Source organism: Acomys minous, assembly GCF_964271855.1.
Source record: "Acomys minous genome assembly, chromosome: 1".
Taxonomy (NCBI): Eukaryota; Metazoa; Chordata; class Mammalia; order Rodentia; family Muridae; genus Acomys; species Acomys minous.
In genome coordinates, this window is record NC_140483.1 from 115612784 (window position 1) to 115756962 (window position 144179).

A 144179-nucleotide genomic window follows, 5' to 3' on the forward strand; every position below is an offset into this window, starting at 1 on the left:
CATGTGTAACAGAATCGTGGATCCTAATTTTGCAATCATTCTGTTCCCTATGTCTTTTTATTACTGAATTGAGACCATTGATGCTGAGAGATATTAGTGACAAAAGATTGTTATTTCCTGTTATTTTTCATGTTGGTGGTATTAGTATATACTTCCCCTTTTTTCTTTTGCTGGTGTGTAATTGTTTATTTCCTGTGTTTTCATGGATATAGTTATCCTCATGGGACGGAATTTTTCCTTCTAGTATTTTCTGTAGGGTGGGACTTGTGGATAGATAATACTTAAAATTGGTTTTGTCTGGGAATATCTTGTTTTCTTCCTCTATGGTGAGTGAAGGCTTTCCTGGGTACAGTAGTATAGGAAATGGGTGAAATGGTTCAAGACGTGAAAATGGAAATAGAATCAACAAAGAGAACAAAAACTGAGGAAATTCTGAAGATAGAAAGCTTAAGAAAGAATTCAGGAACTACAGAGTTATGCATCACAAACTGAATACAAGAAATGGAGGAGAGACTCTCAGGCATAAAAGATATAATTGAAATCAATACATTTGTCAAAGAAAATATTAAATCGAAAAATTCCTGACACAAAACATCCAAGAAATCAAGGACACCATGAAAAATGAAATCTTAGAATAATAGGAATAGAAGAAAGAAAAGAATCACAGCTCCAAGGACCAGAAAATATTTTCAAGAAAATCAGAGAAGAAAATTTCTCCAACCTAAAGAAAGAGATGCCTATAAACATATAAGAGCTTACAGACCACCAAATAGATTAGACCAGAAAAGAAATTCCTCCTAATCTACATAATAATCAAAATAGTAAATTTACAGAACAAAGAAAAATATCAAATGTGGCAAAAGAAAATAGCCAAGTAACATATAAAGGCAGACCTATCAGAATTATATCTGACTTCTCACCAGAGACTCTAAAAACCAGAAGGACATGGACAGATGCTTTGCACACCCTGGGAGCCCACAGATGTCAGCCCCGACTACTATACTAAGCAAAAGTCTCAGCCAAACTTCCTTTTCTTGTTTTCTCTACTGTCTTGTAAATAAAGACTGTTTATATTGGGGGTCTGTTGAGACATATGGTTCAGTGGGGTAAAAACAAAAATAAATTTTTGAAAGAAAATAAGTCTTTAGCTCTTGTTTTGTAGCCTAAAATATCTTTAAAGCAAAATTGAATATTACAAAAGAAATTGTCCCATCTCCTAAGAATGCTAAAGTTCAAATATGGGCTGAGAGTATAACCAGATGAGCCTTCTTGTTATAAGCATTATGAATGCTTCAACTATCTCTCGAAATTATTGACTATAGTGCAGCAATAGGAAGTACATGCACAATGTGTGGCTCCACTGAGCTGAGCAGCAACCTCAAATTCAGAACATTAAAATTTCCAGTTGAGGTTTTCATGAGACAGTGATTCATCCATTGGATAGGTCACCAATGGGGATAAATAGTTTTTGATTCTCTACGTAACTCAGAAGACAGTGGGCAGTCAACATTCGAGAAAGAATCTAGTGTATAAAATTGCTACCCCAGAAGACTGAGATTAGGAAACATGCACAGACCAGAAGCCACAGTTTCCTGCAAAAGGAAAACAAAAGGAGTCAGTCCTGGATAGCAGTAGACTTGGCAAAAGTTGAAGTTGGCAAAAGTTGAAGGTATAAGTTACTTGAAAATATCACAGCATTTCATTTTTAAAAGTTTTTTACTTTTTATTTTTTGCTTGACTATATGTATACATGTGTATGTAGCTGCATGTGCACATGGATATGCACATGTATGGAACTGAGAGGCCAGTGTTATATGTGTTCTTCAATCTTCTTTAGTTTTGGTTGAGGTAGGCTGGAATGTGAATATCTCTCACTATACATAAAACTCAATTGCAAATGAGCCAAACTCCTCAACATGAGATGTAGAACCCTGAGTTTATCACAGGAAGAAGTAAGGAACACTATTGATCTTATTAGCACAGAAACAAACTTTTTAAAGACAACCATGGTAGGACAGATATTAAGGACTAAAAATTGACAAAAGTGACTACAGGAAACTGATAAGCTTCTGTGCAGCATTGTTTGATTGAAAAGTTTAAGAAAGGATACCATTATTTGATTGAAGAGGTATACAGAATGGGGAAAAAACTTTTCTAGCAATACAAGGAATTAGTGTCTAAAATATACCAAGAAATATACTCAAAAAACAAAATATCAAGAAAATCAGCAGCCTGAATAAAAATTACTGTATAGAAATAAACAGAGTTCTCAAATCTCTGTTTTGTTCAACATCTTCAGTCATCAAGGAAATGTGAATTACAGCTGTCATTTCTATCTTAGAATGGTTAAACATTTTTTTTAAATGTCAAACAAATATTGGTATGGATGTGAAAGAAAGGAAACTGTTTAGGAAAGCAAAATAGTGGAGCCACATAGAAATCAGTATGGAGGTTTCTCAAAAAACTAGACACAGATCTACCAAAGGAATAATTCATATCACTCCATATAGAACTTTTTCCCCAAAGGCTCTATACAGACTTATATAGGTACTTGCTTATCCATGTTCATTACTGCCCTATTCACAATAGTCAGGACATGAAAACAGCCTAAATTTCCATCACCTGATAAGTAGATAATGATGATGTGGCAATTCCCACAATGGAATTTCATTCCACTTACAAAGAAAAGTAAAATTGTGAAATTCAGAGGTAAATGGATGTAACTGAAAGTAATTATTCTGAATGAGATATCCCAGACCCAGGAGGACAAACATAGCATGCTCTCTTTCATATGTAGATGCTTTCTTTGAATCACTAGACATGCGTTTTAGATGTAAATATCCATGGAAGTCAGGATATCGGTAAGACACCATGGGATAGGTGTCAGGAGAAGAGGGAAAGAATACAGACAGTATGAGGGGAGACCAAGGAAACAATAGAACAGGAATGGGTAAAAAAGGCTGAGGATAGAAGGACAAAGTAGAAAAGGGATAATAATATTAAAGACATCTGAAAAATCCATATAGGAGCTCGCTAATGTAGAATATCTATATATAGATACAGATATATATTCTACATATATAAGATATACATACATATCTTATAGAGAGATATAGACTGACAGAGGGTGAGAGTAAGAGAGAGAGAGAGAGACAGAGAGAGAGAAGAAGAGTATCTGGAACATGCAGATAATGAAGCATCTTTTTTTCACCATTTTTTTAAATTAATTCATTCATATTACATCTCAACTGTTATCCCATCCCTTCTATCCTCCCATTCCTCCCTCCCTCCTACTTTCCCCCTACTCTTCTCCCCTATGATTGTGATGGAGGGGGATCTCCTCCACCTGTATATGCTTATAGGGTATCAAGTCTCTTTTTGGCAGCCTGCTATCCTTCTCCTGAGTGCCACCAGGCCTCCCCATCAAGAGGATGTGGTCAAATATGGGGCACCAGAGTTGATGTGAAAGTCAGTCCCCACTCTTCACTCATCTGTGGAGAATGTCTTGTCCATTGGTAAGATCTGGGTAGGGGTTCGATGTTTACTGCACGTATTGTCCTTAGCTAGCGACATAGTTTAAGCAGAACCCCGGGGCCCAGATCTACCAATCATAACATTCTTCTTGTAGGTTTCTAGGACCCTCTGGATCCTTCTGTTTCCCCATTTTCCCATACTTCTCTCACCTAGAGTTTCAATAGGATATCCTTACAGCAGATAATGAAGCATATTGCTGCTATGAAGAAATATAAAATTTGTTGAAGAATCAATACAACTGAATATCATTATATTAGCAAAACTAGCTAAACGTATACAAGCACTACATGTTATTAAGCAAATGTGGAACCTACATTTATTTTTTTATTTTTTTCCTCTTTTTTATTAATTTATTCTTAGTACATCTCAATGGTTATCTCATCCCTTGTATCCTCCCATTCTTCCCTCCCTCCCATTTTCCCCTTATTCCCCTCCCCTATGACTGTTCCTGAGGGGGATTACCTCCCCCTGTATATGCTCATAGGGTATCAAGTCTCTTCTTGGTAACCTGATGTCCTTTGGAATCTACATTTACATATCTCAAAAGTTCTTTCTCCGTGTGTGTGTGTGTGTGTGTGTGTGTGTGTGTGTGTGTGTGTCTATTTTTGTTTATGTGTGTGTTTATCGGTTATGACCTAGAAAGTAGATAATGTGAACTGTGGAAGGGATTTTAACAGGGTTGGGGAATAGAGAAAGTGACAGAATACACATAATGCCACTTCTCTTTGCCTGGAAGGAAAAGCAATAGGCTTCCTCACCTCTGAGAACTGATCGTCAATCATGTGTTGGACAGTGATTACCCTTAAACACAGAGTACGATTAATACTTAAAATGAGGATTTTCATCTACTTCTGCTCTTTAGGGAAACCCTAAGAAGTTATCTAGTGTGCTTTAGATAAAAAATTCAATTATTGTGCTCTTTATATTATTGCCTGATATGAAATATAAGGTCATGGTTTAAAACATGAAAAACAAGCAGAAAATCCAGAGGGTGTGATTTCTGTAGGAAGTCAATATATGAGGGAAAGGAACAAGTGATGACATAGTATAAAAGGTATAAAAGCACACACACACACACACACACACACACACATATATGCATATATACGTATACGTATATATATATACATATCTATCTATCTATATCTATGATCTATATCTATATATAGATATGAGAACATGCCATGATAAAAATCATTACACTGCAAGCCAACCTAAAATATTAATTTTTGGCTCTGGTTCCTTAACAATTAAACTTTATTATGAATTTATTAAGTGAACGCACCTTCCTCACAACCTGTCTACCCTAAACAAGAGGGAAAAGAGATTAAGGAGAACAAGAATGAAATCTTCTTGGTATCAGTTTCCCGGGCCAAATAAATCCCTTGGCTTAATTCTCTGGGAGTCTAGCAGATCTCTACCCGACAGAAGAAGCTGTGCCATCCTTGAATCCAACCTGAAGCCCTCACCAAGCTCCATCCACTGTGAAATCCTCCAACCATGTGCTCTGTCCCCTGCTAGAATCCTTGATCTCTGTCTCTCCAGTTCTCTATCTTTTCCCCCTCCTCCTTGGTGTTCCATTTTGCAATATAATTCAATCATGGGCCCACAGGGCTCCTCTGTATCTATCACAGATGCTTATCAGTCTGTAGAGACAATGCCTCAGTGGGTTAACATCTCGAGGCTGCCTACACCCAGGCCCAGATCAAGGCACAACCACATACTCTTCACAATTAATAAAAATTTTAAAAACACTATAGCTCAAGCCTATAGGTGAAATTTTAAAGTTTTTTGTATAATCACAGTCAAAAGAACTTGTCATCAGTAATCTACATTACATAAATTGAAAGAGGCTACCTTTAAGTCTTATAAGAAATTAGACCAGATGAAAGCCACCAGATACAAAACTTCACAAAAAGCAGGCAAAATACAGAAAGTTACACATACACATTTATTTTTTTCATCTTGTAATTTCTATATAATGCCACTGTCTATTTAAAGCAAACAGAATAGCATTTAGAGAGGTTTCAACATCTGTAATAGTCAATGAAATCTCACTTTAGTAGCTCAGAGCATGAGGAATTTGTAGAAGTAATATTGATGGTATAATGCCATTTTGTGATGGGGAAATAAAAAGCACAGTGAGGGAAGTGTGTGTAAAGCAGGAATTATTCTGGGTTATGTGGGAGCAGAACACAATGTGTTCTTGACTTTGATGAATCATCATCCTCCCTTTAAAACTGGAGCAACAAACAAAATGCAAACAAATGAAGAGAAGAAACAAATTGGGTTATTAATGTTATAGAATACTATTGGGGGGTGTTACACACCCCATTGCTGCTAAATATCTATTTGGGTTTTATTCACCACTTCAGACAATTTAGTTCCTGAATAAAAGACACAGAGATCATTTAGATTTACAAAGACTTTAAGGCACAGTTACTGGGCAAGTATCAACCCTCTGGGCTATTTTGCTATTTCCAACTACACATCCTAAGTTACTTGCCATAATTATTCCTGCTTGGTCTGCTTCTGTTTCATCTGGCCTCTTGGCCACTGCTCATGATCCATACTGCCCAATGGTGGCTTGTTTCTCCTTGGATTCTTCTCCTCTTTCTCCTTCACCTCATGGTCCCCATCTGACCCCAAGCCCAGGAACCTACCTCTGCCCACTTCTCTTCTGCCAAATTGTAGGTTTCTAGCTGTTCTTATTAACCAATCAACTTTAAATTGGGAAGCAAGGTTGATATCACTGAGAATGTACTCGTGTGGATAGCAACCAGATCTTGGAGGCTAATAGTTGGCATTAGAATACATAGCACCAGACTAACCTCCAACATATTAGAACATATTTAAATTACCAAGTGCAATAAGACAACAGCACATGAGCAAATAAACAAAACAGACTTGGGGATCAAACAGAAAGGAGATATATTAAGTCCAACCGTATCAATAATAACTTAAAACATTACTTAACCAAGACCCCCATTATATGATAAAGATTGTAAGAACTCATTTAAAAAAATAAATCCCAATCCTGTGCATTCCATGAGTGATACATTAAATAGAAAGATACAGATAATTTAAAATCAATGTTTGAGAAAACATAATACATTGTGAGCATAGGAAAACAACAATGACTGTACCAATATCATATAAATGAACCAAATAAGAGAAATTATTGCTAGGGAAAGACTTGGCTATCATAAAATAAATTAAGATAATTTATCAGGAAAGTATAACAAATTAGTGCATATGCTAATAATAGCAAAGCCTTAAAGTTGATTGTGCAAAATTAGCTAAAACAATTAGTCAAATATACAAAATTAAATGATTTTATAGTGGTTAATGATCTATAGATTATTTGAACAACATTTCAAATTCTACAGAGTCTGATGATTATGATATAGATTGATACATTGGTATTTACAATAAATATCAGACAACTCCATTACACCCATTCTTTCTACTTATGTAACTTGGAGATGACAATTTCAATCTATTTATCATCTACCTGCCTACCTGCTTGCCTGCCTGTCCATCTATATCTATCTATCTATCTATCTATCTATCTATCTATCTATCTATTTATCTATCTATCTATCATCTGTCTTTTCTCTATCATCTATCTATCTATGCATCAATATCTATATCTATCTGTCTGTCTGTCTCTCTGTCTATCTATCTACCTATCTATCATCTGTCTGTGATGATTCTGAGAACATGAGATAAACACAGCAAACTTTCAGCAGGTCATGCATATATAGATTCAACCACCCCACATAAAAAAATAGAAAAAAAATGTATGTTTACTGAATATGCAGGGGCCATTCCATGTCATCATTCCCTAAACTGTTGTAACACAGTGTAACAAGTATATTCAGGACAGTAACATTGCATTATTGTTAAAGCTATTTTTATATAATTGCATTTGTTTCTCTATTTCTCTCTTATCCTGGATAACACCCAAATAATTGAGACTATTATTTTATTTGTTTAACAAGCTTCATGGCACAATAACTCAGCAGCAATCACACTTTTCTTAACCCTCTAGGCTAGTCTGGTTTCCTCGTAGCATAGATCCCTGAGATACTTACTTGCAGTTTATGGCTTTCCTTACTCAGCTAAATCTTCCTCCTCTCTCCTGGACTTCTGCCCATGGCTCAGTCCCTTAAATTCCTCTTCTAACTCCTCCTCTGGCTGTCAGAATGTCTATCCCCATTCCCGGCCCTGCGCAGTGATTGTCTGTAAGCTGCTTTGTTGGCAAATCATGGACTATTGGGGAGCAGTGTTTACACATTGAGACAGGAGATTCTCAGGACAAGGATTGCATCCAGATATAGGGGTACAGAAGCCAGCAGTTGACTTACATAATAACCTTATGCCTACAAAATTATGTATTACAAGTGACCAGAGATGATCCAAGTATTCAGGAAGTTACACATGGGTTGTCTGTGAACACTGTACCACTTTATATAAGGGACTTGAACATCTGCTATTCTAGGAGACATCCCTCTGAGACATCAACAAACAAATCTATTTGTTACAAATTGTTGAAGCTCACACTTAAGTTGGTTTATTTTTACTATATATTCCAAATGTTAATATCTCTTAAAATCATGAGTAGACATAATTCTGTACTATATTACATAGAAACATGTAGTGAGTAGTTTAAGACCCCCTGACTAATAAGATTCTTAGTACATCACAGGCCTTCACTGAGTCTTTGCTGAAACCTTCCACAGTTTTAGACACTTCTGAAGTGAACTCTTAAATTACAAAATATTTTGTTCATCTATCAATAGCTTAAGAGATAGAAAAGAAATACTATACTTTCCCAACTAGTTATGAATAAATCAGCAAAATTTAAACTACCCCATGCAAGCCCTTCTATGCACATACTTTTCTGATTAGGCAGATTATGTACCACCACAGTGAACCTTATGTTTCCCCTTGGTAGACTGAACACAATGGCACTAGCTACTGTATTTTATGAGTCTGGCATTAGGTTTAGTACAGTGCTGGACACAAAGTACGTGCCTCAAAATACATTTGTTGAACAAATTCATCATTCATTGAAAAGTGGAATCTGGAAACTATTTCAACAGAATCCATTCTATGTTTCTTTTAAATGTTTTTGATTTTTTTCTCCTTTATTAATTTATTCTTGTTACATCTCAATGGTTATTCCATCCCTTGTATCCTCCCATTTAAACTATATTAACGCTTAATTTAAGCCACAGGCAAAAGTTAACTCTGCACAGCCATGCCTGCCTGCATGCCACATGCTTCACACCATGCTCCATGCTAGGACAATAACAGACCAAACCTGTGAATGTGAGCAAGTTCCAGTTAAATGCTTTCCTTTATAGGAGTCGCTGTGGTTAGGGCATCTAATCTGTACTATTGCTTCATTTTAAATAAAGTTACTTTGCTGCTTTTGCATGTTTCTGAGAGCCCCTTTTTCAATAGTTTGGATAAGAGGGCAAGAACTTGGACCATCTGACCAGATCTTGATCACCGGTAACAAGTCTAGCCAATCAACAAACCAGAGAGTTCTAGGTTCAGTGCGATACTCCATCTCTTAAATATAAAGTGAAGAGTGACAGAAGACTCTCAGCATCAGATTTGGGCTCCAAATTCACTAACACATATATGTACAGTCAGACACACACATGTACATTGCACACACATACACACACATACATATACATAAACATGAAATATATGAAATATGAATATGTATTCCAGTGAGGGCTTTCCTTTCTTTTAAAGTCTACCACTCCTTGTTCTCACTTTGAAGAAAGGATGCTATTCATCAATGTGAAGACAGTCTGTCATCTTGTAGCACAGGTGCAGTAAACATCAGCCAAGGAAGCCTTGCCACACACCCTGAAGAAAAATTATTCTCGGGTTCTTTTGTGACACCTGCGTGTAAATACACTGCCTTTAAGAGTTCACTTGTACAAGCAGTGAATGAGGACCTGTTCATTTCAATCAAGCATGGTGGGGACTGAGAATACACACACAAAATCATGTCTTTAATGGATTTAAAAAAAAACAACAAACAAGCCTAGATGGAGGTTGTAAGATAAAGTCAGGGAAAAGGCAGAATGAAGGACTACTTGTGAGGTAAGGATGGAGGGAGGCATCCAGGGAGGAAGAAAGAATGTATCTTCTCAAAATTCACATGTTGGGATCCAGCCTTCCATACACAAATCTCAAAAGATGCAGGCTTGAGGACATGACTGGAATATTATGATTCTGTGTTTGTGCTTCTGATCAGGACTTTTTTTTTACAGAAGACATGCAAGGAAGCTAGTTCAGAGCTGGGCCCAGTGGCATGTGCCTGTAATTTCAGCACTCAATAAGCAGAAGCAGGATGGTGGCAGTAAGGTATAGGCAAGATCAGTTTCCAAAGTCAAGCAGACAGATAAGAGTGAATAGGGAGGTAGTTTAACCTTTCTTTCATCGTATGAAGGCTAAGATGCCATGTAAAGTGGAAATCTCTCTAGGAGAAACCAAATTTGCTGGCCCCTCTGACATCTGACCCTCCAGCATGGAGGAGGGACACAGCCCTATAGGAGATAGCATGTTCTCTGGCACTCTGGGACGCAGCATTCTTTATTGACAAATCACACAATCTACAACTTTCTATTAGAGCACCCAGAGCTCAATAGAACAACCTGGAAGAACTAAAGAGCAGAAATGGGTGTGTGTGAGTGAAGGATAACTGTTATGTTTGTGTTGAAAATTTGCTGAGAAAGTTTGTTAAATGTGGTTTTCTGGGGCACTTCTCTGAAAACTGGCTGGAAGGCTGCAGACCGCATCTCAGGTACCTGTCATTAAGTTTTCTTTCCTTCAGGCAACTCCATCAGAAATCCTAGGCTGAACGCAGACAATATGAGCTGAGATGAGCTGAGACTGTACAGTTGCCTGGGATCAGTGAAGAGCTCTGAATTCCTGTGAAGGCTATTGCATCTGGGTACCACTGTAGATCCCTGTGAAGGCTATTGCATCTGGGTACCACTGTAGATTACAGGAAGGAAAATTGAGATCAGATTTCAACCTTAAACCTTGGTAATATAGAAGTGATATTTTGCAGGGGGCCTGAAACACAAAGTATGGGCAAATAAGTCTCTGCAACAAGTTGGAGTTGAAGTTTTAAAACATGCAGTGTTCATAAGGATGGAACAGAGATAAGAAAGATGGTGCTAAAGTCAAATTATATCTCCCATTTTTCTCAGTAGGTCTTGGTAACCTCTCTATAGATGTTTTTGCTATTTGAATGATTTAACAAAGTTGCTTTCTGCCTGACTAGGTTTTGCCATCTTTCCTCCACCCGTAATTCTGAACACTTCTATTGAAATTCCATTCAAGATTAAATTCTATTCTCACGATTGCCGAACTCTGCATTCTCCTGCTACGACACTAAGTGGTAGTGATTTTGTGAAAGATTTTATGCTCACCTAGGGAACTGAAGGAGGACAAATAACTACACTATTGGTGACAGTGTCTATATCTGTAGCCTTGGAAATGACAATCAAGAATATTGCACTCTGTCCCATCGAGGAGAATGGCATTGGCACTTATAGAATGGTTTCGTGTTTAGTGCAGCACAAAGTGACTAGTGAAGTAGAAGTTATGCTTAATTTAAACTGAAGTAACCTGGTTTCTGCTAGGATGAGCAATGAGTAAGAACGTTATTTCCCTAAAGGATTCTCCACTTTGTAGTTATCAGTTCTAAATCCAGTAACTTTATTCCATTGTGGAAAGTAAAGATTCTTAATATCTAACAATCTTTTGTTTATTCAGAGAGCTTATATGGACCATATAACTCATTTAAACCTATGTAACATATTGAGTGGATCCACTATGTTTACACTAGTAAGCATTTATTTTATTATGCACATCTCTCTATATGTATTTATAAATATGTTTAATATTTATTTCAATGGAGTGAAGTTTTTATATAACTCTTTAGATTCATTATTGCCTATCAGTGTGTGATATATTGTCACAATGCCAGCCTTGGAGTGAGCATACAACAAACAGAGAGACAAGAGTCACATAGCACATGGTATTGGCATGAGCAGATGTGCTTTTGAGAGCCGTGTCAATAAAGAAACTGCAGGTACTTGAGTAAGAGACATGTGATGATAAGTTAGTCAAGCTCATAAATTGGCAAAGCTTTGCTTTTGCTAATAATGCAAGGTAGTTTTTTGAAAGATATTCCAGATAGTTTTATAAATGTATACATGAGTATTAGTTTATGTTCACCAACTCTATGAATTAGTTAGTGTCTTAATTAAGGTTCCTAATTCTGTGATGAAATTCCATGTCCAAAATCAACTTTGTGAGGAATGATGTTGGTCATTCACAGTTTTTGTTTGTTTGTTTTTTGTTTTTGTTTTGTTTTATATTCTTCTTGTAATAGTTCATCAAAAGCAGTAAGGGCAAGAAACCAAGTATGGCAGAAGTCTCAAGGCAGGAGCTAATGTATAAGCAGATATAGAGGGGAGCTTTTTATTGGTTTGCTCATCATGTCTTGCTCAGCCCACATTCTTATAGAACCTAGAACCACCAGCTCAGGAATGTTACCACCCATTATTGTCTGTGCCCTTCCCAATGAATCACTAATTTTAAAAAATATCCTGCAGAGGAACTTATAAAGCCCTTTTCTTAATTGAGGTTCCCTTCTTTCATATTACTCTAGCCTGTGTCAAGTTTACATAAAACTAGCCAGCATAGTTGGTGACACAATCATAGCTCCTTTGACACAATGGCTAACTCAGGTTGAAAGCCCTATTTACTGAATGACATCACAATTTGAAATGGTAGTTCCATCCTTGAGTTTTGTATAATCACCACTCTTGTTAGAATGGGTATGTAAAGCCCTTAGAGAGAACAGGAGATATGTTTAAGGCCATCCAGTGACTATACTATGCACTCACACCCAGCCAACTGGCACTGGAGATTCCAGCTGATCTCTGAAGCATCTTTCTTACTCACAAATGCCCTTCAGTAATCTTTACTTGCTTGTGTATCCAAATTCTCGAATTCAGAGGGACTATATTATACTATCAAGCCTCCCAGTCAATTACATAGAAACAAAGGCAGAGACAGGCAATGAAGCAGGGATAAAGCAATCCATTGAAGTGTAGAAATCTTCAACAGAAGTAATTAAACAACTTATCCATGTATAATCTCAGAATCATTTGCACAATGCTTCTTGGCTAAATGACTTAGCTGCAGACACAAGTGTCACAAAGGGAATGCAAATCAATGACTTTGAATGACATGGAGCCTTTCCATTTTTAGCAGCTGTAACTTTAGAATAAGCTTTTGAGATCCCTGATATAGACACAGTTACTGTCAGTTCCTTCTTTTCTGTAAGATTTCCTGTTTTCCGAATATTTACCGGAATTGTTTCAATGCACAGAGGACAGAAAGGTTTCTAAGTTTAATTCCTGCAGAAGCCTCAAGCCACCGTTAACAACTAGCTTATTCTGCATGGCAAAGCCTCAAGTTATGACACACCACTGGGCACCCAGCAGTTGGAAAATGGTTAAGTGAACATCTTCTGTTAGAGAGCATTTCACTGCATTGTCATAAAAAGAAATTACCCTCCTACGAATGTGACTGTGAGTGGTGTCATTCCACTTATCCTCTCTGGCTGAACCAGCAAGTGCGAATTACCAATGAATCCATATCAGACATCCATCCACCTGCCTGATAAAGATGTCAAATCTTTTTGACATTTGTTATTTAGTCAGAGACTGTGGGGTTTTCCCAGGGATATATTTGTGACATCCTTGTCCATGGTTTTCCCATTTTTCATGTGGACTATTACTAAGAATGAACCAATAAGACCATGACTTCGTGTGCAATTAAATTGGCAGTGCTTTTTCTCCTATGTTTCATTTCTGGATTTGTGAACAATGAATGAGAGAATACATTGCCATTCTTACCATATGGCAGAGAGATAAATTTTCCCCATGGAAAAGTGTTATTTGACCAGGAAGTTGGGGAACCAACATTACTGTCAAAATGCAGGTTACAATGATGACAGAAAATCATTAACAATATCATTCTGTTAACATCTCTGTTTTCTGAAAATGCTTGCTTCTAGGTGACTCACTTGTTCCAGGATGAAATTTTAAAACAAGAACACATAGGTTTAATGGTTCTGAAATTTTCCTGTTAACATCTAAGCTGAAAGAAATAGTCTTACTTGAACACAGAGAAATTGCTATTCCATGGCTGAGTAAGAGTAGAATTCCAGAAATGTTGTCAGGTTTGGTGTGTTATTTGTTTTTTAGTATTATGGTATATAAATACTAATTATCTTTGAGAACACAGTCCAAACTTCTTACCAGAAATTTCTTGATTTAAAGTGACTTAACCCTCATGGCACAGAGGCATGTACCAGACCACAGAGAATAGCTTTTGTAAAATGGAATTCTAACCAGAACAGATTTCTTTTGAGTGGTATTATTGCTAGCCATGAATACATCATGAAAATATGATTTCAGCTTCAAATAACAAACATGCCCCACTTTACTTGCTTTGAAACTATCAAATGCTCAACACAGTATTTGAGTAGTCAGCCTGGGTGGAGCAGACTAGCAAGGCCCAGTCTGTTCATGATGAGCATTCAGGCAAAATCCTCTCACATGCTGTATGGGTAAAACTTGTAGAAAAAAAAAGCAGTACTATTCTCATTAGTAATAAAGAAAAGTTCCTGAAAGACACATGATAAATTTAAGCTCACATCTCAGGGGGGAAATAAATACTCCCCACAGGAGGCAACCTCTGGATGACAAAAGCTCTACATGATGGTTTCAAACAATTCTGAGTCTTTGTCTGAGGCCCTTCGTTTCTGAGCTATGTCCTATCAGGGCGGGTCTCTGACTACAAGTGAGTGCTATAGATGTACAGAGAACAAGCCATGTCTGAAAAGATAATAATATATCTTAATTATGTTTAAAGTGTAAGTTTATTCAGAGGGGTCAGCAAAGTTATGCCTTTTATGTGCCTTCATTATTAAGTGTTTAAATAATGACTAAATGTTCAAATCATCGCAAATGTATTATCTTATTGAATTATCATATAACTGTCATTGATTCAGTTAACTGCACAAATGGTATGCAGAAATGTGAATTATTTTCTATAATTCATATTCTCAGACACATGACTTAACTCCTAACAGGAAAATCAGTTTCTAGTCAGTGTGCACTAAATTCAGAATCTTAATAGTCAACAAAGGGTTTCTCAGTCCTAGGGTAGAATCAAAGGTTTTTCAGGGAATGGGGTACGTATCATTTACTTTCCTATGGTGATTATAAACCATCATGACCAAGGAAACTGACAAAAGAGAGCATTTGCTTAGGTTTATGGTGTCAGAGAATTAGAGTCCATGGAGGCTGAACAAAGGAATGGGAGAAAGAATAGCTGAAAGCTCACATCTCAAAGACTGCAAGCAGGGGACAGAGTACATACTGGGAATGCATGAGCCTTTTGAGATCTCAAACCCCACTCCTAATGCCACATTTCCTCCAAAAAAACCTCACCTCTAAATCTTTCCCAAACCATTGCATCAATTGGGAACCAAATACTCAAACACATGAATATATAAAGTCCATTCTCATTCAATGTAAAACATTGAACCCCTGATCTCCATAGATTTGTAACCATATATAAGATTAAAACACAAAATCAGTAGCCTTCCTATATTCAAGTGAAAAGAAATCATGGAAATAGTAGCTTTCATAATACCCTCAAAATATGTCGTGTGGTAACTTTAAAGAAGCAAGTGAAAGACTTATATAAAACAGACTTTAAAACATTGAAGAAAAGATTGAAGATGATATCAGAAGGTGAAACAATCTCCCCTGCTCATGGATTAGTAGGATTAAATGTAAAAATGTCCACCCAACTTATAGCAATTTACAGAGTCAGTGCAACCCCATCAAAATTTCAACACAATACAACTCTTGACAAAAATTTAAAAGATAATTTTCAGCTTCATATGGAACCCTCGCCAAAAATAAGATGGGTAAAACAATCCTGAATAATAAATGAACTGCTGGGGGTATCACCATCCCTGATCTCAAATTGCACTATAGAGCTATAGGGATAAAAACAGACATGTTGATCAATAGAATCAGGTTGAAGATCCAGACATAAGTCCATACACCTATGTACACTTGAATTTTTTTTAAAATAAGAAGCCAGGAATATACACTTGGAAAAGCATGATGTCTTTTTTTTTTTTTTTTGCAGGAGCTTGCTCAACTTAAATCAGGGAGAACAAAGGCTATATACCCTTTGGGAAGTGGTTGGAGTGATTTTAAGATAGATATTCGTAATCGGTTGAAAACAGGAACTTTTAGGATGCTTATTGGCATTTCACGTCATGTTCCTATCATATGAATGTGAACACAGTATCTAACTATCCTATAGGCACAGGGTGGGGAGAGCTAGCAGGGAGCTATGTATGTCAAGGGCTATATATCAAATGTGCTTAGGGGCATTATGTCTAAAGAGACTCTCCAGATGGCGTCCCTGCTGGGGAGATGGGATCCTACACCTAACACCAAGCTCAGAGTAGCTATCAGGACCTGGAGGACTGCAACCTCAAACAGCAGGGTTATTACAACATCTCTTCCTGTTTTATTTTTTAATGGAGAGGTGTCATCATGAACTTTAAGAAGTTTATCATCTAGTTCAAAGGGATCTAGAGCCTGGTAAAGTACGATGGCCTGAATGGTAGTGATTCCAGCAATGGTGGAAATCTGTCACCGGAGGAACTGTATGAGACAAGGGGCAAGCATCAAAATAAGACATAAAACAATTAGAAGGCTAATTAGGGGGTAGGAAAACAAAGAGTTTTGAACCAACATCATTGTTCAGTAGGTTGAACTCTGAATAGTAAGTATGTACAAAATTTTTTGAGGCTATTAACATTGGTTTCAAAAACATTTCATACATTTACATAAAAGTAACATTTCTTCCCCGATATCACACAAGTCCCCATGATCAGTAATTATTAAGTGTAGTCTTCTTTTGTTTTGGAGCATAACCCCAGCAAGAGAGTTCATCTGTCACTGGAGAAATTCAGAGATGTCACCTGTAGATGTCATTGTCTACTTGAGCTTGTTTCAGAAGTCTCTTGATGTGTCTGGACGATGGATGGCAGGCAGCTGTGTTGGTCCAGGCAGACCCAAAGGGGGATGTCAGGTCCAGGGAGGAATATCTCTTGTCTATGACTCGTTTGTAGCACTTTCCTCTTTCTTGCAGAGATAGATCTGTGAAATAATCACAAGTGGGCAGGGATCCCTGGCAGGGGGTATGTCTTCCCTGGCACAGTCCTGAGCCCCAAATCAGGTGCCCCTTGTGGTTCTCTTCTTCCAGTGGGTGGGATGGGGTGGGGGTGCTGTTAGCCACCAGCCCACCAAGGCAAGAAGGGCAGAAGAGGCAGGGCTTGGATGGCCATAAGATTGCAGAGATTGAACACTCCTGGGACCACTTCAGGTGATAGATAATTTTAATAAGAAAGAACAAAGGCTATATGTCCCCTGGCGAGTGGGTGGGGGACTTCCAGGACAGGCATTCATAATTCCACACTATATTAAACAACAATAGTGGTCAAACTGTATGGGTGCTTGAAGAAGAATGCAAATAGTTTCGTAGTTATCACCCTGTAAACAAGTCAACTTCAAATGCATTAAAGACATCAACATAAGACCAAATACCCTGAATCTGATTGAAAAAATATGCAAATATTGTTGAACTTATTGGTTTAGGAGATAACTTCCAGAACAGAACAGAACATCATTATCATAGGCACTACGATCAACAATTAATAAATAAGACCTCATGAAATTGAAAAGTTTCTTCCAGGAAAGAGCACCATTATCTGGACAAAGTGGCCAGGTACAGAATGGGAAAATAGCTTTTTACCAACTACATATCTAATTGAGGACTAATATCTAAAAATATATAAAAAACAAAGAACCCTGGCAAAAAAGAAAACAAAAAACCTAATTAAAAACAGGGTACAGATCTAAACAAAGAATTCTTGAAAGATGGAACACAAACAGCTGAGATACACTTAAATATTCAACATTCTTAGGCATCTATTGTTCTGCTAAAGAAGGTACCAATAAAATGAATCCTGATAATATTCTGCTATATTCATAAATCAGGGCCTTACTCAGTCATCATCAGAGAAGCTTCCTTCTACAGCAGACGGGAACAAATACAGAGACAAACAACTGAACAATGTGAGGATGTGAGAGACCTTGGAACATTCAGTTATAAATGGGGTGTCTCCATCAAATCTCTCCCCTCAAGGATCAGGGAAATCTGTGAAAGAGAAGGAAGAAACACGGAAAGAGCCAATGGGGATGGAAGACACCAAGGAAGCAAAGCCTTCTAGACACAACATGGTTGGAACAAATGTGAACTCGCAGAGACTGTGGCAACAGGCACAGAATCCCTACAGGTCTAAGCAAGATGGGTCCCAGCCCCTGGAGAGGAAGGGGACAAAGAAGCTATCTCCATTTGACGGCTACTAGGAAAAGTTAATCTTCTATAAGGGAGTCTCTCAATGGGTATACAAACCACACATAAGGGCAGGCTCCATGCCCAGAAGTAGTTAGTCAACATAAAACAAACTCGTGGCATTTTTGGAGGATTTTTGTTTCATAATGCTTTTGTCTAGGCGTTTATGTATGTTAAAAATCTTTTGCTTCTATATTATGCTTTCTTGTTTTGTGTTTTTATGAGATTTTTTTGTGTTTCAGTTTGTGTGTCTCTGTATCTGTAGGTGTTTCTTTTGTTTTGTTTTTTTGTTTGTTTGTTTGGTTTGTCTTGCTCTTTTTTCCATTTGTTTATTTCTGCTGCTGCTGTTGCCTGTTTTGTTTGTTTGTTTTTCTAATAAGAGAGATGTGGATCTGGATGGATGGGGATGTGGAAAAGTCTGTGAGAAGTTGGGGGTGAAGAAACTATGATCAAAATATATTGTGTGAAAAAGTCTATTTTTAATTACAAAAAGAATAAATAATTATAGTAATAATAATGCTTTAATTTTTGGTTGGAAGCCTAGCCTTTAACCTCTAAGCCATTCTCTCGAGCCTGAGACTTACAGCCAAATTTTGGGGCAGAGAGAAGAGAGTCTTATGGGAGAGTTGGGGCATAGAAGGACTTGGAAGGGACTGGAGTTCCACAAGGAAAAAGACAGATGGAGCAACAAATCTGGTCCCTTTGGGGAGAAAGGCTGCAGAGACTGATGCACAAACCAAGGACCATGCATGGAGAGGACCAAGACCCCCTGCTCAGATGTAGTCAGGAAGCGGCATAGTGTCCAGGTGGGCCCAATAATATGGGGAGAAGGGACTGCCTCTAACATGGACTCTAGTGCTGACTTGCTGATCACTTCCCCCTGGTAGGGCTCCATTACCAGGCCACAGAGGAAGAGGATACAGGCAGCCCAAATGAGACGTGATAGGCTGGGGTCAGATGATAGGGGAGGAGGGCTCCCCTTTTCTGAGGTCAGGGTAAGGGGAAAGGGGTATGAATGAGGAAGAGTGGGACAGGAAGGTGATGAGGGAAGGCAGTACAATCTGGATTAAAGTGAACAAATTTTTTAAAACATTTAAATAAGATAATAATAATAATTCTTTAACATAAAATAAAAGTTCAGTGATTTAATGAAAAATAAAGCCTGCTAAACAAGCCATGATGAGTAAGTAATTAACATTCCTCCATCACTTTTGATTCACTTCCTGCCCCGAGTTTCTTCAGTGATGGGTTGTGATATGGAACCACAAACTGAAACAAAGCCGTTCATCTTCTCCGCCGTCCCCCAAAAGAGCAATGCTTTTACACCAACTTCAAAAGTTTCCATAGTGTTTTATAATCTTGACACTGCCTAAAGTCCAATGTCTCTTCAGGGCCTCAGGGCAATCTTCTCACGGTGACCCCTATAAAACCAGAAAGGAAATTATCTACTTTCAGGCCACAATAGCACAGAATATGCATTACCATGTCAAAAAGGAGAAAAGGGCACAGCGAGGAAATAATGGACAAAGGCAAGACAGAAACTAAGCTGGGCAAACTCCAGACTCTTTAGCTCCCTGTCCAATGTCGGAGGGCTTAGCTGGCCCCTTCCCTCTGGTTCTAAAGCCTGCAACACACTTTTCTCTCTTGGGCTTGTCCACTCCCTGTCTGCAGCTTTCCTTGGAAAATAGCCCATGATTCTGGGGTCTCTAAACCCATACAGGCTTTACTTTCTCATCTTCAAGAAACGGCCTCTCAAGGCCTCTTGCCCTCTCAGTGGCTCCATGCATGGACTTCTATGTCATATATTTCCTGACATAACTGGCTCTCCTGAACTACAGAGGAAGATGCCATGACCCCTTTAAGCATGTATGCTTAGCGCCTCTAAAGCCAGAACTCACAGGGATGATACTGCCAAGGTTGGCTGCCAACTTGGGATGGAGCCTCACCTCACTGAATCACATTTGTTGTAGCTTTCCTTTTTTGTTGCTTTCATTTTTCTTTTCTTTCAGGTTTGTTGTTTGTTTATTTGCTTGTTAGTTTTCAGGCAGGGTGTCACTATGACACCCTAGTTGGCCTGGAAATCACAGAGGACCACGTTTGTCTGCCTCATACCCCCATCTAAAATAGCTTGTTTTCATGTTCCATTTCACATTTAAAAGTCTTAATAATAAACTATTCTGATACAAACATATAACCTCAACTGATTCTCAGAACTTCTCACAAATAATGGAAAACGCTATATATCTCTATGTAGTATCAGATATAATCAACAGCATGGTCTCACTATTTCCAATTTTTTCTTTCTTTTTATTGAAATTAAAATTTTTCCTCACATTATATATCCTTACTAAAATTTCTCCTTCCTCTTCTTTCCTAGTTCCTCCCCACCTCTAATCTCATCTGGATCCATCCCTTTAATGATTCTCATTAAAAAAGAAATAGATTTTTAAGGGATAATAATAAAATATAATAAGATAAAGTGAAAACTAACATATCAGAATTGAAAAAAAAACAAAAACAAGAACAAAAGGAGGAAGAGGAGGCGTAAAAACAGAGACCCACTCATTGTCACACTCAGGAATCCAATAAAAACACTTGAAATAGAATCCAGACTATATACACAAAGGACCCATAGGGTAAAAAGAGACAAAAGTAAATAAATAAGTAAAATAAAGATTAAAATAAAAATATAATAATATTTTTAAACATAAAAGGAAAAAATGAAAAAGTCCTGACAACATTGTAAGACAAGAAACCTCCAAAGACGCCACTTACTTTGTTGTCTGTTGGCCATCTATTTCTGAGCTTGCAGCCTACTCTTAAAAGTAATTTGTTTTGTCAGGCATGGTGATGCACACCTTTAATCTCAGCACTTGGGGAGACAGAGGCCAGGAGACCTCTGTGAATTGAAGGTCAGGCTGGTCTACAAAGTGAGTCCAGGACAGCCAGTGCTAGATGGAGAAACCCTGACTTAAAAATCCAAAATAGATAGATGATAGATAGATAGATAGATAGATAGATAGATAGATAGATAGATAGATATAAAAATAACAATAGAAAAATATTAAAAAGGTGTTTGTTTCCCCGGTCAGACTCCCTTAGAGGAAAGCAAATTTTCATTTGCAAGTGGTTATCAATTGGAGGTTGCCTCTGTGTTAGAGATGAGAGCAGGAGTCCATTTTTCTATTCCTCTCCAGGACTCTGTCTCGTACAGGCCCTGTGCACGCTGCCTCAGTCTCTGAGATTTCTTATATGCACTGATCTTGTTGCTTTAGAAGGATGTGTCTTCTTGGTTTTCTCCATTCCCTCTGGATCTTAAACTCTTTTTCCTCTTCTTCTGCAGGGTTCTCTGAGCCCTGGGAGGAAAGATTTGAGAGAGAAATTCTAAAATGCTGAATGGTCCAAGGTCTCTCTCTTCATAGTGTCTAGCAGTGGGTCTCCATTTATATTTTCTTCTGTTGCGGGAGCAAACTACTCTGAAGGCAAACAGAGTCAACTAACCAGGAACAGGAAGGGCTTGTGGAGTCTGAAACAACAACCAAGGACCATGTATGTACTAGACCTAGGTCCTGTACATAGATGTAACTGATGGGCACTCACTGCTTGCTTTGAAGGCTAAGGTGCTCAGTTATCCAGAAAATTTCTAATAGCCTCCTTCCTCTGGCTTTGCCTATCAAAAAAAGATGACAACACTTTGAGATTCCTCATGATTAGTGTTATTTCTTCATTACAAATATTCACAGTTCTTTATGATTCCAGATTTTTAACTCAAAACACAGAGTTTTAGGCACATCTTTATTCATTTTTTCACTTGCCAGTTACAAAAGTTATTATAAACTTTAAAATGTAAAAAGTTAATCCAGACATATTCACTATTGCTGGACCAATGAGGATGGAGTTGCAGAAGATGCTGTAGAAGGAACAACTGGAAAATAGAACAGTTTTTAATCCGACTACACTCAATACTTTAGAGATGCTTTTTTAAAAAGATAAAACAGTATTGGCTAAAGGAAAACAAAGATGTGCCCTAAACTAATAGTGACCAGAGACGAAAAAAGCCACTAACTGGCAAACTTTTCTATGCCAAATATTTGTTCTTGCCACTCTGATAGCTTGCCTTCAGTGATTCAGAATACATTCAAAATGTGAGAATCATTAATAATTATATGGGCACTCCTCATTCAAAGTCTAGATGAGAACTGTGCTTGAGGCAATCATTCCCAGTAGGCTGCTCCATCCACTGTTATTTTTTTCAGTCTTAGAAGGTCTGAAACTATAAGGGTACTGTAGGAAAGACTCAAAACAGAAACCAAGACAGAGTCAACTACTACAAATGAAATATAGGAACAGGGCATGGCCTCAGGTGCAAAAGATAAGTCCAAGTCACCTTTTTGTTAGGCAGATAAAATAATTCTCAGATCTAGAACCCAAAGAAGACAGCCTGGAAGAGGGCACTGTCAGGTCCAAGGGCAGATTTGATCTAAACTTTGAGAAAGTGAAGAAATCAGCATGGTGAAGTACTCACGTTGGACAAGTAGCTCACTCAAGCAAGCAGATGAAGATAATTTACAAAGTTGTGATTGAGTACCAGGTCTATTGTGGTTCTAAAGTCAACTAGAGAAGATGATTAACACTAGAGCTCAAAAACTAAAAAAAAGTCCTGGCTTAGCTCATATCATTATCATGCCTAGAAAGCATAATAATCCAAGTTTAAATCCCCATACCCACAAAGAAACCTGGGGATGCACACATGTGCCTGAAAATATCGAGTGTTGGGGGTGGAGGCAGGTGTATCTCTGGATTTGCTCCCTGCCATCCTAGTTTTAGGTTCATGGGAGCCTCTATCTCAAGGAAATAAGATGGAGGGTGACAGAGAAAGATACTCGATATCTCCGTGCTCTGTGTGCTTCCTTAGGTAAGCCTACTGGAATAAATATATATGCATGTATGTACATATGTGTGCGTGCACACACAAACACACACACACACACACACACACACACACACACACACACACACACACACACACTTGCTAGGCCTATAGAGGCAGAAGCGAGGGATGACTTCACAAGGGTATTTCTCAATATAAATTATGGCATTGATATGAGATGGCTCTATTGCTGTGTGGTCCATTAGAGGAAGAATTCCAGAAATAGATTTCTGACAGGCAGTCACATCTGCATGGCAGTGAACAGCTTTGGGTATATGCCCTGTATTTATATGTACCATCCAAGGGCTTGAGGGTGTACAAACAAAAGTCAACTAGGAAGGAATTAATGTGCCCCCATGGCTGATGAGATGTTTGCACCTGCTTCACCCCAATAAAGAAGAGCAAACATTGGTAGTTCCACCGTCAAGACAGGTAAGTTGGGTTCTTTGTGTTTTAAAGTTTTGTATAAGTATTGAAAGTAGAAAATGGCTTTATTTTCTAAATACATTTCTGATGGTGTTATGAATATCTATCACTAGAAATTTACTTGGCCCTAATTAAGACTGCTTACATAAAGTCATATTAATGTTTACCAGGTATTCCTTAGGGAGAAGTAATGAAAAATTCATGAGTACTTTAAACAATTATTGAGACAGATGGCAGAACAAGGTAAGACAGATGCTTAATATTAATAGTCTTCTCCACTCAGAGAGAAAACTCCAATGGTATCCAGAGAGCAAATGTTATGGTGATGCAGAAAGCCCACAGAAAGATACAGCACAAATTACTGTTTCAGAGATATCACATACACTGGAGGCCTGAAGGGGTACAGAATGATGCTGAGGTGATCTGGTCACCTACCTCAGGTTCTTGGTTTGCTCTGGCTCTAACGATGGAGTGGGCAGACAGCAACAGGTGAACAGAGGAATGGAAACATCTCTGTGCCATGCAGAAAATGAGCAGTTCAAATGGTAAAGTAAAAACATACTGAGACCCTTCGGGGCAGCAGCTTGGCATCTGTGAGAATTTAGCAAATTTTGTGCAGAATTATAGTGGTTATTTTCTCATTTTTGAAGCCCTTAGTGAATGACAAGAAACCTCCGTATGTTCTTGGAATCTCCCAGTGGAATTTGTAGAGGCAACTGAGCCTCTCTGGCATGGTTTTCATGCTAAGAACTCCAGAAGTAACGAAGAGGACAGACCACAAAGATCATCTTCCAGTAGTTCCGAGTCTCATAGATGGTAGTTCAGGGGCCACATTCTCCCCATGAATTTTTCTTTTAAAGTCTTATCACTCTTTAAGACATCCTTTTAGAACCCATCACACCTTATATCCAGCTCTATAACCATTCCCCATCACTCTAGATGCAAAAGATGTCTCTTCTTCCCAGATCGCTTACAATGTAATGCCTTTGCTAGTTGCTGGATCCTTACCATCTCTTGTCTTGTTCTGTTTAATATCAAACTGTTAAGTTGGAATCCCTGTGAAGTGAAGGTGCACAATATATTTTTGGATCTCATCTCTACTATGCATTTAAGTGTATAAAGAAATAAATCACTGAATGTTTAATCTGATTTTCCATGTATTTTAATGCATTTATCACTAAAATACACTAAAGAAAACAACTGATAAACTAAAATTCTTTACTAAACTGCACTCATGTTTACCCTCTGGCTTTATCAGAACAGATTAGAGATGACAAATTAATTTTTAGATAAGTCAACTTTCTCTGAAAGCATGCCATTAGGAATTCATTCCAGCCTCTTTAGTTTCCTCCTTGACTGATTTTTATTGTGCTCACACCCCACCAGTGACCCTCAACACCAAAGCAATTTGTCACACCAGGAGTTTTATTGCTTCTCACTTGGGCAGACTCAGAATTCTTTGCCAAATGTCAGAGTTGTAAATACTAATGGATTGTATAGATGTGCTTTGGGGATTCAGACTTGAAACATATACTATGGTTCTCACTGGATATACGGAATGCAAAGGCCAAGTCTTCTGTTTCTAAGCATGGAGCAGAAAGACTGTCTATAGTGGACTTTTGTTGTTTGTTTGTTTGTTTGTTTGTTTGTTTGTTTTTATAGTGGGATTTCGATAATCAGGTTTAGGTGGTGATAGCCAATCCGAATGAAATTGAGGTGACGTGGGGAATTTAACAACTAAATGATTTTGTCGTCTCTGAGATCAATTCCCTCCTTTTCTCTGGCCCACTGGCTCATGAAATTCCCTCTAGTGAAATCATGTCATCTAGTGAGTTGTTTTCAGCAGCTGAGGAAAAGGGACATAACTTAGGTGAGATAGGGATAGAGATTCACTCTTCAGATTAACATCTTGGAGAGCAGCAACTCCAAGATGCTGACCGGGTCACAGAACAAAAACCACCCACCCTATGTAGTGGTGGGCACCGTGGCTTAAGCAGGACACCACAGCATTTGATATGCAGCAACGAGGCTCACTGTTAGGTGTATCTGATGAGATTTCCAAGAGACAGGGCATGCTTTCACATCTTTGACAACAAATGCCAAACATCTGCCTAAAGCCTGCCTCCAATCCCACTCCTGTTGCTCCTTCACTGCTGAGTTGTGTCTCTCACATGGAAATTTACCCGTCCTGTCTCACCCCAGCCAACTTGTCAGTCACTCCCAGCTTTCTTTCTAATGACAGAAGTTTTAATCTGATTACGGTGTTTTCCCACTCATGAGTTGTGCTGAGCCCAGCCTCTTAGTGTGCTCCATTCCTCTTTTTGGGAACGCTTTAATGTATAATATGGGGATTTTGGCACCAGTTGTATACACTGAAGTCAAGACCTTTCCAAGATATGATTGAGGGGGAGATTTTTTTTATTTATTGTAGATATGGGGGAGAGGACAGCCAGAGGCATCTGGAGGAGTCCAGAGCAGAGCAAGAATGTAGTAGAGTGAATATGGTGGGTAGACTATACCTGGCCATGAGTAGAGAAGAGTTGAGGGATAATGAGAGAGGAAGACAGAGAGAGGACCACAGGAGGGCAAGAAAGAGGACCAAGGGACAGCATAACTGAAATATCAGGGTTATAAGAAGAATGAGAATCTGGACATAGGGCGGGTTGTCCTAGACTAGAAACTTCCTCCTTTGGGTTGATCTGAGGTCCACACACATCATTAGCCCACCTAACACTCACTGTTTCATCAAAAGAGGGAAAACACCTTAAAAAGTTATTTTAATTGTCATTTTAAACAGGAAGAGTGGTTTTGGCCAGGGGATTTCTGAAAACTTTATATTTCTAGAAATCTAACTTTGTAGCAAACCCAGCCAAAAAGATGGAAGAACTAGTTGTTCCTTGCTTTCTTAGTTTGGCTTTGTGGTCTGTCCTATATTTACTTTACAGTACTTGAATATCAAGTACACTCAACTGAGTCTGTATTTGCTGACCCAGCTTCGACCCTGCAAACCCAGCACTAGACCTCTGGCTAAGGTTCCTCTCTGTGAGCACGCATTCACCCCCAAGAGACTTCTGACAGTGAGACTTCGGATACGAGATAGAAGCTACAATGTCGTTCGCATAGCAAGCATTTGGTGGCATTTCAATTTCTTGTGCCTTTCTTGAAGTATTTATAAGTGCTAAAGAAATGTGAAATCATGTATTATAAAATTTTTGAAAAATTGCAACAGTACATCTTCTAAAACGGAGTGAATGTTAAATTCGTGCCATGAGTGTATGAGTTGGCAACATATGAAAAAAAAAACCACTTTCAATTTCTCATTAGGCATTATAAAAAAGCTCAAAGAGCTCACATGTTCTGATATAATCTTACTTCTGCCTCCTTTCTGGCTCAGCCCCATAAGTTCATTCTATTTTCCCATGGGCTCCAACTGCAGGTCACTCATTAGTGTATCACAAAGAAATTCAGTATCAGCCTTCCTTGGAGACTTTGTATACGATCCTCCTTTGGAGACATATTTCCATGAGATTATCTTCTTTATCTCCTCAAAAGGAAACCCACTGGAAGTACAAAAGACCCCAGATTACCAAAATAATAATGAGCAAAAAGAACAATACTGAGGAGATTACAATTCCAGATCATAAGGTTTATTACAGAGCCATTGTAATAAAACCGATATTGTACCGGCACAAAAACAGACATGTAGAGCAATGGAACAAATCAAAGATCAAACAAATAACTTCAGCCACTTAATATTTGACAAAGACACCAAAAGCATATTTTGGAGAAAAGAATTTTAGGAAATAATGTAATTATATTATAATTTCAAAAATAAAAAAATAAATTGTTACCATTTTAATTATCCGCCAACTTGTTTATTATATGTTGATTTCCAATGAGAAATTTATTTTATTGTTCAGAGGTTGTATCTCACGTAGGTGCTAAAAAATAAATATTTGCAGTTCAAAAAAACCAAAGATGCCTGGTGACACCCCTTTGTACATAAATCTTTCATTTGTCAAGTTAGCTTGTTTTCTAGTCCCAGCAACAAGGACATTGCTCTCAATAGGATTTATATTTATTGCCACATTCTGTACACGTTGACTTGAGAAAGTGAATTCGGCTTCAAGTCAGGTTTGGAAAATAGATATAAGCCCCAGTGATGCCTAGAAGATGCCAGATGGCAGACGTGGTGTTGAATGAGAATGACTCCCACGGAGAAAATTTAGGAAGTCTTTTTTAGAAATAAATAATAATAAAGGTTTGAAGACATGACACATATATTTAACCCAATTTGTACATTTCATAGAATATGCATCGATCATAGAATTTATAAGGAACCCCACTTATGTATAATTTTGTTTTGTGGCTAAAAGTAAAGGTAATTGAAGAAGATTTAATTATGATACATGGAAGTACAATGAAAATATTTATGTTTATTTTGCTAATTGCTTGAACTAAATTAGGCACAATAAAACATTTGTAATTAAAAATTATTTGGGATTAAGTTCTTTTAAAAGATTTTTCCTTTTTTAAAAATATATTTTATTAATTTATTCATATTACATCTAAATTGTTATCCCATCCCTTGTATCCTCGCATTCTTCCCTCCTTCCCATTTTCCTCTTACTCCTTTCCCCTATGACTGTGACTGAGGGGGATCTATTACCCCTGTATATGCTCATAGGGTATTAAGTCTCTTCTTGGTAGCCTGCTATCCTTCCTCTGAGTGCCACCAGGCCTCCCAATTCAGGGGACATGGTCAAATATGGGGCACCAAGTTGGGCATGGTGGAGCAAGCCTTTAATCCCAGCACTTGTGGAGGCATAGGCAGGTAGATTTCTGTGAGTTTGAGGTCAATCTGGTCTACAAAGCTAGTCCGGGACCGCCAAGGTTATGCATAGAAACTCTATCTAGAGAAAAAAAGGAAAAGAAAAAAGAAGTAAGATTTTTAAAAGCCTATCAGAGATCAAAGTTCTTACTGAAATTTATGGATTCTGCACTCAAGCAGTAGAAAAAACTTCACAGGAAAGTCAATATCTGGGTATTCCTGAGGTTGAGTTACAGGGGAACTTTTTTAGATGGAATATATGGAGATACTTTTGTCATAAAAACTAGGCTGATGGTCTCCTTGTGGGGCTCCTGAACCCGCTGGGTTCTTCCATGCTCCCATTTTTCCATACCACTCTCAGCATTCCACCCAGAGTTCAGCAGAGAGTGCTAGCATCTGTCCCAATCCCCTGCTGGGTGGAGTCTCCCAAAGGACATCTATGTTGGACTAACATCCGCTAACAAGTGAGTATATACCTTGAGTGTCTTTCTGAATCTGTGTTACCTCATTCAGGATGATCATTTTTAGTCCCATCCATTTACCTGCAAATTCTCCAAATTTGCTCATTTCCCCTTGGTGGGGAGGCCCAGAAGCACACAGAGGAAGGGGAAGCAGGCTATATGGATGAGACCTGACAGTCTGTGGTCATATGGTGGTGGAGGAAGTCCCCTTCTGTCAGAGGTCTAGGGGAGGGGAATAGGGCAGAAATGGAAAGGAGAATGGGAAAGGGAAGATATGAGCAAGTGGATAATAATCTAACAATCAGGATGTAATCTGAATAAATTAAAATAAGGAAAACTAGGATGGTTGTGGAAATCTAGGACAAAGCTGTTATAGGAACTTGGGGAATCACAGTGTCAAGCAGAGAGTGACAGAAACTAAACGTGGGATAAGCAGTGAGTCACAGCTGTACCTGAAGAGGACTACAGGGTAACTAACCCATCAATAAACACTGTAGAGGAGATTCCCAGCAGGCGGAAAGCATTTGGAGGCTAATTAGAGACAGAGCATCTGTCAAACAGAAGCTCGGATGGTTGATCCCAGCTTAGGTTTCACTCTCTGTGCTTCATCCTATCACGGTTCCAGTGACAGACCTGACTCGGCTAGCTAGGGAATGAGGAGAAGAAAGACCGGAGGACACATGGACAGAGAGCTGATGTCAAGCTCTCTGGACTTTCAGATGGAGAAATCTTAACATTGCTATAAGTGTTATATTTAAAATTTAAGGCAGTATGATATAAAGTAAAGTAAGGTATAACGTATAATAAGGTATAATAAGGTACCAGGCAGCAGATATGTTGTAGAGGAGTTTATTAAATGAGCATGGGGGGAGGAAGGTGGAGGGAGTACCCCAGAGAGACAGGGGAAGAATGAGAAAGAAGAGAAAGGAAGAGTAAGAGGGATAAGAGAGAGACCACAAGGAGGGTCTATTCTTTTATATGGCCCTGAGCAGAGCCACACCCCTGTGGCAGGTAAGCAACGACATCACAGGTAGGTGGACTGAAGTAGAATGTTAACAATATGGCTTTCAACAAATAGGTGAGACTATTTCATTCAGTAGGGGTATTTCATTCATTCATTTACAAGGAGGTAAAGTCATCACATACAGATGAACAGGAAGATGGAGCTTATGATATGCAGATGGATTAAGGTGACTGGTTTTGAAGATCTCAGTAGGAGCATTCTTGCAACAGAGTAGTCTCCAGGCTGTAAAAATCTGGGGAAAAAGAGGAGAAAGCTAGGGTGGAAACATTCTGTCCATACTATCAATATCCACATAATGGACCAGAAAGGGGAGGCTTTGCCATTTCCACCAGCTTCATGGTAGGGACAGAGGGGCATTTTCCTATGAGTCTGAGACTAGGGTCCTTGCTATGTCTTGGCCATACTCAGAGCTTCCTTCATTCCCCAAAGCCCTCTACTTTGCTGTGTGATGTAAGTGATGTCTTAGTTTTGTATTCCTTATAAAAAACACCATGAAAAATCAACTTATAGAAGAAAGCATTTAATCTGGGCCCAGAATTCCAGAGAGTTAAAAGACCATGATCATTACAGTGGGAACATGACAGCAGACAGGAGAGCAATCCTAATGCTGGAGCAGTAAACAGAGCTTACATCTTGAGACAACCACATGGTAGAGAGAGTTAACTGGGAATAACCCAGGGTTGCACAACCTCAATGCCCAGCCACAGGGACACATCTCCTGCAACGTGACCATACATCTTAATCCTTTCCACAGAATCCCACCTACTGAGACCAAGTATTCAGACATGAGCTTATTCAGGCCATTCTCTTTTTAGCCAAGACAGGTAGGAAGTACAGCTGCAACTGGGCATCTTCTGTTGGCCATGGTGTGTATAGTTTATTTTCTCTCTGTATAGGTCTGTCTGCTTGTATGTATGTATGTATGTATGTATGAATTTATGTATGTATGTGTGAAGTTATTGAAGCTGTTGGTTGGAGCCTGCCTTTGCTTCATCCACCAAGTGTGTGTGTGTGTGTGTGTGTGTGTGTGTGTGTGTGTGTGTGTGTGCACACGCGCGTTTTCTTTCTTTCTTTCTTTCTTTCTTTTTTCCTTCTTTACTGTCTGGTCATCATCAGTAGTCCACTGACCACCACCAGTGGCATCCTACAGCAGAAACAATCATCTCTGGCCCGGGAAGAGTTAGTTAAAAGAGTTCAGAGTTTCTCTCTAGTTTCAAGAAGTACTAACGCCAAGTCACTAGTTACAAGCATTTATTACCCCTTTTCCCTTTTAATCATCTACTGTTGTCAGTTCAGGACCCTGCCAGGAGCAATCAGGTCTGGATACAGAAGAGTTTAAAAAGTTCAGAGTTTCCTGCCAGTCATAAGTAGTACCTCACCCTACAATGCCCCTCTCCATCACTAGGAGCCCCTTTTTTATCTATAATTTCTTTTAATTTCCTTCAATAATCCTCCAAATATTTCTTGCCTTTAATAGGTACATAAAATTGTAATCTTACTTTAATTTTAAAGTATACTTTAGTCTTCTTTTAATTTATATTTTTAATTTGCTCACCTTAGATCCTGATTGTAGCCCCCTCCCTCATTGCCTTTCAGTCCCACCCTTCTTCCCACATACCCCTCCCCTCCCCTTACCCTAGTCCTCAGAAGCGGGGGAGCCCTCCTCCCTTATCATGTGACCTCAGTCTATCAAGTCTCAACTGAACTACCTGTGTCCTTTTCCTCTGTGGCTTGGGAAGGCTGACCCGCCAGGGGGGAGGTGTTCAATGAGTGGGCACCAGAGTCCATGTCAGAAGTAGCCACTGCTCCCCATATTATAGGACCCACAAGGAGACTGTGCTGCTTTTCTACTATGTCTGAGCAGAGGGTTTAGGTTCTCACTGTGTATGGTCCTTGGTTGATGCATCAGTCTTTGCAAGGCCCTGAGCACAGATTTATTGGCTCCATTGGTCTCCTTGTGGAGCTCCCGTCTCCTCCAGTCCCCAGCTCTTCCATAAGACTCTCTGAGGTCCACCCCAAAGTTTGGCTGTGAGTCTCACCATCTGCTTCAATCCCCCTGCTGAGTAGAGTCTTTCAGAGGATCTTTTCTGTAGGCTCCATTCTGTTCCTTCTCTTCAACTGCTTCTGGTGTCTATTCTGTTTGCCTTTCTGAATGAGAATTAAGCATTCTCCCTAGGGTCCTCCTTGATCCTTAGCTTCTTTAGGTCTGTGTATGGTAGTGTGGCTTTCCTGTATTATGTGGCTAGTATCTACTTATAAGTGAGTATATCCCATGTGTGCCTTTCTGGGTCTGGGTTACCTCACTCAGGATGATCTTTTATAATTCTATCCATTTGCCTGCAAATTTCAAGATTTCCTCATTTTTTAACAGATGAGTCATATTCTATTGTGTAAACGCACCAAAAAAATTTTGCCCATTTTTTTTGGGTGACGGAATCTAGGTTGTTTCCAGATTCTGGCTATTCTGAAAAGCTGCAATGAACATAGTTAAACGAATGTCCTTCTTTTGGGTATATGTCCAGGAGTGGTATAGCTCTGTTTTGAGATAGTACTATTCCCACTTTTATGAGAAAGCACCAGACTGATTTCCAAAGTGGTTGCATAAGTTTACACTCCCACCAGCAATGGAGGAATGTTCCCCTTTCTCCACATCCTTGCTGGCATGTGCTGTCACGTGAGTTTTTGATCTTAGCCATTTGGACAGGTGTAAGATGGAATATCAGACTCATTTGTATTTGCACTTCCCCAGTGACTAGAGACATTGAGCATTTCTTTAAGTGTTTCTCAACTGTTCAATATTCCTTTTTTGAGAATTCTCTGTTTAGTTCTGTAACCCATTTTAAATTGGATTACTTGGTTTGCTGGTGTTTAGTTTCTTGAGTTCTTTATATATTTTGGTTATTAGCCCTCTGTCAGATGTATGGTTGGTGAAGATCTTTTCCTAATTGGTAGGTAAAATGGATGGATACAGAATCAACTCTAAAAATAATTAGTAGCCCTCCTTTATATAAAAGACAAACAGGTTGAGAAAGAAATTAGGCAAACAATACCCTTCCCAATAGCCATAAGAAAACATAAAGTATGTTGGTGTAACTCTAACCAAGCAAGTGAAAGATTTGTATGAAAAAAATTTCAAGTCTCTGAAATTGAAGAAGATATCAGAAGATGGAAAAATCTCCCATGTTCACGAATTTGTAGGATTAACCGTAAAAATGGTCATCTTACCAAAAGCAATCTAAAGATTCAGTCCAATTCCCATTAAAATGCCAACACAATTCTTTACAGACCTTCTCAACTTCATCTGAAAAAACAAACAAACAACAACAACAAACAAACAAACAAAAAACATCAAAATAGCTAAGACAATCCTATACAATAAAAAATCTTCTGGAGGTATCTCCATCCCTGCTCTCAAGCTGTACTATAGAGCAACAGTGATAAAAGCAGCATGGTACTGGCATAGAAACAGACAGGTGAATCAATGGAATCAAATTGAAGACCCAGAAATAAACCCACACACCTATGGACACTTGATTTTTGACAAAGAATCCAAAACATACAATGGAAAAATGATAGAATCTTCAACAAATATGCTGGTCTAACTGGATGTCAATGTGTAGAAAAATGAAAATAGACCCTTATTTATCACCCTACATAAAACTAAAGTCCAAGTGGATTAAAGATCTCAACATAAAACCAGACACACTAAATCTGCTATAAGAAAAGTTGTGGAAGAGCCTTGAACTCATTGGCATAAGTGAAAACTTCTTGGAGAGAACACCATCAGCTCAGGTTCTAAGATCAACAATTAATAAATGAGACCTCATGAAACTGAAAAGTTTCTGTAAGGCAAAGGCCACAATCAATAGAACAAAATGACAGCTTTTCCCCCTTTTGATCTGGCCTCTGGCCCCAACTGTATGTCCACCTGCTTCGGTTTACCCTGACCTATAGCATCAAAGCTGGTCTTCAACATCTCTCATTTGTCACTTAGGGTTTTTATAAAGATATACAACACTATAGACTCTATTTTAATCTCGCTGGGTATATACTTTCCTGGTGTCCATTTCCTTCTCTTGCCTATGCAGTAATGGGTAGGTATGTTGTGGGCTTGAGATGCCAAAGAGAGTAAACTTTTACCTGCCTGAAGGTCCATGATTAGTACCAAGATGCTCCTCTTCTCAGTCTACACAGAGGGATGATGTCTGGCTGCTGGGTTGAGGATGGCTGCTGGTGATAGTTGCCCTGGGTGATAGTTGTCATCAGTTATCATAGATATCTCACACTAGGTGTGGTCCTCTGGCAGAGGTCATGAAAAGAAACGTCTATGGCTTTAAGCTCAGGATCAGACAGCTCCATCAGTACTACTGCCTCCCCAAAGCACGAACTATGAGTCCCCACTATTGTGTTTCTTCTTTGGAAGAATCTCTTCCTTGTGAAACAGCAGACCATTCTTCCCAGTCTTCTCCACTATCTTCACACAAAGCAGCTTTCCCCTCCAATGTTATCTGACCGGCACACTACATGAGCTCTGCAGTCTTACCTTTTCTCTCTGACCATGGCTACCTCATTTCTAGATTTTTCTCCTTTGTTGAGACTTATTATGTTTTGAAATGTATGTATGTATAGTGTATGTATGTGAACGTGCCCATGGAGATCAGAAGAGGTTACCAGGTACCAGAGAGCTGGAATTACAGATGGTTGTGAACTGCCTGATATATATGCTGGGAATCAAACTCCGGTCCTTGGCAAAAGCAACAAAACTGTCTAAAAAATGTGTTTTAACTATTTGTAGGCATTCCACTCCTCCATTTTCTAAAATTGTCTAGTCAATGATGAAAAATCATATTTCATTCAAATAGTTGGAATGTGCTCATATCAGCTGGAAAAGCTGACCCTGACCACAAGTTGTGTTGTCTTGCTGAGCCAAGCCCCAGTGAGGCTTAATGTCTTCCTCACCACAGTGTCAGTGCCTGATGAAAGCTTGGCTCTCAATGCCTTTTAAAATGAAAGTATAAATTAATGAACAAATAAGATCCCCAGACCTGGGTGTAAAAGGCTGAAAGCCCAGGTGGTAAACATTACATGACAAAGTGTTATTTTCTTTCCATCACGTCACCAAAGGCTAGAAAGGACAACAACTTAGTTCTGTAGTCAGACCCAGGCAGCAATGCTGAGGCTTCCCCACACCTGGTTTACCCAGCAAGTGCAGCCCATCTGCTTGATATGAATTTAACAAGTAAAAATTCATTACTAATAGGTTAATTAACAATTTTCTGAGAAGCCTGATCATTTCCTGTAGGGATAAGAGTAGCATTGGTTTCCCTTCAGCATCCTTACTGGAAGGCGTTTAGAACCTACATGTCCACACAGCCCAAGTGAACTCATTTTAACACAGAGGACAGATGGAGAAGCAGCCATCTAAACTAGCATCAAAGATACTGCATCTAAACTGAGATATGGAGTGCTATGGAGGGTTCTTGTCACAGAGCTCATAGATAAGACTGCAAAGACAAGTAGAACACTGCTGGGGTAGAGAGGTCACACTAGTTCCAAGATTCTCTTTGGCTATCATGCTGAAGTCTGTGGTAGAGGCAGTGGCAGTAGTGAAAAAGTCACCCAGCATTTGATGTCATCCCTTCTGTGTCAACAACACCATGTCCCCAGGATATGGTCACATATCTTCCTTTTCTCTCTGGTGATAGCTTGACCTCTTCCATAAACCTATTGGAGTAAATATTCTGCCTTCTGGGAAAAGGGTAGACATTTTTCCAGGACAAAATGTCTTCAGCCCTCTTGCCAATATAGATTGCTCAGGCATCAAGATCAGGAATAAGTCTAAGTCCATGAGGGGCTCTCTGAAACTGAACCCCTCCTCCAGAAAGGTCTGGGGAGGGCATTGTTAGCACTGTTTGCTAAGAGAAAGCAGAAAAGGGAAGTGTGCCATTCTTAATTCAGTGCTTCTGACCCTGAGAAATTGTCCCAGATTTCTTTGATCCTAACAGTGGATCGACTATCTTCACCATCCAGAAAATTGTTGGCAATAGTCCTCCAGGGTAGACAGTGGCTTTCCAGTTGATCTCCCAAATAGTTGGGAAAGGGGATTTCTTTATACAAATGTTTCCAGAAATTCTTCCCAACATGTCAGTCAGTGGATACCAGAACAAAACACTCACTGAAATCCAAAGAAAAGAAACAGATACTCAATTCCAAACCGTGGTGAAATTTTCACATCATTTTATAGATTTGCTCTTATTTTCATTCCTGGTAATAAAATGGTCTTACAGAAAGTCTGGGTAAGCCATGGGTGGGTATCTTCCAGTGTTTGGTGACTTACTTAAGGAAGCCCAAAGCCTCTAAGAATTTGTTTCTGCATTTAGTTAGAAAGAATGTAAGGAGATGGCTGGGGATCACTGAGCATGAGGTATAAATAATTAAAAGGCAATCATGTTTGCTATCAAATACAGAGTCAGTTATGAGAGAAAAGGGCAAATCTGTACAATGTGAACAGCCAGTGTTACAGACAAAATTCAATACACTATCAATTGATTTCCCCAAATCTGAAAATATGAACTCATAAATCACAGATAGGTATTCTAAGTGCATCAAGATATTGATTTTTATTTTTAAATATAGGAAAAGGTAGGAATGTTAGGATTCTGCTTCAGCCTTCCTACCTGTGATGTCACTGCTTACCTGCCATGAGGGTGTGGTCCTGCCCTTGGCCATATAAAGGAACAGGCCCTCCAAGTGCCTCTCTCTCTCTCTCTCTCTCTCTCTCTGTGTGTGTGTGTGTGTGTGTGTGTGTGTGTGTGTGTGTGTGTGTGTGTCCAGAGACTGTCTCTATATTCCCCTATTAAACCTCTTAAGTGGAAAAAAAGATATTGCTTTCTTTATGATTAACCTATTAGTAATGAATTTTTACTTGCTTTTTGGAATAGGTAACAGATGCGTGCAATGCACCATAATAATATCTTTAAAATGTACTATGCCTATAACTGTGACAAATGAGTCAGCCTTTTCTCTCTCTTCCACCCTCCAGTGCCCAAGTATCATTCATGGATTTTTAAAGATACAGCAGAGCCAGGGTTTGAATACAGTGTTGAGAGTAAGGTGTCCCAAGCGGAGAAGACAGTTTCAAAGTAGAATACTTGCAATTGAACTTAGTTATCACTATATAACACTCTCTGGAAGACCTGTGCTGCACTGAGCCTTTTATTTGTATTATTGTTATTTAACTTATCTAATACCTTTCCTAATTATCATTGATTTGATCCTAAGAAAACAGTGGCTTAGAAAAGTTATATAACTTGATCCTATTTATGCATCTAGGTAAATAGGAAACACTGGTTTTAGCAAAAAATGAAGGTGCTCTCAAGCTCCAATGATTAGAACATATTTCTCTATAGAAAACTGAATCTCTATGTATATTTTTGTGCACGTGGTGTGTTCTATAGATCTGGATGACTTGAAAGTCTCTAGGAAGACTGGGATTGCTCCAACTCATAGAAATCCACCCGTTTTGGCCTTCTCCGTTTTGAGATTTAAGTCATGTACCACCATGCGCAGCCTGAATAGTCTTCGATGGGAGAGTCAGCAGGATTTTAAAATATAGAGTAATTGATAAAATTTTAACCTGTAAATTTGCTGGCACCCCTGCCCACTAAAGAATGGAAAATCTCCTCCAAGCTGACCATGAGCCCCTGCACCTTTATGAGCACACTATTCTGAAAAATACTGTGTGGCTTTGCAGGCCAGGCCTGGTGAGCAAATGCCTCACAGCATCTGAATATTTCTCACAGAGCCCAGGCCGCTCTGGCATCCCATTCCTGTTAGTGAGGTGTTAGGGATGCTACTGCCTCAGTCAGCAACCCTGTGAGCCCCTGACAATCTGAACAATTGTAATTGGTTAGCTATTTCTGTTTCCTTCAGTTTGGGGGTTGGTTACCCAGGCCTATATGGCAGAACAGTGAATAACTGTGGAAAATTTAATGTACAGTGATAGAATGGGGTCTTCAGTCTAGTGCTATTTATCTGGGCTAGATTTTCTTCTGTTCCCCCATGTATTCTTACTACAGACACAATAACAATAATTTCATGAGACTTAAATGAATGTGATCAGATTTCTGTTTTTGACAAATAAAATCATTTACTTTTCATTCTTTATGTGATCATGTCAAAGGTTAATCCATTTGGCAATGACTGATTCTGTGCTATGTTCCTATGTGCTCATCTAAGACTGTCACCAGTGGCTGCAGCTAACATTGTCCAGCAACAAAACAACTGTACCAACAGCCATTGCTTTTTCTAAGAAAAGCTCAAGTTGGTGGGCTGTGCAGCTGATAACAATGACCACTCAGTGATAGGCTTTGCGTGGGTACAGCCTGAATAGCTTTTGTGTTTATAAACTTTAAACAAAGAATAGTCTCACTCAGGTGTGTGCGAAATAATTTCTAAAATGATTTCAAAGTTAGGAAAAGCTAAATACTGAATCCAGAACTGACCTCTCTGGGCTCTGACATTTTCTTGTACATTCTCTGATAACTTCATGCTTTGTTTAACCTTGTCCCCATCCTGGCCTCTGCTATGAGCACCTGACATGTGGGACAGGGTCTTACATTCCTTAGGTCCTAATAATAGGTAGTTATTGGTAGGATGCAGTCATTTCTGGATAATGCTGAATGTCCAATGATGCAGATACAGAATACATTCTGCCATCTTCCAATCATCACTGATGTTCCCTGAGAGTATTAAGTGTTTCAGTCCATGACATGCATTGATGCTATATCCTTATAATGTTCACTGCTGTTGCAATGGATAAAGTAATTGTTCTGATGGACAAACACCAGTTGAGGCAATCAAGACATCCTAGAAACTAAAGGCCTGACAATGGGTTCAGGAAGGGTCTACAAGCATGTATTAGGCTCTCCTGTGCATGTCTTGCCTCTACTCTTTTCTATGCATCAATCACCACCACTATCTATTGTCCTCCTATCTCATATCACAGAAAAATATCTATAGAGCCTCTTTCCTTTCTATTGAGAATATTCTTCAAGACTTTATAAGCCAAGTTCATTTATTCATGGCAAGTTCTGTCTGCACCATTGACTTCAGTGAAACACAAGAAAGTCTTAAAACCAATGGAGGCAGAGGAGTCTCTTTGCTTTGGGAAGATTGTGTCCATCATCTTCCCACATGGCTGTAGCTCGTAAAGGCAGAAGCTAGCAGGAGGAACAGAGAATAACTGGACCTAGAGCTCCCAAATACAAAATTTGGGCATACATATCTCCACCCTCTGCACAAAGTCTATGTGGCAGGTTTAGGCCTGAGCACCCAAAGACTCTGCTTTGGCAATTGGCTAAAAGGTAACATTAACTTTCTTCTTCCCTGTTTTTCTCATCAGTAAAGGTTACTGGGAGTACAAGGGGAGAAGAGAAGGCCACTTGGCGATGTTTTATTAAGCATCTATGCCTAATGTAAACCTTCCCATCTGGCCTGATCTGCCCATTCAACATTCTTCAGTTTCATTGTACACACAGTTAACAAGAAGCTCATGTTTAGGATGAGGTGAGTGCTGTGTATGTCATGGGACCCAGGTGCATTCGGAGAAAGCCAACTCCAAGAAAGAAACCATGAAGACCCACTTGAGAGGAGTCACTGAAAACTAAAGAACACTTTCCACAGTGACGGTAGATTGGGGAATTCCTGCTTAAGTGGGTTCATTCACTGCCACAGGTTTCCAACCTTTGGGTGTTTCCATGATAAAGTCAGTGGATGCCAAAGAAGGGGTAGAATTATGCCCTGTTCATTGCAACTAAGCTGTTATTTTAAGACTTACCTCTGGGTTGCAGGAGATAAGGATTTGAAAGTATTATTGTTTAAATATGTAAAGTCCTTCACAGGTGTTAAAGTGTAGGTTTCCGCTCCCCCCCCGCAGCTGGGGCACTATTTTCGTAGGTTTTGGCAATTGTAAATGATGGAGGCTGGCTGCAAGAATTAGGTCATTAGGTCTTCGCAGGTATCATGTCCCTGGTCCTGTCCAGTTTTTCTCTTTATGCTTCCTGCCTGACAGGTGGTGAGGAAGGATCCCCAACCCAAGCTCTCACTACCATGATGTTCTTCCCAAGCACATAGGGCTCAGGATCCATGGACCACACCCTCCAAAACAGTGAATGCTTCCTTTTTTAAGTGCTTTCTTTTAAGTTGTATTGTTACATCAATGGGAACAGTAAGTGCTACTGGAAATATTTTAGTCCTTTGTGTTTATGATCTTTGTGAAAATGTGCACGGACAACGTTGAGTCACCTATAAAGGCTTTGTTCTCAGAGGGTCTGGCTCCAGCCTTTTGGCAGTGGGATAGACTCTAGATGACACTGATGCCCTTCATACTAACTACCCTTCAGAGTAAAGCACAGCTTTCTGAAGCAAGAAGTGGTTTCTAATCAGTATCCTTTTTCTCCTCCATTTATTGTGTGGGGCAAGACACTGTGCAGATAACTATTTTACTCTGCTCTTTGCAACTCCTGTCTGTTGTCAAGATTTATGAAAGCATGCAGATATTCGTGCTTCATGCAGACTTGGGATGAGTCTGCATCAACATATTAAGCTAGTACAAAGTCCTGTCTATTAATGTCAGCCAAGGCCAGGCACCCAAAGTATATGTGCAGAGGGGCGCTTCCTGACTGCATGTCTCCTCTTGACAAACAGATTTCTTTATGCTCTGATTACCAAATACTGGGTTTTTGTGAAAGTGATTCATTTGTCACTCTCTGAGTACCACCTCCTCTTACTGGAATAATTCCATATAGCCTCCTCATTCTAGGCCTTACTTATATGTTCTCTGACAATATTGCTGGTTACTCTGGTAATGAGCTTAAATTGGCATCTCCAGATGAAGAATTTGTGCTTGCCATGAATGTGTAATGCTCCTACACACCTTAGACCTCATGCTGTTTCCATGTGTGGGCAGATTAAATGCTGCTTATTATTTTCTTGAAAGAATCATCATTATCCTAAAGTCTCCCTGGACTCTTCACTTAGTGAACTTGCACTAAAATACTTGTAATTGTAGCATATAGTCAGACTGACATTTGCCTGTTCATTGAGATTTATAAGATAACCTGCCTATTTTTCTACCTTCATTTTTACCCATGCCAAGTCCATCTCCAACTTCCTGACTGTGTGTAAAGCCTCATGCTTCTAGCTTCCATGCTTCCTTTCCTTGGTCTGATCTTTCCTGACCTATCCCCACACAACTGTCCAACCAGAATAATCTACTAAAGTCACTTTGTTATCTTATACCACTTTGAAAATAAATGTGCCTTCTAAACACTATGATATTCAGGCAAGTAGAGCAGACCTGGCTTAGGAACAACTTGCAACCATGTAGTAACAACAAGGAGTTGGAGACATCTTCAGTGAGCATAGCCCACATTAAGGTAGACAGGCCTCATGTAAAACTCCAAACTCTATGAGAGATTTGATTATAGAACTATAAAGTTTCCAAGTAAAAAGTCTTCATTCAAACTATACCCAAGTTAATTACAGAACCAAAAGCTTTAAAATAACCCTTATTCCTCAGAAATTTCATTTAATATGAGAGAATTTTCCTAAAGAGATGTAACACACAAACATCTACTCACCCCAGAAGTGGAATCCAAATAAACACCAAAGAAATAATGCACCGAAGTCCACTTTGTTGAACCAATGAGCTTATATTGTGATGACTAACTTTTATTGGATGTATGAGAGGTCACTCACCTGAGCAAGTAAAATTAAAAACAAATGTGTCTCCATAAAGAAAAAAAAAAGAAATAAAAGGAAAGGACATGAGTATTCCTAGGTATGGTAGAGGATAAAGTATGTTTTAAATAAAAGGGAAAGCACAGCGAGAGACAGAGAAATCTGGGAGAGTCCAAACTGGACACGAGCCTGACTGAGCTGGTCCATGTAAAGGACAGGAGAGAGAAGAAGAGAAAGGGTGTAGTGGGACTTTTGGACCCGCCACTAGTATAAACAATGACAGAGAGAAGGGAAGTGGGGTAGGGGCTTGACAGTTCTCTGTTAAGCATAGCCACCAGCCCATGCTATTAAGGTAACTATTATGGTTAATGGAACTGTTTTTCCTGGGCAATGGCATCTTTACTGTTGGGAGCCAAGAAGTACCACATAGTCATACCGTGCAACAAACCCCCCACAAGAGATTTATTGGTGACAGACATTGAATGGCAGGTACCTCTGACCAGAAACAGAGACAGTGGAAAGTTGGGCTGAGGAGAAAGCTTTTATAGGGATTTTGGGTCAGGAACAGTGAGCTAGTGAGACATAAACATGACTGGAAGTATTGATTGGCAAACAAGTTTGAAACATTGTTTGTCTGTCAATGCTAAGTCATTCTGGCTGGGATTTCCAGGACCCTTGACGCAGCCCAGAGCCAGGGGCAGGGTGTTCTTTCCTTGGCCCTTTTCTCCTATAGTTAATGTTAATCATCAACTTGACAAAAATCTAGAATTTAAGACATGAGTCTCTAGGCATGCCTGGTTGGGGTTGGCTTGATTATGTTCATTGACATGCAAACCTTAGAGGGGTCTTGGAATGAGAGGTTAACATCTAGGGCATCAGAAGAGTTCAGTTCCATGACACCAACAAAGGACTGGGTATCTAGGAAAGTCAGAAGATTGAAACATTAAAAGAGAAATAGCAGCATATACAACGTTAGCTAGTGAAGGTGACAGGCAGGAGTGGGAAGGTCATGCGCACTGGAAAGAGAAACACCAGCCACACAGAGAGGAAATGCAGTGAATAACTACCCACTTTATTAAAGCAGATGAATGGGAGATAGGAGGGGTCCTAGAGATGGGTATCCACCAGGATTCTCAGGTTTCAGAGGTCCTACCCTTCATGGAATCCTTACCTTCTCCCAGTGATGATATTCTGTCATGGACAGGCTCCTCTCCTCCTTATGCTTTAGAAGTTTATAATTTTTACAACATCCTTGGGAAGGAAGACAACTTACGAAATGAAAGGCAGTGCATCTAGAAGGAGCCCATTCATGTTTTCCTGATCGGCCCAACTTCCTCTGACCACCCTTCCAGTAAATCTACCAACTGTGAGTGGGGCCTTCACTGGCTCAGATACTGGACCATGTAAACAGAGAATGGAGCTGAGCAGCAAGCCTGAACTCACTGTTATCTCTTTTCCTGACTGCAAGTACCACAAACTTCTACTTTGACTTCCCTACCATGAGCGACGTGAGCCCAAATAAACCTTTCTTCCTGCAGCCATTTCCACCATGCTATTTTATCACAGCAGCAAGAAAAGCAACTAAGACAGAAATCAAGCTCTTAGCTGGATGAGCATGACAAGGCTATGTTGACTTTCTCTCACTTACAGAATACAAGTATGGGAAAAAGACAAGCAACAAATCAATGACTATTGGTTATTAACCTAATAAGAGCATCAGCCCACTGTTAATTGTGTCTATTTTGAACAAATGGTAGACTCAGGCAAATTCAAAACCAAAACCAAAACCAAAACCAAAAAAACAAACAACAACATCAAAACCCAAGAGATCGAAAAGTAAATTGATGGGTTGGAAGTTAGGGAAATGTGGAAAAGATTGAGATCAATGCCCACTGAGAAGAGTCTGAAGTGACAGTCTTTGAATAACACACACGAGAAGAGGGCCATTTCTGCTGAGATGACTGTCTCATCAACAGCAAACCACCCCTCTAATGCTCAGCTCTGGCTTATCACATAGCCCACCTCTTCTAATACAGTTTCTTTAATTCTAACTATGAAACTATTCCTTTTATTTTGATTAACCTCTCTCTGGCTACACACACACACACACACACACACACACACACACACACACACACACACACACACACGGGCTCTTGAAACTTTTTCCTCTTGAAAAAAAATTATTCCGGATTGACTACTAAAATCTTATCATTTTATCCCCAGGGAACGTAAACTCTATCAGTCCTAATTTCAACGCTAAAATTTTACACATTTGCAATTCTTATTCCACTAATCTTCACAAAAATTGGAATGATCCTCAACTTCAGAATCCAAGAAATGTAAATGCATGAAAATTCAGTAGTTGCTATGTGTAAAAATTCTAAGAAGGATCCATGGACCTGCCAACCACCATGCCACGTGCCTCGAGTGGGGGAACATGCCCAGAGACCTGCCCTCTGTCACTCAGCATGGCCCAGGCAGACTGAAGACACACAAAGGCCTGTCTGCCAACACACCACACTGTGTGTGAAGAGGAAGACATCCATAGACCTGACTACTGCCATGCCACATGGGCAGGCTGTCATTTGCCATTATGCTGTGTTGTGCAGAGAGAGGAGGTCACCCAGGGGTCCACCAGCCTTGTGGCCTGCCCGCATCAGGAACCACTACAATGTACAAATATGTGATAGGCAGATGAGAGAGAAAGAGACGTGTAACTGTCTGAGCATTATGAAGGGAGATGGAACTGGAGACACAAGGGTGGAGAGGAATAGCCTATCATGAGTAGCCAGCTCTGTCACCTGAAGCCATAGTGAAGTCTCAGCTTGTGCTGCTGCTAAGGACCCTCTCTGCCTCTGTTGCTATGTAGCAGCAGGGATCTGTTCAGGAGCTGTGCAAAACTGACACCATCTCTCACTGGCTGCCACACTGGAAAGCTGGCTGTGGTGGGGAAGAGGGTGGGCAGCATTCAGATCTGGCCCTGCATCTCTCTTGGGCAGCACAGTGGAGCTCATTCTGGTGGTGGGGTCATGAAGGGATAAGTGTGGGACAGCTGATTCTGTCACTCATGCATCAGTTCTGGGGTGGTACCCTGCTCCCTCTGGCCCGTTGCCACCTGCAGTAGATGGGAGAGCTGGCCCTGGGGTAATGAGAGTAGGTAAGCTGTCCTTGCCCCTCACTGGCTAGAGCACTTGCCGAGAGTGGGCTGGTACCTCGCCTGGGCAGCACAGTAGAGCTGGCCCTGGTGGAGGGGAGCTCATGGTGGAGGAGCCTCTGGGCATTAGTGCAGGAGACCTGACTCTGTCACTTGTCTGCCACAAGGTGGAGTGGGCACAGGGATGATGCTGCACCTGCTTGCCACTTCTCCAGGGCAGATTGGAGAGCTTGCATCAAGGTCATAAGAGTGGGAAAACTGTCCCTGCCCCTCACTGAGGTAGTACTCAGGCCCTGTACCTTGCCTGGTCAACACAGTAGAGGTGAGCCTGATGGTAAAGGCATGAGCGAGCCAGCCCTGAGGGTATGAGAGTGGGAGAGCTGGCCCTGCCCTTTGCAGGCTGCAGCACTCAGGATAGCGGGCTTTGTGCCTGGACTGGGCAGCACAGTGCAGCTGGCTGTGAAAGCATGAGTGTAGGTGAACCTGACCAAGGGCATGAGAGCAGGAGAGCTGACCTTGCTCTACGTGGACGACAGCATTGGGTGGCCTAGCCAGAGCACTGCTGGAGAGCTCACCATTGTGGCGCAGACAAGAAAGAGATAGTGGGCTGATCAGCTCAGCTACTCACCAAGCTCAGATCTAGAACTTTGTGTTGGCCCACCCCAGAATCTGCATCCTCTGTGAACTGCTGGAGCATGTGAAAGAGCGAGCCCTGATGATCCAAATCTGTAGCCTCAAAGCCTGTCCCCAGTGACACACCTCCTAATCCTTCTCAAGCATTTCCACCACCTGGGGATCAAATACTCAAATATATAAGCCTATGGGGGTCATTCTTATTTAAACAACCACATTCCGCTCCCTGGACCAATACCCTCTGACAATACCGTAATATAGTAACATAAGCTAAATAAACTCTTCTCTAAGTTGCCTTGGTCACGAAGTTTTAGTTTAGCAATAGTAAACTAGTAAAACAAAACAATACAAAGCAAAACAAAAAGTTTGTTATTGGTATTTCAGAGGCTATGATTCTGTGTCACTATAGATTGTTAGGTTAAGCTCAAGGTCAGAAAGGTTTTTTATTTGTTTCTTTGTTTTGTTTTGTTTTTACATGAAGGTGAAGGTTTGTGCTGTCCGGGCTTCAGTGATTTTAGGGATTTGCCTAGTTAAGAACCTTGTCTCACATTCTCTCCCCACTCTCACTGGGAAAATAAGATGAAAGACTGGGAGAGAAAAGGATTTGTGCTGGATAAAGGTTTGTCTGCACTGCTGTAGTCCCTCACCCTGGCCACTTGACCCTGATGACCTGTCTTCCCAGTGTCCTGAACACTTCGGACACTGTGAGTGTCTTAGTTAGGATTTTATTGCTGTGAAAAAATGCACCGTGTTATAGCAACTCTTATAAAGGAAAGCATTTAATTGGGGCTGGCTTAGAGTTTGAGAGGGTCAGTCCATGATCATCATGGCAGCATCCAGGCAGACTTAGTGCTGGAGGAGGCAAGAGTTCTACATCTTGGTCCAAAGGAAGCCAGGAAAAGACTAGATTTGTTTCACACCGGACATAGCTTGAGCACTTAAGACCCAAACACCCTGCCTCCACAATGACACACTTCCTCTAACAAGGCTACACTGCCTAATAGTGCCACTCCCTATCGCTAAGCATTCAAGCTCATGAATCTGTGAGGTCTATACTCATTCAAGCTATCACAGTGAGCATTGCTCACATTTAATCTACAAGCTTATCTATCACCTAGCACATGCTTTCAGCAACATTGTCTGATCACTCTTCTTCAAATACCTCCACTTTGTAAATGGTCTCAAAGCGCTCATGTCTTTTTGGCCAAGAACTGGGCTAAATACCCATGTAGCTAGATAGCCCTACCGATTCCAGCCATCACATATTTCCCACCATCCCTTTGGTAGTTCCTACTGCTTTGTTCTGCCTAGTAATTTTGGCCTCACAAAACTGAAGTCTTAACCAGATCGCTTTCCAAGTAAAACTATCCTTTTGGGGGGAAAAAGATTTTTTTTTTTAGTTGTTCCTGGTTCTTGCATTTTTGCTGCCCTTACTCTTACAGCTCCTTTCTGTAAAATTTCCAGTGTAGAGTCTGTGACTGTGGATAGCTCAAGTTCTCTTACCAGCTTAGAGTCAAGTATAGACATAAGCAAATAACTAGAAGATGTTCATATATAATAATAGTGAAAACTGTTTCTTTAGCTGGATGTAGTGGGACATGGTTTTTTTTTCCCTTTGAGACAATGTCCCATTGTGAAGGCCAGGCTGATCCTGATCTCATGACTCTCCTCCCACAGGCTCTCAAATGACACAGGAGTATGTCACTACTTGGAAAAAATAAGGTTATTCACCGGAAATCCGTGACTGCCTGAAATATTCTTTGGGGCAGCTGACTATTCATTTGAAAACAAACAAATGTTATTAATTGCTTCTAAAGTGCAATTAGAATGAGCACTGGTATTGACCATGTTCATTTTTCTGCATAAATTGCTTTGAATAGCCTGGGAAGATGACCCTTGGTAACTGATCAATACAAAGAGTCTCTGCCTCTATTGATCTCTCCCAGAACTATTCCTGCAAATTACCAGTCACTGCTCTCAGAATAACTCCTGAAGGCAATTATGTCTCGATATATTTAAAGTTATTCCACTCTATGATAAATATCTTAAAGCGATTTGTGATTAATTCAATGAAAATTACTTACTTTATGACACACTGAAAACTAGCAAGTCCTTAAAATAGTGGAGTTTTACATTTAATAAGGCCCTTGTCCTCAAATGTGTGTTAAAGACCATGGGGGGTGATTTGTTGCCAATGTATGTATCTATTTATAGCAGTGCGCAGGACCATTGCCTTTATAGAGGAGAAGCTTGGCTGTATTTAAGAGGACTAGGCGTTGTTGCAATGGACTGAGAAGTGGTCATAAGAATGGAGCAAGAGATGGCGTAGTCTCGCACCTGCATGTGAAGGTCAGATGCTAACACTGAGTGGGATTTCCTCCTCTCTCGCTCCCCACTTTTCTATTGTTGTTGTCCATGGTCTGTCTCTGAATCTCAAGTTTCCCATTTTGTCTACTCTGGTTGGTGACAGGGCTTCAAGAATTACCCATCTCTTCTCCATCCCGACGGTGAGGCTACAGACACATACCACAACAACCATTTTACACGGGTGCCAGAGAAGTGAACCTAGCCCCTCCTGCTTTACCCATGGAGGCAAAGAAGTACGTTGAATATCTTTATATAGCCACATGGGGCTTAGAGATAGGACAAGGCTCAGTCTGTGTCTAACAGGCATAAAATATGCCTCCTTGCCTGCTAGTGAGTTATTCTGCTGGTGTTATGAGTGCCAGACCATGGCATGAGATTCTTGTACCAGAGACAAAAGAAAAAATTGTGCATCACATCAAAAATGCTATAGACAAAGTAAAAGCTATAAACAAAACACCAGATTTTGCTTTCTTGTTTCACCAGTTCCTTGGCAGTGAAGATAGGCAAGCCCTACCCACACACAGTGGGCTATAACGCCGGAGAAGAGCTCAGGAAACCCAGATCCTTCAGAGGGAAAGAAGCGCCTCTGAATTTTGCACTGGATAGAGACATTGTCTCCTCTGTACCGCATGGTGAAGACACCTTCCACCTGCAGAAAAATGCAGTCTCTTCGCTCCGAAGCTCTTCACTGTGCAATAATTTAAATAACAGTCTGGAGCAGAAACTCTCAGTGTCTCGGCTTCTAAGACATGCAAACCTAGCATTCTTTGCAAATTCTCTAATAACAGGTACAGATGGAGACACTGACAAACTGAAACTAATTATTTCCTAATTAGAGTCGCTCGTTTTCGGTGAATAAAAAAAAAATACAATTATACTGCTAAGAATACTCAGGGAGGAAAAAAAATGTTTCTATCGCTTTCAAAAAGTACTTCTTATGAAGACAGCCTTGCTGTTGTTATGTTGTCCGACGAAGAGCAGTATGTGCTATCATGAAACATCTCAAGAGAGGTGCGCTCACATCCTGAACTTTCAGAGCCAAAGGAAGCAAACGACTTAGGACAGCCCTTGCTGTACTTCGCCCTGGAGCACCCACTCCATCTCTGAGATATTCATACCGTCAGCCTAGCGCTTCTGCTGGTGTATTGAACATAAGGACCATCTCCTCATCTCTGCTCCTATCAATACTTCTCAGTCCATTGCAACAACGCCTAGTCCCCTTACAAATATAGACGAGCTTTTCTTCTGCAATTGCAACTGCCCTGCACAGTGCTATAACTAGATACATACATTCACAACAAGTGGGTGACATGCTGTCAGACAGGTGATCTCAAATGTATCAGTCTCCTGCTGATGGAAGGTGGTGGCGTTTCTATTTTCGTTATTAGAACTACGCCAGCAATAAACACAACTGGCCATATGTTTGCACCTGTCTATAATTTCCATAGGACTGATTAGTGGCATTCAGCTGTGAACACAGAGCACTGCAGCTGGCAATACTTTTGTGTCTACAAAAGTCAAAGGATTAGTTTTCCAAAATGTTCAGTATTGTTTTCTAGTGAAAAATGCTCATTATTTTTACTTTGCCTTGGTCAGGCTATGGTTTTTTTTATAATTAGATGTGAACTTTTAAGTGGAATTAGTTTCTCAAGAGAAAAAGAAAAGTTATCAAAAATCTTCAATTCTTATCTCTTACCAAGAACTTTAAATTTTAGCCTATAACTGCTTGATTCATCTTTTTACCAAACTTCAAGAAACAAACCTGAAGCAGGAGTCCACTAGAGGAGTGAGTATACGGCAATGTTTTTTTCCTGTATAAAAATGTTGAGTTCAGAGCTTTGAGTGTCCACAAGTGTTAGATAAACAATTTATCTACACCACAGATACATCAGAATCGATGTGCTGTTTCATTAACAAACAGAATTTTGAAAACAAAAAGTAAGTCAGTATAACTTGGTGCCAGCAACTAAAGGAAGAATTGATAAACAATTGTTCCCTCCAAATAATCTCATATCTGCTACAGAGACAACAGTAAACAGAGCAAAAGAAGCCCCCTGATCTTAAGCTTATGGAGAATTCCTGTGATCCAAACTACTTATACGTGCTGCTTGGAAGGCACAAAAACTTGTTTTTCACCTATAGTCACAACAACTGTTTAAGAAGAATATGAATATTTCGTTCATGTTCAAACGACAAGGATGACTCACAGTAGAACTGTCCAAAGTGAATACTGGTATCTGGGGTGGGAAATGTTGCCAGCCTGAGGAATGATACACACGGATTCTCAGAGCAGCCAAGATCCCTGAACCCTGTCATGCCTGCTGTGAAAGTGGGGAGGCAGCTTTGCTCATCCTCCATGAAAGGCCTTGGAACAAAGTCATCTTTCCTATCCCCAGAGAGGTATGGGTAAGAGGCAAGGGAGGCTGATGCTTACATCCCAGGTCCTTCTCTAGGCAAACCTAATGAGAGGCTTCTGTCAACAGAACCTGTGTGAAGCTTGGTGAAGCGGCTGAGAGATTGTGCTGTAGAACCCATGGCGCGGTATGCTCAGTCAAAATTTCCATGTGCTTGGACTTCATTTTGTTTAGTTTTACTGAACCCGACTGAGATGTAAACTGTGCTGGTGTGTGAGCTAGGCTTTTCTGGTGGCATTGGCAGCCCCTGACATAAATGAAGAGGTAGAACATCCACAAAAGAAGGAGGAGGAGGAGGAGGAGGAGGAGGAGGAGGAGGAGGAGGATAGTCCCGGTTCCTCTTACTAGGGGACCCACATGAAGCTTGAGCTGTGCATTGGCTACAGCCATGTAGGGGCCTAGGTCCAGTCTATGCACAGTTCTTGGTTGGTGCTTCAGTCTCCACAGCCCCCTCTGGGCCCTGGTTAGTTGTCTGTTGGTCTTCTTGTGGAGCTCCTGTGACCTCCTAGTCCTCCTTTCCTCTCCTGCCTCCCTTTTCCACAAGACTCCTCACACTTTGCCCAGTGTTTGGGTATGAGTGTTCTTTGAAACTCATTGATCCAGGAAATCTTTATAACCTGTTACACTTAACTAGGCAGCAGTTTTAGCAGTTGGAGTTGCCGTCATTTAATTACTGCAGAATTTTAACCTGTGCCCCATTAAACTGAGCATGAGAAAAGGCTGACCCAAAACCGCAGAAGCCAACATTGCCCAGATTTGGATTAATGCCCTGTAGAGTCTGAGACACCCTGCAGGCAAGAAAGTTTAGTTGGAAGTAGCATTATACACAGTACCTATGTTTTCATCAAGAAAAATGAATTGAGTGACAACAGTACTCACAGTAAGGGTAGATCATAAAACTGAACTTTAATTTCAAAATCTCAAATAACAGAAGCAAAAGTAGATTTAATGTAGATTGCTAAAGAAGATAAATCAGCATCGTGTCTTCAAATGATTCCAAGGGAACAAAATCTACCCATCTATCTCCCTGTTGCTGGAACTACATCACAAAAACATTCAACAGAACTTCTGTTCTCCACTTGGATTCTGGTAACACATGTGAGACTTGGTGAAGCATTTATAATATTGAATATGTTCATACAAATATCCAGTGCCACACTCTAGATAGCCAATAGATGTTCCCCCGGTAAATGACTAGCCAGTGCATTATCATGGGTGAAAAGGGTTCCTGCTAAGAGGCAAGTGGAGTTGGACCTGTCTCACTCATAGTGCCTTCCCCCTCACTGTTCTGTACATCATGTACAGGATGATACTTTAGAAGGGGGTTGGAGTAGCTCTCCTGAACCACTGCTTTTGTCTATAGTTCTGATATCTGACATAAATAGAGCATTATTTGCTAGCTTAAATGCTAACTCTATGTGTATGTTGGGCTGGGCTCTGCAGGCACCTTATGAAGAGCACAAAATGACCTTTGTGTGTAGGTTGAAAGGGCTCTGCATGCAGCATGTATGTGGATGGCCTTGTTAGGGAGGAAACTGAGTGACATGTTTGCTCCCATTACTCCGGGCATTCTTCCAAAATGATAGTGTGAGTGTCTTGAGCTCTTTTTGAGCGTGAATTTTCAAAGGATCCATAGTGTCCTTGGGAATTGTGAGATAACAAGATTAGCAACATAATCTAGGGTAGGTAACAAATGATGTCTTCCACTAGCTAATAACCATAATTCTGATGGTTAATTGGATATGTCAACTTGATTGGGCCATGATGTTTCCAGATCCCTGGTCAGACATCACTTGGATGTTTGTGTGGGGCCACTTCTATGATGAGACTGACTTTTAAATCAGTGTGTTGAGTCAAGCAGAATACTCTCTTTTCCACAGCCAATGAGAATTTTCAAGCTTATCGACTATTTAGCAACAAAAAGGTTCACCCTTCCCCAAGTCAGAGAAAAGTCTTCTCATCTGTTTTCGACATAGAAGTGGTTGCTTTCTGCTTTCACCCTCAAATGGAAACATGGACACCTTGTTGGCCTTGAGGCCACAGGTTTCATATGGGAGCAATACCCTTAGCTTACCACCCCCCCCCCCCTTGCATTTCTACCTTTCCACCTCATTCTGATGACTGTAGAGCATATCAATCTCCACATTCTCGTGACTCAAATCCTATAGTAGGCAGTGCTCACATGTATACAGGTCCCTTCTGACTACCTGTATCTATCTACTCTATTATCTCTGTCTTTTTTAAAAAAATGTTTAATGGAACAATGAGGAAATTTATGATATGGAAAAACATAAGGGCTCCTTGGGAAGTGGTGTGATGGTAGTGATATTTTATTTAGGTGTATTAAGTAAACATATATGGAACCAGTGCAGCAGAAAATGCAGGCATGACCTGGCAGTCTACTTGCCATACTGTGCTTCTAAGTAAGAAACATGAACACCAGGCTCCTAAACCCAGGGAACTGAATCAGGAAGCAGTGTGCATAGCCAGTAGCTGGCCTGCTGAAATCTCCACACTCCCTAAGTCTCCATTTGTGTGTTTCTTCTAAAAAGAGACCATGGCAGTAAGAGCACTCATTGTCAGGAGATCCAAGATGGCAGTACCCATCATGCACTCTGTCTGATAGAGCCAATGCAAAAAAAGAAAGAAAAGTGGGAATGGCAATTTTTAGAGTTTCTTTTTCTTGATTTAAACTTCATCTATATTTGAAGACATTTTTAAAGTCTGCAGACAGGTGGTCTACATACATACACTCAAGAACACACACACATAAAATAAATATTTTTTTCAAAAGGACATTTTAAAGTCATTGGGTTCCAGAAACAGTTTGGAAGTACAAGAAAATGATGACAATGGAAGAATTGCTAATGGTGTACAGTGTGATCAATATTAAAATAAAAATATACTTCGAGGCTGGTTTGGTAACACACACCTATAATCAGAGAACTAAGGAGGAAATTGGAGAATTTGAGGACAACCTGGGCTATACCGAAAGAACCTGCCTCCCAATTAAAGGAGATATGTTCTGGGTGGTTCTAAGAAGTCAAAGGAGTCGAAGGGATGTTTAATAACCTAGTGGTAATAAGCAGAAAAACTTTGATGAAAGAATGATTAAGAAAAGACAGAGAATAAAAGAAATTGCCCTGCCACAACAGTGGTGGGATTAGAGCCAGATCCAAGGTAAGTACTGTGTACTGTTCTTACACAAGACCTGAGCTCAATTCCCAGAATCCACATGTGGGTGCTTATAACTTCCCTTAACTCAGTCTCCAGGGGATCTGATGTCCCTTATGATCTCTGCAGGCACCTATATTCATATTCACATTCACACCTCTCTCTCTCTCTCTCTCTCTCTCTCTCTCTCTCTCTCTCTCTCTCTCTCTCTCTCTCTCTCTCTCACACACACACACACACACACACACACACACACACTGATGCATGCATGCACCCACATGCACACACAATTTAAAGTGAACTAAATCTGAAGAAGAAGAAGAAGAAGAAGAAGAAGAAGAAGAAGAAGAAGAAGAAGAAGAAGAAGAAGAAGAAGAAGAAGAAGAAGGCAGTCACCAGCTTCTTGGTAGGGAAAAAGGAAGCTAAATCTGCAAGTAGTATTTGTTATCCAACAGAGCTCTGGTATCCTCAGAACTCCCTGGAGTAACATTCATTTTTGTCTACTGTTATCTCTTCCTGAGTCCTAACTTGGTTCATTTGCATACTGAGATAGAAGCTTTTACTGACAGTCATCCAGCATTTGAGCAATCCAAGCATTTTGTGCAGACCTGTCAGTTGAGTCTGCACATTGCAGCTAGCACTGAAAAGTCCAGGCACCAGAAAGAAATGGAGATATATGCATGTGTCCATCAGGGGTGCTAGTCAGTCTCTCCTTCACACAGTGCCGACTCCATCTGATAATGTCTAAAACCATACTGTGCTGGCTTTGGTGGTTTTGCTTCTGGCTTTTATCCATTTTGACATCGAAATACTTATGAGGTGGATTATAAATTCAAGCTGTTATCACCCACTCACACCCTAGTATGAGTAATTTTTAGACTCCTTTAACAGCTTCAGATAGTGAGAAGAGGAAAAATGTGAGAAAACACACTACTGAGGGATTTGTGCAGGCTCAGAGGCTGAGACTAGGTTAGGATACTTCATTTGTGTGCATCAAAGGGTTCAGGAATGTTTGTCCTATGAATGAGAGAAATGAATAAATGAAACTTCAGTGACTTATGTATATGTGTTCCTAGTGGCTAGATACTATTCAGTTTGTTTTCCTTTGTCAAAAGCCAGCATTCAAATGGGGAAAAAAGCAAAATGACAATACACTTTTATGTTTCAAACATTCTTATTTTTTTTCTTGTTATGTGGTAATAGCCTTTTAAAAGAAGGGTATGGTACAAGAACTTATTGAGACCAAGGAGAATTCAAGACACATTTCAAGAAGGAATTCTCTTATAAGGAGTACATGTGAATTTGCTTGTGTGATAATTACAGCATTAAATAACTTGAGGCTCTTTGCTTAGCAGCAGAATGCAAGATGACACAAGTGGTATGGGAAATGTGGTAGAAAATGCAAAGTCCAGAATGAATCTGTGTTACAGTCAGTTGTCTTCAGAAGGCAGCTGCCTTGGGAAGGGGGTCTCCGGATGCCATGGCTGCCATCTGTTCCCTGGTCCCAGGATTAAGTCTTAGTCCATACCAGAAATTTGGCATGGAGCTGAATATCATGGTAGATGTAAGGGTGGGGGGTGGCCGGTGGATGCAATAGAGGAACTCCTTGGATCAATTTCCTTGTAAACCTCATGCCATTTTTCCCAGTACCAGCTTCCTCAGTGCTGCTCCCACACCAGCATCCTCTATCCCCACAGTCACAGGAGAACACCTGCATCTACTATCGCAGTGTCTTCACTCCCTGTTATTTCTGAGCACAGGCCTCACAATCCTGTGAGAAAACAAGCTCCCTTTTCTTCATTGTCCCCTACTTCTTCGCTGTCACATTAGTGGCTTCTGTACTTCCTTAAGGGAAACCATCTAGACTGCCATGTTTCTTCATGGGTGTCCTTTACTCTCCTCTCCAGGCCTTCTGCACAAGTCTTTTCTTTACCATGCACATCTTTCTTCTCACTGAGTGACATCACCTACATGGGTCAGTTTCAGCATCTAAACCTAATTAACTCTGGCTCCCCATTGCCAACAACTAATTTGGAAGGTCACCTATTTTTTTTTTTTAACTCTCCTCTCAGCACATTTACCCAGATATGACCATGTCTCTAAGATCTTGAATTTCATAATATTAATTGTGGTAATAATAAGAGTAGACAGATAAAAAACATCTATATGTTAAGTGATATTCTAAATGCAAAATGTATAATGTATTTCTTTCACCCCTCAAAACTGGTTTATGAGAGAAATGATATAATTTTTCTAACTAAAAACAAAACAAAACAAAACAAAAACAAACAAAACAAAACAAAAAAAAAAAAAAAAAAAAACGCAGACCTCTGTGAATACAAGGCCTACCATTTCTATGTAGCAAGTTCCAGGACAGGCTGGCCTACATGATAAGACAGTATTACAAAGTAAAACCAGATAAACAAATCAAACTAAAGCAACCTCTTGTACACATGCAGAGTAAAGAATACTCTTCCCAAGCTCATCAGATTTATAAACACAGAGTCTCTTTCCCCCTCCAAGTTAATTTTATTCTCTTCTAAGTATTATTAAGTACTTTTTATCAGATTCAAAGAGGCTTAATTTTTATTTATCTTAATGCTCTTTCTTCTCCTATCCAAAATTGTTCATATATGTTTTAATACAGTTCACCAAGCCTTCTTGTCATTTCCTGACACTGTGTGTGTGTGTATGTGTGTGTGTGTGTGCCTCTTCAAAATGTTCATTCACAGAACTATTATATCAGCTCCCAAAATAGTTCCCCGATTTCCTACATCTTTGTTTTGTAGTCTATCCAATTAAAATTCTAAACCATAACTTATGCCAATGAGCAAAACCTCTGGTAGCAGTCTGAATGATCGATGTTCCCAATAGTTCTAAGAATGTGAAGGCTTGATTTCCAGTTGGTAGCACTATTAGGGGAGGCTTAGGAGGTATGGTCTTGCTAGAGGAAATATGTCACTAGCGGGAGCTTTGAGAGTTTAATGAGCTGTGCTTTTTTGACTTTGCTCTCTGCTTCTTGCATGTGGTTTAATGTGAGCCCTCAGCTTCCTGCTCCTGGTAGCATGACTTTCTTTGCTCTGTCATTATGGACTTTCCCTCTGGAACCAAAAATCCAAATAAAATCTTGTATAAGTTTCTTTGTTCTTGATGTTTTATCACAGTAATAGAAAAGTAAAAACTTCATTACTGTTTTCCCAAACTTGCCCCCACATGCTTGTACTCAAGTTATCTATGAACTAAATAATTCCTGGATTTACTCCAAAATATAGCTCAGTTGGCCTCAGTTCATATAATTCTACCTCTGTTGATCATCTGGACTTGTTCATTCATTTTATCTTTCATTTTTTAATTGTTAAGCATGATGCTGAAGGATGTGATAGTAAGAAAATCACAGGGCACGGTCAAATTCCCATGTGTGCCTGGATCTGGTGGCACATGCTTGTATTCCCAAGAGTTGGGAGGCAGAGGCAGGAGGAACAGTGGGCATTAAAGGCTCTACATACATAATTCCAGGCCAGTCAGGTTTACACAATGTGACCTCTCAAAAACAAACAACCCCACATGTCAGTTTTTAATGGCCACATCCTCACTGAACAGTCCGTGTTCACCCTCATAAAAATAGCACTTTTCTTAGGGAAAACAGTGGAGGGGTGATTGGGGCAAGTGGACTCAAAGGGAGCACTGAGTCAATTGCTCACTTAATCCTTTGAACAGGGAAAGTAGAAGATAGCTTAGATTTCAAGTCTTATTCATGGGCTTAGGAGGGTGGTAGTGATGAAAAACTATTGTAGCTTGTCTTTGCTAGTTTGTGGGTTCTTCTTTTTCCTACCATATCCACAGATAGGAAAGAGAGAGGGGGGAGGGAGGGAAGGGAGAGGGGAGGGAGGGGGAGAGAGAGAGAGAGAGAGAGAGAGAGAGAGAGAGAGAGAGAGAGAGAGAGAGAGAGAGAGAGAGAGAGAGAGAGAATCCTTGAATCTAATTTCTTTTTTGAACACTACTACTAGCAAGTCACAAACAACCACTAAAGGATCAACAAACACCGACCCTGACTCTTAGGGCTCTACTATGTATATACTCTCTGGGAACCAACGGAGAATAAAACACATGAGACTTTTCACTCCTTTACTGGCCCCCGAGTCACAGAAGAGGTCACTGATATCCAGACATTACTATTCAATATCTACATTCTGAAAGCCACATGCCATCTCTAGCCTTCTTTTTCTAGTGTAGAAGTTGTTCTTATTGCTACCCTGATCTCTGAAGCTGTGGAGCACCATAGACTACTGTATAATATGATCTAGATCTTAAGTGATAAGAAGCCTGCAGGCTCTTTATTCAGGTTGCCACAAGAAATCTGTACCCAAAGACTGTTGGAAAGAAAATTTCACTTCAAACTGGGCATAGCTAATATAAGAACTAGATGGGGGGTCACCTAGGCAAGCACCATTCTGTTAGGATTTATTTCTTGAACTTAACACATACTTAACTGCTATATATTTTATAACACCCGAGTTTGCCTCAGATTCTTTTTTTTTTTTTTTTTTTTTTTTTTTTTTAGTGTTTCAAATCAAAAACTCTTTCTTAAGAGCCGGCCTTCATCTTTTAAGGCTCCTACAACAAAACATCTATACTAGTGGTACGCCATAATGTCCTCTCAATGGAAATATTCTACACTAGAGACAGTGTGAGGAAGTTCCGGGACAATATTATAAGACATCTCCTCAAGGTTATAAGAGTAGCAACAACTATTGAGAGAGGAGAGTATCCACCAAAGGAGCTACCTCTCAGCTGTGCAGTGAATTCCAGTGAGAAGGCTTTGGTATGTTGTCATCCATGATGGAGTGGACTTTGTAGTGATGCATCTGCCTTTAAGTCATCCATACTCCTAAAGTGATCCCTCACCTACATCCTTGTAAGTCATCCCAACAAACTCATTGATTCATTATATGAGACTTGTGTGTAATCATTGCTTAGATCCCCTGTTAGAGCCCTAAATAAGGTAAAAGAGATTTGTTCGTATCTTTGAAAATCCATATAGTAAACAGGTATTTTGTAACTATAATATATTTCTCACAACTCTGGGAACTCCGTAATTTGAGATACTGGTGGCAGCTGGTTTTTGTGTCTAGTAAGGACTGTGACTCCTGGCTCATAGACAATGTATTGTTGCTGAGTCTTCATATAGCAAAAGGGAAAAGGTGATTGTGTCCTTTTGTCAGGCCACTAATCCCATTCTTAAAGATGGAACCCTCTTCCCAGTAACAGTTACACAAAATCTCATAGAACCATAGTGGGTATTAGGATGAAATATGTGGCTCTTAAGAGTGGTAATATTCTGAGCCTGGAAGAGGCCATCAGAGGCCAAGCTCTGTATTGGGAACAGGCCACTGGTTTTAAGTGCCTGAGTAAACACTGAGTACCCCACTGGGGTAGAGCAGTCTCCTGGAGATGACAAGCTTTCACATATGACAATAAAAGAATTAAAATTGTCCTGCTATTTTGGGGGGTAGTTGAATTTTGTTGGCTATGGAGATATTTTCATATGTAATAAGAACAGTTTGAAAACAGATGTCCTCAAACTGTCACACACAAATGACCCTTGACACCAAATTCCTCCTTAGCTGAGAAGATGGAGCCCATGGGAATGGAGAAATAAAACAGAACTTGCTGCTAAACAAAGGCTTGCGAAGTTCAGATCAGCACTGTAAACTCTGCTAACCAGGCTTAATGGACGAGCAGAGCCCAACACTTTTTGGAAGAGAAAACTCCAGAACCTTGCTGAAATGGTTGTGTCTGCCCATGCTGTTAGTGTGCACACTGCATTTATGGCCATAGAGTGGCACCTGTTATTATTGTTATGGCAACCACAGTTCACTCATCTTCTGCAACCTACTTCACCATCCATATTGCCCTGGCCATTGTTTCCAATGCAGCAGATGTAGAGATCTGAAGGCTGTAAACATTGTCCAGGTGTGCAGAGCTATCAATTGTTTTGCTTTGTACCTCAGAGTTTTGCAAAGTGATACTTCTTTTGCTTTAATCCCTCACAGCATTTCCTCCCCTTCTGAAAAATGCTAGGTAATTTTAAAAAAACAAAAGATTTCCTTTTATTTTAAAATTTTCCATAGCTGGGTTTAGAATATAGTTGGTAATTGATTTCATATATAACAGATCTTCATATTCAAACTGCTGCTGGTTCAACAAATCTTCTACTCATTGAAACTTTGCAAATGTTACAGAGAAACTAGCAGGTGTGTAAGACAATGGAGAGCATGGTGGATGTGATTTCGTCTGGTGCCCCCTGAGTGTCACTGTGGCTTGCTATAAGGAAGAGTTCTCCATGTCCCTGACAAGCACCAGCCTGAGTGCGCATTGTGAGGCTGACGAACTAAGAACATGTATGTTTGCTTCTCTTTCCTCACTTGACTGGAAAAATTTCAGTTGACAGATATTTGCTTAAACTTCATGCACCCGAAAGAGATTCCACCAGTCGGTCCCTCCTGCCATGCTTTGCTATCAGTGCCCTTAGGAATGCAAAAATCCCGAAGGTCTCACTGTTTTCAGAGTGTTGCATGTAAGATGGATTTGCTAGCATTGTATTTCCTACCCTTAAAGAAAAAAGATCTGACTTTTTTAAAAAACTTTATTTGCATAAGTGTTTTGCCTATGTATGTACATGTGCCCTGAATTTAGGTCTTCCACAAGAGCAGCAAGTACTTCAATTGAGCCGTCTCTCAAAGCTCAGCCTGGTTTTTATTATTTATTTGTTTGTTTGTTCTTTGTTTATGTGTTTGTTCTCACTTAGTAGCCCTGGCCTGAAAATCTCTATATAACTCAAGCTAGCATGAATGCATGGTAATTGCACACCTTTGCTTTCCAGTGCTAGGATTAAAGGATGGAGCACTATGACTGGAAATGAATAAGAAGTTATTGCTTGGAAAACTTGAAGCCCCAGAAGATGGGCCTCAAGATGTGCAATCCAGATGGATTAAGAGAGAAGTGTTCTGTCATGTCTTGATACTTTCCAAACCCCCGGGGAGTGCTAGCACGGACTAAACTTCTAGCAAGATTTCTGGTGAGAGTGTTGACACTTCTGCTTCTGGTCCCATGGGAAATGCCACAGAATAAGTGCTCTGTGCAGGATTTCAGTAGTTACAGCCAATATAGGATTATAGACATTAAAGCATGCACAAAAACTTCAGAGCTTCTGGAAGCTTGGGTTGAAATCAATGTTCAAGCTGTAGTTGTCATCCAAGATTCTAAGTTATCACAAGGATTGGGATGTGAGGAACTTCCAGCTGAAATCATCCAGTGCATGGACTTGACCATTAACAGTAGACCTGATACAGAATTTAGGAAGCCACCTGTACAGGCTGTGTCCCCTGCTCTGTAGTGGCCCTGTCACTCTTCTGCATAGCTAGTGCCTGATGCTTCTTGACCATACTGTTTATTGTCTAATCAACTCCTCTGGCTTTGGAAAACAATATTATTCAGGACACTGGGATAGCAGAGGCCATCAGAAACAACCCTGTAGAAGCTAATACATCAACCATTACTTAACTTTCTTCATTCTGTTTCCTCATGATCATAGAATTGCTGCCAAAGTTCTAAGTCTTGATCCATGTTAAAATTCTCATGCCATATTAAAATTCATGTAAGTGGAAGACAGTATGATAATAAGTTTATCTTCTAGGCCCACCCCTTTACTGGAGAGGAACTGTTCCCTCACTCAAACGTCCTCATATATGGATTTACAGCTCATTGCTATCTTTAGCTGTAAGTTCAGAGTGTGTATAGCACCAAATAGGATCAACCTTGGCTGGCTATTGAGTTACAATAACCATATATTATAGTAAGCTTACCATAACCATATTAATAATATGGTCCCTACCTTGTAACTCATTAGTCTCTCAACACAGTGCTTCATTAGTGCCTAGCATACACAAACCTCCAGATTATTTTTCTTTCTATGTGTCCTGTCAGTTCCTATGGCCCTGGGCATGGTGGAAGTGGCTCAACAACTGAAGCTTGACTGAAGGAGATTGAGCAGGCATAGTCCGTGCTGTTTCTAGAAAAAATTGTTTAAAATGTTCCATAAAAAATTCTCACCCATGGTTTCAGCACAGAGCAGGAGAAGCTGGATCTAATAGTGTGGGATGTCTATTGGGGGAGCAGAGAGCAGACATTGCTGATGGCCTGGACCTAGTGGATACGTAGCCCATGACAAGATGTGATATACACTTGTTACTATTTCAGACAAAAATACAGAAAAGCAACAGCCTAAGAAAGGAAGGGTTTCTAATATTTCCTGATTTCAAAGAGATTTCTGCTCAGTAGGGAAGGGAAGACATAGAGTGCATGGCATAGGATGCTCATATCAGCAAGCGCAGAACCATCAAAGGTCACCCCTAGTGACTGACTTGTTGAGCAGGGCAACCCCACCTCTTACATGCCCCACAGGCTTCCAATAATGCCACAAGCATAAGCACAGAAATTCAAAACCCTAGCCTTTGGAGAACACTTTCGATGCATTACACAATCCCTTTGAAAAAAAATTTTTTGAGACAGGGTTTCTCTGTGTAGCCTTGGCTGTCATGGAGTCACTTTGTAGACATGGCTGGCCTCAAATTCACATTGATCCACCCACCTCTGCCTCCAGCGTGCTGGAATTAAAGGCATGTACCACCATGCCCGGCTTGAATAAATTTCTTTCTCACCATGTTTATATTCTTGCCTGACTGTGGTGGTACCTTTCAGTTTACTTTGCATCCCCAGCATGTACAGATGCTGTTGTGGGACAGTGGCTGGACTGAGTCCTTCTAGCCTCAGAATAGAGCGGGCTGGGCTCAGAGCAACAACAGGACCACGTCTAAACAGGATCATTATCGCAACAGAGAGCATCCTCTATTACAACCCCCCACTGCAAAATGTAGGTGTCAGTTTATGACAGGGTTAGTGCCAAGCCATTTCTGACTCAAGACAAGACTGATGTTGCTAACATTGATAAGCCTGGAATGCAATTTTTCTGGGACACTGTGACATGGAAACCTTGCCTGACTGACACTGTAGGCCAACCCTCCCCTCACACCCACAAATCCCACAGCAAAGCAGCTCCTTAGATTGCTTCCACAAAGACAGTGTCCCGCTGCCTGGCTCACATCAGCTGTACCAGTGTCTCTAATGACTCTACTCATGCCTTTTTCCATCTTTGGTGAATTGATTCACAGCCCACATGTCACTGGCCTGTCAACACTGTTCTTGGAAAGCCAGCATAAATTACAAAGCTTGGCACTATATTAGGCTTCATGATATGTTTCTGAGGATTGAATGGATGAAAAAAGTAGAAGAAAGTGAGACCCACAAAGAGAGGAAAACTGCCTTTGCAGCCATCTTCAATGTGCAAACTAGAGACCCAGCATTCTCTGTAGCTTATTCTGCTAGGAGTAGTGGCGCTGTTGAGGGTCATGAACTGCCCGAATTTCTACCAGGTTAGCCTCGAGTTATATGACTACCCAGCTGGGTATGACTACCTATCCTGTTTCCTTCCTTATGGGAAGCTCTGGGTCAATAGGGAACATAATACCAGAGATGCAACTGAAGCGGTCCCTTTGTCACCAAGGTGAGAACTACAAAGAACAGGAAATGACACTGCTTTTCCAGTTTCTCAATTCCTTGCAAAGCTAGTTATTAAATAATAAAAGGTGCCATGGATAATGTTTTTGTGGGGATGTGATCTTTGGAGCAGATGTGCAGAATTGTTCTCCAATTAGAGCAGGTATGCAGACGTGGAAGGGAGGGCCCGGCCTCATAGATCTGTATTATCTGAGACCCACTGTTCTTATTCATCTAAAATAAAACAGTAAAACATGAAAATTAAACAAGGCCCAAGGGTTTGTGAAGGGCAAGATGAGAAAATGCATAGTGGATAGGCATCCAGTCATTATCTCAGGACAGAGAATCTGTGATGAGTCCGGCCAGTTGGACAGGTAGACTTCTTCTCCTTCCTGGGGTCATAATGGGGCCATTTGGATCCCCTTGTCCTGGTTGTTTCTACTTGGTCTTAACAGAAGGATTTACTTACACTGAGTGCACCTCACGACCCTGGCATGTTAAATGCTTTTCAGTGACATTCCTTTTCCACCACACCACAGAAAAGCCAATTTCAATATGCAAGGGTGCAAAGGCACTTCCAATGGCTAATTGAACCCAAGATGCACCAGGCGAAGATCTTCCCAAGGCTGCAAACCAAGCTGAGCTTGCCAGCCAGGAGCAGGGAGCAAGGAACCAATGCTGTGGGAACTTGGAGACAGGCTGGAATATCTCATCCCTTATCACCCAGAACTGTCATTTCTGTGGATACAAAACATGCCAGACTTGCTGATAAAGGCTTTGGTGGAAGCCAGAGAGCTCCTCGTCTCTGGGTAGAGTGTGTCATATGGCCTGGCTGATCCCAGCATGTAACGGCAGGGATCTTTTGAAAGAAATTACAAGCATGCCACTTCTATGCTTCTTCCGCCGACACGAAAGGGAGAGACTGCCTTGAAGCTGGCCTCTTCCCAGATGAAACCTATGTCCAGAGCATCCCATGACTGGTTTACCATCCCCAAAGTGGTGTTTTAGCACACTACCCCAATCAACCCAGTGGTCAGCTTGTCATGAATCTCACCCTAGTGCTGACTGTTTCTCTTGCAGAATGAGAAAACAAGAGTATATTGTATTCATGAAGTTCAGGTGAAAGAATGTTGTTCACTGTGGTTTTGGAGGTCATTTTTGTGTCAAAGACTCACATCTAATGTGCTTTTCAGACTATAAGATGCACCTTTCCCCCCTCAAAAGTAGGGGGGAGATTAGGGTGAGCCTTATGGTCTGATGATTGTTTTTACTGTTTTTCTCATTTTACTGCTCTAAAAACTGGCTGCATTTTATGGTCAGGTGCATCTTATAGTTCAAAAATTATGGTAATCACAGGCTGATCTATAAGACACTTTAAACATGTCTGCACTTTACATGTGAATAAGTCCCAGTGTCATAAATTATATTCTTTAAGACTTACTATGTGCCAGGCCCTGTAGTAAAATATCTACAAGGATTAATAACTTATTTAGTCATAAGAACCCACAGAGATGTTCACTCATTCACTCTAAGTCACATGGTAAGTCCAAATGGGATTTTTCCACAGGCTTTGACTCCAGGGTGTGTTATGTCCAACCTCGGTCATCTTCGCTAAGAAGCCTTCACCACAGGGTACATGGTCCTGCCCAGTGGTAGAGAGCTTACCTAGTATAGATGAGGCCCAGGGTTCTGGGCTCTGTCCCTTATCACACACATGCACACACATGCACATGCACACATACACACACATGCACATACACACATATGCACACACATGCACATGCACACACACACATGCACATACACACATGCACACATGCATACACACAGGAACAGCAGACATCCTGCCGGTGCAAAGAGCAGAGACCTCCAGAGCTGCCCACTAAAGCCAAATATCCTTTATCTCCTTTAGATTTCTGTGCCCTGAAGACCAGAGTCTGTGCTTTCCTTAACAACTAAGTACATGTGTAAAATGTACTTTAAAAAAAATCACGAGAAAAATCTCATCCTGAAAATCTAAGATAGGACAGAACCACAGGACAGATGCCAATGCTGGGCCTTGCTGGAAAACTGCAGCTGACATGGCACACACCTACACTATAGACTCGTTTCCCAAGCTCCCTATATAGCTTTCTCCTCAAAGACACCATCAGAGCCCCCTGTGAGCACAGGATGAGGGAGAGGTGAGGGTGGGCTCTCTGCCACTCCTCTAGACATGTTTAGGCTTCCACTGTTTGTAATAAATAAAACTGACACAGTCAAAGTCCATTGGATGTACTATAAATGAACAGGTAAAGGATGACTTAACAATCAATTTTTACTTCTCTTGGTTTTCTTGGCTTTATTTTTTTATGGTAGGAAGTCAGGGGTGAGATCATTTTTACTCTATCACTAAAGTTTTGTTTGGGAAAAACATGAACACAATCTCCTCTGAGATCTCACAGATCGATGTGTTTAGTCCTGAAGGTCCAGCAGCCATCTGTTACTCAACCACAGGAATAACTTAAGCATACTCTTGCCCATTCATCTGTTTTGTGTTTCCCTTTGCCCATTTCTCACTTACAATAAACAAAATCTTGTCATTGTGTGATGGAAGACAAGCCTCCAGATCCTCTTGCACTGGGAAAAGGAGGTATTTGTTCAGGGCTTGGGGGGAGGGGGGGGCAAAGTATGGAAAAAAGAAAAAGCATTTCCTTCAATAAGAACATACACAGGGCTTGGGGAGAGTTTACTATACAAGCTTGAGAACCTGAGTTTGAAGACCAGAATTCATGTAAAACAGTCCTGCATGATTAGGTAACCCTAGGGGAGAGGCAATGTAACTGGGGCTTGCTGGCCAGCTGGGCTAGCTGAACTGGTTCATTGAAATACCCTATCTCAAAAGAGAATGCGAAGAGGTCACTGGACACTGACCTCTGCATACATACATACATGGGTACACGTATCCACATGTATGTGTATATGCACAGATACACCTAAAGTAAAACCCCAAAAAAGCAAATTTTCACAACTAACCATGGAATCTTTCTAGCTGTGTCTGACTTTAAATGGTCCTTTGAGTTCCAAGGTCAGCAGGGTAAGAAAGGAAATACCATTCACCCAAATGTTTCTAACACTCGTCATACTCTTCACATTGTTTGGAAAAATATCTCATTCTCTCACCTAAGCAAACCATTTTGCATCAATAACTTAAAGTAAAAGTTTGTGGAAATTCACAGATTCTTTTCTTCTGATGAAAGAGGTAAAGTTCTCCTATGATCACAGGAACACTGGAGAAGACATCAGTAATTCCTTACCACCTCTTTCTAATAATTGTGATTTGGTCCCCCACTGCTGAATTGAAAGAATGTCAAGGCCAGATAGGAAGAATCAAAAAAAAAAAGTATTCTGCATATCTGGAAATCTAGTGGAAAGACTCATCTCAGCGAAGCCTCGGTCATGGCCAGGTGAATCCCCTGGGATGGGATTTCCTACCAAAGTGACATCTGCAGAGCCCATGGAGACTCCCACGGTGTATGGCCAGTGCCTTAAAGAGAGAGAATAGCTGCTTTCAGGACAGGGATCACTTCATCTATCCCAGTCCTTCCTGACTTTGATGTACCCTGTGCCAGTCTGCAGCTCATCTCAGAAGGAGGTCTGTGTTGCTCATAACTTGTGTATTTGGGGCTGGGCATTGGGAACCATCTGCTGGAAGCACTATGATTCCCCCAAAACCCTCACAGCTATGGATGAAGAAGATGAACAACTAAACAGGATAGTAGCAGGTGGGTAGGTCAGAGATGGAACTGCACTGTGGAGGATTGCTTAACCCCTCTTGGAATTCTAAGCATCAAAATCACAATCATAATATGTATTATGTGGTCCAATTTGACAAAAGAGTATATTTCCATATGATACTATTTGTATTGATATAAAATAATTAGAAAGAAAAGACAGAGAGCAATCCTTCTTAACCCCCATCCACCCATTTGGCTGGGGGATGAAATAGACAGTGGGAGGGTCAGAATGATGCTGAGAACTATGTGGAACAAGATGTGCTTAGAATTTCAGAAATTTTCAGGTTTTAGAATATTTCCATGCATGATAGCTCTGTATAGGAGCCAAAAGTTGTGTGGTGTGGTTTTGTACTTATGGTGTATCAATGCTAAAATGTCTCTGAATTTGAGAACATTCCAGATTTCAGATTTTGGATTAGGTATATTCAATTTATACTTGTTTTTCAAGGCATACTGTTACCAGGGAAATGCCCATTTCTCCTACATCCTATTAGTGGTGTTCAACTGGGGCCGTCAACAGTGGACAGCTGACTATAGAGAACTCACATTGGTCAGACAAGGAAACACTTCATTGAGTCCTTGGACAGATTGGAGCAGTGAGGGAATAAAGGAATCATTATAATTTTTGGAGACATTATGTCCAGTTCTCAGTGTCCTCTAGATTCATTTTGTGTGAATGTGACAGTCTTAAAAGCTTTGTACACATTTCCCTTCAGTATCACATGCTACAGAAGGAAGAATGTCAGACAGTCGTTTCTCTATCAGGAGAGAATGGGAGGACATACTGGAGACCACAGCAAATGAAAGAAGTACATTGCAGTGATATTACCAGTATACCACACCACTCCTGCCTTCAGTTGTTTGAAATGTGAAAGGAATTTTTGATGTGATCAACTGTCATGAACTCACTGGAATTCCATTTAGGCTAAACGACGCTAAAACTGCAGGGGACAGCTCCACTGGTATCTCTGATGATGTTTCTCTCACATCTCAGATGGAAAGTTCATGTGGATATGTTTTGTTTTGTTCAGATACTTGGGGTATTAGGTAGATGGCTGCTTTGGGAAGCCCAGGAAATGAAGACTTCTCATTTGACCCAGGCCAAACGCACCAAGATGCCATTCTTGCCTTTAATAACATCCCAGATCAGCTAGGCTAGTTAACCTGAGCCAGGCACCTTCTAGTACCAAGAAAATCCCTGCTCCATAAGCCCAGAAGAGAGATCCATGGAATGCCATCTTCCAGGAACTTCCCTTATGCTTTGTTCATAGAGGACTATATACCTACTATTAAAATGCATCTGAGGAAAGCTGGGTAAGGGGATTCTATTCTTTACATTTCACCAGCTATGAAAATTGCCACCACTTTGTTTTATTTTGTTTTGTTTTTATTTGCTAAGTAAAGCAGTAAACAATTCATATCTGTTAGCTTTTGGAAAGCAAAAGGCGTGTAGTTGAAATGACTGTTATTTGCTTGGTCATCCATTCACTGGTCATTTATTCAGTGGAAAAGTACAGAGCATCCATGGATACCTCTGCAAGCAAATGCTCTCCAGATGCTTAGAGGGAATTCTTTTCTTCTTCCTATTAACCTTTCTGTCCCTTCCTTTGTTGATCTTTTCTTGTTTATGCTTAAATCTGGATAATTCACAACAGGTCACTCTCCTTGTCACACTGGATAGTGTGTCTGCAAGGCAAAAAGTACCTCTGACCCATAGAGAACTCTCTGGACCTTCCCAGAACCTACTTTCCTTTAATATCCCAGCTTCCCACTTTCAAGTCATATTACACACCTCTACTGGAAGTCTGGTGGGTACCTAAATCTTGAAGGGATGGATGGAGATAAATTTTAACTTGTTAAACATATAAATGAATCTTTTTTACATGCACTCATCTCTCCAAGACCCTGACACAAGCTGTTAATATTGATTTTTCCTCTTCTTTGCTCCTTACATTCTGTAGAGCAATGTTAATTCAGACAGTGGCTGCTTTAGCAAGAGATCACATCCAAAGACCTTCTAAGTATGTATGGTCTGGCTGGAATACAAACATGCCTTTAATCCAGGAGACAGACGCAAACAGATCTGAGTTCAAGGCCAGCCTGGAATAGATCAAGTATCAGGTAAAGAAAAGCTTAGGTACACGTGTGGTGATACAAGCCTTTAATCCCAAACAAAGTTAAAGTTAGTCTTTAGAAGGAAGCACCCATGTTTGAAAGTGAAGTCTAATTGAGTGGCAGAAAAGGATACACCCAACTATCTGGAGAAGAAAGCAGATAAAATCAGATCACCTGTATAGATTTAGTTCAATCTTCCTTGAATGTTTTTACAGAAGAGGGAATGGAGAAAAGGCTAAATGGTAGGATTCTTTCTCACCTGTGTTTGATCCTTACACTAGGAAAACAGTAAGAAAATAAGAAGGGGTTAGGACAGAGACACCCGCCATAGGGTAACAGCTGCATTCTGACACCTTGTTTTCTGAACACCACTCTCCAGAACTCTGAGAATGTATTCTTCTCTGTTTAAACAAATCTGTGATAATAATGTCTTACTACATTTCCAGGGACTCAAGATGAAATAAAGAAACACGACCATAAGTTATATAAAGGACCTAGATCAGAAGCATACAGGGTCGGCAATCGCTGTTTCAGTCTAGTGAGCCCATAAACCCCTATAAGCCCTGCTGAGTTGATTCTGTGGGTAGTTGTGGGTTCTATTCTCATGTGCTTGACCCTCCGGGTTCCTAGAAGCCTTCCTTCCCCTCTTCTGCCAGGTTCCCTTGGCTTCACCTGGTGTTTGGCTGGTGTTTGCTGTTTGTTGTGTTGTGGTGGATCTCTGCATCTGTTCCCATCAGCTGAGTAATGCATCTCTGATGACAACGGGCTATGATAGGCACTGATCTATGTATAAAGCAGAATGCCATTTGGGAATCCTTTCCTTTCTTTCTTTTTATTCTTTTTTCCTTCTTTTTTGTCGGTCCTCTTTGGTCCTATATTGTGTCTAGGCTACCCTGCCTCTGGTTCCTGGCCTTCCATGCAGTGTCAGGCATGGGCTCCCTCTTATGGTGTAGGCCTCAAGTTGGACCACTCATTGGTTGATCACTCCCACAAGTTCTGTGCCATCATTACCCTGGCACATCATGCAGACAGAATGTATTATAGGTCTAAGGTCTTGTGGCTGGATTGATGTTGCAGTCTCACTTCTGGCAGCCTTGCCTTATTATAGAAGATGGCGAGTTCCAGCTCTGTTTCCCTCATTGCTAGGAGACTATACTAAGGTCACTCTTGTAGATTCCAAGGAGTTTATACTGTACTAGGTTTCTACATAGCCCCCTAAATGCCCCCCCAAGTTCCAGCTATCTCTTCCAGTATTCCCTTCCTTTGCCCTTCACTTGGAACATCCTATTCTCATCCCCACCAACCCCCATTTCTATGCACACAATCTCTTCTTTTTCCCCTTCCCAGGGAGGCCCATGTGTTCCCAGCTTGAGCTCCCCTTGCTACTTAGCCTGTTTGAGTCTCTGGATTGTAGCATGATCATCCTTTATGTAACAGCTAATGTCCACCACCACTCATGGTGAGTACAGACTATGTTTGTCTTTCTAGGTGTGGGTTACCTCACTCAGGATAATTTTTTTCTGAGTTCATCCATTTGCCTACAAATGCCACTGTTTTCAACATTTGGGTATTATATCTTTGTGTAATGTATTACATTTTCTTTATTCATTCTTTGGTTGTGAGATACCTAGGTTGTTTCCAGTTCCTGTCTATTATGAATACAGCAACTATGAACATAGCTGAGCAAATTAACCTCCATATTGATTTCCAGAGTGGTTGTACAAGTTTGCACTTCTACCAGCAATGGATGAGTGTTTCCCTTGCTTCACATCCTCGCCAGCATGTGCTGTCACTTGAGTTTTTTATCTGACTGGTGTGAGATGGAATCTCATAGTTGTTTTGATTTGCATTTCCCTGATGACTAAGGATATTGAACATTTCTTTATTTTTCTTTCTTTCTTTCTTTCTTTCTTTCTTTCTTTCTTTCTTTCTTTATTGGCCATTAGAGGTTCCTCTGTTGAGAATTCCCTGTATAGAACTGTACTTCACTTTTAAGTTCATTGTTTGGTTTGTTGATGCCTAGTTTCTTCAGTTCTCCATATATATTTTGGATATCATCACTCTGTGGGATGTAGGGTTGATAAAGATTTTTTCCCATTCTCTAAGCTGCTGTTTTATATTTTGGAGGTGTCCTTTATTTTACAGAAGCTTTTCAGTTTTATGAGGTTCCATTTATTAATTGTTGGCCTTTGTGCTTGAGCTGTTAGTGTTCTGCTCAGGAAGTTATATCATGTGCCAATGCATTCAAGGAAGGCTGGTTTTCACTTTCCTTTCTAAACGATTTAGTGTATCTGGTTTTATATTGAGGTGTTTTATCCACTTGACTTGAGTTTTGTGCAGGCTGATACCTATGGATTTATTTGCATTCTTCTACATGCACACAGCTCAGCATCATTTGTTGAAGGTATTTTCTTTATTCCATTGTATAGTTTTGGCTTCTTTGTGAAAATGCAAGTGCCCATAGGTGCGTTGGTTTATGTCTTGGTCTTCAATTTTATTCCATTGCTGAACTGTCTGTTTTTATACCAATACCATGGGATTTTTGTTACTATTGCTCTGTAGTACAGCTTGACATCAAGAATGGCAATGGCTTCAGAAGTTATTTTAATGTACAGGATTGTTTTAGCTATTCTGGATGTTTTGCTTTTACGTGTGAAACTGAGTATTGGTATTTCAAGTTCGATGAATTATGTTGGCATTTTTATAGGAATTGCATTGAATCTGTAGATTGCTTTTGGTAAAATTGCCATTTTCACTATCATCCATGAGCATGGGATATCTTCTGATATTTTCTTCTATTCCTTTCTTCAGAGACTTGAATTTCTTATCATATATATCTTTCACTTGCTTGGTTAGAGTCACACCAAGAGCTTTATATTGCTTGTAGATATTGTGAAGGCTGTTCTTTCGTTAATTTCTTTCTAAGCCTGTTTATCAATTGTATATAAGAGGGCTACTGATGTTTTTTTTTTTAGTGAATTTGTATGCAGCCACTTTTCTGGAGGTGTTTGTCAGCTGTAGGAGTTCCCTGGTAGAAATTTTCATGACACTTACTTATACTATCATATCATATCATCTGCAAATAGTGACACTTTGGTTTGTATCCCCTTGGTCTCCTTTAGTTGTCTTATTGCTCTATCTAGAACTGCAAGTACTGTATTGAATAGATACGGAGAGAGTGGACAGCCTTTTCTTGCCCCTGACTTTAATGTAATTGTTTCTAGTTTCTCTCCATTCAATTTGATGGTGTCTATTGGCTTGCTGTGTATTGACTTTAGGTATGTATTTAGCTATGTGCCTAGTATCGTTCAAGGCTTTTTCAACATCTAATGCAATGGTCATGTGGGTTTTTCCTTTCAGTTTGTGTATATGGTAGGTTACACTAATGGATTTTCATATATTTAATCATCACTGCATATCTGTGATGAAGACTCTGTAATCATGGTGAATGATCTTTTTTTATGTGTTTTTGATTCGGTTTATGAGATTTTATTGAGTATTTTTGCATCCGTGTTCCTAAGGGAAATTGGTCTGACATTTTCTTTCTTGGTTAAGTCTGTGTATTGACTACTTCTCAGTATGGCTGTGGCCTCAGAAAATGATTTTGGCAATGTTTCTTGTGTTTCTGTTTTGAGGAATACTTTAAGGAGTATTGTTATTGGCTCTTCTTTGAAAGTCTGGAAGAATTGTGTGCTTAAAATGTCTGGCCCTGGGCTTTTCTTTGGTTGGGAGACTCTTAAATGGCTGTTTCTTTTTCATTATAAGATTGAAAGACAGTGTCTTTTTATAGAAACTAAGACAGAAGTTGGTAGCAGGGGCTGGGTTATTACTGTGAGAGGCTTGACCATGCTATTGTTTGGAGAAATATAGAAAACTTTGGGACTTTGAGCTAGAAACATGGTTGAATGCTTCATTTAGGGCTTAATTGGCCATCCTAGTAGAAGCATAGAAGACAGTAGTGCTGAGAAGCAGTTGAATTATGGAGGCCTGGGTTAGGAGGTTCCAGTGGGGAAGAATATTAGTAAGTGACCTAGACACTATTCTTGTGAGAGGTTGCCAAGGAATGTGGCTGCTTTTTGCCCTTGTCCTGTAATTCAGTGTGAAGCCAAATTGAAGAGTTTGGGATTAACATCGTTGGAAAAGGAGATTTAAGACAGGACAGTATTGACTATGTTACATGGTTATTGGTATTCACTCTTATGTAGGCCTACAATGAAGAGGAGCAAGTGGAGCAGGGAGAAATATAAACTCTACAATTTGAGAAGAAAAAGGGATCCCAATAATGTAATGTTGGGGCCAAGGCCTGTGTTCAAGGAGAAAGAAAGTTTAAAGAGAGCCCTAATGTTAAATGACATAAAGGGAGTGGCACCCTCAGGGCAAGACTTCACCCGGTTAAGCTTCCCAACTTGTGGAAAGGAATTAAAGGAAACCTTAAGTAGTGAAGAAAACTGTCAACATGAGAAAGCAGAGGCCAGGTTTTTGCCCTGGCAAGCAGAAGAACTTGGCGGCTTCAGCTGTAAGTTTCTGCATTTAGAGTCTTAAAATATACTAGAAATGGGTTGTGGAGTCTTCCCCAATGGTTAAGGAAAGCTTCGGAGGCCAGGCATTTGGCAGGACAGTCCCTGCATGGAGGCCTGCAGAGGCCATTTTATTTTGTGAAGATCTGAACAAAACCTGGGTTAGTTTGGAGACTCTAGTATTCCAGAGCTATGGGACACCTGCCAAGAAAATCTGCTAAGAGGATGTGGGACCCACCAAAGAAAAGTATGTTTTAGTCAACAAAGCTGGGAGAAGTGGGAGATAAGAAGAATGCTCTGATATCAGACATCAAAATGTGAAATATGAAGTTTTCCCTGTCCGGTTTCAGTCTTGCTTTGGCCCAGTATTTCTACCTATGCCACATTTCTTCTTTGTGGAAAGGAAATGAATTTGTGCAATTTTTATTGGAAGTGTGTAATTTGCTTTTTTACTTTATAGGGGGTTACAGTTAAGAGACTGCCTAAAGTCTCAGAAAAGGTTTTCAACTCTGAATCAGTATTGAAACTGTGAATGACTATGGTGATTTTTTAAGTTAAACTGAATGCATTTTGCATCATGATATGACTGAGTAGAATGTTCTGGTTTGAATAAGATTGGCCCCATATGCTTATATATTTGCATGGTTGGTCCCCAGCTCATGGACCTCCTTGGGAAGTATTAGGGGTTGTAGCCTTGTTGCAAGAGGTGTGTCGTTGGAGGGCGTGGCCTTTGAGGTTTCAAAAGACCATGCAATCCCAGTGTTTCTCTTCTGGCCTGCTACCTGCAGATCAGGATGTAAAGCCCTCAGATACTGCCCCAGTACCATGCCTATCTGCTTCCCACTGATATAATCATGGGCTAACTCTCTAAAACTGTAATCCAGTCCCCAGGTGATTGCTATCCTTCATAAGAGTTCTTCGAAACAGTGGAACAGTAACTAAATTACCTCTCAACACTATCACAATCGCAGTCAGATACCCACAACTGCTTTGGAGAAGACAAATCATATTTAACCCTTGCACAAGCCCTATAAGCTGATGTAATATCCATATCAGCTGTGTAGTATACTTTTTGGATTCTTCTCATTCTACCAGTTGCAAGCACATTTCTTGTTGATTGTGAATATCCCATTCTGCGCACTTCTCAAGCCTGAAGGAAGAAACTTCATGACAAAAATTTGACTCTTCACCGTAAAGTGCAGGGCCTCAGACATTTCTCTCAATTCAGGATGTCTGTGAAGAGCCATCTCAGCTTCCAGGTGGCCCTGACTCCTATGGCAATTGCGTTACAATTTAAATACTTCCAGTACCCTCTTCTGAATTTCTTTCTTGTTCCTTATAAAACATTGCTCCTATAAGCATAACCCACAAAATGCAATGTAAAGCATACCAGCCAGTCTTCATCTCAGTATGTTCATAAATCAAGAGTGAGTGTCATTCCTCCTCTGATTGCAGATGCATATTCTTTCTTCAAAATTCATGCCCATCTTCAATGGCACCTGCTGCGTTGGGATCTGTCCAGTGGCAGTCATCCAGCCTTTCTTGTTTGCTGATTCTGTCCCTACAAAATCGAATCATCTTTGATTTGGTGTAACTAGAGTTGTCCTTTGATCCTTTTTCCTGGCATTATACTTAATAATATGCAAATATCAAGAAAAACTTCTGAGATGATAAGACTTATTTTATATTTATATATACTTATTTATAAGCAAGAGGCCAAGCAGTTGTCCAAGATGCCAACCTACTCAGAGGAAACCAGCACTACCAGTGACACTGGTAACATTTGGGTGACTGTCACTACTATGTCTTAGTAAGTGTGCAACTACTTCTTCACCTCACCTCAACTATTGATATTTATCCCCATGATAATTTGTACCCATAATACTATTAATATCATCTTCAAAATTAAAAAATAGGGATAGTAAACATCTTGCAAGCAGAAAATATATACTATCATAAAAGAAATGAAATATATATGTATATGTGTGTGCATATATATAATGAGTACATCCAACTCTGTCAACCCCCTGCCTAGACCTGCCTGAGAACTCCTAGACTGCATCAGATCTTGAGCTTAGTTCTGATAAGAGCTGAAGAAATATAATGAGATAACCTTGTCTAACAATTTAACATTTGGATTACATCACACTACACTTTAATTCTCAATTGGAATTCCATGCTTTTGGTTCTACTGTGAGTCTAAGTTCAAAGCCAGTACCTATCCATTCAATTGGAAAATGTGCTTATAGAACATTCAAGTCTCTAAAACAGTCCCAGGCTTTTTTCCTGATCAACACTCAAACCCTCCTTAAATGTAGAAACTGTTCAATTAATAATTTCTTAGTGATGACTAAAAGTACAGTGGGGATTATACCTCAACTTAGCTTTTAGTGTTTTTTTCTCTTACCCAAATTGATTAAACCTTTAGGCCCCAGGCGTTGATTAATAAACTTCTCCTTGTGGTCTAACATCTAGCCCCAACCCCGTACACTCTTTATCTACTCTCTTAGGGTGTTCAGTTCAATTTTTAAGTTAATGTCTACTTTTCAGTTCTTACTGGAGAAAATTGTGGCTGTCACTGTAGGTGCTGCTGTGCTATGACCACAGTTGACCTTACTGAGTCAATGACTTGAGCGCCCAGGGCTCCATTTACTTCCATTCATGTGACTATGAGTTTTATGCAACCCTTCTCCAGAACAGTGTGCATGAACTAAACAGAGAGTTCTCTAAAGATGAAATACAAGAGGCTGAGAGACATTTTAAAAATACTCAACATCCTTATCTACAAGGGAAAGGAAAGTTAAAACTAGTGTGAGATCTGCCTTACCCAAGTCAGAATGGTTAAGAGAAGCAACACAACAGCATCAGAACCCACACAAACACATGGCAAATGTTAGTGTAAATGTGAGGAAAAGGGAACATTCTTCACTGTTGGCAGCCATGCAAATTGGTACAACAACTATGTAAATCAGTGAGGAGATTCCTCAAAAATCTAAAAGTATGTTATATAGTTACACTACTCTTGGGTGTATACTCAATGGACTCTATATGTGACTATAGAGATAGGACATGGGTCCATTTGTGTTCATTGCTGCTCTTTTGAAAATAAACATATCATGGAAACATCCTGGATGGCCATCTCATGATGAATGGGCAATGAAAATGAAGTACATTTTCACAATGAGATATGATTCACCTGTTAAGAAAAATAAAACTACAAAATTCTCAGTAAAGGGATAGGAAAAGAAACAATCGCTCTGAGTAAGGTAATATTCTGTGATTATTATCTTAACATCTTAAACTGATTATGAAATCTGCAGGAAGTATAAATTGAGAACCTTCAGGATTACCCTGAATGCAGAAGTTCCACAAGATGCAGTCTGCATATGTCAGGAAATATTCCTGACAGTGGTTGCTCTTTTTAAGTCTGCGCATTTCCTTAGAGGCCAGGGCCACCAAAGTAGGCCAGGCTGGTTTTGAACTCATGACCTCCTGCCTCAGTCTTCACACTTCCCTGGATTTTTGAGAACAAAGTAGCATAAGATGCTAGCAGCACTCGTCTTCATAATCCCTGCATGAGTTTATCTCTGATTCATGGCTGACTGACATAGTTATTTTTAGGCTTCTCCTACCTTTTAAACTTCAGCTCAATGCTATTCCAGCCCATTCAAAATCTAAAGCCAGGTCTATAAAATGGAGTTTTGCTGAGACTCTGTTTCCGTAATGTAAACAAGGAGAATTCAGTCCCTCAAAACCAACAGAATAGAAAATAGACAAGGACAAAGGAAGGCCCATAACAAGGCTGATGAAGATAAGAGAACTTTGGAACAGATTGAAATTACAGGAATCCCTACGCTTCTTTAAAATAAATACCCATGCCCAGATCATGTGCCTCCACCAATTTCATGGATCATCTACAGCCACTTTATGTGCTCACCTGACAAATGGCATCTCACCAGGAAGCTCCTGGGTGTGGCCAGCAGGACAAATTTTTTCACAGTTCTGCCTACCTCTAGGGCCTGGAGAATTTGACCTTCAACAGTGCTTATCACACCATGACTGAGCACCAGTGAACAGGACCCGCAAACAGTAGCTCTGATTGCTTTTCAGCTCCATCTTCAGTGACAGTTCAGAGAGAAGACCCCACACTTGAGAACATTCTCCGAGCTGGACACATAGTCTCAAAAATCAGATTCATTAACTTATGAAAAGGTTTTTGGATGTGCTATTTGACTTTTAGGTTTGTGGATCTCTAGACTTCCCCAGAAAAACAGAAATTAGGTTTATGCCATGTGATTATGATTATAACTTCAAGGTACAATTTTCTAAAATATAACAGCATGGCAAACTAGTCGGCAAATGAGTCTTGTCCCTTCCGCATTATCTTGTGTTGCTAATCTTTGTCCAGTTTCTGCCCTTCCAAGACTAGTACTGGAAAAAAAAAAGATTTATTTGATCATTGTAGTTAATGGGGATCAACTAAAAACTTTTCAAGCCTTACATCATTTACAGGGCAATTCTAGAACATTTTTATCAGTTGTGCACTAATTTTGTAATGCATCTAAAGGGGTGCTCTCTTTCACTTGTGGGAAGTAGACACTGACCCACAGGGAGATGGAAGGAAGCAAACAACAGAGAAAGGGCCAGGGCAGTTGCGGTTACGGCCACTATTACAGAAGAAACTTCCCTTTGATCACTTCCAATGGAACGGTCTTTGTTTGGAGGAAAATATTGTACAATTTTTCATTCTACCAGCTTACCCAATTTTTAGGGAAAAAAGACCAAAACACAAGATGATTCTATCATTAAGAGTTTGGGAAAGTTTATATTCCTAAATTATTTTAACCTAGAACTTCCCTGTCTAGCTGAAATACGTTACACATGCACTTTCTTGGTAAATGCTTACTGAACCTATCTGTTGCTGCAGCATACAAATCACTTACGGTTCTTCAGTTGAGGAACTAAAAGCCCAGGGGACAGCAAACAAAAAAGCCTCATAAAACAGACAGGCCAGGCTCTTGAAAGAAATCTTGGCCTCCATGTTGACCATCTATCCTCCAGAGACCACCACTGTGCTTATGGTAGTTTGCCGTGGTGTCATTGAAAAACAGAATGTCTTTCAGTCTCTCCTCATGCCTTGTCTGTATTATCACAGAATTTTACTTGCATTGCCTTGACTGCAGATCACTAGGGCAGAATGCACTTTCTTTCCCTGTGGGTTTAAGACAGGCACTCCAGTGTGCACCTCTTATTTTGTTACCTCAACTAGTACATCACAGCTTGGCTTAACATTCTCCGCCCTAGCATTCCCTGCCCCTGACATTTAATCTTGCAGTTCTTGGTTTATCACCCCTGAAGGTGTCGGCATCACCCAACGTCTTACTCTCCTTTGCTTTTTGGTGTCAATTTGGCATGAGAAGGTGATCAGTCAAAGTACAGAATTCCTGAATGCAACTAAATAGAACTTCCTCACAGCTCACACTGTAGAGTTTAACTTTAAAGAGAGATGCAGGCTGGGCACAGAAATCTGGTGTTATTTAGTGTTATAGATGTCCCTTGGAGTGTGATCTCAGCTCATCCAAGCACAGAGGATATAAATAATATTCTTAAAGATGTATTGGAAAATACTTCCCAAAGTATCTTTCAGCCCCTGTAAATTGGCTCTCCCAAGGTTGCCATCCCATTAAATGAAAAGCATTCATTTCTCCCGAAGATAAATGCACCTGAAAACAAAGTAGCCCCTCTTGGCTCTGAGTTTCTTATTAGGCTTTTTGTCTGTGTCTATGGAGAGATAAAAGGTGCAAACTTCAATTGGGCAACGACAAGCGGAGAGTCTCTAAGGTCCAATGGCTTCCGATGCTGAGAATTGTGCTATCAGTCTGGACACAGATCTAGCATAAGATGTAGTGTAGTAGCATAGAAGCATGTTAGCAATGTGTCAATGTGGTGATTTAAAAGAAGGGAGTTCAACCCACAGAGAGTTCCAGACTCCCCACAGCATGACTCTCAGGAAGTGACAAATCTGCCATTGTCACAGGCAAATGATAAAAAGTGAGGCCCTCTTGACCTGAGTGACATAGAGGAGCAGGAGGCTATGTGTATACATACAACTCAGACCACACCCCTTACCTCTAGGTGTGGAGAAAATGTTGGGTTTTTTATTTTTAAGTTTTAATTTATTATAATTTATTTATATTACATCTTGATTGTTATCCCCTCACTTGTATCTTCCCATCCTTACCCTTCCTCCCTCTCCCACCTCTATTCCCCTCCCCTAGACCAGTGACAGAAGGAGACTTCTTCCCCCACCATATGATCAAAGCCTATCAGGTCCCATCTGGATAGCCTGCATCTCCTTCCTCTGTGTGTTCACTGGGCCTCCCCACCCAGGGGAAGTGATCTGTGGTGCTAGAGTTCACGTCAGACGTGGTTCCCACTCCCACAACAAGTGTGGAGAAAGAGATGTCCATTGGCTAGATCTAAACAGGAGAACTAGGTTTACTGCATGCATTGCCCTTGCTTGGTGCAACAGTTTGCACAGGCAGTTTCCAATGTTATAACTACATCATATTTAAATTTAAAATTAACTTTAAATTAGTTTGAATAATTCACTTAGCCATTGACCAAGAGGAAAAAGATACACAAATTATTTTAAATCTGCCACAATTCAGTTCCAAGCCACAGATAGTTTGTGGTGTTATTGTTTTTCTAATGAATCAAATAGACTTTGCTCATGGAAAGGTGATGTGCATTGGGATCCCCTATCTCTACAGGAGTAAATTCAATATGCGTTCATGAGGTAAAATAGTCACATCAACATGAAGAAATCCAGGTGAAAGCAGTGTGTGAGTTCACTTTGGCATTATTTAGTGTTATCTCATTCTGGAGTTTCAGTAGAAAACACAGAAATGTGTGTATACATGTCTGTCTTCAACAATTACTTAATTGGAGTATAGCATCACCGAAAAGTGGGCAAAGAGTGAGAAGTGGAAGAACTATTTATAGATGTAGTCATGCCTCAGGATCTACAAGAGTTTGATGCCAGGACAGCTGAAGCCAGACCGTGTTTGCATATAATCCATACCCAGTGGGCCATATAATTGATTAATTCCTACTCTGGCTATAATATTGGTGCTTTCTGAATCTATACAATTATTTGGTTTGAATTGTTGGTACAAAGCCCAAGGATGTAGAATGCCAGTGTTCTCTCTCCCTCTCTCTCTCTCTCTCTCTCTCTCTCTCTTTCTGTGTGTGTGTGTGTGTGTGTGTGTGTGTGTGTGTGTGTGTGTGTGTTTGCATGTACGTGTGTACATCTATACAGATAAGCACAAATACATACACAAATAAAACTAAGTTGTTGGTGTTTTAGCCATGAGCTGCTGATGTTCAAGTTCTTTAAATTAGAATATTCATCTTCATTTTACACAATTAGTTCAAGTCTAAAACAAAGTCCCTTGCCCTAAACAATTTCCACTTCTGTTAAGGTGTGTCTCTGGTTTCTACCTGGCTTGACTTCAGAAGAAGGTCAAATATCCATCCCTTTTGCCAAAAACCTTAGGAGGTGCCCTGGGAAAGGTTCAGGACTCCTAGTGGAGTGTGGTCTGGGCTTCCCAAAACTCTGCTTACAAGAGCTTGGTAGTACATAGGATGCAATGTCTGTGGAGACTAACTACAGTGCAGAGGACACTCAGATGCAGATGGAACAGCTTGGAGGAAATCACAGAAAACTGGGAAGAGACAGCTGCAAAGTGAGAGAACTTGGTGAGAGCAATGGGTGTGTACAAAAAGCTGTATTCACAGGCTCCAAGAGAGAGAGGCTGGAAGAGTCAACTGAGGCAGGCAGAAAGCTGTCAAGAAGAAACAGCATGGAGAACACAGGCTTCATCCTGCCAGAATGTCAGCAACGAAGACCTCTATAATTAGAATATTAATTATTTTCTCTCTTTATAGGTCTTAGATTTTTTAATTAATTGATTGATTAACTTTACATGCTGATCACAGTTTCTCCTCCTTCCTCTTTCCCTAGTCCCATCTCCCACCTCATCCACTCCTTTATTTCTCTTCAGAAAAAGGGAGGTGTCCCATGAATATCAACCGCCCTTGACATATCAAGTTGCAGTAAGACTAGGCATTAGGCATATTCTCCTATTGAGACAAAATGAAGCAGGCTAGTAGGGGGATAGGGTCCCAAAAGCAGGCAACAGACTCAGAGAGAGCCCTTGCTCCACAATTAGGAGATTGATATGAAGACCAAGCTACATGACTGCTACATATTACATGTGTGCAAAGGGTCTAGGTCAGTTCCATACATGCTCTCTGGTTGACATAAAACATTAATTTTTGTTATCAACATGGAGTCCTTTCAAAGGAAGTCCAGGGAATAAAGTTTGCAAAGGAAAAAAGATTCCTGGAAACTTTTGTGTCCTTAAATACAGGTGTTCTCTCATGGGACCCATTATTTTTGTGGTCTGTATTTTCATCCCATAAAAATACCTGTCAGTATAGCACAAGCACAGCCCACCTCAACAATGCAGTGAATGAAATTGCTTACAGCTGCTTTCTTCCTTTTCTCAGATTTATCTCAGGGATGACTGACAGAGGTTGCTTCATCATGACATAGCAAAGCAATTGTAGTGGCTATCTGTTGAGATTACCTGACAGCAGACAAAGCAGATGAAATGTGTTTTACCGGCACACCAGAGATTCTGCCGAGCCCAACCACCAATGGTACTAGAGTCTGCATGATTTGTCTGAAGAACCCTGAGTACAAGTTTCATGAATGAAACTAACAACCCACCCTTGGACTGTCAGGAAATAAGAAAAGAAACTCCAACACTCACTTCAAGAATGGTCGAATCTTGTTTTGGACTTCACATCTTTATGGCATGAAGGAATACTGGAGAAGAACTTGAAGGCATGGACAGAAACCCTAGTAGGGAGGGGAAGATGATAACATGCTTTAGGGCCCATTGAGGCAGACCCCTGAGTAATAGACAAAGCTTACAATAGCAACACGCAAGCCTTGCCCTTAGTATCCCACTCCCTCTCTTTCCTTCCCCCGAAGAATTCCTTCCTGAGCTGTTTATTCCCCATGTGCTAAGTCTGTGGCTGAGCCAAGATGAACTTAAACCTAGCACAAGAGTAGCATGCCTCATCTCCATATGGATTTTAGGGTTTAGCCCCTGGATGGACTCCTGCTTAAAGACGACTGTAGGAAAAGACTACTGAGGTCACAGGCTATTCCGAGCATTCCTCTTTCACGGTCCCCATTCTCTCTCTCACTTTGCAGTCAGACCTCACAGAGCCCTGTACAGAGCCAATGGTTGGCATTTGGACCTAGAAACTGAAGAACTTGGCTAACCAATGAGCTTAAGCATATTCCCCACTTTCTCCTCTATTATAATTCAGGTTATCAAGTCTTATGCTTACATCCTTGATGCATTTGAAGTTGAACATCATACATATGGATATGTATCTAGTTCCACTTGTCTACATGTAGATATCCACTTTTATTGGTACCATTTTTTGGCTACACATGTTATTAATAAAATGAATGCCAAGAGACTGGAATCTCACAGTCAAAGATAATAGTATACCTTGAAGTCATTTAAGAGTTAAGGCTGCTAACCTACTGTGCACTCGGTCTAGTTGTTTAACCTACTTTTAAGAGAACAACGTCGCAACCAACAGTATTTACCTTGGATATCTAATGTAATCAATTTTTACAACATAAGCTAATGCATAGATTTAATCTTAAGTTATGTGCTCGTCTATAACCCTGACCCAGAGAGCAATGAATATATACATAGTAATAAAATTTGAAAACAACAAATAGGTTAAAAGAAAATTTATATATTAAATATCCACTATAAATGTTGAAAGCAACTATGGACATTGCTTTACAGAATTTGTTCATTATATGGATCAGTTGGAGTTAGTCAATAAAGTTTCATCTCTTGAAAAACTCATTTCTTTCCCATATGATTTTTTTGTGTTATTCAATAAATACAGAGCAAAGCCCTTTGTTGGAGACAGACACACAGAGACAGATAAGATGGTTAGACGATAGGAAGGCATGGGGACACAGAATCATAATCATACAAAAGAGTCCGGAAACCATAAATTACAGAGAGATGAAAGATATGCAGAGAGAAATAAAGAACTTAAATCTGGGGCTTGTTCTTGGTCAAACTACTCCAAGGCAAAGTGCTTTGATTTCTTTCCTTAATGTGACACTGACACATTTTGGTGACTCTGAGTTTATCATCATTTGTTAATGATACCATATTTTCTCCAGTGTGTGTTTTTGGCTATTTTTTTTAAAATCATGAAGCTGTATTAAAATAGTCTTATGGGTAGGTCTTAAATTCTATTCCATTGCTCATTATGTCTCTTTTATACTAATATAATACTATTTATATTACTGTGGCTCTGTGTTATAACTTGTTAGGAAAAAAGTGATTCCTTCTACAGTGCTATTGTTTTGCACTAATTCAGCTATCTTGGGTCTTTTGTGTTTCTATATGAAAATGTTAAGATTTAAATATTTTTCTATGAATAATTTTCTTGAAGTTTTGATGGAGATTATATTGAATCTGTAGATTGCTTTTGATAGTATGGGCATTTCCACAACATTACTACTACAAGCCCTGAGCATGGGGCTCTTTCCATCTTTTAATGTCTTCAATTTCTGTATTGGGTATTTTATAGTTATCACCGCACAAGCATTTTACTTTCTTGTTTATAATTATCTCAAGAAAAAAATTATAAGCTGTTGTGAATAGCATCGTTACCTTGATTTCTTTCTCATTATGTCTATCAGTTACATTTAGGGAGGCTACTGATGGGTAGTGAAGGGGGTGACGATCTGCGAGAGGTTAGAGAAGGGGTTGACTATGATCAGGGTCACATTATACTAAATTCTCAAAGAACTGAAAAAAACAAGAGCAACAACAAAAGTTTCTATCTCAAAAGAAAAAATAAAAATTGATAAGAAATCTCTTTTAAAGAGTTTAAAATCCTTAGCAGTTAGCAAAATGAAAATTAAACTACCTGATATTTTATTTTATACAAGTCAGAATGGTTACTATAAACAAAGTACTTAATAACAAATGCTGGTAATGATGTGGGGGCAGGAGAGAATGTTGGTGGAATTGCAAACTATTGTAGCCATTATGAAAATCAGTATGGATAATCATATCACACCTAACAGTGTATCCTCCACACGACCCAACTTTCCTACTCCTCAGAATATAGCCAAAGAACTGGACGTCCTGCACCACAGATACTTACTTGCTAAGCTAAGCTATATTCACTGTTACTCTACTCACAGTCACTAGAGAATGGAAACAATATAGAAGTTCTCCAACAAATGACTAGATAATAAAAAATCTGTATATACACACATGCAATTCTTTTTAGCTCTTAAAATAGACCCCAAGAAAGATGCAGGTAAATAGATGAAACAAGAAAATATTATACTGATGAGATAACCCTGATCCAGAAAGACAAACTACACATGTTCTGATTCACACTCTCACTCTGATAAGGAGTGAGAGAGACAGAGAGACAGAGAGACAGAGGGAAGGTTGTGAATGTGACAGGGAATGAGTTAGACATAGAAAGAGTTGGAGGAAGAATAAGGAAGGGTGAAATAATATAAATATAGTACTCATGTATGAAATTCTAAAAAAAAAAAAACTTCAAAATAGAATAAAGGAACACATAGAAACATTAGGAACTTATTGTCCAGAGCATCAGACCAAGGACAGTAATACATAGATGCCCATGAAAATGAGATGAGAAAAATGAAAGATATTTTATCTTGTAAATAAAAATTTATAATGAAATATTCTTAATTAGATCTTCTAGAAGTTGCTAGATACCTATAAAGAAGAACCTAAATTTTCTCTGCTGATATTAGTTCAAGACAAAAATTTTAATAATTGCATTCATTTTAATTTACTCCATGTGGTTCATACAAAATAGTGCACACACACATACATACATGCACACACACATGCACATACACAGCCATGGACATCTCAGTTTTGCAAAACTGAAGTCTACTAGTACATAGACAACCTAGTATATTCCCACAACTTTCTGCAGGTATTTTGTCTTTGAGCCACTAAATACTGTGCACACTAAGAACAAGCAGAGATCAATAACTGACAGAGCCTTATCCACTGATATGCAAGGTTCTTTATGAATTCTGTTCATGTATATCTTCTCAGCAGATTTGTGATTTACTTTATTGATTCTATTTTTACTAGGTGAAAATTAGAAATTATGGATATTTTCAGGTAAAATGCATTCTTTGAGATCTTATACTCCCTTTTATTTATTGTTTTTCATTATAACTAGCTGAGAGTGATTGTACATATCTTAGAGGTGCAGTGTGACATTTCAATATAAGTATAAAACATATTATGATCAAATTAGAACAATTGATGTCTCTATCACCTCAAATATGTTATTTCCTTGTGTAGTGAACATTGAAAGCCCTCTTCTTGACATTCTGAATTATGCACTGCAGGTCACTGGGTGCTCTGACACTTTGATGTAGAACAGTTATCCATGTACCTGAGAGCCCACTCCCCCTCCTTTTCATATTAGATGCTTTAGAATTAATCAACACCTCTAAAGAAATGCTGTTGTTCTTCTGAGTCCTGCATCCTTAATCTTGAAAAGTCTGTATTTTCATTCATTCCTGTAATTAAACACATACCCATTCTTTCTAGAAACTGTCATTTTAATTTGATGTTTTCAAAATATACAAAACAAAGAAAAATATTAAAAGCAGCAAGAGAAAAAGGCAGAGTAACATACAATGGCAAACCTATGAGCTGAGACCATGAAAGCCAGAAAGGCCTGGAGAGAGGTCTTGCAAACCCTAAGAGATCACAGATGCCAGGATAGACTACTATACCCAGTGAAACTATCAATAAACATTGATGGAAAAACAAAATATTCCATGACATAAACAAATTCAAACAGTATATATCCACAAATCCAGTTCGACAGAAGTTACTAGAAGGAAAACTCCATCCCTAATGGACAAGCCACAACAAAAACTACACAGGAAAATGATAACTACACCATCACAAAAATCACAACCTCAAAACTCTGGACTGTAACAAACATCAAAATGAAGGGGCTTAACAGTCACTGGTCATTAATAATCTCTCAACATCAATAGTCTCAATTCTCAACAACAACAAAAAAAAGACACAGACTAACTGAGTGAGTGCATAAACAAGATCTAACATTCTTCTGCATCCAAGAAACACATCTCACCCACAAGGACAGACATTACCTCAGGGTAAAAGGCTGGGAAAAATATTCCAAGCTAATGGTCACAAGAAGCAAGCTGGTAAAGTCATTCTAATATCCAACAAAATAGACTTTCAACCAAAATTAATAAAAAGGGATGAGGAAGAACACTTCATACTCATCAAGGGTAAAATCAAACAAGAGGACATCACGTTCTGAACATCTATGCTCCAAACACAAGGGCACGCACTTTGTAAAAGAACTATTAACAAAGCTTAAACCACTCATCAATCCCCACATGGTAATAGTGGAAGAATTTAATACCCCACTTTAACTGAAGGATAGGTCATTGAAGCAAAAACTAAGCCGAGAAATAACATCACTAACCAACGTCATGAATCAAATGGATGTAACAGATGTTTACAGAAGTTTACACCCAAACACAAAGACTATACTTTCTTCTCAGCACCTCATGGAACATTTCCAAAATTGATCACATAGTGGGTCACAAAGCAAGCCTCAACAGATACAAGAAGATTGAAATAATACCTTGTATCATATCAGATCACCATGGTCTAAGGCTGGACTTCAACAACAACAGAAATAACAAAAGGCCTGCTCACATGTGGAAACTAAACAACTTTCTACTTAATGACACCAGGGTCAGGCAAAAAATAAAGGACTTCCTGAAATTCAATGAAAATGAAGGAACAACATATATAAATTTGTGGGATACATTGAAAGCAGTGCTAAGAGTAAAATTCATAGTACTAAATGCCTTTAAAAAGAAATTGGAATCATCTCACATAAGCAACTTAACAACACAGCTGGAAGCCCTAGAAAAAAAGGAAGCAGAAACACCCAAGAGGAGTAGATGTCTGGAAATAATCAAAATCAGGGCTGAAATTAATAAGTTAGAAACAAAGAAAACAGTCCAAAGAATCAACAAAACCATGAGCTGGTTCTTTGCAAAAATCAACAAGACAGACAAACCATTAGCCAAACTAACTAAAAGGCAGAGAGACAGTGTCCAAATCAATAAAATCAGAAATGAAAAGGGAGACATAACAACAGACATAGAATCATAAGATCCTACTTCGAAGGCATATGTGCCACAAAATTTGAAAATCTAAGGGAAATGGACAATTTTCTTGATCAATTCCACTTGCCAAAATTGAATGGAGAACAGATAAACAAGCTAAATAGTCCCATTTCCCCTATAGAAGTAGGATAGTCTCCTAACCAAAAAAAGCCCAGGGCCAGATGGTTTGAGTGCAGAATTCTACCAGACCTTCAAAGAGGAGCTAATACCGATACTCTTCAAGCTACTCCAAAAGATAGAATTGGATGGAACATTACCAAATTCTTTCTATGAGGCCACAGTCACGTTGATACCTAAACCTCACAAAGACCCAACAAAAAAGGAGAACTTCAGACCAATTTTTCTTATGAACATAGACACAAAGATACTCAATAAAATATTCACAAAACAAATACAAGAACATATCAAAGATATCATTCATCATGACCAGGTAGGTTTTATTCCAAGTATGCAGGGATGGTTTAATATATGGAAATCAATCAACATAATCCACAATATAAACAAGTGAAAAGAAAAAAAAACATGATCATCTCCTTAGATGCAGAAAAAGCGTTTCACAAAATACAACACCCATTCATGTTTAAAGTGTTGGAGAGATCGGGATACAAGGCACATACCTAAACATAATAAAGGCTATATACAGCAAACCAACAGCCAACATCAAATTAAATGGAGAGATACTCAAGGAAATTCCTCTAAAATCGGGGACCAGACAAGGCTGCCCACTATCTCCATATCTCTTCAATATAGTTCTTGAAGTTCAAGCCAGAGCAATAAGACAACACAAGGAGATCAAGGGGATCCAAATGAGAAAGGAGGAAGTCAAGTTATCCCTTTTTGCAGATGATATGATAGTGTACATAAGTGACCCCCAAAATTCCACCAGAGAACTCCTACAGCTGATAAACACCTTTAGCAAATTGGCTGGATACAAAATTAACTCAAAAAAGTCCATATCCTTCCTATATACAAATAACAATCATGCAGAGGAAAAAATTAGGAAAACTACACCCTTCACATTAGCCATAAGCAATATAAAATATTTAGGAGTTACTCTAACCAAGCAAGTGGAGGACTTGTTTGAAAAAAATTTCAAAACTCTGAAAAAAGAGATTGAAGATGACATGAGAAGATGGAATGATCTTCCTTGCTCATTGATCGAGAGAATTAACATAGTAAAAATGGCTATCTTACCAAAAGCAATTTACAGATTCAATGCAATCCCTATCAAAATACCTACACAATTTTTTAAAGACATTGAAAGTTCAATTCTCAACTTCATACGGAAACACAAAAAATCCCGAATAGCTAAAACAATCTTGTGCAATAAAAGATCCTCTGGAGGAATCTCCATACCTGATCTCAAGCTGTACTATAAAGCAATAGTAATTAAAACAGTATGGTACTGGCACAGGAATAGGCTGATTGATCAGTGGAATCAAATCGAAGACCCAGATATGAATCCACACACTTATGGTCACTTGATTTTGACAAATGGATTTTGACAAATCTATTCAATGGAAAAAGGATAGCATCTTCAACAAATGGTACTGGTCTAACTGGGTGTATACGTACAAAGAAATGCAACTGGACTCATATCTGTCACCATGCACAAAACTCAAATCCAAGTGGATCAAAGACCTCAACATAAAACCAAAGACACTAAGTCAGTTAGAAAAAAAGTGGGGAAGAGCGTGGTATACATTGGCACAAGAGACAACTTCCTGAACAGCCCAGGCCTTAAGGTCAACAATTAACAAATGGGACCTCATGAGGCTGAAAAGCTTCTTTAAGGCAGGATACACTGTCAAGAGAACAAAGCGACAGACTACAGACTGGGAAAGGATCTTCACCAACCCTACATCTGACAGAAGTCTAATATCCAAACTTTATAAAGAACTCAAGAAATTAAACACCACCAATGCAAATAACCCAATTGAGAAATGGGGCTCAGAACTAAACAGAGAATTCTCAACAGAGGAATATTGAAAGGCTGAGAAACACTTAAAGAAATGCTCAACCTCCTTAATCATCAGGGAAATGCAAATCAAAACAACTCTGAGATTCCATCTTACACCCATCAGAATGGCTAAGATCAAAAATTCAAGCGACACCACATGCTGGCGAGGATGTGGGGAGAGAGGAACACTCCTTCATTGCTGGTGGGAATGCAAACTAGTACAGCCACTTTGGAAATCTATCTGGCACTGTATCAGAAAACTGGCAATAGGGCTTCCTCAAGACCCAGCTATTCCACTCCTTGGAATATACCCAGAAGATGTTCCAGCACACAACACGAACATTTGCTCAACCATGTTCATAGCAGCCTTATTCATAACAGCCAGAAATTGGAAACAGCCTAAGTGTCTCTCAGTAGAAGAATGGATAAAGAAACTGTGTTACATTTACACTATGGAATACTACTCAGCTATTAAAAACAAGGAACTCCCAAAATTTGTAGACAAATGGATTGAACTAGAAATGATCATACTGAGTGAGTTAAGCCAGAAGCAGAAAGGCTCAAATGGTACATACTCACTTATATCTGCATACTAGCCCAAGGGGCATGTCCCATGAAAGTCATCACTTACCAGGATAGTGGGACAGAGAGGAGGACATCCTATTGGGTCTCTAGGTGAGAGAAGCATGGGATAATGGGGAAATAGAAGGATCCAGAGGGTCCTAGAAACCTATAAGAAGGACATTATGATGGGCAGACCTGGGCCCAGGGTTCCTGCTCAAACTATGGTACCAACCAAGGACAATATGTGCAGTAAACTTTGAACCCCTACCCAGATCTAGCCAATAGACAGGACATTCTCCACAGTTGAGTGGAGAGTGGGGTATGACTTTCACATGAACTCTGGTGCCCCATATTTGACCATGTCCCCTTGATGGGGAGGCCTGGTGGCACTCAGAAGAAAGATAGCAGGATACCAAGAAGAGACTTGATACCCTATGAGCATATACAGGGGGAGGAGGTGCCCCTCAGTCACAGCCATAGGGGAGAGGAGTGGGGGAAAAGTAGGAGGGAGGGAGGAATGGGAGGATACAAGGCATGGGATAACTATTGAGATGTAATATGAATAATAAATAAAATAAATCTTAAAAAAATATTTTGGTGTTTTTAGAAAGGAGGAAATGAGGTGGAAGAGGAGAAACCATTGAGAAGCAGTCCAACCAGATAGCTGTTCCACTTCCAGGAAGAGAAAGGAAAATTATTATCAGTTTTAGTCTTAAGATTTTTCTTTCCCTTTATATTTTTGTACAGGATTGGAACAAAGGCCAGACATTTCACAATTCCCTGTGTATCAAGCCCATATTTGTTTTATACATATCTGTGCATACACACCTCCATACAAGTCTTTCTGTAAATAAAAAAGAAGCAAGCTTCCTCAAGCTCTTGATGCATGCTGGGTACTGCTACACACCTCCCTCTCTGGTAGTCTTCCTTGCATCCACTGAAAAATCACTCATATTTCTTCCTACTAGAAGAACAGATAGAGGTAGAAAGAGCTTCTCCTTTTGGAGCAAGTCTTAACAAAACAATGTTCATTTTTTTTCAAGAATTATTGTTTCAGAATAAATTGTTACAGTTATGTTAAATGTCTGCGGGTTTGTGTTTCTGTTACAAAACACTGAAGGTTGATTGCTTCATAAATAAAATATAGGTTTCATTCATTATTCTGGTGGAGAGAAACTCTAAACTGCCCTGCAACACTCGAGGACTCCCTGTCTGTCACAGCATAGCAGGTGGCATCACATGTTTGGAACATGTGTCAAGGGTTCACATAGAAAGAAAATGACTGACATGCTAACCTTTGAGAGAGAGTCACAAATGCCACCATAGAAATTTGTGTTTTCTGGGCACAATTTTAATAAAAGTATAATTAGTTGTATCATGAGACAAAAATATCCTGTTGTGCTTACACAATTTTCTGAGAATTTAAGAACTTCATAATCAATGCTTAGAGTCCTCTTCTTGACCTGATTATCTAAAGAGAATTATCTTTTAAAGGTGTAGTGCAGCCAAGTAAAATCCATTTGCAAAACATAAAAGTATGAATTGATTCACTCTTCCCCCACGCGTTATTAAATACTGTTGAGGATGGGTGGGAAGTGTGAAGCAATGTGAAAGATTTGATAATTAGACTGAATTTTGAACTATTTTTAACTACTTAAAGATTTTTTAAAAAAACACCATGAATCTTATTTTCAGAAAGTAAAACACATGTGATGCTTTGCTAGAAAATCCATCAAGCTGACTCATGACAATAATTACCCAATATATTTACATGTGTTCTCTGTGTTAGGTCCTGCTGTGGGGCGTGGCTCTCCCTAGGGGTGGGGCTTCCCCTGTCCCAGAGACTCATTATGTAAACCAATTTGGTTTCACTGGCCTTTTTGTCCTTTTGCCCATTTGCCACCCTTGCCCCTTGCCCTTTTCCCACCTCCCTGCCCTCTCTCCTTCCCTTCCCCCCACCCCCAGCTCCTGCTCTCCCTTCCCCTCCCCATCCCATGCAGCTTCCAATAAAACTGCATTTATACAATATAGCTTCATTGCCATTAGCTCATTCTGATTATTTAATCAACCATCCTGTCTCTACACAACCTCTCCAAGGAAGCAACATGTGAAACACTAGTACAAATTTGTGAAATATTAAGAAAATTCAATCCACTAAGAGATCATTTGCCATGATAACAGTGAGGAAAACATATATCTGAGGTACAGATACATAAAGCATTTGGAATCATATTGATTCATTTCATATCCACTGTGTTAATTATTAGGGTAATGGCCAATACAATTGATAGAACAACTTACATTTAATAGAAAATGCATATAAGAGAGATGAAGACCACTCTCCAATGGAACCACAGCAAGAGGAAAGGCCAAGTATGATACTCATGAGAACGGAAGCTCTGACTTGAGTCAAGACAGCGGAATCAACCACCAGCTTCTAACAGTAGACATGAAAGGGCCCCTCATCTCTGGGATGTTTCTACTTCCATAGGTTTCTTGTCCTTTTCTTTTGATGAAACTCACAGATTTCATTTTTATTTTCTTGTTGGGAGATGCTCTTGATCTAGAGATCCCATTTTGAGAAGTGATGATGTAGAACCATTTTGGGGTATTGCTGAGAAGCTGTTAGCTGAGCATCATGAAATCAGGTGGAAAAGATTCCTCTGCTTTTATAACTATAAACTATTCACTTAGGATTTTTCAAATGAAAATATGTAATTCCAAGTGATAGAGCACTTCTGTTGTAAAAACAGAATTCCTGTGAGATTATAGCTTACTTTTCTCACCCTTGCTTAACCCAGAGAGGAATGTTTACAGAGGCAGCCTGTCTCTTAGGATAATCTGTCTTCCCTGAAGTAAATAATTCCAGGAAAAAGAGATCACTGGCCCAACATAGCTCCCAGAACTCCATCAACTTCCTCATTCCCAAGCCCCCTCCCCTACTCCCATCAAGGGTCCTGTCCAGCTTTTCCCCTGGCAGACCCCTCCATTGCCACAGGAAAGAGACTGTCCTTCACTGTGTGTACCAATAGACATAGTCTCATCTGTTGGGGACAGAGTCTAGTCTCTCTCTGCCTGCCTCCTAATGCTGCTTCAGAAGGCTGAAAACACCTTAAGCTGTTTCTTTTCCCAAAATGAAGGATCTGTTTCTCTTTCTCTTTGTTCTGCAGTCTCAGTCTCTCCTGAGGCTCACTGATGAGCTTCGTCACAGGAAAGGGTCTCAGCTACCAGATACTCCACCTTCCCCCTGTGATGAATATGGGCCCCAAAGAGTGAGTTTTTCACAAGAAGTTATTTCAGAGGTGACGTTCTGGAACTGTGCACACATGTACAGTGAATCCTTGCGCATGTGATAAGGATTGGATCCGACTGGATCAGAAGTCAAAAGTCCTTTCAATTCTGGATTATTTCAAGGTATCCCAATGTATCCGTTGATTTAGCATCCTGCCTTCTTAGTCAGCATCCTTGCCTGAAGGTGGAAATTTCTACTGTCCCTGACATTTGCAGCTTCTGCACAATGTGTAAGGCTTGAAAAGGGCACCTATGCCTCCAAACTTTTCAAATTAATGGGAACAGAGCAGAGTCACTGCTATCAGGCCTCAGAACCAACAGATTTAAGCAAATCCTGTTAACTGCTCTGTATTGTTTACCCTCAAAAGTGAGCCAATGACTGTCTCTATTTAGGTACACTGTTTGAAACTATTAAATTACATTATAATAGTCCAGTCAGGAAACAAACTCAACTCAACATCTGCAACACTTCGTTGAATACTGTCACCCACGTGTCTGTGGAGAATTGGCCTTAAGCCCTCCCTCAAACACCTATATCTGAAGATGCTCAAGTCTCTCCTATAGAATGGTATATGTAAGTAGAACATGCATACATACTCTTGTATACTACAAATCATTTATAGATCATTTTCAGTATATAGCACAATTAAAACACTAACTACAAATTTGTTACCGATACAATTGTCTAGATCAGAGGGGGAGCTCTGTGGATACAGAAGGCTTGACGAATAGATAATTACTAGAAGAGGATTATAAAGAATCGATGGTTGAGGGTTAAACAAAATCCTAAACAGCCCAAGTATTTAGACATATGGAATAATCACCGCTCCTAGTGCCAACCCAGATGGGAGCAGCTCTGCAGACACAGCACAGTTGTAAATCACTGGTAGTAGGAAGGTTGCCCAGGTGTCTCACTTTGGGGACTTGTAATGAGAATTCTGATTTCTTAAAATACCCAGTGATGTTATGTGAGTATATTCCTGTTTTAATCCCACATGTGGGCCACGGGGCTACTTCAGAATGTCCACAGCTGGTAACTATGATTTGTTTGGTCCTCTGGAGGGGGGAGGGGGGGTTACCAGCTGCAGATAGTTCATGTTGGGAGATCTGGAAACTCTTGAGAGGGTATAAATGTGAGAGTCCCAGAGGGCCTATGGGGGATGCTGCTGCCCCTGCTGCTGTCCCTGCTGCTGCCCCTGCTGCTTCCCCTGCTGCTGCTGCCCCTGCTGTCCCTGCTGCTGCCCCTGCTGTCCCTGCTGCTGCCCCTACTGTCCCTGCTGCTGTCCCTGCTGCTGCCTCTGCTGTCCCTGCTGCTGCCCTGCTCTGCTCCTGCTGTTGCCCCTGCTGCTGCCCCTGCTGCTGCTGCTGCCCCTGCTACTTCCCCTACTGCTCCCCGTACTGTCCCTGCTATCCCTGCTGCTGCCCCTACAGTCCCTGCTGCTGCTCCTGCTGCCCCTGCTGCTGCCCCTGCTGCCCCTGCTGTCCCTGCTGCTGCCCCTGCTGCCCCTGCTGTCCCTGCTGCTGCCCCTGCTGCTGCCCCTGCTGCTGCCCCTGCTGTTGCCCCTGCTGTCCCTGCTGCTGCCCCTGCTGCCCCTGCTGCTGCCCCTGCTGCCCCTGCTGCTGCCCCTGCTCCTGCCCCTGCTGCTGCCCCTGCTGCTGCCCCTGCTGCTGCCCCTGCTGTCCCTGCTGCTGCCCCTGCTGCCCCTGCTGCTGCCCCTGCTGCCCCTGCTGCTGCCCCTGCTGTCCCTGCTGCTGCCCCTGCTGCTGCCCCTGCTGCTGCCCCTGCTGCTGCCCCTGCTGTCCCTGCTGCTGACCCTGCTGCTGCTGGTTCCTGCTGTTGCTTTTGCTATTGCTGGATTGTCTGATTGCTATTTGCTATATTGCTGGTTGCTGTTGGAGATATTTTGACAATGAAGATTGGACTTGCCTCAAGGTACCTAATGCCACTAATCAATAGGAAACAGTCTAACAAGGTCTATGTCCCCTTTCTCCTCTAATCTTTCTCACCTACCTAGTGTTGGGAGGTTGGAAGGGATTGGGGTGGAGAAGGGTGGTAGAAATAACAACTCAAATTAAATAGCCAAAAGTCAGGGCTACAGGGACTTGATGGAAGTGTCCCTTCTTTGATGGTAGGAGTACATTCCACAGAAAGATGCAGTATCCTAAGATTGGTGGGCACAGATGCTGATAGCCATGGAATAGCACTGGGAGAGTCTGCAAAGTTCAGCTCAGGATCCCACAGGCCAGCTGTGTCAAGGAAAGATCAGACACTTGCATGTAATCAGTACCCAGTATACGCTGGCTACTTTACCATAGACACCATCATTACTTTGCTGTTGCTGCTGTTGTCACAGGAAAGGGACCAGAGCTTTCGAGACTGATATTGCCAGGCTCACGCCCTTCTTGTCATTCATTTACCAGGGAAGATTAGCCAAATAAGTTAATCATTTTACTATTTTGTTTCCACATCTGTGAAATAGAGTGATAATAGTACTCATCTCCCAGAACTGTATTGAGCAGTAAATAGGAACATAGAGGCAAAGTGCCTTACACAGTAGCCAGCATATAGTAATGGGTTTTGTAAGTGGACTTTTAAGTTATGACAATAAATATTAGATCGCTTTTCTACTATTAACGTGTGTGTGTGTGTGTGTGTGTGTGTGTGTGTGTGTGTGTGTGTGTGTACAGTCTGACATTTTGAGAGTAACTTCTTGATTTCATAAGTTGATAGCAAACATATTGATCACCTTGGCCTCCAAACTTCCTCCTGAGTAATAGTATTTACATTTTCCTAATTCCCTATGGGAGAATTGAACCTACTTAATTGAACCAATTCCAGTTCTCTAGGAAAAGTGTACTGATAGAATTAATCTATATTGAAAGAGGATTTGTTAGAGTGGCCTACAGGTTGTGGCCTCCTAGCCTAACAATGTCTGTCTCCTGACAGAAAGGCCAAGAGTCTGGTGGTCATTCCATGAAGCTGTATGTCACAGCTGGTTTTGGTCTATGTTGGAGTCTGAAATAAGTGATTTTTAGGATGCAGTTGACAGTGAGAGTGAGGGCAAGCAGGCATAAAGCAAAAACTTCTTTCTTCCATGTTCTTTTATGTCCACTGCCACCAAAATGTGTGACTCATATGTATGGTGGCTCTTTCCGCCTCAAAAGATCCAAAAATACAGTGGATCTTCCCACCTAAATAATACAGTGAAGAAAACTCTCTTGTGGGTGTGTCCAGATGCTAGGGTTTTAGCTAATCCCATATATAGTCAGGTTGATTGTGTTTAGTGATCACACTAATGATAATGAATGAATATCTGGCCTTTGTATACATTTGAACACTAGTATCTTCTGTAGCATCTTTGAAAATGAAAACTTTTCTTCTTATATGCCTTATGTATTATGTTTTAACCAGCACATATTTCCTGGCCCACGATCTAATTTGAACACTGAAAACTCTGGTGAACTCACTTCAGCTTTTGTGGTAGGGAAGTAACCTTGTATCCATTTTTGGACATCTATTGACACTGAGGAGCCCCAATCTCAGCTCTACTGACCAAGATGTAAAAACGGTGACTCAGGTGACACTTGGACACTAACCAAAGCCACTTTTTAGAGCATGGGCAACGACTGTGGCTAGAAAAGATTAAAGCACTCCGACATAAATAAATATGAGAAGGTGGAACTAAAATTATGTAGGATTTTTTTCCTCACATAGAAACTACGTGACTCATCAAGCCACATTAAGTAATGTTCAGAGCTGAATCCCACCAAAAGGGTGCGGTGAAGAATTCAAGGACCTAGCATGGCAAGAACCATAGGGAAACAGCTTGCTCTACTGGAAGCCCAAATCAGGTTGGCATCAGGTAACAAAACAGAAATTGGCCCACAACAAACTTCAGGCAAACAGTAGATGAAAGGTATCTACATCTGGAACAGAGGTTTCCAGCACTCACAATCCTACTCTACCTGTTGTGTAGAGGAGCCTGCAATCTGATCATGAGATAGCCCAGACCTGACCAGGGATCTTAGCTGACTGAAAGAGGTGCTCAATGTTTGGTAGAAGTTGGCCTCAGCTTCTGGGCACCCTATCAAAGGAAAGTAGCTCAGCAATCCATGGACACTGCTCCCAGACTTTCCAACTTTGAGACGACCCCATAGCACATCATCCCTTCAAACCAAAATGTTCAAGAGATTCCTCTGAACTCTGTCAAGGATGCAGGCAGAATGCTGGATGAGCGTTGTGTGTGAACAGGTGGTTTCAAGCTCCACAGACTTGTAGATAAGAACAACAAGGTGATAAGGAAATCTGACTCCGGTAGATTCTCAATAGCCCCCCAAATCCACCCATAGCAAGGAGGAGTTACATGGATCACTAGACAGAACTTTGTTGCAGTATGGCACTGCTTAGAAGTAAGGTTAACTGAAACAACAGAGTTTTACAAACGAGGAAGAGGCAATAACTGAGAACATGTCCCTATACCTAGTATCATGATCACCAGAGCCTTTAGGAGACAAGGGATAAGATGGCAATATCTTCTGATACAGTCACCACTGAAAATTGTGTCAACCATCACAGTTGACTTTTCCCCTTGAAAATAAAGCAAGTGATGATCCCTCATCAGGACTCACAGAAAACAATTTAAAAAAGAACAGTGGAGGGGAAGAAAAATCAGAAACCAGAGGATATACAACCCCAAATGATATGCAAATTGCAACAAAGAAACACCCTAAACATGAAAGAGTATTCCAGTACAAAACTTCCACAAGCTGACAGATTCTCAATATAGAAAAACAAAGATGAAGAGATAGTTGAAAAGTCAGAAAAATATTTCTGAGTCATACTTTTAAAAAGGATTAATGATCCAAGAGATAAATAACATCAATAAACTGATAAATAATTTAATTCAAGACATGGACAAGAATGTTGTTATAAAATCTATTTAAGACATTGAAATAAGAGCTACCAAAGTCTACAAAAGAATCAGGGACTTGAAGAAACATTTAAAAGAAATTTAGAAGCCAACTAAAAACACCGGAAATGAAAAAAAAATAGGTCAATCAAATAAAAATCACTGTAGAGCATTGTCAACAGACAAGACCAAATAGAAGAATTAATCTCAAGAATAGAAGTCATATATACACATATATAAACAACAACAGTTACAAAATCAATGAACAAGACCCAAACTCCTAAGGGACTAGGATGCATTCAAGAAGCCAGACATAAATATTCATGGGTTTGAAAAAGAAGCTGAGATAATATCAACCTATTCAATGAGGTTATATTTAGAAACTAGTTAACATTTCACAATATTCTTCAATGAGTACTATTCAGAGGAAAAACATTTCACACATGAAAACACACACAAAATATCTGAGAGAGAGAGAGAGAGAGAGAGAGAGAGAGAGAGAGAGAGAGAGAGAGAGAGAGAGAGAGAGGAGAAACTGAAACTGGGGAAAGAATCATTAACATAGCAAACCAGCAACCATTCATCACCACAGGAGAAGAGGAGAGGAAGGACCAATAAACCAATCAACCAGAACAACAAACAACAAAATGATAAATGCTAGCGAACCCTTCTCACTTGCAATAATGAATGCAAATGGCTTTAATTCACCAATTAAAAGACATAGATGAATGTACTGGAGATAATACTATTTCTTGTCTCCAAGAAACTCACAAACCAGGAAACACAGCCGCAAAGAGTCAGAGCACGGGAATCAAACTACTGAGTAAATGCAAGCAATGATACCTGAAGTCAATCTCTGGCCTCTACATACACCACACATTTGCACATACGTGTGCTTCCCCACATGAACATACATATCCACACATATGCACATAATGGTATGTCATCACAACAGAACATTTATAAAGTGTAACAGTGTAGATTGAGCATCCTTAATACAAAAACAAGGAAACAAAAATGCTTCCAGATCGAAAGCATCCAATACAAGCATAAAGACGTAAGTGGAAAATTCTTGAGTCCCTACACAATGGATCACCCAAAATTCAGGCTCACAAAAAATACTGCGCAACATTGCCTTTGGGCTATTGGTATAAGGTATATATTAAACAATCAAATATTATATTAACACTTGGGTTCTGTTCCCAAGATATCTCATTCTGCAAGTGACTACTTCAAAATCTGAAAATAAAATAAAGTAAAAAAAAGACAAAAAAACAAAACAAAACAAAACAAAACCCAAAGCCCCAAATCACACCCAGATCCAGGCATTTTTGACACTTTTTTAAATATTGTTCATTGTTCTTTGGATCAGTTTGGTTTTCACTCAGCATTTCTGCTCATGATTCACTGTAGAACATGGTCGTAACAGCATGTTTAACTTTCAGCAAAATTAATAATAGTTATCTGACTAATTGGGCTGTACATAGATAATTGCTTTCCCACTGCTGATGTCAGTTTTGGGTGAGTTTTGCTATAGCAGCCACTACACTGTAGACATGACATAGGCTCCTTACTCATGGGTCCCCCTCAGTGAGACACACTGCTTTCCAGTTCTGTGGGAGAAATCGTCTCTGTGGTGTGGAAGCTTGTCTGAGGTTCTGAGGGTCAAACTACAGCTCCCCTGCAAAGGGGTTGCTGGAAAATGCCACATAAAGTTGAAAAAGATAATACAAGTAATTCAATTATTAAAAATTCTGGGCAAATTTCTTATTATGTACTTTTTGGTTTTTTGAGACAGGGTTTCTCTGTATAGCCTTGGCTGACCTGGACTCGCTTTGTAGACCAGGAGAGCCTCAAACTCACAGTGACCCATCCACCTGCCTTTGCCTCCGGAGTGCTTGGATTAAAGGCGTGCACCACCACCACGTGGTACATTCGGACCCACTTGCTTATCTGATAGGTAGTAAACTCAGCGCCATCATTCGGAAGGTGGGATATGTTGACCCAGGGTGGAGTTCAGGATGGTTCATAGGAACAAGCACTGCTGGGAATAGGATCAACTAGGTCCTGACCCAAAGACTGTATCTGTCAATACAGGTGGCCGCACCCTTGAAGTGGCAACCACTTCCTAAGAAGCCTCTGCTCCTACCTGTTCGCCACTGCTAAAGCATAAATAAGAAGTGAAGGGGGCTGGAGAGACGGCTCAGAGGTTAAGAGCACTGTGGCTGCTCTTCCAAAGGTCCTGAGTTCAATTCCCAGCAACCATATGGTGGCTCACAACCATCTATAATGAGCTCTGGTGCCCTCTTCTGGCCTGCAGGCGTTACATGCAGGCAGAACACTGTATACATAATAAATAAATAAATCTTTAAAAAAAAAAAAAGTGAGAGGGTAGAGACAGTGAGAATCATGTACCCACAAAAACCTCTTCGGCAGTTTGGAAACTAGGCAACAAGGAGGATATTTCCACTCCATTTCCAGCCTGTTTTCTTTATCTTGCAAATAAGCTATTTGGTTCTTTAGAACCAGGGCCTTGCCCTCGAACTCTGGGGAACAGTGAAGAGTACTGACAAAAGTGAGTATCCTTTGGACAGGCTCCCTGACGAAGACCTACAAAGTTACCCCACACGTAAAATCGGGAATTTTGTTTAGTAACTCACTGATTCCAAGAGCAATATTACCCCTTTCAAAATCTCTTCTGTATTTTCATATTTATGTCACAGAAAAGTACGTTTTCATATGGGTTTGTTTCCCATAAACCTTTGGGGTTGATTACTCCCCTCCTACTCCTTCTTGTTTCCCCAGTCCTCCCACACCCTCCTTGGCTGAACTTTCCTCCACAGACATTCTCCTGTCTACTTTTCTTTTACTCGTACTCTACTGTCCTCCAACTTCTTAAGGCACACACCTAACTGTCCTCTACAGTTGACTGGCTTGCACATGAACCGTAAGCTAAACAGACAGAGCAAGAGTCAAAGCTAGGAACAATGCAAAGGATCAAGGTTGCATCTAACCTTCTGGGTCTGGATTACCTCACTTAGTACAGTTTTCCACTTCCAACAATTTACCTGAAAATTTCATGATTCAATTTTTCTAAATGGAAAAATAAAATGTATTTGCATATACATACCAGTTCTACATTTATTGTAAACAAAGCAGCAATGAACATAGATAAAGCAAGTAACTTTGTAATATGATTTAAGGCATTTTGTCTAATGGTCAGAAGTTGTATAGCTGGGTCAGTTTTTGAGGAACCTTCACGCCGATTCCCAAAGTAGCTGTGCTAATTTACACTCACACTAACACTGTATAAGAGTTCCTTTCTCCCTACAACCACACGAACGTTTGTTGGCATTTATTTCAACAAACATTCAAGTAATTTAATTTGATTGCCATGATAACTGTGGTATTCAACACCCTCTTAATTACAAGTAGGGATATGTTGGCTTCTTTTCTTCCTTTTAACATCTTCTTTGTTTCCTTCTCTTGACCAATGTCTCTAGCTAAGACTTTAAGTGTTATATTGGACAGGAGGAGAGATCATGGGAATCCTTGTCTTGTTCTTGATCCTAACTGGAATGCTTTGAGGTTTTAGTCATCATTATAATAATGATAGCTGTATATTTCTTGTATATAACCTTTACTATGTTGAAGTATGTTTCCACCATCTCTAGCCACCTCATGGCCCTGATCATGAATGGATTTTGGATTTTTATGAAGGTCTTTACTGTGTCTATTGAGATAATTATGTACTTTCTATCTTTGAGCCCATGTATGTGGGGCATTGCACTTATTTATTTATAAACGTGGAACCATTTCTGCTTCTATTGAGGAAAGCTAACTTAATCATCATGAATGATCTTTGTAGTGTGAACTTGAATTCTTTTGCCAGTGTTTCATGGAGAAGTTCATCATTTATGATTATCAGTGAGGTTGGTCTTTAATTTTTGTGTGTATGTGTGTCATTATCTGGTTTGGGTGTCTAGGTAATAGTGCCTCACAAAATAGTTTTCAAGCATTACTTTTTATTTTATGGAATAATTTGAGTGGTATTGATGTTAATTCCTCTTTGAAGATATGGTAGAATTCTTCAGTGAATCAATTAGGTCCTGTGTTACAGGATCTTTGATCCCAATGTGATCCCTGAGATTGTGAACTGTAAAACCTGTCTTTGATTCCATTGCGATCCCTGAGATTAAACTGTAAATTGTTATTTCTCGTGGTTGAGCTCTAACACGCCTTTAATCCAAGAACTTTCTGTACACAGAATTTAATAAAGGTAATCTTAAATCAAGAGGCTAAAGAAGAAACCATATGACTAGGATTAAACAGTAGGAGGGACTTTGAGTTGAGGGGTATCTAAGACAGCATGTAGAAGTAGACAAGGTCTTTGGTCTTTGGAGCTTCTTTAACTTGGGAGTTTGGCTTGGCTCTTTGCTTTCTAGATTGTAAGCTCCTCAGCTCCTGGGCTTTTGGCTTTTTGGGCTTTGAGCTAGCAAGGCTTTGCCTTGTGGGTTTTGTTTTGTTTTGTTTTTGGATTTAGATTTTTGGTTTTGTTGTTGTTGTTGTTTTGCTTTTGGTTTGTTTGTTTGTTTGTTTGTTTGTTTGCCTTTTCCTCCTGGGCTGCCAGTTGAGCTAGTAAATCTTTTTTGGATTTCTCCACTGGGATGTGAGCTGAGTAGGAAGTTCAACTGGATGCTTTCTCTGCCTCTCTGAGCTAGTAGGTTTTTCATCACAGCATCTGGCTCCTGAGTTTTTATTAGTAAAATAGAATGATCTGAGATTTTTAAAATATATTTTATTAATTTATTCATATTACATCTCAATTGTTATCCCATCCCTTTTATCCTCCCATTCCTCCCTCCCTCCCATTTTCCCCTTTCTCCCTTCCCCTATGACTGTGACTGAGGGGCACCTCTTCTCCCTATATATGCTCATAGGGTATCAAGTCTCTTCTTGGTAGCCTGCTATCCTTCCTCTGAGTGCCACCAGGCCTCCCCATCAAGGGGACATGGTCAAAAATGGGGCACCAGAGTTCGTGTGAAAGTCAGTCCCCACTCGCCACTTAAATGTGAAAAATGTCCTGTCCGTTGGGTAGATCTGGGTAGGGGTTAGAAGTTTACTGCATGTATTGTCCTTGGCTGGTGCCATAGTTTGAGCAGGACCCCTGGACCCAGATCTGCCCATCATAATGTACTTCTTGTAGGTTTCTAGGATCCTCTGGATCCTTCTATTTCCCTATTCTCCCATGCTTCTCTTACCTAGAGTCCATGGGATTATCAATTAAACAATAGTCCTGGCTTTTTAAGTTGGAAGAAATTTTATTACTCCTTCAATCTAAACAGTGAGTACATATCTGCATTGGTTATTTATTTCATTTGGGTTGATCACATGTATCCTTAACCTCATCTATTTCTTTCAGATAGGATTTTAGGTTTTCTGAGTTTTGGTGGTATCTGTTGTAATGTCTCTTTTTCATCTTTAATTATGTCTACCCTTTTATTTCTGTTTTTTATTAATTTTAGTCTCTTTTTTGTTAATTTGTCTAAGGTTTTGTCAACCTTATTTCTTTTCAAAGAATCAACTATTTGCCTCATTGATTATTTGTATTTTTCATTTTTGCTTATATTTCAGTTAATTTTAGCCTTAATCTTTATTATCTCTTCTTATCTACTTTCTTTACTGTTATGTGCGATCTTAATAGATAGTTTTGCTGAGGACAATAGTCTGAGTTCGAAATTATGATCTTTCAGAACTTGAAGCACATAGTTTCAAGCCTTTCTGGCCTTAAAAGTTTCCATTGAATAATCAACTATCATTCTGAGAAGTCTGTCTTTATATCTGACTTGACTCTCTTCTCTTGTAATTTTCTTTAACCATCTCTTTCTTTAGTCTGTTTTTAGTGTTTTATCTATAGTATGTTACAAGAAGTTTATTTTATGGTCCTGTCTATATTGTGTTCTGAGAGCCTCTTATGTCTTGATGATTATGTCTTTCTCTAGATTTGGGAAGTTTTCAATTATAATTTTATTGAAAATAGTAACTATGTCTTTGTCATAGAATTATTCTGATACTTACATGCTTATATTTGAAGATTTGGTCTTTCTATGTTTTTCCACTTATTCTACTTATAACTTTTTATAATTTATTATTATATTTGATTAAGTGAAGCAGATTCTCTTCCTTGTCTTTAAGTCTTGATAATCTGTTTTCTGTATGATCCAGTCTATTGGTAAAGATGAACACTAAGGTTTTTTTATTATACTTGTGAGTTTTTCATTTTCTACTTCATTTCAGTCAGGGTTCTCTTTACTGTTCATATCTCTTTATTAAATCTGATATTCATATCCTAAATTGTTCTCATTATTAGATTCAGTCATGTATTTTTTTGGACTTCAATTATTTTATTTTTTTCTTCATTAATTTAATTCATGTTTCTTTTTATGAAAGTCTTGAACTTATTGGACATGTTTATAATTGTTCTTTTTAAATTTTGGGTTCTGTGTCTTGGGGAACATAACTGTTGATGATTTGGGGGAGAGCATGCATGATACTTTGGTTTATCATTTGTGTATTTATTTGCAATGGGGCCTAGGAATCTGGAATTATGTTGTTAGTTGCTTTTTTATATGAGATTTTAGCTGAATGGGTCACAATTCCAGGATGGAGTGGTGGGCAAGGAAACCTGTGGAAGTCTTGATTGATCTAATAGAGCTGAGGCAGAGATGTCTCAAGATTTTGAAAGATGCAGGATCACTTTCAGGTCTGGGTGTAAGTCTCCAGTGACTTGTGAAGTGATTGTTATACACAGATATACAGGCAGTGTTGCCATGATCCAAGGTGGAAGTGAGTCCTTTTTCAGATCCTTTCTGCTGTCGACTTGTGAAGTATTCATGGTTTGTGGGCCTGGAGGTGGAGGGGGCTGGGCTCCAATACATCTCCTGAGGTCGGGTCCCATTCTGAGGCAACCACATGGAATAGCTCTGCCATCAGGTTTAGACATGGAAGGGTTCAAGGAAAATGGAGTGGGCTGAGTCACTAAGTGGATCCAGGTTCTCAGGCCAATTCAATTTTTTCCATATTAATATTCTAGTTAAGAAAATAATATTTATTGTCAACTTGCTTAGTAAATAAAATCATGTAATAGAAAAAGGAGTGACTCTGTTGTCCCCTCGTAATTCAGTGATATGAAAGTGATATCCTGATATTAGGATAGAAATTCTCACTGGTGAGGATCTACTGGATGTATTCATGAGAGTGTAAAGTCTTTACAACATAAGAACTTCAAAGAGAACACATATGCGCACCTTCCTTCAGGCTCCAGGTATCCACTAAATCTTAACTAATAAAGATACAGTGAAGGAACAGTGGAACTACTTTGCTGAAAACTCCTATTAAGTCAATGGAATATCTTGTCCTAAGAGATTACTAAGTATAAAAATCTCTAGATTTTTCTAAGCTGCTCCCCACTCCTTGTTCCTATGAACATGTTGTGTGTAGCATAGCAAGCTACGATTCCCCTAAAGGGTAAATAAGCAATGCAAAAGCATCTAGTATCTTGACTCAGTGATAGACAAATAAAGTGATTTCCCTTGAGATTCCTTTCTTCTTTGTGAATTTTAACTAATTTAGTATTTAGGGTGATAGCACACTCACTGTCAGATTTTTCTACCTTTCTATAGTATGATATTGAGCTTCATGACGTATTGCAAAAACGTGAGTATTAGTAATTAACAAGAATGTTTCCATCATAACCACAGAAGGTATGTCAAATCTACCTGAAGCCATGAGCATTTTATCACTGCTAGAATCTGTCACACATGCTCAGTGCTTCTGAGCAAAAGCAATGTAATAAGCCCTCCTGTTGCATCCTCATTTTCCCTTCTCTGTGGAGATCTTCTTCTGATGTGTAATAGAGGTTCTTCATCCATCTTTCTCTCCTTAATTCTCATTCCCTGATTTTTCTGATGCAACCAAACATTTCCGAGGAGAGCTGAAGCAATCCACTTATCAGTTCCTTAGGAAAAAATATGGTAATAACAAAAGTGGCTAAAGGATACTCTGGCATTTCATCTTATGCTAAGGCAAGACAGTGGGTCTGGCTAGAGAGATTCTCCACATGCTGTTCCAATCATCAAGGAGTCTCTGCAGCGTGAGACTGAGAAAGCTGGAGACTCACAGCTCCAAAACAGTTTGAGGTCATCTTTAAGTCTTTTATTTCCCAAAAAAGCAATACCTCTTTCTTTTTGCATGTGTGCGCATGTGTGTGTCTATTCGTGTGTGTGCGTGTGTGTGTGTGTGTGTGTGTGTGTGTGTGTGTGTGTGTTGTTTTCATGTATGCAGATGAATATATATATATGGAGGCCAGAGGCATGGTGCTGTCTTCCTAAATCTATTTCCTACTTTATTTTTGGAGGTGAGGCCTTTTACTGAACTTGAAGCTTACTATTCCAGAGAGACTGACTAGCCAGCAAGCCCACAGGATCCTGCCACACCCAGCTTTTAGGTGCCTGAGATCTAAATCCAGGTTTTTGTCCAATAAGCTCTTTGTTTTATGAGCCATCTCTCCAGATACCTCTTTCTTTTCATAAACTAGCTATGCCTCAGTGTTCCTAGTTATAGCATGACTTTAATCATCCACACTGTGCTGGCTAGTTTTCTGCCAACTTGACACTACCTATAGTTATTTAAAAGGCTATTCTCAATTAAAGAAATGCCTCCAGCTAGGCAAGGGTTGTGCATGCCTTTAATCCCAGCACTTGGAAGGCAGACCCAAGTGTATCTCTAAGTTCAAGGCCAGTTATAAACCAATTTCTAGGATAGCCAGGAATAAAAAAAAAACCTGTATCAAATAAAAATCTTTTTAAAAAAAGAAAAAAGAAAGAAGGAAGGAAGGAAGAAAAGAAAGAAAAGAAAATGCCTCCATAAGACCCAGGTATAGGACATTTTGTTAGTGATGGGGTAAGGGCCAGTCCATTGTGGGTGATGGTATCCCTCAGCTGGTGGTCCTGGGTTCTAAGAAAGTAACCCAGACAAGCCATGATAAGCAAGCCAGTAAGCAACACCCCTCCCTTGCCTCTGCATCAGCCCCCATCTCCAGATTCCTGCCATGTCTGAGTTTCTGTCCTGACTATGTTCAATGATGGACTACAAAGTTGGAGTGGAGCCAAAGAAACCCTTTTCTTTCTGACTTGCTTTTGGCCAGAGCAATAGAAACCCTAACTAGGACACAGAGAGAGATAGGGGAAGGGAGAGAGAGGAGAGAGAGAGAGAGAGAGAGAGAGAGAGAGAGAGAGAGAGAGAGAGAGGGAGGGAGGGAGGGAGAGAGAGAGCCCTTTCTGGGTCTAACCCTGTATCAAAACCATTGGCATGACTCATGGCTGCTTTCATCTTCCCTATGCTGGCACCTGTGCAGGTGGGCTGAGTGCAGAAGCCCCTTTGATGCTGTGAGTGCTGACCTTACTTTGCAGTCAGTACTGCTCTCTGGCCTCAGGAAAAATCACAGCATGAGGCTGGCTTCCCTGGGCTCTGAGCATGGGTGGTGGTTATGACCAGGGAAAATGTTAACAATCATTGCAAGGTGATGGCAAGTTGAGAGAGACAGAGGGTTTGTGGATGTGACAGGAAAAGATGTTGTCTAAAGGACACTGAAGGAAACAGGATATCTACATATCCCTGGTTCCTTAACATCGTTCTGTGATATTAAGAAAACAAGCTTTGCATATATTTCTGCATATTGCTGACCCAGCAGTCAGCTCAGATATAGATGCCATCATTCAGAAACACAGTCATCACCAGATGAAGGAAAAAACAGATATACAGATAATTGTTCACACTACTGATTACTTGACTGAGAAACTTTCAGCTATGGTTCACTAGAACTACACTTGTTATTGGTGTTGAAGTAATACATCCAGAAGATTAAAAGAATAAAACCAAAACCCCCACTATATCAAAGATTTCCTACTTCATCTATTTGATAAATATTTTATTATTATTATTTAATGATGTCTTTGCATAAATAATATAAATCATAACAAAAGTATGGCTACTGTTGGAAATTTTGTGTTTCCTTCAATTTCTCCCCATTGAAATATTACCCATGTTTTTTTTTTAATTCAAGAGATGTTTATTTACTCTTTTATTACCTGTGAGAACTCTTAATGATGTTCCTTTCTACTTATAACAAACCTTGGATATTTTTATTTTATTTAGTATCATTATGTATGGAGGTTTGTGAAATTACTCCTGATTTAAAATTCCATTCTGAATTATTTAATTAACATATTGTAATCTTTTGTTGCCAGTCATTTCAAATTTATATCAATAAACAAATTCAGAAAATGTTCTAAGAGCATATCATGTCATCGTAGTCACTCAGCAGATCATAAGAAATTCACTAGATTTAGATTCTACAGTATGAAGTGGAATAAGTTCACAACCTTCTAATTTCCCTAAAAAGGTGATTGAAGTGAATGGGATGTTACCATTACAGGTAGGACCAAATACATTCATTAATAATGATTAATGTTTATTGAATACATAACCAATGTCAGGCAGGACTAAATATTGAATACCAGATAGACACTTCAACCTATGGGAAGTATTAATGTCAGTTTATTTCCAATTTATGTCTCAAGGCACCAATATTGCAAAAAAAAAAAAAAAGCCTAACTTTCTCAACATATCAGAGCAAAGTGGTGAAAATAGATTTGAACTCAAATATTTCACACCTCAGATCTTAAGTCCTTAAGCATTGTCAGCACTTCTGTGAAACATTAATTGGGGCCTTACTTATAGTTTCAGGGATCTAGTCCACTATCACCATGGCAGGAACATGGGCACACACAGGATGGTGCTAGAGGACTGTGGCTGAGAACTACATTCTGATCAGAGATGAGAGACAGACAGAGAGAAAGAGAGAGAGAGAGAGAGAGAGAGAGAGAGAGAGAGAGAGAGAGAATGGGCCTGGCATGAGGCCACTTTTGAAACTTCAAATCCCACTCCCAGTGAGACACTTCCTCCAACAATTCCACACATGCTTAATCCTTCTCAAATAGTGCTGCTCCCGGGTGACTAATCATTCAAATATATAAGCCTATGGGGACCATTCCCCTTCAAACCACCATATGTATCATGTAAATTTTCTTCTTCAATCAGTTGTCCTAATTTCATTTCTGTTGCAGTGACAAATACCCTGGGGATGAAAAGCAACAGAAAGAGGAAAGACTTCTTTTTTTTGGCTTACAGCTTTAAAATATAGTCCCCAATTCATGATAGGACTATCAGAAATTCAATCACATCATATTCCTGTTCAAGAGCCATGATATAATAAATGAATCTTAGCTACCTTGCTTGCCTGCTTCGTTTACAACTAGCTGTTCTTGCATCTTATACTGTTCAAGACCCCCTTCATAGGGAATGGTACCATCTGTATTAGGCTGGGTCTTCTTATGTCAAGTAACAGTCAAGATAATTGTCTGTAGACATTTCCATAAATCAAACTGATCCAGATAGTTTCTCATTAAGACTCTCTTCCCCGGTGATTCTAAAATCTGTCAAGTTAATACTTAAAACCAAGCAGCAAAGTGTCTTAGCCATTTCACATCTGATCTCCTTTGATTTATCCAGAAGTCTAATGAAGTAGTTTGGGCCTCATGTTATGAAGAATTCATAGTGTCCAGTAAATCAGTTCATCGGCATGAAATTTTCAACTTGAAAATGACTCAATTAAAACTACAACCTAAAGGACACAAAGCTGTTAAATGGTAGAGTTGAATCTTATGGTGTTATTAGTTCAAAAGCCCTGCTTTCATTATTTAAAAAACTGAATGAATATATAAAACAGTAGGTAATATCTTAGAATTTTCTTACTAAATAGAGTGAAAATGTTTAGATGCAGAGATAAGATTACATGATATGCTTTCTTTCTCCCCCTGAATTGGCCTTGAAAGAACACCAAAGTAGTTTATAAGGCATAGGTTTATGAGAAGTGGAAGAAATGCTAATATTTTGGAGTCAGGTGACAAGACCAAAGGCTTCTATATTCTAAAACAACATATCCAAATAGCCCATGGAAAAGAACATTTTTGTAGACTACTTTCTTTTTTTCACAACCATACCATGAATCAAGAGTAACATAATTCAAAGGCAAAAAGCAATGCTTTAGAAATATTAATACTCTATCAAGAGTAATAGAGTCAGTTAACCAGATAGAGAAGAAATTTCAAATAAGCATAAATAAGTGTCCTAGGAATAAAAGGAAGATGCCTTATTTATTTCTCATCACTGTGAAAATATACCAGATCCAGGGCAACTATTACAAATCACTTAATTGGGGGCTTGCTCACAGTTTTATAGGGTTAGCTGATCGTTATGCTGGGAAGAAGACAGGCATGAAGCTGGAGCAGTAGCTGAAAAATCTTCACCATGATACACAGGCAGCAAGCAGAGAGACAAAGATTGGGCCTTAAATGGGCTTTTGTTTTTGTTTTTTTTTAATTTTTAAAAATTAAATATATTTTAAAAGACTACTCTTTCCTTATCTTTAACATTGCTGTTTTTTTTCCTCCTTTATTAATTTATTCTTGTTACATCTCAATGGTTATCCCATCCCTTGTATCCTCCCATTCTTCCCTCCCTCCCAATTTCCCCTTATTCCCCTCCCCTATGACTGTTCCTGAGGGGGATTACCTCCCCCTCTATATGATCATAGGGTATCAAGTCTCTTCTTGGTAACCTGCTGTCCTTCCTCTGAGTGCCACCAGGTCTCCCCCTCCAGGGGACATGGTCAAAGGTGAGGCACCAGAGTATGTGAGAAAGTCATATCCCACTCTCCACTCTACTGTGGGGAGTGTTCTGTCCATTGGCTAGATCTGGGTAGGGGCTTAAGGTTTACCACCTGTATTGTCCTTGGCTGGTGCCTTAGTTTGAGCGGGACCCCTGGGCCCAAATCTGCCTATCATAATGTTCTACTTGTAGGCTTCTAGGACCCTCTGGGTCCTTCTACTTTGCCTTTCTCCCATGATTCTCTCATCTAGAGTCCCACTAGAATGTCCTCTCCTCTGTCTCAGTTTCCTGGTAAGTGAAGGCTTTCGTGGGACATGCCCCTTGGGCTAATATGCAGATATAAGTGAGTATATACCATTTGAGTCTTTCTGCTTCTGGGTTAACTCACTCATTATGATCATTTCTAGCTCAATCCATTTATCCACAAATTTCGGGAATTCCTTGTTTTTAATAGCTGAATAGTATTCCATAGTGTATATGTACCACAGTTTCTTTATCCATTCTTCTATTGAGGGACACTTAGGCTGTTTCCATGTTCTGGCTATTATGAATAAGGCTGCTATGAACATGGTTGAGCAAATTTTCTTGCTGTGTGCTGGAGCATCTTCTGGGTATATTCCAAGGAGTGGAATAGCTGGGTCTTGAGGAAGCCCTATTCCCATTTTTCTGAGATAGCACCAGATAGATTTCCAAAGTGGTTGTACTAGTTTGCATTCCCACCAGCAATGAAGGAGTGTTCCTCTCTCCCCACATCCTCGCCAGCATGTGGTGTCGCTTGAATTTTTGATCTTAGCCATCCTGATGGGTGTAAGATGGAATCTCAGAGTTGTTTTGATTTGCATTTCCCTGATGATTAAGGAGGTTGAGCATTTCTTTAAGTGTTTCTCAGCCATTTGATATTCCTCTGTTGAGAATTCTCTGTTTAGTTCCATGCCCCATTTCTCGATTGGGTTATTTGGTTTGGTGGTATTTAATTTCTTGAGTTCTTTATATATTTTGGATATTAGACCTTTGTCAGATGTGGGGTTGGTGAAGATCTTTTCCCAGTCTGTAGGCTGTTGCTTTGTTCTCTTTACCGTGTCACCTGCCTTACAGAAGCTTCTCAGCCTCATGAGGTCCCATTTATTAATTGTTGACATTAATGCCTGGGCTGTTGGTGTTCTGTTCAGGAAGTTGTCTCCTGTGCCAATATGTTCCAGGCTCTTCCCCACTTTTTCTTCTAAGTGATTTAGTGTCTCTGGTTTTATGTTGAGGTCTTTAATCCACTTGGATTTGAGTTTTGTACAAGGTGACAAATATGGGTCCAGTTGCATTTTTTTACACATAGACATCCAGTTAGACCAGCACCATTTGTTGAAGATGCTATCCCTTTTCCATCGAATGGATTTGGCTTCTTTGTCAAAAATCAAATGCCCATATGTGTGTGGATTCATATCTGGGTCTTCGATTCGATTCCACTGATCAACCGGCCTGTTGCTGTGCGAGTACCATGCTGTTTTAATTACTATTGCTTTATAGTACAGTTTGAGATCAGGTATGGAGACTCCTCCAGAGCACCTTTTATTGTACAAGATTGTTTTAGCTATTCTGGGTTTTTTGTTTTTCCATATGAAGTTCAGAATTGAACTTTCAATGTCTTTAAAAAATTGTGTAGGTATTTTGATAGGGATTGCATTGAATCTGTAGATTGCTTTTGGTAGGATGGCCATTTTTATTATGTTAATTCTCCCTATCCATGAGCAAGGTAGATCCTTCCATCTTCTCATGTCATCTTCAATCTCTTTCTTTAGGGTTTTGAAATTTTTTTCAAACAGGTCCTTCACTTGCTTAGTAAGAGTAACTCCTAAGTACTTTATATTGCTTGTGGCTAATGTGAAGGGTGTAGTTTTCCTAATTTCTTCCTCTGCAAGCTTATCATTTGTGTATAGGAAGGCTACAGACTTTTTTGAGTTAATTTTGTATCCAATTTGCTGAAGGTGTTTATCAGCTGTAGGAGTTCTCTGGTGGAATTTTGAGGGTCGCTTATGTAGACTATCATATCATCTGCAAATAGGGATAATTTGACTTCCTCCTTTCCCATTTGAATACCCTTGATCTCCTTATGTTGTCTTATTGCTCTGGCTAGAACTTCGAGTACTATATTGAAGAGATATGGAGAGAGTGGGCAGCCTTGCCTTGTTCCTGATTTTAGAGGAATTTCCTTAAGTATCTCACCATTTACTTTGATTTTGGCTATTGGCTTCCTATATATAGCCTTTATTATGTTGAGGAAAGTGCCTTGTATTCCCGATCTCTCTAAAACTCTAAACATGAATGGGTGTTGGATTTTATCAAATGCTTTCTCTGCATCCAAAGAGATGATCATGTGGTTTTTTATTTTCATTTTGTTTATGTGGTGGATTACATTGATGGATTTCCGTATATTAAACCATCCCTGCATGCCTGGAATGAAGCCTACTTGGTCATGATGAATGATATCTCTGATGTGCTCTTGTATTCGTTTTGCAAGTATTTTATTTAGTATTTTTGCATCGATGTTCATCAGAGAAATTGGTCTGAAATTCTCTTTCTTTGTTGAGTCTTTGTGAGGTTTAGGTATCAATGAGACTATGGCCTCATAGAATGAGTTTGGTAATGTTTCATCCCTTTCTATCTTTTGGAGTAGCTTGAAGAGTATCGGTATTAGCTCGCCCTTGAAGGTCTGGTAGAATTCTGCACTGAAGCCATCTGGCCCTGGGCTTTTTTTGGTTGGGAGACTATCAATGATTACTTCAATTTCTGTAGGGGAAATGGGACTATTTAGCTTGTTTATCTGCTCTTCACTCAACTTTGGCAAGTGAAATTGATCAAGAAAATCGTCCATTTCCCTTAGATTTTCAAATTTTGTGGCATATATGCCTTCAAAGTAGGATCTTATGATTCTTTGTATTTCTTCAGTGTCTGTTGTTATGTCTCCCTTTTCATTTCTGATTTTGTTGATTTCAATACTGTCTCTCTGCTTTTTAGTTAGTTTGGCTAATGGTCTGTCTATCTTGCTGACTTTCTCAAAGAACCAGCTCTTGGTTTTGTTGATTCTTTGGACTGTTTTCTTAGTTTCTAATTTGTTAATTTCACCCCTGAGTTTGATTATTTCCAGACGTCTACTCCTTTTGGGTGTTTCTGCTTCTTTTTTTTCTAGGGCTTCCAGTTGTGTCGTTAAGGTGTTTATGTGCGATGCTTCCAATTTCTTTTTAAAGGCACTTAGTGCTATGAATTTTCCTCTTAGCACTGCTTTCAATGTATCCCACAAATTTGGGTATGTTGTTCCTTCATTTTCATTGAATTTCAGAAACTCCTTGATTTCTTTCTTTATTTCTTCCCTGACCCAGGTGTCATTTAGCAGAGAGTTGTTTAGTTTCCACATACGTGTAGGCTTTTTGTTATTTCTGTTGTTGTTGAATTGCAGCCTAAGCCCATGATGATCTGATAGGATACAAAGTATTATTTCAATCCTCTTGTATCTGTTGAGGCTTTCTTTGTGAACTACAATGTGATCAATTTTGGAGAAGGTTCCATGGGGTGCAGAGAAGAAGGTATATTCTTTCTTGTTTGGGTGAAAGGTTCTATAGATATCTGTTAGATCCATTTGACCCATGGCATTGGTTAATGATGTTATTTCTCGGCTTAGTTTCTGTTTCAATGACTTGTCCTTTAGTGAGAGTGGGGTGTTGAAGTCTCCCACTATTATTGTGTGGGGATCGATGTGTGGTTTAAGCCTTTTTAGCAGATCTTTTACAAATGTGGGTGCCCTTGTATTGGGAGCATAGATGTTCAGAATTGTGATGTCATCTTGGTTGACTTTACCTTTGATGAGTAAGAAGTGTCCATCCTCATCCCTTTTGATTAATCTTGGTTGAAAATCTATTTTGTTTGATATTAAAATGGCTACGCCTGCTTGCTTCTTGTGTCCATTTGCTTGGAATATTTTTTCCAACCTTTTATCCTGAGGTAATGCCTATCATTATGGGTGAGATGTGTTTCTTGAGTGCAGAAGAATGTTGGATCCTGTTTATGCACCCATTCAGTTAGTCTGTGTCTTTTTATTGGAGAATTGAGACCATTGATGTTGAGAGATATTAACGACCAGTTACTATTAAGAGTCTTAATTTTGATGTTGATTCCAGTTGAGTGTTTGTGTAGTTGTGTTTTTGCCATGGTATAGTTATCTATTTCCTGAGTAGTTTTGATGGTAGCTTGACCCTTTGAGATGGAGTTTTCCTTCTAGTACCTTCTGTAAAGCTGGATTTGTGGATAGGTACTGTTTGAATTTAGTTTTGTCATGGAATATTTTGTTTTCTCCATCAATGTTTATTGATAGTTTTGCTGGGTAAAGTAGTCTGGCCTGGCATCTGTGGTCTCTTAGGGTTTGCAGGATCTCTGTCCAGGCCCTTCTGGCTTTGATGGTCTCTGCTGAGAAGTCGGGTGTAATTCTGATAGGTTTGCCATTAAATGTTATTTGGCCCTTTTCCCTTGCAGCTTTTAATATTTTTTCTTTGTTCTGTATGTTTTGTGTTTTGATTATTATGTGACGGGCAGTTTTTCTTTTCTGGTCAATTCTATTTGGTGTTCTGTATGCCTCTTGTATGTTTATAGGCATCTCTTTCTTTAGATTGGGGAAATTTTCTTCTATGATTTTGCTGAGAAGAGTTTCTGGGCCTTGGAGTCTGATATCTTCTCTTTCTTCAATGCCTATTATCCTCAGATTTCTTCTTTTCATGGTGTCCTTAATTTCTTGGATGTTTTGTGTCAGGAATTTTCCAGATTTGGCATTTTCTTTATTGGTTGCTTCAAGATCTGTTATTGTATCTTCTAGACTTGAGATTCGTTCTTCCATCTCTTGGATTCTGTTAGAAAAGCTCAGCACTGTGTCATTTGCCTTCTTCTCTGAGGCCTCACGTTCTCGTTTTTCTTCTGTCTGTGTGTTTATCATTGAATCCATTTTCATTTTCATATCTTGAACAGATTTTTTAATTTCTTTCATCTGGTTGTTTATATTTTCCTGAAAATTTTCCATTTCCACTCTATGTGCTTCTTTTATGTCTCGCACCTGCTTCGCTACTTCTTCCTGCATCTGCTTTCGAATTTTATTTGTTTCCTCCGTTAACATCCTCATTACCAAGGATCTGAGGTCATTTTCTTGTGCTTCCGTTGTATGTGAGTTCTCCGGGTTGTTTTCTTTGGGATAGCTGGGAACTGGAGACGTCATGTTGTTTTGGGGGTTTTTGCGAATGCTTTTACGCTGTCCCTTAGGCATCTTGCCGTCTCTGTTTTTGTTGGGTAACTTCCAGAGTTGAGTGGAGGGAGTCTGATGATAGATTCACTTGTTTTCTCACGATTTCCGTAGGCTGGAAGCCCTGATACTTCACTGGTGTGGATGGCAGGAGGTTATCCCTGTAGTTTTGGGCTCTCACCACCAGTGATCCTCAGCTCCCCTTTGCTGTGGGTCCTGCAATCGTTCTGGGTCTCTGAATGATCGTTGGGTCAGGCCAAGGTATCCACAACCTTTTGGGTCCCCTGCCAAGTCCAGCCAGGGATACTGGGCCCGAGCTACGCATCGAGCTCAGCTAGTTTCTCAGGGCCTGAACCGTCTGCCACAGCAGGAGAGCTGCAACTGCACTGAGCAAGCACCTGGTGGAAGTGAGCGCTCTGCCCAGCTTGTGTCACCACAGGAAAACCAAGGCTGCGCTGAGCAAGCACCCAGGGTATAACTGAGCGCTCCACCCAGCCCGCGTCACAGCAGGAAAATTGCGGCAGCGCTGAGCAAGCACCTAGGGTAGAAGTGAGCGCTTCGCCAGGCTTGCGTCACAGCAGGGAAACTGAGACCGCACTGAGGAAGCACCCAGGGTAGAAGCGAGCGCTCCGCCCAACTTTCGTCGCAGCAGGAAAACCAAGGCTGCTCTGGGCAAGCACCCAGCGTATAACTGAGCACTCCGCGCTGCTCGCGTCACAGCAGAAAAACTGCGTCTGCGCTGGGCAAGCACCCAGAGTATAACTGAGCACTCCGCCCCGCTCGAGTCACAGCAGGAAAACTGCGTCTGCGCTGGGCGAGCACCCGGAGTATAACTGAGCGCTCCGCCCCGCTCGAGTCACAGCAGGAAAACTGCGTCTGCGCTGGGCAAGCACCCGGAGTATAACTGAGCTCTCCGCCCCGCTCAAGTCACAGCAGGAAAACTGTGTCTGTGCTGGGCGAGCACCGGAGTATAACTGAGCGCTCCGCCCTGCTCGAGTCACAGCAGGAAAACTGCGTCTGCGCTGAGCCGGCGCCCAGGGTAGAAGCCCGCACTCTGCCTAGCCTGCGTCACAGCAGGGGAGCTGCGCCTCGGGCAGAATAGCCCGCCGAGCCGAGCCAGCCTCTCCACAGCACAGCTCACTGAGCAAACCCAGGACTCCGGGCCGAACCGTCCGCTGAGTCCAGCCTGGGTCTCAAGGCACCACGCGACCCAAATCCTGTCCAGAGTCCCCTCTCCCGCAGCAACTCCCACCGTCCACCACACTAATCGCCTCCACTGGAAGGCTCTGAGCTGCAAACCTCAGCCACCGCCGCTGGCGCCCCTGGAGCCGCTGGCGCTGCCGGAGCCGCTGATGGCACTGCTGTCCTCACCGCTGCCGCTCTGATCCAAGAAAGTCCTCGCTCCTCCCGTGTGCAGGGGCAGGCAGGTCCTCCGCACCCTGGTCCCTCCGAACCGTGGAGCACTTCTGCTGCCGTGGTATGGGGACCTTGGTGTTCCTGACTCAGAAATCTGTGCAATTCCCTGAATTGTTCGCTGGAGCTTTCAAACACGGTCCACACTGCTCGCCGCCATCTTGGATCTCCTTAAATGGGCTTTTGAAATCTCACATCTCCTTCAACAAGGACACGTCTATAAGCACCAGCTCTTACTTACTGAACCGGGCTTCTCTATTATGGTTGGTGGGAATTATAAGCAGGCCAAGCTGGCAGGGTTTCAGCAAAACTGAGGCTGAGACAAGTTTACTACAAGTACACAGATTTGTGTTTATATTCTTAACCTAAACACAATCTAATGCCAGGAAGAATGCAATTGCAGTTGCATGGTACAGTGATATTTTTGCAAGCTATACAGGGCACACAAGATTAACGTCTAAGATTAATTGTTCAGCCAGGCTTCTATAATCTTTGCTGACTTCTAGGAAACACTAAGATACAAAGGTGGCCTGAATGCTTCACTGTCCAAGGAAGTGGGTTGGTTTTTCAGGAACTGAGGACACCACAGTGACCCAGGAATCACAGATGCTAGCCTGAAAACCCTACGATGCACAGTTCTCAAGGCAGGTAGACCAGGCCAACTCCATGATTCCCAATGCACACCTACTCTAACAAGGCAACACCTTGTGATCCCTGACAGTTCCCACTAACCGGTATTTAAGCATTCAAACATAAGGTGGTCCATGCAGGAAAGTGAACCACAAAAAGCTAGGCTGGATCAGGATTTGAGAGTCTGATAGCAGGCAATTTATTGTCAGTATATTTAAATATAGTACAACTTGGAAAAGAGTTCCCATGTATAATACAATCCCCCGAGCACAAGGAGGAATAATTATATTGAAACTCAAAGCACATGTGATTTCTTCCAGGTAGATGAGTTCTAAAGATAGCCTACGTATATTACCTGAAGGACCTAAGGATGGTTCTGGTGTAGTCTCAGTCACACAGACAGTGTAGAGGTCATTTGGGCTAATAGCAATCTCTTGTCCTGGTTGAGGGAGCTTGGGAGAGTACCTGGCTATACAGATAATGTTAGGGTGACTTAGACTGCCAGCCACCTCCTATCCTGGTCATGAGAGCTTGATATGACCTGTCCCAACAGCTAACACACATCATCGTGCTATTAACCACCTCCAGTTCCCAGCTTTCTTGATGGAAAAACATGTTATGCATCCTTCTTTCAAAGGGTCCTGCCTGTTTAACATCCCTGGTTTCTCTGGCAATCTGTGAATGCAAAGACCTTCACATTCTCAACACAAATATATGAACCTATGAGGGCCATTCTTATTTAAACTACCACTGAAGGATGCTAAAAACACACACACACACACACACACACACACACACAAACAACAAACAACAAAACAAAAAACCCCAACAACAAGATCAGCAAAGTCATAGAGCAACTGAACATCATATTTCCATTCCTAACGGAACTGATGACCTGGACAGCGGAATGTACTAACATTATCTCTCTGGAACATAGAGTTGAGAACTCTAATCACAGACATCATAGAATTAAGAGAGAAAGGATAAGACATCAAGAGAATTGCATACAGATATAGACTTGTCATTAGACATCTTATAAGAGCCCCAGAGAAAATGACTAGCAAATATGATGACAATAGTTAAAAGATTTGATTGAAATTTGTCACTTCCAACAGAATAAGTAAGACCTCAGCATCCTGTGTTTCACAGATAGAGACCTGAGGGTTGCCAGGGTATACTGACATGAGTCTGTATAAGCATATGGTGTGTAGATTGTAGAGAGCGTGTTAAAAATGCAATACAAAGATAGGGGAGGGAAGAATAACAAAATATGATAAAGCAATGGAATTGCTCTCAGAAACATGGCAATGAACTAGTAATTGGATATATCAATACTGTATCCCTGAGATATAAAAATAAAGTTATGGTAGAGTGCTTGATATTAAAATACTTCCATCTTGACTAAGTAACCATCATTTTCCAGAGTAGCAGACAAGAGAAAGACATCAAGAGAGGCAAGGGAGAAAATGGAAACATGTGAGGCTCTCATGGCAAGACGAAGGCTCCTCTTCCCAAAGTATAAAGTCCAAGTGTCTTATATAAAATAAACTAGATTTTAGAGTTTTTTTATCACCTTCAGTGTTGCCGTGCTATAAACCAGGGCAACATGATTCCAAAGAAAATAATCCAAAGAGGAAAAAATAACTTTGTTTTGTATCCAGAGTTTATGGGATCAAAGACCTGCTGTGAAAGGGAGACCTTGTATAAGTTACTCCACTTATTCATTTGGTAGTTTCTTCATCTGTGAAGAGATGGATGATAATAGGACAAAGTTACCATAGGGACCAGATGAGCTCACATCCTAAAGCACTTAAAATGGTATCTTACAAATTGGATATAAAATGTCCCTCAACAGGCTCTTGAGCTTGGACATATAGTCTTCAAGAGAGATGATATTTTGGAAGGTTGAAGGGACATTAAGAAATAAGGTACCTAGAGAAAGTGAGCGGAGGGTAGAATGTCAGATTTGTATCCTGTCTCGGCTTCCTGTTCTATCTTTACTTCCTGTTCTGCTGAGATGTGAGGTGAGATGGTCCAGCCACATAGACCCATTTCCACAGAGCCACTTAGCCTCATTTCTTCCCTGCCATGTATTCTTTGAAGTCATGAGCCACAATAATCACAACAATGAGAAATAAATCAACATAGAAATTTAGCACAGAGAACAGAGCCACTGCTATAGTACATCTGGCCATGTGGCTCATAAGCCGTTGCCACTGGTTATGGTCAAGAGAAGCATATAGTGTTATAGCCCATACCTAGCTGTGTTCAGCAAATCAAAGTGTGGGTTAAATTGCTGAGTTTGAAGAGTGTGCTGACAACAAGGAGTCTATCAAGGGTGGAGTTAGAGACCACTGCATTATATTCTAGTAAAGAATTTGGAAATGAGAGTGAAGCTGAACTAAAAAAAATACTGAACCATTTGTCAGAGGAAATTTATGATAGCATTACATTAGATGGTTACATAGCATTGCTCTCTATATTCACTCAGATTTACAGTGAGAAAGAACAAGGACTACATCTATATTTTTTATTTATTAATTTATTCAGATTACATCTCAATTGTTATCCCATCCCTTGTATCTTCCCATTCATCCCTCCCTCCCGCTTTTACCCTCTTCCCCTCCCCTAGGTCTGTGACTGAGAGGGACCTCCTCCCCCATTATATGGTCACAGGCTACCAAGTCGCATCTTGGTAACCTGCTTATTTTTTTTCTGAGTGCCATTTAAAAGGGCTGCAGTACATCCAGGAAAAGAATGGGTCCTGGTTAAAACTGAGGGAAGCATGGTGTGGAAAGTGGCTATAATTATTGAAGGAACTGGAGCCATTAAAGAGAAGCTTGGGGCTTTGTACTGTAACAATAAGAAAGATGCTTGAAGGCAAGACTTACTCTATCCAGAGCTCCAGTGTGTAACGTGCCATTTCATTTGAAACGAGTCTGAAGATCTCAGTGGGAGGTAGAGAGTAACAGGTGAAAGGCTGATAACACTTACCAAACAGGTGGACCAGGCAAAAATCAACAGTGGTAGGCTGTTCATGGCATGTGAAGGGAAAACCATCAGAACAGAGCCTGGAGAGAGAGAGGGGGTGGGGGAGAGAGAGAGAGAGAGAGAGAGAGAGAGAGAGAGAGAGAGAGAGAGATGCAGGCATGTGTTTAGAGCTAGGGGGCTAGGTCTTGGCATGCCTACTAGGAGCCAGGCTAGAGGGATGCATTGAAGACATGCATGTTTCACCTCTAAGCATTTCTGCTTATCAAAAAGAAGCCAAGAGGGGCAAGATTTTGTGCTAATAATAATAATAATTTGTAATAAATATAGACATTATCTAGAGTAAACTCCAAATTGTCTGTAAGGGTCAGGTCAGAGTTAAAGAAATTTTACTTTGATGCTGTAATTTTAATGTGTCTGTTACTTCCATGTAAAGATACTTTAGGTCCAGTTATAGAACAGGAATGCTCACATGGTTTGAAATTGGTCAGTGTGAAGTGGGACTAAATACAATAATTTTATTAGCTATATAGTGTATAGTGTGTTCATACAATATACATATATGTATATCTAGCTATAAAATTGATATACATGTGCTTATTATATGTGTGCCTATATGTACACATATGTGTTTAGGCATATGTGTAATCTAATCTCTTTCTCTGTATATTTATATGAATGTCTCCTCTATTTGATCACCTTTTCCCACAAGACTTCTCAGAATTTGTAAAATTTCAGGCCTCTTCCGCAGACTACCTTACTCTATAACAGGCCTAAATTACAGTCTGATCCCCACCTAGGCTCTAGACTTAGTTACAGTTCTGATACAGTCACAAAGTCCTGTGAATCATAACTGAGGAAGTAACATTTTAGTGACCTTTAATTTCCTTTAACTGTGAGATCTCAGGTTAAACTCGGAATGACTTTGTGATTAAATCATGTGCACACAGCCCTTGAATGGAGGAGAGACTGGTGTTCTGTAAATCACCCTGTCTCATGATCAATTGCAATTTCAGTCCTACTCAGATGTCTACTTTTCATTACTGAAGGAAACACCATATCTTCCCTCAGGTCTTCAGGCTGTTACTGTAGATTCACAGGTATTTAGACAAGCATGTGGTTGCTAGGGGCAACTGATGGTATTTGCTGCTTAATGCTGTATAGATATTACTGTTCTTTTCAATATTTATAGAATTATCCTAAATTGCAGATTGTCAGCCTGATCTCTCCCTTTATACTAAACAAGGATCATTTATCACACAGTACCTAAGAGCACCCATGCTCCCTCTTGCCGTAATATCCATGTGGACTCATTTTCAGGTAATTAAGGAAATTGATCTATCATCTCTCAAAGTTTTGTTTTCCGCATTCTTACAGGATCTGGCATTAAACACACACACACACAACACACACACACACACACACACACACAAACACGATTTTTTTGTCGATATTCTGTAGCAACCTATAATTGACTCCTACACTGCAGTAGATTCATGAAACATTTGCAAATTACATAGTATATGGGAAATTAATTCCTCCCCCAATAGGTAAAGTGGACAGTGTTTCACATTATTAACTCCTATGATTCTGATGTGTGGGCTCATTACAGACAAATGTTCCCTCTGGCTTTTGCAAAGCATCTACAGGCTCTTTGTTTTCTTGGTATGACCTTTGCATTTATAATTAATTTTCTTTGTGTTTGGGGGGGCTGTGGGGGCATGGAGATTGGGGTGAGGTTTGTTTCACTTTACAGCTTATAGTCAAGAAGACCTCAGTGGGCACAACAGTCCATAATGAAGGGAAGTCAGGGTAATCTGGAGACAGGAACTGATGCAGAGGCCATGGTGTGTGTGTGTGTGTGTGTGTGTGTGTGTGTGTGTGTGTGTGTGTGTGTGTTACTCTCTCCCAACCTTCCTCTAAGCTATATGCCAGTATTCAGCTGTCTGTCCTGTCTTTACATGGGCATCTAACATCTTCTTTTTCATGTTTTTTGTTTTGTCACAAACATTCAATTTTCTTCTTCAGTGAACTGAAGTTCACTAGCTCAGGATACACTGTGAAGAAGATACTATTGGATGTGAGGAAAATCTTTGTTTTCAGCAGGTACTCATTTGGAAGCATGTTATGGTTTAAACCTGATGTCTCTCAGAGACCCAAACGTAAAAGGCTTAGTTTCCCACCTGTAATACTATTGGGAGCTGACAGTACCTTTAAGATGCTGAGCCTACAGAAGGAAATTAGCTTCCTGGTACCTTGTCTTTGATGATAGTATTGAGATCTTGATCTCTCGGGTTTGTCTCTCTTTACCTTTGCTTCCTAGCCACTACAAGGCTTGCAGCCTCCTTGTATCTTTTGCTTCTGCCATGACATCCTGCCTTGACAGTCTCAAACCAACAGAGCCAACTGCTCATAAGCTGAAACCTCTGAAACCATGAGCCAAAATAAAGCTTTCCTCTTTTTAAGTTGCATGAGAAGAATTTTTCACTCTACATTACAAATTTCATTCTACTTAAAAAACATCTTACTTCAAAGGGGACAAAAGAGCTAATTTGAAATATACAGTTTACAATGATCTGCAAATCAAAAGCATGCCATCCAAGTTCTCAGTGCTGCATCTCATGGTCTCTTTCTATTTCACCAAACAGCAGGTTTCTCACACTCATTCCACTTCCATATACATGTGTCTAATAGTGTCCCTGTCCTGCTAGGTTAGCCTGTGTCCAGAGGAAGGTATGGTTGCTGAGCATCTCCTTTTCATTCTGAAGCCACTCAGAAGTATCAAGGAAAATAGAGGCCTAGTGTAAGTACCTTTTTATTTTTGTGAAGTAAGACAATTATTTGGTAAAAGTTGTTTTTAAAGAAGCCAGGTTCATACAAAGCTATAAGAAGAAGTTGAGAAAAAAATGATAAGAAAATTTTCAGTATGCCTGATACACAGCATCAAAGAAAATGCCATAAAAGGAGACACACAATGCACAAGAAGCATTCGACATGGCAAATCTAGAGTCTCTGCAACTTCACTGTAAAAATGAAGACAACTGGATGATGGCATAAAGCCTTCCGTGTCTAGATTAGTTGGAAGGAGCAAGAAAGACAGATCTTGGTAATTAATGGCAGATGATGTTATTTTTAGTAAGTGTCTGTACTTGGCATCTGGGGAAATGCTACACCCACACACACAGAGAGACACACACACCTTGCGTATGGGAAAGTTTCTCAAATGGAGATCCAAGAACATTGAATGCACATGTTGACTAGTACTAAAAGGAACTGCTTGGCAAATGTGTAAAGATACCACAGTGCCAAAAGGAATAAGAGCAAAATTTTTCAAAAGTTGAAGAGTATGCTCAAAAAAAAATTCCATGAACAACATAAAAATGTAGATAGAGAAGTATTTTCCATGAACTTAAAGTACAGGCCTAACAGAAGAATGACCTCTACGTCACAAGAATGTGAAGCAGAGAAGCATGAGGGCAAGAGAAAACTGTGCAGCAGCAGGGATGGGCGAACCGTGCAGCAGCAGGGATGGGGGAACCGTGCAGCAACAGGGAGGGGGGAACTGTGCAGCAGCAGGGATGGGGGAACCATGCAGCGGCAGGGATGGGGGAATTGTGCAGCAGCAGGGATGGGGGAACCATGCAGCAGCAGGGATGGGGGAACCGTGCAGCAGCAGGGATGGGGGAAACCATGCAGCAGCAGGGATGGGGGAACCATGCAGCAGCAGGGATGGGGGAACCATGCAGCAGCAGGGATGGGGGAAACGTGCAGCAGCAGGGATGGGGGAAACTTGCAGCAGCAGGGATGGGGGAACCATGCAGCAGCAGGGATGGGGGAACCATGCAGCGGCAGGGATGGGGGAATTGTGCAGCAGCAGGGATAGGGGAACCATGCAGCAGCAGGGATGGGGGAACCGTGCAGCATCAGGATGGGTGAACGGGAGCTTACAGAAGATGGGGAAGTAGAAGAAATATACACATAGTTGAAGTAAACTTAGGAAAGATGGCAAACAAACTCTCCATAAAAATGTATGCATGCAGAACAAAAGCCAGAGAGATGAAAACATGAGTTACATTATACTTATTCATATGGCAAACACATGGTACATAACACCTGGACAATTGTACTTCAGGGAGAAAAATACCACAAAGGAAGATATGAGGACTAACATATTATATGATTTATAAAGGCTTCCCACAGATAAAAAGATGCAATGATCTACAAGTTAAAGTGAAGCAGCAGCATATGTGAACTAAGCAAAGAACACCAGGAAGATGAAGAAGAAGGGATGGGGGAAATTAATAAGCACCCAGGAGATCAAAACTGATGAAAAACAGTCTTGAGCATTCAAACCCGGGAGTAAGAGGAGACCCTCAGCGGGTGATAAACGAGGAAGCTATGGAAGAAATCCTTGGGGACACAGTAGCCAAGCTTCGCCAAGATTAGCTGGGACTTTTCGATGGAAGAACATGCTTTAAAAATAACAAGATTTATGAGAGAGGCTTAGTAGTAGAAAGAATCTCTGTGCTAACTATCTCATCTGTAAAGTGCAAGCTTCAAAATCCTATAAATGAAGTGGGAAACGACGAGACTGTATCAGCAGCTCAAGGGTATCGAGACACTAGACTAAAGCATTGCAGGGTGACTTTAGTACAAAAACTAAAGCAGTCAGAAAGACAGACAGAAAAACAAAACAAAACAAAATAAACATAGGCAGCCAAGATCCAGGCTCTGAGACATGCCTGAGAAGGCTTGTTTTATCCAAGAATGTGCTGGCTCCAAAGTGACAGTGAAGCAGCGAGCAGAAAAGAAAATAGCAGGCAAGAGGAAGAGAAGCGTGGCGGAGCCATGACAACTTACAGATTTGGTGAACAAAACTTGTACCTTATACTTAAGTGCTTGCTCAGAAGAGTAGTGTTTGTGAACACATTAGGACCTGTGCGCTCTCTCTCTCTCTCTCTCTCTCTCTCTCTCTCTCTCTCTCTCTCTCTCTCTCTCTCTCTCAACACACACACACACACACATGCACACACATACATGAACTCATGCAAGCTTGCATGCAGGCACACATGCAGGGAGTTCAGAGGAATGTGGTTGTAAATATGTAGATGATTCTTGGAAAACACTGACGCTCTGATAAAGTGATTGATATCTGATTCAGCTGCCTAAATATGTAACAGTAAACCCTCTGTTGATAATTGACCATCGTGTATACATGTGTTGAGATATCACACTAATATTCCACAAATACATGCAATGGTTTGTTGATTGTAAATAAAAACCATTTTGAAGGAAATGAATATGACTGGGAGTCTCAGCTTTTTTTAAACCCATCAAATATAACAGAGGGCATTTAAAAAAAAATCAAGCACAACATATGATAAGAAATTTCTGATGCCACCCCCATGAAGTAAAAAAGTTAAGAGAAATCTAGGTGAAGTTAGCATAGAAATTTTTAAAAGTCACTTTAACATATTAAATAGACTGGCTGACAAGATGGTAGTGTTCAACAAAGTTCCCAAACATAAACCATGATTTAATGGAAATGAGCACAGGGAAATGTGAAGCTACTGAAATGAAGACCTTGTCTGCCTGAGACACAGCTAGAGAGTGAATTCTTGAACTGTAAATTGGATATATATATATATATATATATATGGAGAGAGAGAGAGAGAGAGAGAGAGAGAGAGAGAGAGAGAGAGAGAGAGAGAGAGAGAGAGAGGAGACTAAGTTACAGAGAGAAATGGATGGAAATTACAGGAAAAATGGAGAGTCCATTTAGAATGTAACTAAAAGGTATAGTTAGAGTTGAAAGGAAGCTAGAAAGAGGACAGTGATAAAAAATATTTACCTTTTGTCCAAACACACAAAAGATAACGGATCATGTGCTCAGGAAATGCTCTACATAGAAGAAGAATAATTAATCGATACCAAGACATGTCAGAGCAAAGCTGTTCAAAACAGCAATGAAAAAGTGAAAACGATTGTAAAACGTATAAGGTCTCATAACTTTAAAGGGACAAAAAAGAACTCAGCAAGGTGTGTGTGTGTGTGTGTGTGTGTGTGTGTGTGTGTGTGTGTATGTGTATGTGTGTGTGTATATGTGTGTGTGTGTACACAATATGGGAAGTGAAGGCTTTCAGTTTGAGAGAAGCCATGACAGGAGTTGGTGGGAGGGGGCTTGTGAGGGGCTGGAGGGATGAAAAGAAAGGAAGGAAATGATTTCAATATAACTGAATTTAAAAGGTATAAAATAAAAGTTTAAAACAATCCAGAACCATTACATTAGTTATAATGAACATAAATCTTACTATTTAACAGAGAAAATGAAGACCATGGTTTGAAAATTGCAGGTCTTACAAAACTTTAAAAATTGAAAACAAAATGAAGAACCTTCAGCCTAACAAAGCAGAGAAACCAGCGCTAACGTCATTGAAGGAAAAACCTCAAGAAGGTAGAAGATGGTCGCGTACACAATCATGGAAAATTGGGAAAAGCATGGATAAAAAAGAACAGAGAGTGACTGTTGCTGAGGCCTCACTTTGGCTTCCTCTCAGTTCCCTAGTCCTTGTAGTTTCCAGCAAATGAATTCAGTGTAGCACAGAAGACAGTATATCACAGGATAGCAAGTACATTCTTAAGGGTGAGAAAACACTCTGATGGCATGGGAGTGAACAGCAGCCACTGTGAAAGTAAATGTTACTTTACCATGAGGAAGATGATCACCGGCAGAGAGAAGACTGTAGGAAAAACAATCTGGGTGTATACTATTTTCTAAGGGCTTGGGAAGAAGAATTTCCTGTTTCTTTCTTTCTTTCTTTCTTTCTTTCTTTCTTTCTTTCTTTCTTTCTTTTGTTCTTTCTTTCATTTGTCCTTTTCTTTTCTTTCTTTTTTTCTTTTTTGAGACAGGTTTTCTCTGCATAGCCTTGGCTATCCTGGATTCACTTTGTAGACCAGGCTAACCTCAAACTCACAGTGATCTGCCTGCCTCTGCCTCCAAGAGTGCTGGGATTACAGTTGTGCACCACTGTGCCCAGCTTGGATTTATTCTTTTTTTTTTTACCTTAAATTTATTTTTAAAAACTTATTCACTTTACATCCCAATCATAGCTTCCTCTCTCTTTCCTCCAAGTCATACCCTCAACTCTCCTCCCACCTGCCCCTTTCCCTAGCCTAGTCATCAGAGAGGGGGAGTCCTTCCTCCCTACCAACTAATGCCGGACTATCAAGTTTCATCTAGACTGCTGGCATCCTCTTCCTCTGTGGCATGGTAAGGTCCCCTGCCAGGGGAAAGTGATCAAAATGCAAGCAACAGAGTCCACAGCAAGAACAGCCCCTGGTGCCCTTAATGGAAGACCCATATGGAGTCTGAGCTGCCTATCAGTTACAACCAAAAGAAAAAAAACCCACAAGATCACCTTTTTAGATGCCAAAAAGCGTTTGATAAAATCCAACACCCTTTCATGTTAAAAGTCTTAGAGAGATCAGGGATACAAGGCACATACCTAAACATAGTAAAGGCAATGTACAGCAAGCCTATAATCAACATCAAACAAAATGGAGAGAAACTTAAAGCCATCCCACTAAAATCAGAGACAAGACAAGGCTGTCCACTCTCTGTGTATCTCTTCAATATAGTACTTGAAGTCCTAGCTAGAGTAATAAGACAACTAAAGGAGATCAAAGGGAGACAAATTGGAAAGAAAGAAGTCAAAGTATCCCTATTCAAAATGATATGATAGTATACATAAGTGACCCCAAAAATTCTACCCGGAACTCCTTTGGCTGATAGACACCACCAGAAAAGTGGCTAGATACAAAATTAAGTCAAAAAAAAATTAGTAGCCATCCTGTATACAAAAGACAAATGGGCTGAGAAATAAATTAGGGAAACAATACCCTTCACAATAGTCACATAAAATCCCATAAAGTATCTTGGTGTAACTCTAACCAAGCAAGTGAAAGACTTATATGAAAAGAAACTCCAAGTCTCTGAAGAAAGAAATTGAAGACGATATCAGAAGATGGAAAGATCTTCCATGCTCATGGGTAGGTAGAATTAAGATAGTAAAAATTTAATTTATTCTTAAAGGAGGGAGCAACCTCTGTTTTCCTCTAGAAAGACCAGAGCGAACAAATGACCTTATCAACTTCTGGACACAGCTTACTTATTTATTATTTTGATGGAAAAAAATCATGGAATCATATCAGTTTCAAATAGTTAAGGAAAAATACTTTTTAAAAAAATCACCAGGACGACATAGCCTTCCTTTGGTGGACTCTGCTGAGCCTTGCCTCCTTTGCCTTCACACACATACAAAAGTTGACAGGGTTTTACAGTCAGCCCTCATCTACATAAGCCTACAATGTACACTTCCATACTTTAGTTCTTCTCCACCCATGTGTCCATTTTTCATTTATCTTTTTATTTTCTGGTGAGTTTCAAGGTAAATTATAAATATCTGTCGATTTCTAGCAAATGTTTCAGAGTGTATGTTCTGTGTTTGATGGCTTTGGTTTGTTTTTGTTTTTGTTTTTTTTAACTTTTTCCCACAAGATGAAAGTTGCTTACAACAAACTTCTCTGACTTAAGAGCACCACATAAGGATGTTCTTGCTTTACAAGTAAATCCTCACCAAACCTCAAGATGTCATCACCACCTCAGTGTTGCCTCTGACCTTTGCAAAGGGTCATTTTTGTGATCTCACTGAGTGTGGCCTCTGCTCTCTTAATTTTCTTTCTCCCGTGTAATTTTTCTCAGGCATGTGTACATAGTTAATGATACAATGCATTCTTTGAAAAGTTTAATGCTCCTCTCAAAGTCAAGACACTAAAAACAAACAGTCCCCACCTCTTCTTCGTGGCTGGGGTTGTGCAGAGGATTAATGTTTAGTTTATTTACTGGGGATGCCGTGCATGTGGGCATGTGGGGACAGCTTGTAGGGGTTGGTGCTCTCGAACCGAATGGGTCCCAGCGATGGAACTCGGGTTCTCAGGACACACATCAACCCTCTGAGACTTATTGTCAGACTCCAGAGTTAAGTCACTTTTGAAAATGTTTCTAATATGTGAAGCTTTATAACATATAAAGCTTTGAAAAGATAAAAATTAAAGAACTTTAGCATATGCTAAGTATAATTATGTATGTGTCTGCTCTTTTACTCATGTGTGCTATTTATGGTCCCTTTCTGCTTTCCTGACAATGACTGAAGCTGCACTTTGGAGTCTTGAAATAGGTGTTCATATTTAGCTTCCACGTTTTCTGTTTCTGTGCCTCTTTTGCTGTGGGTTGTCCTGTAAGGGTTGGGATGTTTGCATCCATAAGTGCTGAGATGCTCCATTTATCATTTGGTTGATTATATTATATACTGCATTATGATTTCTTCATGAATTACAAAGAAGAATATTATCTATTTCTTACCCGTGGGAAGGGGCATACTTATCATTTAAAATCAATTTCTAGTTTAATTTCACTGTGATAAAAAATAGTCCATATGATTTCGTTTTCTGATGCTTATTAATATTTGTTCTATGAACCACGGTAGTAGAGTCAATTATATGTGTATATATATATATACACACACACACACACACACACACACACACACATTTTGTACACTTTTAACATGGATTTCACCAGGTGTGGTGCTGCATACTCACCATGAGGCCATGAGTTCAAGCCCAGCCTGAGCTACATAGTAAGGCCATATTTCTTCCCCTCAGTCTACAGGCATTTGGCTGGCCAGGTTTAGCATATCCTCCATGATAGTCAGTCTGAGTTTACCATGGAAGGCCGGGGAAGCTGATGGCCCAACAGGGTTTTCCTTAGAGTTGTGCCCACTGTTGTTGGTGTTTAATAAAGAGAGGAGAGGATTTCTTCCTAGATCTTCTCCCTCATCACTGAAACATACAATTTTTTCTTTAACCTTCTCTATTTTTTGCCTTTAAAATACAAATTCCTGAGAGCAGGGAGTCAGTTTTCTGAGCCTATATGTCTTACCCATAGCTTTAGTCAGTACTTCTCACTGGCAGAGAAGAGCTCCACAGAGCATCTCAGTGTCTCTAGGACAGACTGAAATGTTTTCTTGTTTTCATTTGTAAGTTTCCCACAATACTTTGCTATCAAACTACAGCTTTTCTGCCATCATCCACCTCTTCTGGAAGCAGAGATCCAACTTGTTCCAGTTTGGTTTTGCTTTTTGGAAACAGAGTCTTCCTACCCACTTGAATGGGTGTTTCTAAGATATAACATTTTTGGACATTTTATTTCAAGTTATAAAAGTGTTTGGCCTCAGAATTAGTGTTTTTCTTTGGAATATCCATTCTACATACTTGAACATATGAGCACAAAACAAAGAAAAGCTGATTAGTGTGAGCATATTTGTAAAATCCAAATAATGGAAACAAGTTTACCCATTTACAGGTTAAAGGGTTAAATCAGGACAGCACACAATAAATAGTCAGATATAAAGAAGATACAAGGGTGAACTCTATGAGCTATAATAATTATGACCAGCATGGAAAATAGAATATTGGGGCAACAGTGCATGAAAGTTATATAAGGTGATTAACTGTTTTCTGATTATATTTAAGGCCTGTTTCCCAGGAACAAACACGTGTAGGACTGTATATTTGGCCAAGAACGCAGGTCAGGTATCTCATAGGTCCCAGAGGTGTACTTACTATTATTCCAGCTAAAAGGATATTCGATCAACCTATTTTGTAAATTCACAATATTCCTCCTCTATCCATAGATTACCCATTATTACCATAATGTTACCACTACCCATAGGAAATTGCACAGATTAGTGCAACTCTCAGACCTCATCAGAAGACTTCCTTTTTTGAAGTGGATGGTGGTTAATGTATAAACTTACAACTGGTCCAAGTGCAGAAAAATAATTGTCAGTGGAGTGATCAGCCACAGAAGGGACATCTATACCACACTTCCTCTCCAAGATACAGGGATTATTACAGAAGAGGGGAAAAGAAGATTGTAAGTACTAGAGATAAGAGAGGATCAGGTTGAGAATGTCTTCAGGAGGTGACAAGACCACTGCGCACAGGAACTCACAACAGCTACAGTTGCATTTATATAGATCATCAAGCAAGTCAACGTTCTAGAATGGAATGAGGAACCATGTAAAAACTCAGTGGATTTGTGGGGAAAGAGAGCCAGTTTTTGTTAGGAGTGTAGACTTGGCAAGCCAACCATGCTGCAGTAGACAGCACCACATCCAGAAGCAGGAGCGTGTGGTCATCACAAACTGGAGACACTAAGTTAAAAAAAAAAAAAAAGAGGACACAAAATTAGAAGGGAAGGAGGAGGTATAGTAGGATCTGGGAAGAGTTAGGGGGAGGAGCTAGGATAGGCATGGCCAAAATACACTGTATGAAATTCTCACAGAATTAATAAAAACTAAGTAAGAAATAAAAGCGCATCCTATGTCTCATCAGGGAGAGAACCCCAGGACATACTGCTCAGTTAAAAATACAGTGGCTGAATATTATATAGAGTGATCGATTTACACAAAATATGTCAGGGGAACAGGGAATGTTGATGGTTGTGAAGGCCCCTACGAGACTCAGAGCTGGCAGGTTAGTGATCTGGGTAAGACTGAAACTCAAATCCAGCTATTGCTGCACCAAAGCTTCTGGACTCTGATGACAAGCTCTTTAATCTTTACACATTTAAAAACATCAAAACTTAATGGTTCTCACAACAAAGGTATGGCTTCATCAAAACTTTTTTTTTTTTTTTTTGGCAAAGTACACCACTTTAGCAGAGAACCTGTGACCCTTTCCACAAGAATGGTTCTATTGATTGAGAAACAGTGCACAGGATAAGGGCCTGGGGAGGCAGGGCTTGTAATAAGTATACAAATGGCTTCTATTGGGCTGGAGAGATGGCTCAGATGTTAAAAGCAGTGGCTGCTCTTCCAAAGGTCCTGAGTTCAATTCCCATCAAGCACAAATTGGCTCACAACCATTTATAATGAGACTTGGTGCCCTCTTCTGGCATGCAGTTGTACATGCAGGCAGAACACTGTGTACTGGATACATAATAAATAAATAAATAAATAAATAAATCTTTTTTAAAAGAATGTATTCTATTGACTGGGAAAACAATGGCCAGGAGTCTGGGCCTATGGAGAACTGTTTGTAATAAATGTAACAGCAAACTGTTTTTGCAAAGTACCTGGGACCTCTTTCATAGAGATGGTTTGTTTGTTTGTTTGTTTGTTTTTACCAATTAAGTAAGCTTGACTTACTATGACTTTCCAGAGTGGGATTTAAGAGCAGTGGGGGTGAACATTTTGGCCTCCTTTTACAGGGAAAAAGGTGTAAACTTGGGATTTTCAGAGGAATTTGGTAGCATAGGACTTGGCAAACAAGTTGCAGAAGCAGACAGCAGATAAGATTAATTGACAGATCATTTTGGCACAGCATCTCAAGAGATCTCGAGACTCCTTGGCAGAACATCTTATCAGAGCAGAGTTCAGGTTGCCTTCAAAGTGTGAGTCAAACTCTATAGGGTGAGAAACATGGTCAAATTCCAGGAATAGGTCAAAGCATGGTCAAACTTGAGTTTTACTGTCAACAGAAACAACCTTATTCTTACATTGTAACAAAATGGGCTCCAAAGTTAAGATGGAGTCAGGCTGGTCTACCTATCATTGCTCCCTTCTTTTATGTGTCCCTTTCAAATCCTTGATAGGGAACTATCATTTCTGTCAGTTGCATGGGTTTACAATGTCAGCAGAGTGTGGGAATCTTGTCACTTCTAACTGGCAGTAGACAACAGTTATAATGCATCAGAAGATACGTGGCCTGTGTGTGAGCAGCATCAGGAGTATTAGTGGGCCCTTAGCAGATGAGATGAGAGTGGTTAGCCCAGGAAACCAGTTGAATAGGGATTGATACCAATGTTTTTAAAAAGAGAAAGAATAGGTTCTATTGGGTGAAAAACAATGCCAAGGATTCTGGAGGATTCTGTAAGGGTTGGCCTTAGTAGGTATTAACACATCCATTCTCAGTTTTCTAGGTGGAAAACAGGTGTCAGTTTCCTCCATTAAAATATAAGCCTGTTTATGTAACAATTCTCATCTTCTCTCTTGCTTATCTGTGAGCTCATGCCCTATGCAGATGGTTGCTTTTGTGTTCAGGAAACAGCAGAAGAAATGGAAAGACAACTGATGGAGGAAAGACAAAAGCTACGCTGTTAGAAATCAAAAATAGGAAGGAGACACTTTATTGGGCTCCTTCTGGTCCTTTTTGGTATTTGAATTATGTTACCTTTTCTCTATATGTCTACAAAAATAGAAAAAATTCTAAAAACTTTAAGGATGATAAATGTTTATAGTCAGAAAAGGAAAAAAATCTTTCTGGTGTCAGAGGGCAAAGTCATAGTAAGACTGTTGGAACCAATTTGTAAAAGACATCTTTATCTCACTAATGTGTCATATCTCTTTATAATCTAGCATGTGAGGATACAAAACTGCACAAAGCAGAGAGAGGGAGACCGAGTGAGTGTAGCCAGGAGCAGTCTGCTGCTGGGCAACAAGAACAAAAGCCTGAATTGAAAGGAACCTTCCAGGACGGTAAAACCTTAGAAGAATCATTAGTCCAGAAAAAAGCATGGGCTAATTACAGCTGAAAGGAGACAGTGTAAAGCAACAGAAGCAAAGGCCCAGGAGCGTGGAAGAAGGCTCAGCATCTGTGTTTCTTAGACAAACGAGACAGAAGAATCACTGAGGCCAACCTGAAGAAGCTTGAACTATGAACATCGTTGCCACGGACAGAATTCTACCTAAAAATGGGCAGAGTGGTTGGCCAAACTCTGCCAAGAAAGGGTAAGCAAATCCTTCATGCCCTGACAATATGCTGTCAGATATACTGGGCCAGAAGGCTGAAGATGAGGCCCCAACCTTGTAGAGAGTGTTGGGTGACTGTTCAGGAAGTAAACTGTCTTGGTCTTTTTTCATTTTGGAAGGTTCTAACCTGCACTCCGGTTTTAGTCAGGTATTTAAGTATTAGCCCTTCTCAAGTCTCTGATGGGTTTGAAGACCAGATAGATAGGAAAACAAATTAAATCTCTACCAGTTCTTGGAATTATAAGGATGTGCTTTGGAAAAGGGCCAGGCAGTTATTAAGCTCTGGTAATGTCTGATCAGTTCATCTATGTCAAAAATAGGTGGATATCCTTTCACTTGGTTTTGGGATTGACTCCCCAGCAAATCAATGAGGCAAAGCTGAATGCATCCTGGAACCAGATGCACACTTTTGTACAAGCTTTTTCTTAAAGAAACACTGAACCAAGTATGTGTTGGTGGCAACCCTTTTCATCTGAGCTTACTCATAATAAAAGGAAGTTTTTCTTGGCTTTCAGATAGGCTACTCTGGTTAGACTTGATTTCTCAACTTGAATATTTAGTAATAAAAACAAACGGGGCGGGGTAGCACTCTTGCCCACGGCCACCAACTGACAATAAATAAATAAATAAATAAATAAATAAATAAATAAATAAATAATACTTATCAGAAACTCCTGATTCGAGGACTACATATACCTGGGAATGCATGACCAACACACCCAGTGGTTCCATTATAAAGTGTTACTTTTTTTGAAGTCCTATAAATTGCAGGCCTATTTTTAATGTTGACCTCTTCCTGTGCCTTCTCTACCAATAAAAAGCTCTCATCTCTAAATGAGAGTATCCTACTGCTGTAAGGGTGAACAAAGGAGTTTTGAGGAGCATGTAAGAACAGTGAATCAGAAAGACCCATGCTCTGAAACAGAGGTGGTTTCAGGGATAACTGCAGACCTGAAAGTCACAAGAATCTTTCAAATATTGGATGTAGCTAATTTTGATTGCTTTAGTACAACTTTAACTTATGTGCATGTATATGTTTGAGTAATACCACATGTGTTTGGTTGCCATCGGGCGCCCAATAACCTAAGCACCTCCCATTTGGCATCTTCTGAAGATTCCTCCCCCCTTCTATGGCCGTTTCACCAAGCCTTTCACAGATAGACCTTTGAGGAACACTCAAGTACAGCCTATAGGACTTGACACAACTAACATGCCCTTGGGAGCATGGAGGCATCTGTAGTGGGCATGCATGGCTTGTGTCCAGGCCAACTCCTACTAAACTAAAGTCCATTCAACTCCAGTCCATAGTTCCTCATCAGGCTACTGTGTCCTGTACTGGTAAGGAGCAAGGGGGCAAGGTATAGAGTACTGAAGCTCTTATACACATACACACACACACACACACACACACACACACACACACACACACACACGTCTTTTGGGGGGTTGAAAACAGGGTTTTTCTGCATAGCCTTGGCTATTCTGAACTCACTTTGTAGACCAGGCTTCCCTTGAACTAGAAGATATCTGCCTGCTTCTGCCTCCCCAAGTGCTGGGATTACAGGCATGTGCCACAGCACCAAGCTGTTTAAAAAAAAAAGTCTTATCAGTGCACATTAAACATATATGTTGCATTTTTCAAAACAAGTGTGTCTGTTATGAGTCAGAGACACAAGAACGATGGAATGCTGTAAAGCCAAGTTAACTTTTCTGACCTGGGTTGCAGAAGGGGGAAAATGCATACTCAGCAGACTGCAACTCTGGAGGAAGACAATCCATCTGACAGTAAGTAAGGGAAGGGATGTGCACTGCTGCCAAGAACCTGGAGGGTTGTCAGTCCCTCACACAGAGAGCAGCACCTGCACCCATGTGGGTTTCCTGTGCTCCCCAGCCCTACACCATGTTCTTCTGCCGACGAGATAAAATTTTAGTGTTATCACAGAATTCTGTGACCCAGGTGAGAAATCTCCAAGAACTTCTAACATTCCCCATCTGGAAGGGAGCTGGCTGACACCTTTCAGGTGAGTGCAGTCTATGAAAACTCCACCAGTGTCTCCAGATAGCATACACGGAAATGTCTCAAAATATTTATTATGTCCCGTGCTTGTGCTAAGCCACAGTTATCCATTTGTATGTTCTCTGATAAGTAAGCTCACAAAAGCATGAACACACAGTAAACCCTTTGTCTGCAGTGTTTCAAAAACACTTTTATACTTCCACCGTCTTCTTATCTTATTTTATTGTCTCCTTCATTCTCTAAATAGTCATCAGAACTGACCACTAAATAAAATGAGAATTACATAACAAAATCACCAAGGTAAAATTTATTTTAAAATCATGAAAATACATACTGAATCATGTGATGTCCGTGCAGTTTTAATTGCAGTTAACAGATTGAGTATTGTCTGTTTTCTTGGATATTCCTTCCCTTTCTCTGTGACATTTTGTGTCTGCTTTTGGGGAACGCTTCTTGAAAAAAGGAAAATAACCTGCTACCATTTGCAGTGTTCATGGCCACAGTTTGACAAGTATATTATTTTCAGTCTAAGAAGTTTAATGCTTCCTTAACCCAGGAAGGAGAGCCACCTATGGATGGACCTCACTTCATTCTGTTATTGGGATTTGTCTTTCTGAAATTTTAAAACAAAATAAAATATGTCTATATTTATGAAATAGGTATTATGACAACATTATTTGTAGTGATACTGATATAATGACAGTCATACTGTTCTTAATGGCCATAACTCATGGATAATGAAAAATATCAATTTTAAGTATTTAATTTTATTTTGGCTGCAGTGATATGAGTATTATATTGGAACTACTGTATATAATGAATATACTATATAATGTCATTTATTTTATAAAGCAAATGAACATTTTGTTTCAATAGAAAAAAATCCAGAGAAAACAACTACACATGTAAAATCAAGGCAATCAAACAAAAAAAATCTATAAACTTAAGTAAAAATAAAAAACATGTAGTCATGAAATATTTTAAATATTTAAATATATTTAATATATTTGTTTGCTTCATTGATAGTCTAATAATGCCCATTTCTGTAATGATGCCAGCTATACCCAAACGTTAGACTCCAAGAACCATTTTTCATAAAAATAAGGCATTTCTAATTAGGGAAATAATTGATTCCATTTCTGAAGCAGGACAGACGTCAAATGAGGTGAAACACTTAGAACATCTGAATGCAAGGAAGCTTTTGTGACTTCAGGGCTCAAGCTATTGCCTCAGTAGGACGGAACTTGAAGGGCTGCCTAGTGGCCAAGAATGGACGATGTGAGCATCTGAATAATGACTGTAATTTACTAAGTCAGTAAATGATTTTTTAAAGTGTATATATGAAATGGTTGGGAGTCACATTGTTTAGCTTTGGAGGCTATTTAGGCTAAACCTTCATTCTAAAACTTGGAGATAAAAGGAACTATCAATAAAATAGTCTTCTGTAGCTGTAAAAAATGTATCTCAACACAACAAAAATGATAAAAATCCTTTCCTTGTTGAAAGTATGGAATAAAAGCAGTAGGGCTAGTAGAAGCCGGATATTTAAACTCACAAAGTTATTATAATAATGAAATAATGAAGCTACACAGAAATAAGGAGTGACTGTTAACAATATTGGACAGAAAGATAATGAGAAATGTAATAGGTGGATGAGTGAAATCAAACACACCTAATCAGAAAGAGAAATCACTCAGTAGAAGCTCTTGAATGAAATGCATATAGTTTCAACCAAAAACTACTGTGTGTGTGTGTGTGTGTGTGTGTGTATGTGTGTGTGTGTGTGTGTGTGTGTGTGTAATGTGTAGGTGTGTAGTATAGGGTGTGTGTGAAGAGGTTACAAGTGTGTGTGTGTGTGTGTATAGTGTATATGTGTATGTCTATGTTTATATGTGTTTTCCTAAATATATAAGCACAACTCCACTCAAGTCTAAATAATGTTGGCGAGTTTTCAGGGCTGATCATCTGGTACTACATAACCAGTTGCTGTGCTCTTCTCTAATATAAAATAACAATTTAAAAAAAGAAAAGGAGGTCCTGGATTTGAAAGAAGGAAGACATGGGGGTTACAAGGGGGTATTGACAGAGAAAAGATAAATAAAATGATGTAATTATATTGTAAAATCAAAAGTAAATAATAATAATAACAACAATAATAATAAAGTATGCTTGTCTTCAGATAAAAACTGATGAGTCTTCTGATTCCACTGATACTATTAATGCAGAGGACAAAGGAATTTATTAAAACACAGAGGGAGGTACAAGTAATCAAATGTGTCTGAAAGATATAATAAATTATTAGCTATAGACTTAATTGGCTTTAATTCATGACTTATGTTTGGAGAACAATCCTCATTTTCTAGTGTGGCACCCGCGCCACCGCAGTACAGAGTCAAGGGCGAGGGACTGTGGATTTAACTCATGCACACATACACACACAATAACACAGTGGGTCCTTCATGCTAAGAGAGCAGCAGCGGCGGCGGCAGCTTCAACCTTTATTCAGTGTTCAAAGAGGCTTCTTATAGGCAGCAAAACAGGAATGCCACTTGCAGGTGAAATCCCTCAAGAGGTAATTGCATACAGGAGGAAAAGTCCCGAGGAGGGGTGGGGTGCATTCTCAGAGAAGTAAACATGACCAGCTGACCAACATAAACACAGACATGGAAGCTGCTAGAAACAGGACATGAAACAGCAAGACAGGCAGGCAGCCCAGTCGGGCCTGGTTCCTACAACCTAGAGCTCCAACAGGACCAGACCAGAGCAGGAACAGGGAAACCAAACAATAGAGAAAATCTGGTTGATTACCATTAGGTTACCTCAGGCAATTTTTAATGGAAGGAGTAAGGCAGGGATTTTTCTTTATAACTTAGATGCATCTAGCTTATAATCTCAATTTCAGGGGGGAAAAAAAAGGACATATTTTGGGATTTTTTTTTTAAAGGTATAGTTCAATGGCTTGTCATTAACATTGAGTGACTATTTTATTAGGTCTGTCTGTAGGAGCCTAAGGCAGGAACTCAACCCAAAACAGTGGCTTTGAGTAGCTTATTTGAGAAGAGAAATGTTGAGAAAGATTTTATGGTGGATGACCTTTATTCTTCAGTAGAAACTCTAGAGGGATAAAAGAGGAAGAACCTGTTACAAATCTAAAACGCATAATATCAGAATGAATGAGGACTTTTGGGACTTCATTTGCACAAAGTAAAACATCAATATGCTTCTAAAAGACTATTAAGAAAAATTAAACTGTGGCTTGATTACAAATGATGCCTACAACTTACTGTTGTTTTTCATGTGTGGTGATGATATTACTATTTTTATAAACATTGTATTGTGGTTGAAATTATATTATTTCTAGAATTGACTTTAAGTAATCAACAATTTAAGTATAATAATGGATTACTGGCAGTATGAAACTACCAGCTTATCTTAAAGATGCAGTTCTGTAATTTGCTTTAAATTAGTGCAGTTGGAGATAAAGAAGAAAACATCACACACACAGCAACAGTCATGGGTTGACCACTGTTGAAACCAGGTACCAGGTAGATTTCACTATCACTGTATATGGACATTTAATTAGAAGAATACAAAATATTAGTATAAGAATGAACGAAGAAGCTTTAAGTAATATTTAATTTGCCTTAAGATATAAATTATTAAATTTCTTCTTTTAATGAAAACATGATTAAAACTGAGAACCTGACCTAAATTGACCTTTTGCCTTTGATTTTTTTTTAAATATGCATGGGTGCTTTGTCTGTGTGTATGTCTGTGTTCCTGCCTGTAGAGGCCAGAAGATGGTGTTGGATCTTTGGGACTGGAATTACAATTCTCCAAGTTATCCACTATGTGGGTGCTTAGACTCACATCCTGGGCCTCTGAAAAGAGGTTGATGCTTGTAATTGGTAAGCCTACTCTCCAGGCACAATTCTTTCCTTTTAAACTCACTAAATCAATCCTATCCTTTGAATCTAGTTCTAATTACACACACACACACACACACACACACACACACACACACACACACACACCCCAGAGGGGTAAAGAAGAAGGCACTATTACAAATATAAAAGGCATGTCATCAGAATATAGAGAGAGAGATAGAGATAGATAGATAGATAGAGAGAGAGAGAGAGAGAGAGAGAGAGAGAGAGAGAGAGAGAGAGATAGAGAGATCCAGGAAAGCCATGTGACCGGGGAGCCAGACTGAACCCTAACATCTTGTCCTGAGCCCTGCAGGAGTAGTACTGCTTCCTCCTTGCTCTGGGCCTACATGTCCTGGGTCACAGAAGCTTTACAACCCACTATCTCAGCTGCCCTTGAAGTGGTGGTGTAGCTGGTGGCCAGGTTTCAGGCTAACCTTCCTCTCTCCCAATAAGGACATATCCAGCAAGCACCTGAAGTTCCTCTTCATGAAAGTGAAGTATTCTCAGTACCTAAGCCCCAACCAATGATGCACACTGACCCTGAACACCTCTCCCCAACCCAAGGTTTATACAGCTCTTGTGTCCCCCCAGTAGAGAGAGCTGTTTCATTGAAAACTGTCTCCTGAGAAGGTCGATTCTCCTGCATTCAGGCTGACCAAGATCTGCCCTGGCTAAGCTTCATCTCCTCCAGTCCAGCCCGGTGCACCATGGTGCCTAGATACCTGAGGGGAAAAATAGACACAGGATGGCATGTGTGTGTGTATATATATATATATATATATATATATATATATATATATATATATATATTCCTTTTACTTTTTCTATTAAAATATCTTTTGGCGATCCTATTACTACTTCAATATGTCAGCTTTTTTATTTATTTATTTTTTTATTAATAAATAAAATTAATTTATTCTTGTTACATCTCAATTGTTATCCCATCCCTTGTATCCTCCCATTCTTCCCTCCCTCCCATTTTCCCCTTATTCCCTTCCTCTATGACTGTTCCTGAGGGGGATTACCTCCCCCTGTATATGCTCATAGGGTATCAAGTCTCTTCTTGGTAACCTGCTGTCCTTCCTCTGAGTGCCACCAGGTCTCCCCCTCCAGGGGACATGGTCAAAGGTGAGGCACCAGAGTATGTGAGAAAGTCATATCCCACTCTCCACTCTACTGTGGAGAGTGTTCTGTCCATTGGCTAGATCTGGGTAGGGGTTTAAGGTTTACAGCCTGTATTGTCCTTGGCTGGTGCCTTAAGACTCAAATGGTATATACTCACTTATATCTGCATATTAGCCCAAGGGGCATGTCCCACGAAAGCCTTCACTTACCAGGAAACTGAGACAGAGGAGAGGACATTCTAGTGGGACTCTAGACAATATGTCAGCTTTTAATTTAGAAATTTAGATTCTCAGGCCTGGGTGGGCCAACCATGCCTGAGATGACCCCCGCCAGGCGCCACACAGCCTGGGCTGGGAGTAAACCTGAGACAACTCCTGTCTTGTACCATACCATACAATACAGTTGGGACAATAGCACTCCTCAAACGATGCCAGATACCCAGAGGCCCTGGGCATCACTTGAATATACTAGTGGTGGAGAGATGGAAGAGAACGAGAAGCAAAAGGATGTGTGCAGAAAGAAAAGAGACAAACTGGATACTCAAGCATAGTGAGGAATAGAGAGGTGTTGCCATCTAAGGCTATGGTGTGGTCCTGGCCTGTACTGCTACCTAGGGCCAGGTCTGAGTCCATGGCCTTGCAGCAACAGGGAGTCTGTTACCACCAAAGACCAAGCAGCTGCCCCTTGTCGGGGCTGGCATCTGAGGCCATGTTGATGTCTGAGAGCTGTCCAAAAGTGGCCCCACCCCTCACCTGGGCATCATGGGAGATCTGGTCTTGAAGATGTGAAAGCTGAGGAGCTGTCATGCTCATTACCAGCTGTAGTACTAGGGAGAGCAAGAATGTCCCAAGGGAACACAGAAGAGCTGGACCTGGCTGAGGGAGTTGCAGGAAACTGGACTCCAAGGATGTGAGAGTGGGAGAGCTGGCCCTACCCGCTGGGTGGTGGCATGGGCAAGGAAGAAATGCTGCCCCAGACCCCTCACCACCTGAGGTAAGTTGGAGAACTGGCCCACAGTGATGAGAGCAGGAGAGCTGTCCCCAAGGGTGTGAGCATGGAGAGCTGGCCTTGCCACTTGTCGGCCACGAGGTGAAGTGGGTGAGGGAGAGATGCCCCCATTGCCCCTTGCCACTTGAGGCAAGTCATAGAGCTGGTCCCAAGGTTATGAGAGCAGGAAAGCTTTCCCTGTCCCTCACTGGCTGAAACACTCTGGAGAGTAGGCAATGCACCTTGCCTAGGCAGCACATTAGAGCTGCTGGCAGGGGCAAAAGAGTTCTGGCCCCAAGGGCATGAGATTGAGAGAGCTAGCTCTTCCCCTTGCTGGCTATAGCACTGTAACACCTAACATGCCCAGTGGCACGGGCTGACCAGCCCAGATACCACCCACCCAGGCCCAGATCCAGGGCTTTGAGCTGGTCCAACATTTACCCTATAGCTGAACTACTAGGGCTCATGAAGGGTCCTACAGGTCCAAAACTACAGTATCTCCATGACACAGGGCAACACAGGATATCTGAGAGGAGTCCCGGTAGGGATCCAGTATATATAATGTAGCATAAGCCACAGGCCGCAAATCAGACCAATGACTCATTGGAATGAACATTTGCAAGAAAAGAAGTGTAGACAAAAGGGTGTGCTGTAGGTGAGACTGTGACACATTACACCTGCCACAATGAGAGTTTTGTTTTGTTTCAGTGGGAAGGTTGCAAGGGTGGCAAGTGGGTATGAAGGGCCTGGGAGATAAGTGTGATTGGGTGCA